Source organism: Platalea leucorodia (genome assembly GCF_965183815.1).
Source record: "Platalea leucorodia genome assembly, chromosome: 9".
Taxonomy (NCBI): Eukaryota; Metazoa; Chordata; class Aves; order Pelecaniformes; family Threskiornithidae; genus Platalea; species Platalea leucorodia.
Window position 1 is genome coordinate 12,881,751 of NC_138831.1, and position 144,179 is coordinate 13,025,929.

The 144,179-nt window shown below is 38.0% G+C and overlaps 1 protein-coding gene across 1 annotated transcript; it reads left to right on the plus strand.

Annotated features, from left to right (window-relative positions):
• Positions 1 to 583: 583 nt before the first annotated feature.
• On the plus strand, positions 584 to 117,760 carry CNTN6 (contactin 6; the record flags this gene model as incomplete). The annotated part of the gene is made up of 22 exons (XM_082321643.1): positions 584 to 638; positions 26,442 to 26,568; positions 33,772 to 33,947; positions 50,385 to 50,480; positions 59,589 to 59,792; positions 61,447 to 61,549; positions 69,615 to 69,796; positions 72,385 to 72,521; positions 75,955 to 76,084; positions 77,905 to 78,055; positions 93,639 to 93,766; positions 101,632 to 101,807; positions 102,148 to 102,265; positions 103,126 to 103,284; positions 103,376 to 103,525; positions 107,166 to 107,236; positions 109,983 to 110,217; positions 110,748 to 110,863; positions 112,262 to 112,448; positions 114,939 to 115,051; positions 116,798 to 116,966; positions 117,660 to 117,760. The coding sequence occupies 22 exons, from the start codon at positions 584 to 586 to the stop codon at positions 117,758 to 117,760; spliced, it is 3,084 nt and encodes a 1,027-aa protein (XP_082177769.1).
• Between the last annotated feature and the right edge of the window lie 26,419 nt (positions 117,761 to 144,179).

Sequence of the window (144,179 nt, forward strand, 5' to 3'; positions counted from 1 at the left end):
TGGCTCTCTCCACCCCTATGAAATCTACCATTTTGCATCAGTAACTGCTTTCATTACAATGCATTCACCAAAGGATCCTTTCTGGGATCAAAGCCAGGCCCCTATAGGGCAAGAAACATCATAAAGTGTGACGAACATTTAGGATTCAAGAAGAATACATTTTTGCAAACACCTTTTCTCCTAACCCAGCAATGTTTGGCAAATGGACCACAGACAGATTTTGCTTTCTTACTTAGAGAAACACACCTGTGCAAGTGATCTCTGTGCCACGTGGAGTGGATGGATGGGTCTCAAACATTATGTATGGTTTTCATTGATCTTGTTTCCAGCTTTGTGTCATTTGGGAATTTTTTTTACGCTGGGATGATCCTGCCTAGACTATTTATTGCATCTTTAGTGTCTGAGTCTTCAATACAGTAGAACATGACTTTACACATTGAAAATTGGGGTATTTGGTTTGAATCTGTACTTTAATTACGCAATATCTCTTCCTGTTTTTACAGAATATCAAGGTAGTCACAGGAAGACACACTTTACTTTCCACTGATTGGATGGGAGGAATTTTTGACCTTGGAAAGTGGAGATGGTGTTGCTATGGAAACTAATAATTCTGCTGCCATTCATGAGCTGCAGCACAGGTAAAATGTTCCACTATTAGTGTTTGTGATTAATAAATCTATATCAGTATCATAATTCTTCTAGAAAGGAGAAGCAATTACCAAAACTAACTGTACTTATTCGCATGAACAAGTGACTAAGGAGCTTTTCATTAGGACATGCTTTAATTTTAAGCAACACAAGGTGCTGCCTTTGAACCAGGAAAACATGTTTCAACATCATAAGAAAAGCTGTACTCCAAGTAATAGCTTTAAAAATATTCTAAATTGCAACATTGAGAAGAAAGTACAATTGTTACTCGGCTAACAACATGCACATGAAAGACATTTCTTAGCCACAGCATAACTAACTCCCAAGCCAGCAAATGGAACTGGATTGAAAACCAGAATAGCTTAGTGAGGTGCATGGATGGTTCAGTTTCCACACTTAATATCATACCCGTCGAATGCCTCCACACTCGTAAAATGTCTTTAAATCGTATTTAATTTAAAGACAAATAAAAGCATTCATTTATGAGGTCCCAAATTGGGAAGACTCATAAAGACTATCAAACATGAATACCAAAAATGAAAGAAAATCTTGCTTAATGCCCAAAGCAAATACAAACGTTCCTTCTTTGCCTCCAGTTGGCATGGTGACAGAATCTTATACAACCCACCCTGTCACTGAACCACGTGCTGGGCATCCTGTCAGTCCTCAGGTTGTATTCAGAGGAGAAAGTGTGGTTGGAGGAAGCAGGACTGCTTTCCCCCATTCTCCTTCTTGAATATCCCTTGTGCTTAACTGAAATATCACTAGGTTGCTAACATATTGTAAGGTAAAATGTTCTTTTCTGCCTGGCTGGGCATTGTTCACAGTGAGGGTTTGGTATTCTGAGTTCATTCCTTTTTTGAACCTTTCTTCTAATTCAAACCATATAACTTGACAATCCTACTTCATAAAACCATATAAATGGGATTAACTCATGTGACTCATTACAGACTCATCTAAAAACAGACACAAAATGGTAACTGAACTCTTTGAGGTTATAATGAATTTGGGGATGAACTGACCCTTCACACTTGTCTGTGATAGAAACCATGACAACTGGCTTTTGTCTACAATTAATATATTGAACTCTAAATAGCTGGTATGTTACTCACGTTGTTATGAGGAAATTGTATTATAGTAACCTCAAATGATACTTAAATTAATTATGTAGTGCATGAGTCAGCAGCTGTTTGAAATGAAGAAACAGAAGCAGAGTGCAGACTTCAGTAGTATATTTAAATACGATTTAAATTAAACTAGATAATATTTTATCTGATAGATTTGAGGTAAAAGTGTAAATCTCAGGATCAGACTTTCTGTTAAATCAATACTAAGTGCCTGTTTCAGTAACAAACATCCAACATGTTAACGACTTCACATTAAAATATTTGTAGAGATTTCAAGCAAGCAGTCATTCGTTGAGGTCCAGATATGCTGAACTAAACACAACCTGTTCAGGAACACAATCTTCTCTTTAATTGCACTGCCACAGCATCTGTCAGCCCTCCTGGGTACTTCTCACAGACCATTTCCTTCTTTACTAGTCCAAGTAAAGGACTTGTGCCAATCTTTTAGAGTACAGGATTCCCCTATAATTTCTTGATTGCTTTTAGCTGTTGTGAAATAGATGGTGATCCTGGAATATAAATCACTGGAGGAGCAGTACAGCTTGGTGACGGACAAGAGATTTTTACACCCATGTTTGGTATTTCCAAATATAACCTTTTCCTTCACTTCTTTCCATAAAGCTTTCATTTCTCCAACTTTTTGTCATCTTCATCCTTCTTGCTAGAGGATCATCTTTTAATGAGACCAGTATTCTGGGCCAACTGAGTTAAAATGCTAGGAGCTCACTTTTACGTTAACACGTTCAGTTTTTTGAAGACTTAACAATAGATAAAAATTTAAACGTTCCATATTCCTAGGCACCAAGAGTAGATCACAATGGCACCTTTGTCCTGATCCTGCCATCAATTAAAGGACCAGCAACAGCTCCCACTGACTTCACTGAGATAAGTTAATTTATAACTGGGTATAAATTAACTCCATTGATTTCAGTGGAGCTATGCTGATTTTCACTACATGGCATTCAGAAATATGCTTGATGGTAATAGTCAAACATGCAGTTATGGGCAAAACTTCTTTGATTTATTATATGGATGTTTCGCGTCAGTTTAGGAGTAATAGAACTGAGTGAGAAAATTAGGAACTAGTCACAATGCTGTGCAGAACAGTCTTGTGGGTTGGGGCTTGAAAGGTAATTCAAGTTGTTAGATGACATTGGTCAGTCATTTCTTCCTTGCTTCTCACTCAGTTCTACCAGACATGTAGAATGAAAATGATATTGACCTATAAATGAATTTTAAATCTAAGGATTAAGTGTGCTGTACAGCAAAGCTAGATATTATTACCCCCCACAATCAAACTACCCTCTATGCTATCTCTATATGGAAAGATCGTGGAAAGAGTAATATCCCCTCCAACTCTTATTTTCTAGAAGAGCTTTTTTATGTGACTCAACAAGGGTCGTTGGGGTTTTCTTGCAAGTGCCTTAGGAGATAAAATAAAATAAAGCAATGTACGCATGCACAGTGACACCATGAGGGAACAGATTAGACTTTTTTTTCATAACCCATTGCTATTTAAATGAGATAATCTGATCTAAGCAGAGCACCAGAGGCAAGAAGGGTGATGAAGATAAACTCAGAGATCGTTACTTTAAATTCCATGTACTTATTACAAGGATGCATGACAACCATCTCCTTACACTATTGTTGAAATTTAAACATTGCTTGATATTACTATGTTAAGAAAGAGCACTCACTTTATGGATTAAAGATCTAGACAGAATTTTGAGAAGCTGGTATGAACAGTAAAGTGTGCAGAGTCCTCAAGAAATAAACGAATCCTTTCTTCACACCAAAACGGTCTCAAGTTTTCCTCCTGTGGCTGCTCCTAGTGCACACTCCTACCTCTGGAGCTATTGTGCAAGGCTGGTTGCCAGCAATATCATATTGAGAGAGGAAGCTGTCTTAAGCATCCATCAGATGCACATTAGATTGATATTTGGAAATGGGTGCCAGGCCTGGTTCTGCAGCAGGTTGGCCATGCAACAGGCACCTCATCTATCTGTCTCTCTGCTCCCTCCATTCTGTCCTCTGTCAATAAGGATTTATGGATTTTGTCCAATGCTGTAATGCGAATAACAATTTGATCATAAATATGTTGCAAAAGTCATTCTCCCACCCATTTCTATTACCTAGTTTAGGAATATGGGTTAATTCAGGTTGCAGATTTTAAGTGAGAAGAGAAACAGGCACGGCTTGATTTTTCCAATAGCTGACCTAAGTATATGATACTGGGGCAACAAACAAGCAAACAAGTCTGTTGGTAGCTCCCTACACAGCAGCTTATGTACAGTCCCACTTTGTCACCAGTTTCACTGCAAATATCTGAGCTTCCCTGCTTACTTCTTTCAATTCTCTGAGACTCTTTGCTGTTCAGGAAGAGGGAGAGAGTTATCTTCTCATTATTTCTGCAGTGTCTGTCTTCCTCCTGGACAGCTTATCCAAATTTTCTCTGTCCCTCCCTTTCCTAAAGGCTGTCATGACCCCTCTCTTATCTGATTCCTGGTGGCTTCTGCCCTTCAAATAAATACCTGCGGTCTTCCATATAGAGATGGCCTTTGCAACTGTCTTTTGCTCTGCTGATGGTCTTGACCCCATCAAGGAAGCAAATGGGTTTTCCAGGGTTAAAGATGAGGAAAAAGGAAAATGACAGTAAAAGCTATCAGGCACTTAAAATTAGCTATAGACAATATAAATATTAAAAGTTAAAACAGCCGGTCTGAACCTTCATTTTGGAAATGAGGCAGTAGCTGTATTTTTATACAGTCCTTTGGCTGATTGCCTTAAATTCAGTTGAAGATGCAACTGCAACCTCCCAGGCTGTATTTTGGCCCATCATTTTGAAACTGCTAAATTAGAGAGAGAAATTTCATGATGTAAAGTGTCCTGATACTCCTTTGGGTCATAGCATGATGAATATTGAATACATCACATCCCACACTCTGCCTGCAGTCTCTTGCAGATTTATTGTTAGCATAACAGCACCTTTAGGAATGGAACAGCAGACCATATATTTTAAGACAAGTGACATCTTTGCTATTTCTAACAGCGACCAGTGGAGATGAACTAGTCCAGCCTGGAAATGTTAAGGCATCTCTGAACCTAACCAGAGGCATTCGGAGACCCACTGATGAGTCAGAGAATGATAATAATTAGGTCTCCCTTGGACAACATGGAATTTTTCATGACTTTGGGAAACAGTGGCCCTAAAAACTGTATTTCTGGAAATTACTTCCAAGCATCTGTCAGGGGAGGATGACTGGTAATGCAACGACCTTCTCAGGAGAGTGAAGAGTGATATTTAAAGAAATGGTTTAGCTCATTTCCTGACACCAGTGAAGAACAAACATATTCTGGTACAACAAAGCCAGCAAAAGAGAGCATCTAAAGCTCCTTAAGATGCAATGCTGGGGGTGGGCAAAAGGGTGGTGGCAAGCCACAGAAAGGACGGCAGCCCTTCCCCTCGCATTTCAAAGACAACAAATTTTTTGGCTATTGGAAAGACACAGGAAGAGGGACGGTGACTGTATCTAGAGAGGATGGATTATGAAATTATTTAGTTACTTTGATTTGATGTTAACAGGATTACTTCATTTCTGTTCTTAGAAAGACTTTGTAAAGATTTTGTTAATTGCACCACAGCTTCATTCTCCTTCATACTTGGTCGGGATGCTCTAGGGGATACTGCTTTGACTGCCTCTGATGATGAAGGAAGACACTGTCTCAGGGAGATACTTTCCTAATGGAGTAAGCTGCTTCTCCAGCACCTGGAAGCCCCGGCACAGGCTAATGTGGGAAGTGAGACATGGGACAGAAGATCTCTCAGGTGTGACCTTCGGTCTCATCTTCCTCTGGTACCTCATTTGCTTTCCCCTTACATGCAATGGATGAATTGTCTGGGTCTGACAACAGCCAGCGACATCCCAGCTAAAAACTAGTACTCCGAGAACTGCCACACATATGCTCAGATACAAAACAAGGACCTCATACTTTTTGTATTAGCAGGAAAAATACTATTACCAAAAAAGACGTGAGAACATATGCAAGATGGAGGAAAAAGACATCATAGATAGGAAGGGAAAATAAGGAATTTGTCTAATCCATCACCCAGTTTTGCAGACATCACATTTGGAAAATATTATCCCAAATATTGCCTTAATCTGGAGAGTGGGTGAGTTGCAGAGAGTGAGCTGCTTGCCCCTGTTCATTTCTGGAAGGGCTTACACAGAACTGGTCCCTCAGTATTTAGTTTTAAGAATGAGAATGAGCAATTTCACTACTTCCATTTCCTGTGTCTTATCAGAACCACAAACTGTTTCTGACTCAAGGGCAAAAAACAGACAAAATAAGCCAGTATGTGAGAAATGTGAGTCTCTGTCCTCAGTGGAAGGCAATGTAAAGGATGAATCCTCTTGTGACAAAGAGGACCAGTGCTCAGGAAGCCTGTAAGCAATTTCTGGCTCTACCACTTGCTGGCCACTTGAACAGGAGGATGTTACAAAGCACCATGGAGTTTAAGATAACTATTATTTCCTCCACTACTCAGTTCAAAGAGGGATATATTCACACCAGTTTGTGGTTTAAGCTGCTATGATAATGAAGCACATGAAGAAAGAAATGACAATGCAATAATGATAATAACTTCAATAAAGAAGTGACAACCTACATTAGCAGCAATTAGCTGGTGATGGTGAGAAGGACTCAGCATTGGTATTTTTACGACTCCACAGATTGCAATGGCAGTCTTATCACTTGCTTTGAAAAGGCAAGTCTTAGGGCAAAGTTCAGCATTTCTGAAAGCCTCACATGTTATATTTAGTGAATTTAAGGGGTCTTGCAGCTTTTCACTAAACAGACATAAACCCACCTCCCAAGCAGTCTATTCTGAGTGGGCAATAGAGTGTATCAATCACTGCAGTGTTTCCCAAGTATACCATACCACATCAGACTGATCTGCTGGATACAGGGAATGATAATAATTTCATATTATATACCATGATGTAGACTCACATTATAGAAGAGTCTTCCTTATTATACTTCATTAATTAGAAAAATGTCTTTTTAGAATTCCCTTGAGTGCACAGACGTCTGTTGAAAAAGAGGTTAGAGCTCAGATGCTTCCAAATTTTAGGATGCATTGATTTACCTGTCAGAAAGATGTTATTTACAGTTCCTGAAGTTAACTGGAGCATGCTAGAATTCATGGAAGTCATTACTAGAGTTTTATGTTTTCTGTATGGCTCTAGTGTATAAGTCTCTTCTATAGTCTGAAAGGCCTAACCCATTTTTATAGTGGTTTAAATAATTACTACCTCCTAATCTCTTCAATTAGTTACTTTACATTAAAAAAAAGTTTGGTTTTTTTTTTCTATACTGTGAATTTTACATGGTTTCTTTCTGTTTCATATCAAGACATTTTATCTCTCTGTATGAAAGGCTTGTTAACTTTGTAAAATAACATCCTGGTACTTTAGAACATTGCACAGGACTTTTCCCTGACCCTAGTGTCATTCACTGATTTTGTTCACACCTAGAGACCTTCAGAAAGCCCACAGCCTATGTTTGATCTCTCACTTCTGTAACAAGCTACCCTTTAAGCTAACTCTTAAGACATTGTTTTGCAATGGTCACTATTAGAACAGAATACTTTGTTTATGAATGTTAAACTAAAACCACAGGGCTGGATTTTGAGATCCCCCATTTCAGAGTTGAGGCTGCTGCATCTTGATCCAACATACTGTTATGGTAATCAAATAGTTACCAACATGGATTCCCTTGGAGTTTCATAGTCAAATCCATTCTCTTTTTATCTGCACAACCAATGGCTCAATTAAAGCACTGACATGTGAAACCTCAGATTTTATTATGGTGAGAATGATGGACATGTCCTACATGAAACGGAGAGAAACCCAGCTGTAGTCTGTAACTTTCCACTAGTGGAAAAGTGATGTAAGCGGATAGTAAGCATGAGAAGGATTTAATTTTTTTCCAGAAAACAGACTTTGGAAATGAAAAAAATTATTAAATCTGCTTTACTTAGAAATGGAAACCTATATCAAATTTCCATGCTGTTTAATATTCCCATCCACTAACACGGGTGAAGACCTCGCCCACTAACTTTTAGGAGCTGAAACAATATCTCCTACTTCCACGTAATCACAGACTGATCATTCCTTCCATTGTTTGCAGAAGCTTGAAAATAAAATGTCTCTAGTTATCGATTTGCTACTTCTTTTTCATTTAGCAACTATTGATCGCTGTTTATGTGTGTGTTTCTTGTTGAGCAGAAATTAACATTGAAAACTTCTTGGAATTCACGGCATTCATACCTACTTGACATTCCTGGTGAAGCTTGCTACCACAATCACTGTAACTGGGGTTTTCAAAAATCTGTTTTGTTTTCTCCTCCAATCTGTTGGCAGCAAAAAAAGATTTATGTACAAAATCTTTTTATTATTATTATTATTATCGTTGGCACTTGCCTGGAACAGAAAATGTGGTTGTCACAGAGTTTGAGCTTACAGAGTTATTTCAAACCACATGGTATTATTTAGGCTGTGGTTATCATGCCTACATTACAAAACTAAACCTCTTAGGGATGTGAGGCATTTTTTCATGACTATCTGGAAGAGAAACTCTTGTGATTAACACTAAAATTGCTTGCTGGTGTGTGTATGGGAAGCCAGATCTGAGACACATGCTGATGGGTAATTTGAGAAAAATATGGATGGATTAGCCTAGTGGGGCCATATGTTGGGGCTGGATGAATGAAAATATCTGAGATATAGAGATGAACCATTGTTTGACGGAAGCTATTACATCTGTACCATCTGTAAAACAGTCCTCTCATTGGTCTTATTACATGCAGATCCTATAGTTTTTCTAGTTTTGGCTCTATCAGCTCCAAATACAATCAAAATGACAGGCCAAGTATGTATTTTCCATAAGACTAGATTATAGTCCTGAACCATCAAATAATAATGCAAACAGATTCTTTTTATTTGCCTTGTATTTGTTTTTCATCCTCCAGAACTCCCTTTTCTATATTCTTTCATTAGACATTAGGGTTAGACTCTAAAAAAAAAAAAATAAATCAAAATTAAAAGCAATGTTTAATTCTTATGGAATTACATGGGTTTTAGGAACTGGAGAAAAAACTCACACCTAACATTTCGGGATTTATGTTAGTAATTGCTCTAGTTGATGGCATAGTTATCACAATTAGCATCCAGACAGAGACAGGGTTCTCTACAGCTTCTTCTGCAGGAGTTAAGAGGGGAGCAAGTCAGAGGACAACTTTTGAATGTGGAGGCAGACTTCAGACACACAGGAGACCTACAGCCCCCACTTCTCTGGGTCTCTCTGCTTGCCTGTCTCTGTGCAAGGTCCATCTGGAGGTGACAATCCCAGGTAGGGCAGCCTAAGGAGGAAGCTGTCTAAAGTCCTACCAGACTTGCAGCAAGAGGTAAATTTGTAGACTTTAATCCTAATCTCTATGCCTTTTATATGTTTGATTTTTAGACCCTTTTAGAATTTTGGCAAAAGGATTTTTTTTTCCTCCTGTATAGCATAATACCATGGTATTTTGTCCTTTGTTCAATATTAATATATGCTTTATTGTTCTATTCTAATTGCAATCTCATTATTAAAGGGGCAATATGTTTTCCTCTGATAGATATTGTATCTCATTGTTAGTGGATCTTGGTTATTCTGTGCTTATTGTTATTAATAATTTGTAACAATTGAATTGGTATTAGAATATTACTCTGCTAAATCACTTTTGCTGCTAATTAAGGCACTATCTGTGACATTGTTTAGCTCCAAACATCATGCTCCTGCTTTTCAGCCTGCTATAATTACCTGTAAGTCATTCATTTCTACTTATGTAAGTCAGGTCTTTTAATCAAGACTCCTGTGAGCTTTGCCACAGTGTGAGCTGCTGTTGGTGGGAATGACAAGTTCTCATGGTCAAAGATATTTTTGTAATAACAAATGCACCTTTCACTGAAGCCCTGGAAGTCCTTAGAAATAGAATAATTGTACTTGATGGTTCCAAAGTGGGCACAAAAGAAGGAAGGTTTTGAGGGAAAAGTGAAAGATTACTGAAGTAATCCAACTATTTAAGACATCAGCAAGGAAGTTTACCATAGCTTTAAAATGTCCTCTCACAAGACACTTGTCTATAAGATCAGATCTATCATACTGTTTCTTGGGATACTATTTTCTCTGAATTAGCAACATCACTTCATTATTTGTCTGGTAACATTATTCACTTTTTCTCCCAAAGAAGATGCAAAAAGGTCATTCTTGAGTCATTAGTGAAAACTCACATTACGGGGTTTATTTATGTGTGTCTGGAGTAAGTATGATTCTCTTTTAGTGACAGGACATCTGACATATTCTGTACATTGCAAGCGTCTTACACAGATCCAGGAAAATCAGGAACACTGTTTCTGTACAATTCATTCTGTAGTTATTTTACTGGAGTGTAAAAAGGTGTAAAAAAGTAGCAGATATTTGTACTGATATCGTTATGCTGGAGCTGTTCTGCACACACAAGTGCACGCAGTTTACATGTGCACACCAGTGCCATAGTTACATAAAATTTGATTTCTGTATCTTCACTAGTTCATTTGTATTTCTAATTTAAACAGACAATACCAAGAAAGCTGCAGTTATCGGTGTTGGTACAAGCATATGCAGGCTGGACTGAAGTCACATCTCACCTGCTGGAAATGTCACCTTGAGCCCCTTGTTTTGCTGCCAGTGCCTGCCCATCAAGAGGGCTGCTCAGGGGCAGGCTAGCAGCAGGAGAGGGAAAGGAGGGTTCAAAAGCAAAGGGTGGCACTCTCTGTTAGCAGCTTCACCTTTCTTTTATCCAATCCATGTGGGAGATGTTCTCTTTCCTATCCTCTCCCAGCTCTATCAGCAGCTGTGTATCTTCCGGAGGAAAGCTCTCTGAGACAGGCAGGGGCTCGGGCACTTCAGCATCAGTACAAAGCTTTATTGCACGGTAGGTTATTTGTATGCATGGATCTCATGTCTGGGTACATTGTTTGCCACTGGATTTCCTTAAAAGCAGATGCAAAACTCATTATCATTTGGGGGAATTGTCTTGGAAAATAGAAGCATGTTATAAAATCAGAGAAGAAACTGTCCTTTGGAACTGGCTTCCCCTTTGCTGAATTGCTGTGTGCTCTTGGACAGATTTTTGTTTATATTGTTTCATTGCCCCAACAGACATCCAGGCTGCCATTCCTCCCAAACCACAGCATAGTCTCCAGCTCATAGACTGTGCCCTGAACTCATCCTGGAAAATAGCTTTGTAGTTTAGAGTAAAATCTATCCAAACTTTGACTCACATGCTTAGATGGCCTTCCCACCAACACCAAAGTGATTTATGGAATGCAATTTCTTCATCCTCTAATATTGTCTCTCTTCATACACTTATGCCAAATAGTTTTTGACGATTGATTACTTTTCCTACAGCTTTTAAAAAATGTATACCAGTACAGGCAATGTAAAAAAAAACTGCAGGGGTTAATCTCTAGTAACATCTTGTTGAGCATTAATCAGATTCATATTTCAGTCATATTAGTCTAAAGCCACCGAAATCACTGATGATATAATGCAACTTAGATCAGAATATAACATTATACCTCCAACTACTGTTTCTAATTAGATTTATTCTGATTTACAATGAGTGTAGTAAAAATAAAGGAGTTTTCTCTGCATCTTTCTTGTAAACATTTGTGGTTTTGCAAAACACAAATAGTTTGCTCTAGGCCAGAGAAAATGTAGTCATTTATGCAACAGATATTGAATTCATATTTGCCTGACAAGTGACCTTATCAGCTATAACTTGTCATCTTCTAATTAGTCTACATTTATTTTTTTCACTAAATTAACCCCCAGCCTCTTCTGAAGATAAGTTGACAGTATATCAAATTGTGTGTGGTGTTGCAATTAAAATGGTGGTGCACATGTGCTCCACAAATTTGCCTTAAAGAAAGGTACATCTGCTTAATATCATATCAACCTGATTACAAATTGAAATAGCTTTTATTCCCAGTGATGCCACTGGCTTGCAAGGCTTACTGGCTGGTAACAATGTCTCCTCTTTAAAGAGTCTAAGAATAATCACAGAACACTAAAAGCGCACAATGAGATCTAGGGACCAGGAATACATCCGTATTATTAAAACACATTTCAAAGTACAGAAAGAAAACAACAAACCCAGTTTTATTATTGCTCTTGGAAGTTTTCTTTTATAACAAATGATAAATAAGCACCCCTTATAAAATCTGAAGCTGCATGAAGTTTATCTGGATTCCAGGTTCATTTCTGTTTTCATATCTATTTTCAAGATTTTCTATGACATAACGTTTAAATTGATAATTTCTGGAGATGTACAGAAGTACAACTTTGGGAGTTGGGTAAGCTTTCATATAAATAACCTGCATGTCTACAATTTTTGAACATCTCCAGGGACAGATAGCTGCAGATCAAAAGTTTTGAAGATTTGAATTTAATTCCTTCACAAGTTAAATGCCCAGGTCCTTAAATTTATTTAAATGTTACCATGTTTTACAGATCAAGACTGACCTGCAAGGTAGGCATCTAACATTTATATGGAAAAGAATGAAATCCTGTGAAGAGAATCCAGCCTGATTCACATTTTATACCTTAAAATAAATTAGTTTTACAGTTTTCGCTAAAAATCTAAACCACATGATTTGAAAAATCAACTGAAATTCATATATATTTTAAGGAAACCTAACCTGATTCAAGATTTTATGTCACAATTTGGTATGTGTAAAATACTACACTGCGCATATACCTAACTAATTTACAGGGAGAAGCTGAGAAAAGAGCACTTTTGTCAACCCAAAGTTGGACGTTCACTACAAGTCAAAATAACAAAACAACAATATGTTGTATTGAAATGACATTTTACTAAAATGTCTATATAGTTTTCAAGATAATAGAGATGTGAAAATACTAGCACGCAGAAAATAAATATGTTAAAATAAGACGTGTTTTAAAGTCAGTCGGATACAATTATTGAGGATAGGAAACATGTAATACCCTACTTTCTTTCCTTTAAAACTCTGCAGTCTAAACCTACCTAAATTAGAGCAGTATCTATCATTGATTATATCATTCCCCAGAAATATGGCCTTCAGACGGTTTGTCGTAACTCTACTGGTGATACTACACAGCAGACACATTAAGTATCAGTCAAGATGATACAATTTCCCAACTACTACAAGTCAAGCAAATATGTTCTCAGCCTTCTGGGACAACCTTTCCTGTAGATGGATGACACCAGACTGTGATGTATGGACTGAAACAAAGCATTTCCTCATAGACCTTTATCGTGCCTTTCCCCTGGTTTTGATCAGGGCCTTAATGCTTATGGGAAGGACAGGTACTTAAATACCTAAACCCCTTTGAAATGAGGGGATCAAGAGCCTGAACTTGAGTAACACCTGGCCTTTTGTCCTTACAGCCTGAAATTCTCCACCACCTCCATCTCTTTTGACTTTTTTTTTTTTAATATAATATCACCTTTACATTATTTAATGTTTTTCGGGTTTTGCCTTTATTTTATTTTGTCGTTGCATTTATTACATTTTACTGCTCACATTATCCCCGTAATTGAAATACTGTCTGCCCCAGCTCAAGTTTGCTGTGCTGAGAAGTAGCTCCCACATTGAGCGTACTTCTTCCTTTGGCACACTATGGCATTAAAACACTTTCCTTTTTTTCAAATCTGCTTCAGTTTGAATTTCACCACTGGCACAGATGAGATGACTAATCCAATTTCCCTCTATGCAGAGAGTCCTCTTGCAGTTCTTTCTGCACTTCTACTTTTTCCCTGAATAGTTGTCATTTAATGCCCCGTTATCTTAGATGGCACTCATTTAGTGGTTTATTAAGCAGTAATTTAGCAGTCTGTTATCAGTTCCTACTGTAGCTAGGAAAAATATGCAACCCAAGTATGCAAGATTTCTGCAGAATTACAGCATTTTTGTGATTTTTGGATTAGAGAAAAATTACAGAAAAGTAATACATATGAAATGTTTTCCCTGCATTTCATTATTGTCCTGGCACTAAAGCTCCCATCAGGCTATTCAGAATGAGATTGCCTGATCTGTATTTCTGTTTCCAGCCCAAGCAGCAGAATTGTACAAAATTGCAGAGAACTCAATGGACTGAGACAAGTGTAAGGAGGTCCTAAGCCTGGGCTCAGTTCTTCTGCCTGCACTCATACTGTCTTCTCTGCAAGGTTTCCAGGTGGGGAGAAGGTATAAGGCTTAGATTAGTTTTTGTGAACTTCTTAAGAAACAGGGAATTTAAATGACATAATGGGCAAGGGTATGGAATATCATCCCACGCTCTACAGGCTCTTCTCTGGAGTGAGTGCCTCAGGAAGAATTAACAGGGACACCTGAAGAAAACTGTATTTTGGACTAGTGCTGTTTATAAATGTGTAGCATTAAAATGATGTCAAACATCGACATCAGAAGGGGAAAGGGACTGCCTTAAACGTATAATGGTAGGTCTCTCCACTTTTCCAGTTTTCCCCAGGTTTTCCAGCCTACTGACAATGCCAGCAACATTTCTACTTCACGTACACCTGGCTCCAAGCCCTGCCATGGTCAGGTTAGCCCTGCTGCTAAACCCTTCCCTTTCTGTCTCTGCTCCAAAGCAGAATTTCAGTGCAGCCCTATCAGCCTGCATTTTTTTTTGGCCTTTCAGTTGGGTTTTGTTTTACTATTTATGCTGTCATTTCTTTGAGAATAGATCAGATAAAGGTCAATTTTTACTTGAATGGAAAAGAACAGTAGTTTGACAGTGAGATGTCCCCAGCTTGCTGTACCTCAGAAATGTTGGTATTAGTTCCTCTAAAAGAGAAACCAGAGACAAAAATTGCCCAAGCAACTCAATTGCTATCAGTTATTTTCCAAAAAATGAGCATTTACAAAGTTATGTTTGTGGCTTCTGCTAAATTTTAGGATACCATTACTGAAAAGACTTAACTTCATTTGTGTTTGCTCAGAAAAAGATCATCATGAAGATATTAAACAGTCACAAAAGATGATGGCTTCAAATAGTGTCTTTTGGCTGATCTATAATCATTTGCTTTGGCAATTTTATTCCAGAACATTAGCACTGATCGCTTATGCTGTGTTCCTAATTATTTCTGAAATATTGTGCTGTTGCTCATGCTGAAATGCATAATGAGCAAAGCGGTAGGTTAGTTCGAAATGCAATGTTCTAACTGGTTTTTAATCAATGAGTGATAATGATAGCTTGTGTTTTGACTTTCACTGTTTAATTGCCAGTAATAAAGCAGATCTTAGTTGATGATATTTAACAGAGTTCAGTTTCATTTATCTCCGTTTATTCTATTTATTTAAAAAGTGCCTGGGAGCTTTCAGTGCTTGACACAATAACAAAATATACAATGCTAATTATATTTTGGTTGCCTAATATTTTCCACAATAGAGGATTATGATGCCCTTTCATGGGGAACTATTGCACCTCACTGTTTTCAGCAGCTTTCTGAAATACAGTAGGTGTCTAATGGTAAAGTTATGTTCCATGAAATCCCAACCAGATTTTTCTGAGATACAGACTGTTTAAATCACTATTTCCCTTCTGCTGCTTATGATAGTAATGATTTTTTTTGCCAGATGCCAAAATAGTAATTAAACATAAATATTCTAAGAGTGAGGCAGATCTGCAGGTGATGCTGCACAAGAAAGTACATCTCATGAAAACAGCCATACTGGCTCAGATTAAAGGTGCACCCAACTGATTACATGACAGTCAGCCAAAAGTAGACACCTAAAGAAGACCATAAGAGCAGAGATGGCATATAGCTTGAATACTATATTGCATATTCCTCTACCTTTACACTACATGCAATGCCCAAAGCAGATCTGAACTGGGATGATTTTTCTGGTCAGGATAGTGGACACAATCAAGCAAAATCCCCTGGGAGCAGAGAAATGTGCCGTACACTACACATCAGGCAGCAGTTCTCTATTTGTATGGCAATACAAAAGGCTAAGAGGGAAAGCGAAGAGACACTTCTGCTTGACCCTTCCTTGTTTCTTCACTGGCCGACAGTCAATTTTCCAATAGACTGTACCTGTTTTTTGGTCAAGAAAGACTACTATTTTGTTTAAGTTCCAAATTTAGTTTCAATCTACTAAATGGATGTCAATACTGTGATGACAAGCATATGTAAATCAGTCAGTCAATACAATAAATATTTCGATAATATCCTGCCTGATTAATCTAATTTAAAATGGATCGGCCTTAGGTTTAAAACGTTATAAATATCTCTTGCATTCCTCTTCAATTATATGTAAGAAAATAAAGACCTTTTTAATCTTGCCTGGTTTGACATTACCTTAATTGCTTAAGATGATTTATTTTCCAAGATTTTATTCCCAAGTTATCAATCATCTGAAAGCAAGAGGTAGGTGGCAGCCTGAAATTTCTATATCAGACAACCCTGTGTCCTAAAGATTTTTGCTGTGGTAGAAATTTGGACTACAAAAATAAATTCTCTTCACATGTTTTTCTATTATCTTCATAATCTCTATTATTTCTAAGTGTTATTCCAGAATATAAACCTTTCTATCTACATATAAAATAATTTCTGATGTCAAGTTCTTACAGCTAGTTCCTGACTAGCTTTATTCATGCCTGTTATTTAAGCCCTAGTGGGAAAAGCAAGCATCTATGAAGCAGCCATTTCGTTCCAGTTATTCAAAGTAAATAAGCAAAATTTAAATAACATGTACACAGAGCTTAAACATCCACCTGCAATTTAAGTCCCCTATAATGGTGATTGTATCAAGCTTTCTACAAGGTCTGGGACTCATAATACTGCAAAAACCAAAATACTACTTCACATTACAATATGTTTCCTATTACGAAGTGTGCCCTCTGGAAACAAAAGAGGAATCATTGTTTGCTTTAGTATATTCAAACTATTTGCAAACTAGCATTTTTCATCACTTCTTTTTTGTTCCAGTGTGGCTGGATCTTTGCTACTAAGTATCTTCCTGAAAACAGTGCAGCTGTCATCAATATCCAGCAGCTACTGCACACTGAATAGGTACAGTTTTCAAACAGCAAAGTATTTAATACACCAATTATAATTTATCACATAGTATGTAGTCAATATAAATAGAAGAGCAAAGAATGTTCTTAGCAGAGCTCTTCCCTCTTTCCCTGCAGAGTGTGTGCGTGTGCACATGTGTGTGTAATTGCTTATACGGATGTATATACACTATACATTTATATACATGCATAAGTATATGATAAATACATGTTACATAGTACAGTGTTTCACACACAGAGAAGACTAAGAAAAAATGGGGTATCAGTTGCTTATGTTCTGTTCAGTCAAAGGGATTGATCCATTGCCCATTGACGTTTATGAAAGGCTTTCACTGACTTGAAAGCACTTTGGCTCATAGTCTCTACATAAAAAAGAAAAAAATTGACGAAGCATGAAACTGTATCTACTACCAGCTATAAAAATGTTAGTCAAACTTGGCATTCATCAGGCTGCTGCATATTTTCTATACTGAAATTATAGTCACATTGGGGAAATAAAAAAAAAAAGTGCCCTAGTAAATTCATTTGCATTTGATCAGTATTTTTCCAACAGATTCCCCAAGTCTTTCTGCCATGGAGCAGGAAGAAGGGTGCTATGAAAGATGGTAAAGATTTGTGTAAATGAACTTGAAGATTAAAAGGCTTGGTTGTCTCAGATACCTCAGGTTAGCCAAGAACAGGGGTGTGGAGGAATAAGGCATTTCAGTCTAACTCCTTGAAACCAGTCAGATGGTTTATCCTAACATAGAAAAAAGGGAGAAAAGAGAGACAGAGCTATTCCTCCCCCTAGGCTTGCTCAGGATCTAGAGGGAAAAGGCAATGGAGCAATTTCCTTTTGCCTCCCTCTGTTTCCAGAGTCACTGGATGGGAGCGTAGGGCTGCAAAGCAAGATGCTTAATGAAAAGACTGAAATGGGTCTGGAATGGATCATAAAGGCTGGAAGAAATTTCCACTTTTTTTTTTTTTTTTTTTTCCATTTTGAGAAAAGGCAGAACTGTAACTTGCCATATTGTTATATGCTTATTCAAGTTAGTGTTTCACTCTCTCCCGCTCTCTACAGAGCATTTATCAATAGCTGCAATGGAGTTTTGGAGTCATCATGCAAAAACCCAGAGCTGACCAACAGTAGCAGTGGCAAAAATTATCTGAGCTTAATTAATCACCATCTTCCTAAGACAGTAAAGCACAGTTATATTTCGCACAAAAAAAAGTTACAGAGAAACAAAGTGCTGGATTTATTTAACTGGCAGGATATTAAATGATATAGCTGTTATCTTTTCCTGTATTGTAAATTATTGAATTAAGCCTTCAGTCAGTTTGGCAACAGTGCCAAATGAATATTACAACAGTACAATGCAGCAAACAGTATCTGTCATCAAATCTAGGTCTCACTTATAACTGAAATTACAGTGAACAAAATGCTTGTGCAGTAGATTGGAAAAGGTTCATTATTATTTATTCATCATGCCTAGTAACACAAAAACTAATGAAATTTCATTGAGAAGAGTGCAAGTCAGGATTACTATACATCATAAAGACACATCCCTCTAACTTCATTTTGGATATTTGTCTCTGTAATTAGATGTCTGTTCCACAATAGTTCTGTATCTGAAGGACACAACCAAGTTCATCACATAAAACAAATCACCTGCACAAATGAAAAGGCTTCCTTTATCTTGTCTACATCTTGCACAATAACACAAAAGTCTTCAGAAAATCTCATAAACCCAATGAAGTCACACGCAGTTAGTAATTCTACCATTGTTACTCAGACTTTTTTTATTTCTTAATAAAATATTACATTATTAATACAGTTCACACATTGCTGTATTTATAGCCCCTATACCTATTCAGGCTATTGTACCTTTACACATACCTCCACAATGAATTGTTCATAAATCTGTGTTCATCTGTAGCCAAAAGTGTAAATTACTGAAGCTTCATTGAATGCTATCCAGAATGCATCAATTATGAGCAATTTTCCTTCACTGTAGCTTGAACTTCTGGACTGGAATCTTTAGGGAATATTTTGGGTTTGTATTCAATGCAGTTAGTATCATGTAAATGTGAAGTAAGAGTTTGATTGGTATACTCAGTATGATATTATGAGAAACATCACATTTTGGCATTTATCACTAATTATTTGGAATTAGAACATGTGTATCTGTTAGAACAAAATGCAGATGGGTAATAAATTCACTGATACCCAATTATATTCAGATAAAGTTAGCTCAAAGTGTTGAAGCAATACTGGTTATCATAATAGAAATGGTAAAAAATGTTTGAAGTATCAGATTTTGACAAAATCTTTTGTCAATATGTATATTTAATTGCATAAGGCTCATAATTCAAGAATATGGTCAGTTTTGCATAATACTTCCTTAATTATTACCTGTGATATATTACACCCTAATTTTATATGCTAGATTCTGGCAATCCTGACAGCTGGTGGTATTAGTAATTAAAGTAATATTTCATACTTTTATTGTTTGTTTTCACACCCAAGTACTTCAGGAAAATGTGCAGTTAGTATATAACCTGAGTGCATTGCTTGCCACATTAGCCTCTGATCACCCTACCTACATCACCATACATGTTATGTTTAAATATTAGGAAAAAGTATTGGAATATTTGAATGACCTTTCAAGGAATCAAATTTAGGGGATACAGAATTGTTTTTATTGAAGACATTTAAGATTTCTGTGCCATTTGTCAGGGCTAGAGGAGCCCTAACTATTCCGGTCTTGAAAGTTGCATCTCCAAACTCAAATCCAGACTGTGGTTCTCTGGGTGAGCTGCAGGCAACCTCCATGCGCCACGCACAGGAAGAGGAGACAAAGCAAGGCAGATGCTTAGGGTGACAGCTCCAGCCCTGCTGCTGGGAAATCAAAGGTTCACAGTTATGCCTCCTTTCATCTGCTTACCCTCACTATTTTTCAAATCTGTGAGGAAGGGGTATCGCAATCCTACTGTGTCCCAGATGAAAGGGATACCTTGCACTGTTGACTGTCATTTTATAGACAGCTTCACATATAAAACCTGGGCTCAAGCGCCAGGCTTCAATTCATTACCGAGACTTTCTCTGACTTCAGTAGGGCCAGGACTTCACCCTGCATGCCTCCTCGATGCCTGCCTTTCTCCCTACATCAGAGTTAGCTAAGTGTCTTTCTGGTTTTGGTGTCTGATAACAGAGACAATGTGGAATTTCACCACTAATCCCAATTTGACTTTTTCAATAGAAGCTGAAACTTGAAAGGAGCCCCATGTTTCTGGAGCTCTGTACATCAATGTCTGAAGGGAGAAAACACATGAAAGTTGAAGGCCCTTTGGGAAAATCCTACAGGTTTTAGGTTGCTTCTGCCTGCTCAAACCTATAACATCTCTTCTCATCTCCCTTTCTCTGTATGTGTCTCCTGCTTCACTCTCTGAGAACCGAATGACGTTCAGAGAGAGAGGAGAGAAGCCTGCCTCCCATTGCCTGTAGTACTGACAAGTTGTTTTTCTTTTTACAGAGTGCTTTCATGGCCCTTTTCTGCTTCTTCTTTTCTCATCTTCTCTTTCAGCATTAATATCTGATTCCTTGAACTGATCTGTGTTACTTTACACTTTCCTGTTAGCAAACAGTGTCTCATCCTTTACGTCTCGTTTTGCATCTGGCATACTCCTTTTAAAGTCCTTGAGCTACTTGGTCTAGGCTTTTGATGAGGAAAATAATCATTCTGTTCTGCTTCTGACAAGACTCAATCAAAACCCCCATGTTATTTGCAGGATTCAATCACATTTAAAAATCTGTAGGCCCTATAAATTCCCCCTCTTCCAATTAAAACTTGCCAATGACTTCAGCTCTGAAGAAAATTAAACAGATTTCGAAGTCATTCAGATTTTTTCTACCCATGCTGTCATTACAAGGAGGAAGTCTCTAACTCACCTGTCCCATCCTTTTTCCTAGAACTGACAGGTGTTTTACTATCAAGCTGATTTAAAAGAGGCCTCTTAATCAGGTGTCAGCTTTGGCCCATAAAGTCATATTAATTTTTTGAGTCAGATATGAGGCTCTATCTAAGGCACATTAAGAAAGATTCATTAGAAACTCAGTACCCCTGGAATTTACAGCCTTCCTGGAACTTAATAGCCTGGATAAATTCCTCCTTATCTGGTTTGCTTTTGTGAATTATAGCAGTTTTGCATTTAGAAGCTTTTTAGAGCACAGGTTTTACCATTATTCTGGCCTCTTTATTCTTACAATCTTCGGTAAGGATACACTGATATGCTACACATATACCTGCCTAGGCAGCAGCACAACCCCTCCATGCCTACTGCATGAATCCAAGTGAGGAAAGAACAGCCCTAGCCCATCACTTATTTGGGATTCTTCAATGCAAGACTTCTAGCTACTTCTACAGCATGCAGCACAAAGAACACATAATCTCTGAGCAGCTCCACAAAACATTGTGGCAACAGAAATAATCACAGAAGCTGCACATACTGCAGACTTTGGAGCACTCAGAGTAACAGAACTGTACCTTTCTGGTCCTTGAGCAGTGAATCCTCTTGAGTTTGTCTGCTTGGAGCTGATTCATACAGGCAAACCTAAAGCCTTAAGTGGCCTTTCTCTGCAAATGGAGCATGATGTTTCTGGGACACTTTCAGTTTCACCAAACAGATTTTATCTGATATTACTCATCAACTTTGAGTAATAGTAATTACAACTCCACTTTGCAAAAGTCATAATAGAAAGGAAAATCTGTGGTAAGAAAGGGATAAAAATTCAGCTAGTTTGCAATATTGGTCTACTAAGTTGTCTATATATATGCTACAGACTTGGTCTTGGCCAGCCTAAATTGCTCTCAGGCTGTATGGCTTGGCCAGCCTAAATTGCTCTCAGGCTGTATTGCCTAGCATTTCCAGTTGAGCAGATACCTCATAAGGAGCTAAATATGAAGCCAGCCAGAGTCAAACAACAGGAAAGAACAGGGAGCAGAATCCTGCTGGAAATAAAATTGATTAAGTGTGGCCTCCAGATTTGTATTTCATTCTCCTTGTCTGGATGAGACAGTGCATAAGTATTTAAATATTTATTGTGACTAACCAAAAACTCTTTGACTACGTTTGACATGAATATCATAGCCCAATATAACTAACTGTTGCCCATAAAGCAATGAGAGGAAAGCACTGTGATATCCTCTGCTGTTACATAATTATGAAAAAAATAGGCTTCCTCCTCTTCCATTGGCACTGTGTTAATCTCTATATTGGCTGAAGACAATGTCATCTAATGAATAAAGGAATGTGGATTCATTTTCATACTTTAGATTTGAATTCAGACTAGCATAATTATGGTCTTTATGGAGATCAAACTGATTTGGTAAAATAAAGAAATAAATTTCAACTTCTTATAAAACATTTCATAACGAGAGTTTATATTTGCTTTCAAGCACCATGCTGAGGATTCGCACACAAGTTTTACGGATAAAAATGATACATTTAATCAAATATTCATACTCCAATAGATTAAAAAAAATCTGAATTATTTAAATCTTAACAAAAGTAAACAGTCCTACAAAGATTCATTTGTCATATGTATCTCTGGAGAAATCATGGTGACTGGTATTGAATCTGGAGAACGGGGGAGAAATATATGGCCATTCTCTATACCAAATGCAAAAGGATGCATCAGGAAATTAGAAATGACCAGCCTGACCTTTTCTATAAATAAGAGATGGGCTTATAGTACACCATTGACTCTGAAATCGCACATCATTTCTCACAAATTTGGTGCTATTCTCTGTTGCAGATCAGGCAGCAAGAAAAGGATATTAAAGAGAAAACGATAGCATGAAGCCACCTTTACTAAAATTCATGGGCAATATTTTTGTGATAGGTACTGCGACATATCTACTGTAAAGGAACTGTTAAGGTATATATAAACTATTGTGTCCTTATTCGACACAATAAGGGTCTGCTGTGTTAAGGACACTCAAAGGGGATACAGGAACTAAGGTGTTCAGAAATCTGCAAATTATTAAGTTTGCAGTAATTCCATTTAGAACTCATCATGGGAATTTAATTCCAGATTTACCAAAACATTTACATTTTTATCAGCTAGACCAGGTATTTCTCTGTACACCAGGTAGCTCACTACTGTTAATTTCAGGCCCACCCAGCTACATTGATTTAAAAAATGGAACAATGATCCTTAGGTCATTTTGGTGCTTTTCACTGGCAGTTCTGGGAAGGTAACGAGATTGACTAGCAGGCTAAGTAAATTAACCCAGAAGGGAAGAAAATTCCTACCAAAGAAAAGGCAAGTCAAAGGATCAATTGTAGAAACAGTGAAAAAAGAAGTCTTAAAATTTGTCAAGGGATTCAAAATTGAAGAGTAGCAGGAAAAGAAACAAAGATTATTTAACTATATCCAGCCACCATCTCTGAGAGCCACTCTGCCTTGCCCCGCAGGGTTTGCTGAACAAATTGTCTTCTCCCCTACTCCCCACAACAAGAAAGACTATCATTAGAAATAGAAATAGTTCTGGTTTAATTTACAAACATTTGATTCTGAAAGTATGAAATAAAGGAAAAATAATTTGGGGTCTTAGGTCAATATTGGGAGATGAGTAACCTTTCTGATCAGAAAGTTGGAACTGTAAGATATGTTATTTGTTTTTCCTACAGCATCTTGCTCTATGACTAAAGACCCCTGGAAGAACCACAATATAAAGAATAAAAAAATTATGAATTTAAGCTCTAGACAGCGGTAAGGGCTGAAATGCACACTTATCTTTAGGTATTTGAGTAACCCCCACCAAAAGCAAACAGTAAGGCCCTATCAAATCTTGAAAGTAGTTGAGCGACAGCTTCTTTCATTGGGTTTGTTTCATATTTTCTGAGATTTTCACCTGTGTCCACTAGTTATGGATAAGTCATGAAATATTTGGAGTCTACTCTAAGCTGATATATAGTCTGCAAAGTGTAACAGAATGAAAAAGTTATGGAAATTGATACTTTTTTACGTGATTTACTGCATTTTATGGTCTGTTATTTCACTTATAACATCATATATAAAGTTCAGCCAAGTTTAGTATTTTGTCTTCAAACCACTAGGTCATGTTAGCTGTTTTACTAGCCTGGCTTACTTTATACCCTAAACTGAGAGGATGTATTTTTTTTTCTACTATGGCCGCGCTATCTCCTTTATAACATGAGATATTCTTTAAATGAGATGTGTCTACCCAAACAGCTATTGTGGTATAAAACAAATCAATCTTTTTTCACTGCTACTTTGAATTTTACTCCAATTCTCTTGAAGGCTATTTCTCACAGGTACTGCTCATGAAAACACACTCACAACTGGGCTGACTTTCTGAGTTTCTGAAGGATATCCAGTGTAAATCAGGCTAGCAGACATGTAGGAGTGGGCATCTCGATTAAGATATGTGGAAAACATTGTGATTATCAGATGCCATCCTTAAAAAGGCTTCTGGTCAAAAGAGCTTAAGTATAAAACATTTTCATTTGTTCATCACTCTCTAGAGTTTTGCCAGATGTTCTTTGCTTTAGATCCACTGAAGTAGAAAAATCTGACTATGTTAATCAGTAAAAAACAATTTTACTCCTAGAAAGATGGGAGTTAACTTTTCTGATTTAGTTAAAAATATTTCAGATATGAAATAAAGATTAAAAATCAATGATATTAAAAAAATAAATATTATATTCTCATTCCTTCAGATAAAAATTATGAATACAATTCCAGCATTAGGACTCTCAGAAAAACAGCAAGTGTCACAAAAAGATGAAAGCTGACAACAGTGCTGATCTGGCTTTTTTAAAATTTAGAGGAAATAGATTGAAGTGGTTGAAAAGTACAAAGGGAGATGAATATGTATACAGCTGGTAGCAGACACAGGTGATCTGATTTTTGACGTGCACTTTGTGCAGTTACTTACAGCCCTGCAGAAGGCACTTGGGTTGACAAGGTACCAGCGGCCGGAGCTGACCTGGCTGGGGTGAAGCTTGGAGAACTGCCTGGGGGTGCATGCTGAGTTAATGCATTGGGACAGCTGGTCATCTTTGGGGATGCAGGAGGAGACTCTGCTGGTGTCAGTAGAGCAAGACCTATTTGTAGCAGCTGAGAAAATCCTCTAGGAGTTACAGAGCTATAGAGCAAGAGGATTGCACTTGGCAACCTGGGGACTGAAGTAATGACACAAGGTGCAGTGAAGCAGTGGCATTTGGGAAGTAGGTTGTACCTTCCCTCTCTCATTACCAACAAGCAGATAACATAGGTGAATAAAATCAGACATGATTACTGCCAACATTTATGTTGCTTCCTGAACACAACTGTAAAGCAACTAGTTTTTTGGGTTAGTACCTCTTCTTCCCAGCTGTGTAACTATACTGCAAACTTTCTGGGTTTCTTGGACTCATGTAAGACATCTGAGAACTGGAGGATGGTCCAGTTGCTAAGCTTTATTCAAGGATCTGGGATCATTTATTTGTTCTGTCACTAATATTTGGTTATAGCTGTGAAAACATCACTTAATCTCCATGAAAGTTTTCCTTGCAGGAACCTCTACGATTTTGAGGAAGCAAATGGGCCTCACTACATCCCACATGTCTGTTGTCCCATTGTGTTTACATGCTGTAATTAGACTCTGTGGGTCACAGGAAGGATACAGGTTCTAGTGAAAATTATGAATAATCAACCCTTATTTAATGCTACTTCTATTTTAAAAGGGCCCAAATGAGGGGAAAAAAACCAAACCAATCCAACCCAACCCAAACTCTGAAACCAGGCCAGCTAAAGTATACGAAAGTAATATATCAAAGGATGTGAAGGGTTAGAAGAGAAGGAAATGACTGATTCCCTTAAACTATGATGTGACCTTCTGGACCCCATCACCAGAAAGAGAGGCCAAATGGCAGAGGAAAGGAAAGCCCAGGACCACTGCCCCACCACAGTGGACCTCCTGATCTAGAAGCTATTTGCTGGTCTGCTAGAGGTCCTCACTCTGCCCCTCCCATGGTAAGCACTCTCACGGACCGTAGCGAAATGTCTGTGTTGCCAGAGTTTGGCCGCAGTCAACGAGCTGCCCGTCTTTCAAAGGCTGACGTGAGGCTGACACATCCACTTCACCAGGCAAGCAGGGAGGTAGAAGCACCAAACACAGAAAGCCACAACTTCATTCTTTCCTGTTTCCAGTCACGATCTAAAGCACAAGTATGAGGTAGATGGGGGAGATTTAATAGATGGCCATATAGCTTCCATAGGAAATATGCAAAGAAGCTAGTCTTCACTGTCACTTGCAAAATAAATCACCAACACTTGGGATATGCGATTTTATTATCAATCAGGCTTGAAATATTTCCTCCTTAATAGCCAAATGTCTGGAGGTAGATTCTCTGCTGAATATGATAGCAGACCTTAACTTTTGACCAAAAGCAAAGGACACCAAAGGAGACTTTTATGTGTAAGGACACGCTAAAGATGTCTAATCTTAAATTATTGTTTTTCTTTCACAGAGGAAGAAACCCTTCATGGTCCTATTTTTATCCAAGAGCCATATGATATCACTTATTCCATGGGCTCAGCAAATCCAGAAATCCTACTGAACTGTACAGCTAAAGGATATCCACTCCCATACTACAGGTGAAGTCAACTTTGGAAAAGTATTGTCTCACTGTAAATCTTTTAAGTGTGTTTTAATCAGTAGTACATCATTATACATACTTCCAAATGTGTCAAGCACTCATAGCGAGAGTATACATAGGTATAGTAAATTTGAAGAATGAAGGAAAAATATTTTTGCTAGTCTACTGTTAAGAAAATTAGCACAGGAAAAGAAAGCACATCATTGAAAATTGTCCCCGAAGTATTTTAAAACATACAAAATAACTTCTGAATCCACAGAATAGCTGTGAAAAATGGAAGTGCTGCGCATCTGTATTTGATAAAAATTTCCGTACATCAATAAATGCAAAGCATTTGGAAAGCAAAATAGCAACTTCTAACATTTCATGTATATATTTATAGTGTTTATTTAGAGAAACAGCAAGGCACAGCTCTGATATCTAACTTACAATACTCTGCAGACTCACTTAATAAAACCTTGGTACATAGGATTGTTTGTTTATTCAATAACTGTGGGTTCATCATTTAAAACGTAGCTTGCTGTACCAAGGATCTGGAAATCTGAGTCTAATAACAGGAAAAGCTGGAAATCTGGAAAAAAATGACAGTGTACTTTCTTCAGAAAGGAAAAGGGGAAAATAATGGTCTGGGAAAAGGAAAATCAAAAAAAAAAAAAAAAGAAATTATTCATGCAAGACATGAAAGAAAATTGTGTCCTACCAAATACTTAGACAGTATTTATTCAATAGCTTTTAACTGCTCACACAACAGTTTTCTCTGTAAAGCACCACTACTAGTTATCAACTTGGCTTTTGCACTTCATGTATTAATTTGTTTCCAAATATTGTGCTAGTAAAGGAATACTTTATCTCCTTTTCACAGTGTAACTTCTCTTCCTATGAGTAGAAATCCTCACCCATTTCCCATCCCATATGTTCTTCCTGTTTTCAACATGAACATCTACTGGTTCACATAATGAATTTCAAGTCTTTCCAGTGCATCCATCCATCTGCTTCATATCCATGTATACAGGCAGCTTCCCCAGAGACCTATAAAAATTACTGACTCTTTTATTCCAACCACGGACTCCTCACATGCACAAATAGTAGAGACAGCAGGTTTCATTAGGCAGGAGAGCTATGAAGTCTCCTCCCATAAGATATCTAATATTCATATTTTCTCTTTCACTTTTTTCCTACCCATTCATTAATTAGATTCATTTTCTTTGCACAAAAAGGACGTTTTGCAAAGCCTCAGTTACTCCAGTAAGATGAGATCAACATCTGGGGATGGATCCTGAACTATCTAGGTCAATTAGAAGTTATCAGACTATCACTGCTGCTATTACAACCTGGGAGCTTTTCACCATGACTTGAAAGGAATGGGGAGTCTTCAGCACTTTTCTTTGATTTCACTAGAGCTAATGCCAGTTTTGTCAGATAAGGATTGAGCCTATATATTTCAAGTTCCAACAATTTTAGATAAATCAAGCACAGTATGAAATTTTAATTATATCCTCTGTTGAGTGATGGAAAAGAACAGCAAGGACTACTGCAAGGTTTTTCTTTGATTCAGAAATGATTCAGAAACCACTACAACAGGAATAAAGTTATATACAAGCTAATTTGCTATTTAGCACCTTTTACATAAATAAATATGCTGATTAATACCTTTTCTTTAAAGAAAAAAATACTTAACATTTCCTAGAAGTTTTCTTTTATTATGTCATATGTTATAGACTCATCAAATAAAGTAGTAACTTTTTGCAACTTCATTTCAAAATCCTGTGTCTAACAACCACAATGCAAGAACTGTATAGAACTGAAGTAGGCATAAGGGCTAAGTAATAAAAAATGAGACACTGATTTCCTGTTGGCCGCTGCTGGAAGTAACAGAGAACATAGATCTCACTACAATGGAAACAAAAATATGGATAGAAGTATCCCTAAAATCAGCACATGTGTTAGGAAATCTATATAAATATCCTGATAAATACCATTTTATCTATTATGCCTTTTTCTATAAAGTCAAAATTGTTTATAATATTAGGTATATTATTTCAACTGTTTCCCTGTGTAATGTTGGTGGTAAATAAACATAACCTTTCAAAATAGATTTATAATTTTTTGCACTTAAACTTTTCTGTTACAGTTGATTGAGGGATTATCATCAACTAACTTAAGTAACGAATTTTACTTATTTTTCTGCTTACAGCCTATCCATGAACATATCACAGTTCCACAGTTTTCTTCCATTAAGTCATTCGCTTCAGTACAGCTAGCCTTCCTCCACACTGAAAACAAAAACAAACAAAACAAACAAACGAAAAACCAACCAGAAAGAAGTCACCTAAAGCCTGCCAAGCAAGTGTTTTCTGCAGTATTTTGACATTTTCTGTTTAGTCTCAGGTGCTTAGTTCTAACTCTTTTTCTGAACTTACATTCAGTATGCAGAATAATCATGTAATCTAGCATTTTCATGCAAGGTTGAAATTGAGGATTTTTTCCCCCTCAATTATCTTCACAGAGAGCAGTCAATTGAACAAATAAATAAGAAATCCAAGGACAGCATAAGCATTATTCATTATAACAATATTTTAATATTTCAGCATAACTTAGAATGATGCCGTAAAATAAGATAAAGAGATTCAAATTCAATCCAAATCAAAGTACCACAGAAGATAACTGTAACAGACAACTAAAAGTGAGGAGAACAGAAGCACAAAGTATACAATCATTGCAAATGACGTAAAATATGTTTATAATCATTGCATAAAATTGTAGAATGATTCCCAGTAACCCCCAAAAATATATTTGTCTTATTCATAACCTTGAAAAACAAATGACAACCCTGCTATAGTGTACTTGTTCACTAAAATGCTGTCCCTTGACTTACTGCAGATTCTGCTTCAAAAGTAGAGTAGAATTAAAAATGCTTTCAACCTCTGTTGTCTTGTATACAGTCAATAGTTTTTAAACTTTCTATTTTCTTCCTCTATGGAAATACTGTATACTAGGGGGTTTTGCAAGTTTTTTTTTTTTCCCAACTACAAGAAAGTCTCAGGTGACTTGGCAGGACATTTCCATTTGAATGCAAATAATCTAAGAAACATAGAACACAATGAAGACTTAAAAAATACATATTTTTATTATAGCAGTACACTGAAAAGATAAATCATTAAATCATGTATGCATATATCAACACAGAAAGTAGTTCAAATTAGGGAAAGATACATACAAGTAAGAGCTTCTAGTTATGATAACTTTGGTACAAAATCATGACACAGCCATGCATGCTTTGTAAAACTTCCAGGATTTTACTTGTAGAGCTGGAGAAAGCTCTTTCAGCAGGAAATTCTAATATTCCTAAGTGTATCTTTTTTTAAAGACAAGTAAAACAAATTAATGAAATATTGCATTTGAGTGTATCCAAAATATTTGCGCATTGCCTAAGTGGAATTTTTACTAATTCCTAAATTGCTTCAACATTCATACATTGATAGTTTCACTGAAATTGATACACCTTCACATCTCATTTCCAAAAAGAAGTCACATCCTCTGAAAGAAAATGTTTCCTTTTTCTAAATAGTTTCTGTGGAACAATACTCTTTTCCAGGTTCATTACTCATAGAAATAGGACTCATTTAATTATAGCTACTTAGATATTACATTGCACTGTATAGTATTGTTACAGACGTGATCAGAAATTTCCTGGTTAATTATCCACCTATAAGAAATCATAATCTTATGTCAGAAGTTGAAATATTCCCTACCAAAATATCAAAGATCGTAGGTGACCGAACAGCAGTTTTATCTCCCTGAAAGAAACTTTTTGCTCTGAAGCTCGTTATCAGCCTGTGTAAGTGTTGGACTGAAGGTCAGATGCCTCATGCCTGTATTTTTTCTATAAAGTGGTGGCTCCAGGCTGAGGACTCTGTCTCCTCAGCTCTGCTGGATTGACTTCAACATGGGTTGGGGTGTAGGGAGAGGTGTTGGGATTGTGGTGTCAGCAGATACATGGCCCAGAAGAAATTCTACTCAGAGAGGCTAAGGGAAGTCTAAACACCAGAAAACCTGTGGGTATGCAGCTTAAGAGTCAACATGTTGAAATGTATCGACATTTCTCAAACAAGTCCTAAGAATATTTGTATTCTGCAAAGAACTCTAATATTTCACCATTTTTATAAGTTTTATGGGCTTCCGTGTTCTTTGAACATTTTTAGCTAGATCAATATTTTTTCACTGTGAAAACATGATAGAAATTCATTATATTATTTTTTCCATAATTCTTTTATAAGATATTACCATGAAGACAGATTGCATAATTTGCAGTTGCATTGTAAATACACATTACTCACATATTCCTGTTCATTAATAAATTCTACTCCTCCTCATTTTTATTTGCTTGGAGATGGAGACTATTTGAATAGCAAATCACAAGTATTGATTAAGTAGTATAAATAAGAGGAAATAATCATATATAACAAGTTTATCCTTATATCAGTGATTCGACTGCAGTGGACGTTAGAAGGAAGTTCCCAATAAGTCCAGCATCAAAGATTTAACATAACCCAGTGGCTTGGAAGAATAGTGGTATATTGGTATATTTGAACGTTAGGATAAATTGGTAACAGTTTAAGTAAAGAGAACAACAGAGAATAGACTACCTCTTGCTTGAGATCTTTAAATCAAGATGGGAAGCAGGGGAGGTCCCACATATATATGTTCTGAAAGTCTTTAACTTAGTGAAGAATTTATTGGGAACATTTTATAACTGATGTTCTATAAAAAGTTAGATTTTGAAGCAAATAGAATATGCTCATTTGTTCTATGAATTCATAAAACACACAGTTGCGGTTTTTTTAAGTTTGGACATATCAATATGATTTGAGAAGTCTTACATTCCTAGGGATCTGATGAATTCAGCATATTTTTTTAAAGCTTAGGTTCTGAAACAATTGGTCCAGGATATATTTCCTATAATTGATGGAAAGTATTTTCCAATGGTTGCATGAAGACGTTCACGAAAACATGTAGGTGATCCCAGCCTTAACAGGCTCATGTTAGAATTCTCTTAAAATAATTCTTCAAAGACTACTGTGTATGAGACAGTATACTGCAGAACACACAAAGTCATTAAATGATTGTCTATCACATGAATTCATTAATTCACTTCCTTCAGTGAGGTAAACATATTAATTAGGAAAAAGCCCACACCAGGAGATGAACCCCTGATCTATATGCAAAGTTTAATAATCATTGCACCACGATGATTAGAATGATTATGGGGATACTGTGAAGAATTCATTTGCAGCAACTAAGCCAACAACTTTGCATTTGTTTTGAAAAACAATTATAGAGCTTAATTGGGAGCCATGTAATGATGACAGCAGTTATTTCAGTGATTGATTCTGAAATTAAAGAGAACTGGCAAACTAAATACCAGAATATCCTATATTAGAAAATTGAAAGGTTTAGGCAGCATGTACCGTATGCAAATCCTGAAATATGGCAAAATCCTAACTGATACAGACTACTGCTTCATAGAACAGGCTCATGGATGGGCACCAGCTAAGATCTTGCTCATCTTTGGAAAAATAAAAAAAAAAAAAAAGCCAAAATACCCCAAAACAGCAGCAAAAACTAGACCAACTAAAGCAAAACATAAAAAAGGAATAGAGCAGAGGTACAGAAAGGTCAAAAATCAGCTGCAATTGGTAGGAAGAATTACTTATTGTCCACAGTTGTGTCTAAATTTCTTAATGTTGATGCATTCATGAAAGAAAAGACATTGATTGGCAGACGCAGATCAATTATTTAATGTTACTAGAATTTGTTCAGAGAATTCAATTGATTTCATATTTTAATCAGTCATTACTCATCTTTAAAAACAACAAGTGCCCACTTGAAAGGTCAGGATCCTCACTTCCTCTGTACATATTTGTCAAGATTTCCCTTGGAACACAGAATTGCATTTCACACCACAGTTTGAAAATCTTCCTCCAAAAGAACAACTACCTGTGCAGTCTGATTGTGTAGAGAAAGGTCTGTGGGTGATAGAAGTAAAGTATTGTGCTGTATAACCAGGTCAGATCTTCCAGGGATATAGTTATGGCGCAAGTTTGCTTCAATTTGTTAACTGTGGAAACTACCATCGCTGTCAGTAAGTTCATCTCTGCAAATAACAAGAAACAGAATTTTTCATGCTGTGATCCTTCAGATAATTAACAAGGAGACAATTGCCCTTGTTTTGAGGACTGCCATAAAGCCTTCTGCAAACCCACAGTGAGCCATTAGCAACTCTTGCGTGGTCTTTGCATCCTATGGAGAGGTAGGCATCATGCCCATGTAGGTCAACAGAAATGATACAGGCTGAAGAGATGGTTGTGGTATTAAATTAGGAGAAGAAAATATGTGGCTATGTAGTTTTAGGATTGCTGACAACCTAAAGTGTGGCATTAACAAGCCCAAAGCTTGCAGATGTCAGTGACTGAAGTCCTTTATTCTTCCTTTGGACCTCATGTAGACAGTGAAAATTCAACCCTTATGTAACTAATGGTAAAGCCACAAAATTTCCCTTCTTAAAACATATAATATTTGTTTTCTTTGAAATATAAATTTTATTTTGACATTTATAAATAGCTGTGTAATGTTGCAGACACAATCCATTTTCTACTTAGTGGACTAACAGGGACAAATCATGTTTTAAAATAGCAGTATTCTCATCATTAAATTATCAGTCTCAAACTCGCTGTATAAAAACTTCTCTCTCTGCTTTCATCTGTCCTCTGAAGTGTAATCATTCCTGATCTATATCTCCAAATCATTTTTTTAACCAAATTTATGACATCATTTGCAAGGACTGTAAAGCACATTCAGGTACCATTTATATTATAAAAAATAAGGTAGCTGTAGTCGAGGCATATACCATACTCCCGACTGGATGGATAACTTAGTTTGTATGAATAAGTTATAATTACTTTTTGTAGACATTTGGATGAACACTGGTAACTAGAATAAAAGCAGTAAAGATTTTTCAAAGAACAGAATTAATGATGTCATTATGATTGATGTAAGAAGCAGTCTTGTGTGAAAAATGATATAATTTTGTGATATTTAACTACATTTTTATCATTACAGGTATGCTGCAGCACACTATTTAAGATAAATATGAATAGGCTCTGTAAATTATAAGCATAATTTGATTTTTTTCCCCTCAAAGGTGGAAGCAAAATGGCACAGATATTGATCTTACCATGAGTTATCACTACAGGTTGGTTGGAGGCAGCTTGGCAATCAATAATCCACATAAAAAACAGGATATTGGAACATACCAGTGTTTGGCCACAAATTCATTTGGAACAATTCTGAGCAGGAAGGCAAAGCTTCAATTTGCATGTAAGTTGGGAAGATCATATTTATTAGAGCATTATTTTCCGATTAATTCTGCACATGAACTGTAATTTATTGGATAATTAAAGAATCATCAGTGATTCTGTTCAATAGGTTTGGCTTACTTCAGCAGTGCTTATTCTTAAAAAAAAAATCGTTCCTAGTAAAGATTAATAACAAAAACAGACATCTGATGGCTGCTAGCCCTCAGGAACAAGAATAACTTTCAGAAAATTGAAAGGTCAAGGAAGATGAGTGCAATTATTTTCACTTAATAACGGTGTTTCCACCTTCTAAGACAGTGCTTTCTTTGCTATATTGCAGGTAGTTACAATTGGGGGGGAGAAATGTTGCAAAAAGTTAGGCTTTCTATTTTCTATAGCGTAATGAGGTCTAACTGAGCCATAAAAACATTGTACCCCTAATTGCCACACTGATATTTTGTTACATTAACAGAATAAGAAACACTTTTTCCTTACACAGTGTGCAAAATGGTGAGCTATGCTCTGTAATTTTTCATATTTCAGTTCGATTGGGTAGAGCACGTATGCTGTCTTGAGACGATTTAAAATTTATTTTAGGCTTGCTCCCCATTTCACTTCCTCACAACTTCACAATCTTTTTCACAACGTTTATATGTAGTGACTGAGTTCTGCTAATGCCCTGGGGGGGGGAACAACAGCAACAACAAAAAAAACCCCAGATATTACCTCCATTCCTTTTTCTTCAATATAAAGGTCTGAGCTGTCTGTTGCTGGGAGAAAGCAATTGTTTTCAAACGTCATTAATAAAACATGTGTCTAAAGCCAGCCTTGTGTCGCTATTTCAGACACCAGCAAATGTATTAATTATTAATCTTGTTCCATTTCTCATAGCAAATCTCATGTCGCAGGGGTTATACAAAGGAGACATTAGAGGTCAGGATGGTTCACAGACTCTCTTTTAGTAGAGCTGATCAAACAGTATATCGCTAGTATCTCATCTAATAATGTTTTACCCTGAATATTTCAAAGAGCTTTTGATTCCCAAGAGCTGGTCAAATGGAAACAAAAATTTTGATTCATTATTTTCCCACTTTTTCTGAAACATCTTTGCAAGCCAATCTTCCTGTATGGGAAATTATTTCAAGATCTGGAGATGAAAATTGTTTAGTGACAGAACAAATCCCATTTTAGAAAGAAGCAAGAATAGATGGCCACCTCAAAATTGTCTATGGAATCTGTAATCCCCAAGGAACCAAGATAGGCCAGGAACAGAGCTGGGAAAAGATCTAAAGAAAAGGAATATCCTCAAATGGAGGCACAAAGGAGGTATAAAAAATAAAAAAGGGGGAAGAAAAGGGAAAAACAGGAATATCTGTGAAAGAAAGAAGGCTCTGGTGATTGTTCTGCATATCATATTACTCAATGATTTAATCTTTTTCTGGAAAATTCTATCCCTGATTCAAATTCCTGGAAGCAGTTTGATTTCCCATTCACTGCTTTCCCAGCCCATAGAGAATCACACTGGCCTGGTGCACCAGCTCTTGGGATATATAAACAGCTCTTATAGCCAGTGCTCCTTTGCATAATATTTAATTGAACTTCCTTCCTATGGTTTTCTATGTTTACTTTTACCTACCACCATTTCACAACCATGTGTGGGACCAAAGCTAGCTCTGGAAAATTGTCTTGTTTTAACTCTTTGCAAGGAGAAGGGTTTGGAGAAAGCTGAAAGAAGGGAAAGAAAGCTTATGGGGAAAGCCTCAGTGGTAAGGAATAGAAAGGAGAATGGTCCTTTCTCAGGATGCTGGTCCATGTTTTTCCCTACATTCACAAATGCATCCTTGGTAGTCCTCAAGGGAACGAAAGATGCTGGTTGGCACGGAAGTGCCTCATTTCAAGCTCTTGTTGGAAATGTGATCCCTTGGAAGTTTTCCCTAGTAGAAAAGAGAAACTGTATACCCCAATGCACAGTTTTCTTTAGGAGACTGAGTTTACTAAGGACCTAAACACAGGTATGCACCTTCCCATGGAGAGCAAGGTGGCTCTGCAGAGGCCTCTTGCAATTCCCCCACTCCTGGGGTGGCTGTGGCCCTGGGGTCTTCACTCAGACATGCAAACCTGAAAGAAATCACATGTGATTTCTGGCCTGTCTGAGGCAAAGTGCATCTCAGTGCGATGCAGCTGATGCCTCTTAGCAGATAGAGGACCTGTTTGCCAGAAAATGGACTTTGTCAATGGCATTAAGTATTTTCAGCCGTTAAACACCAGTTCTTTAATACTCCATGCTGGTGAAGCATTCCCTCTGAAGCACTTAACTCACTAATAGCTGGAAATTTCATGCCAATATATGACAATCAAAACGGGCTAAATATCAAGCAGTTCCTTTACTTAGGCTTCATACCCCTACAAAGACACTTCCCAAAGTTACTGCGGGGAGCAGGTCTCAACAAAGTTGAGTCTCATTTGTCCACAGCAGCAACAAACCCACAGCTACCATCCTGTTTTAATCCTCCAGTTCTTGACAGCAACCATAAAATGGTAAATATATCCCGTATTCAAGAAGTGCACTACTTTTTCATTAGCAGTGACAGATGTTTTCATCCTTTCCCATATAAAAGAGAGAGGACAGACAAATTGAAGGTTGTCATTTACATTGGCAAACACAAACATACAGGAAAATGCTTCAATTTAGCAGCATCACTGTGAAACTGAGTTTTAACTTGTCTTACAATAGAAAAAAACACAGTACATGGAAAATGTTATAATGACCTGATGAGAATAGTGGAACAAATTACCTTGAAACAGTTATTTCACAGTTAACATTTTCTTATTTCTTATTTTCATGTTGCCATCCAATTTACTTCTTTGTTTCAACCAGTACTTCAGGCTATATCTTAAAATCCAGGCAGGCAGGCATGTTGATATTATGACACTTCCATTCAATACCTAACAAAATGGGACTCTTCCCTGAATCAGGCTGCCTGGCATATTATTGCAATCACCACGATAAATAATTGAATCAAGCCTATTATCCAAGTAACAGGGTTTATGCATATTTGTCTTTTTAATACAAGGTAACTAACTCTGAGTTCGAGTTTGAATTAACAATACCTCTGGAAACCTATTGTACATCTCAATATGTGAAAAATACTTTTTTCTCTGTTCAAGATAGTGAGCGCTCTGAGTAGCAAAATAAATGCGATATGAGATTAGAAATATGTCTTTAGATTCAGCTGGAGTTTCATGCTTATCCTCTATTAAAAACAGAGCTGTCAAAATGAAAGCTGTGGGGTGAATATTGTACAGAAGGCAGTGGCATAGATTATTAAAGCTACAAGCATGAAAATGAGAGACAGCATCAGTGAGAGAGAGCAGAGCAAGAAATGCGTTAGCGGGTTACATAGGATGGCAGTCCTATGTAATTCGTACTTCCTGGCAAAGGGTTGTTTTGTCATAAATAAAGTTGAAAGCTCCCTATAAATCCTGTGCATCTCTCGCTACCCAGCAAGCAGTACATTTTGAAAAGCAAACGTGTGTCTTACAAGAGCTGGATCTGTTGATCTGGATGTTCAGTCTGGTTAAAAAGCATGGGTGTCAGATCCCAGCTTGTGTAGCCAGAGCCTGTCACAGATGCAGGGGTCCTCATGGAGATCTGAGTTTTGAGCTTTGTTCCTGAGTCACAACCTGCCACCCACATAGTACTTTCCCCCCTCCAATATCAGTATTGACATCCAACACAAGGTCATCAGTAACTCTTAAGCTCTACGTAAAGGGAAGGTCAAAGATAACTCCATGGGGAATTCATCTTTTTGAACTATGCAAGAGAGTCAGCTTGAAGAAAGAGATGAGGACATGGAAGGCTTTCCTTCAGGCTTTACACAACAGTTTCCAAACAGAAATGAAGATTCTTGTGCACAAGCTTCCCATATGTCACAGGTTTTGCTTCTGCACGCACATTGGAGCAGACACCTCTGATGAAGCAGCTGCCCTGAGCCCCAGCACCGCCACCTCCCGAAGCCACCGCAGAGCCTGACCAGGCACAAACATAGGAGCTATCACTTCTGAGCCAGAGCCACAGATAGCAGGGTCACAGCCATGTTCAAAACTCACAAAAGAAAAAAAAAAAATCCAGGTTTAAAGAAGTATTTTGATCAGTAAAACTGGAGTTTCTCCTATTCTGTGGTGCCAAGATGCATTTATATGCATATCAATGAGGTGTTTTGCAAAAATGTATTTTTATTAACGAAGAGCATCTAAATTGCATTTCATGCCTTAAAAAAGACAAACAAAAAACCTGTTATAGAGAACTGCTTAAATATGGCTTCAACCAGAACTCTATCCCAAGGCACACAGGGGATTTGTTTTAATTATTTCATCAGTTTTAAGTAAAAGTAACTGCGTGCAAACAACTGGTCTTGAGGGAAATCCCCATAACTAGCTGCAGTAAAACAGTCTGTCCAGGCTTGTTACTAATTCTTCTAGTTCTCATACATGTCTATAACAGACACGTTAACAGATACGTAGGAGAAACAAGAAGGGCAATTAAACAAACTAGAAAAAAAAGTACTCCAACATGAAAAAGAATCATGTGTGAACCTAATACGTAATTATTCAGGGCATAAACCCAGAAAATTCAGTATTAATTGAAAATATCTAGTTGCCTAGGGATCTTAAATTAGATTCTGAGTCAAATTGTTCTACCATCGTTGATAGACAGTCGTGATGATTGCGGCTTTCTCAGACCTCAGGCCCCCATTATTAATCATGAATTCTCAGAAACGACAACAATTTAAATTCATGAATAGGATTAGTCATTTTGTCCTGAACCACACAGGAGGGCACACAGTCGAGACATTAGACCACGTATTTAAAAGTTTCCCTCAGTGCTACAGACCAAGGAAGGATATTTTCCTTGGCATTTTTTGGCTGCAACCATATTCTCACATTATTCAAAGGGGTGCTCAGGGGTTTTGCTTGGTGCTTATTCTCAATAGCATTTTTCTAAATACACACATCCTCCCTCCTCTTGGCCAGTGACAATGTGCTTATAGTAGCGTGGATGAGAGTGATAGTGCTGGAGCACTTGGAATAAAATCTGCAGCTCCCAAGTGCTCTCACGTGCTTTTTGTCAGACAGACAGAAGACGACAGAGTTTTGCTGAAATAACACATTAAAGAGGCAATAATTCCTCCTGGACAGAGTTTTTCCATTCTGAAACATAAATAATAGTCCATCATTAGCATTTAACTGTTTCAGGGGAAATATATTAAAAGCAATCAAGTCCATTTAGACTTTACTAGATCATGACAGTCTGAGCATTAGCAAAGCCCTGTTACAGTGACTGTCTGTGAGATGCTCAGCTAGCATGAAAGCCCACTTTTCATCTGATTACTTCATCACATTATTTACCTTTGGCTGCACACAAATTACAGAAACATCACAAAGCAATACAGCATGCCTCAAAATGTCATAACCCTTTTTACTTGTAGTATATGCTTTGAAAGAGAAGATAGAAAAATCAATACACTTAGATCAGATAGTCTGCATTTAAAAAGTCTGGACATGCATGAATTTTAGTCTAAATGGCACATACACTTCTGGATTGGTTGTATTGTGGTACTCTGTGCGTCCAGAAATCCCTTTGTAACAATTGTATTTGATTAAAAGGTGTACTAAATGTTGTAACTACCACCTTGAGTAAAGCTCTCTGGGTCTTTAAACTGATTGTTAATTCATCACTGCATGCAAGGGCTGGCATACTGAACAGGCTGTCTAGCAGCTTGTATTGCAAGAATGAAGACTGCAACTTCTTTCTTTTTCAAAATGAGCTATATGCTTCTCAATTTAGTGTTCAGTAGGCACTCAGGGGTAACCAACCGATAACTGAAGAGCAAACGGGAGGAAGAGCTCAGCTTTCCAGTGGCAGAAGCAGGTCACCATCAAAGATACATCCCCCAAAGTTTTACTTCATTTATTATGTTCCCTTATCTTCTATAGGGACACTTCAGGTAAAGTCATGGACTTGCCTCTATTCACATCATTCTATGACCTACAAATGCTAAGTAATACATTAAGCCTACTTCTCTATTTGGAAGGGCTTCCTTATATATAATGCAGAAATGTATCTCAACTTGCAGATATGTGCAGAATCAGATATAAAATGATGTCCTTTCCAGGCTCTGCACAGCCCTCCTGGTGATCCTGGCAACACTTCACAATCTGCATCTTCCCATGAGCAGGTGAGAAAAAAATGCAACCTGCAGTAGCAACACTCCCTGCAGACCAATCCTGTCTGGAGGATGGAAATAATACTGTCATCTCTCCTTATGTCACTAAATAGGTTTACAGCTCAAAATTGCCTTTTGGACTTTTAACCACAGTTAAAGAATCCAATATAACTACCGCAGCAGTACCTGTCTCTCCCTGTGTACGGGTGGGTGGAGTGCAAGCTTCTGAATAGAATGAGTTACAGTAAACACACCAAGAATTCAGTTTATTACTTGGAAATAAAACCCACATTTTGTCAAAATTCTGCCTGGAGTAAAAAGAAACAGAATTTTCATTTATCGGTTCTGATTGCTATGGACAATTTGTGCCAATGCTCCAGCACTCTCTGCAGCAGTTCCCCATGGTGGGAGTCTACATCAAGGTCTTTGCTTAATGGATGCTCTCCATGGAACAGACCCAGAAGCCTCAGGCATATATTTCCTGTTCTTCACAATGTTTCCCAAAAAAATTAGGAAAAACATGGTGAGAACCTGATATGCATTGCTGTAAGGGCTCTGTACACTGCTCTAGCCACTCTGAAGCAGGGCACTGTGTTTCCTTCAAGGCTACTTTGAGCAGAATATTTGCAGACTATAAGCGATGCAGCTTATTCACTCAAAGACCAAAAACGCTGCAAGACCTCACTACATTCAGCTTGTCGTTCTATCTCTCTGTTGTGCTTTCCAGTATTTATTTCTCTGCAGAAGTCTGTGCGCACACAGGCTTAAGGAAAAGCAGGAGCTATCAACTACCATTCAACAGTGATGAAGCAGGAAGCCTGGAAGGGTTTCACCTGCTTGCTGACAGGACAAGGCAGGGTGATAATAGCATTTCTATTTTAAAGCTCAGATACTACAAGAATAGGATTATGCAAATATCCAGACATTCCTGAAGACAGACAGAACAGCCTGGAATCTTAAAACCAGAAGATCTGAGTATGTCTACATAATGAAGGGGGTTTGCTTTCTCCATCATTCCCTAAAGGTTTGAGGGTTTGCTTTCTCCATCATTCTCTAAAGGTTTGAGTCCAGTCCATGTTCTCAGAGCCCATCTAATGTCCATCAACACCAAATGCAGTCATGACCTCCCCTCTCTTGTTAAACACATGAGCTAGAGTTAATGGTAGCAACATTCCTCTTTTATTTAATGTCATAACAGACTAAGCAGTGTCAGAACCCCAAGCTGCTTTCTTTCTCTCTCTCAGAATACTTCACCGCCATGTTCAAGGCTATGCTGTATCAGGACACTTTGTTAAAGCTGTTTTATTCCATTAGGTTAGTTGCTTAAACTTTTATTTTAAAAAGAGGCTCTCACTCTTCTTGTGCAGGAATCCTTTATCTATGAAATGGAGACATACATTACAGAGATGTTGTAAGGAGCATTACAGGCAGTGAGCTAGTCAGATAAAATAGTAATAGGGAATGTATAAGTATTTGAAGATTATCTTTTAGTTATATATTACTTACTATTCTGTAGTTCCTATAAAAGTGTTTGTCCTAAATCAACCCATTGCAAGTTGTATTGGAAAAGCAATATATGTGATTGAGATACGGTAGGTAACAAAGCATCTACAGGTCCCAGAGCTGCTAGATTCTGATTGATAAAATTTAATATTTTTGAAGGATAAAACCAGTCTATATTTGCAGTCTGGGTGATTCTCTTTTTATCTGCTCTACTTTCATTGCAGACAATATGACTTAGATTCCAATAAATTATTGAAAGAAATATCCATAATGTCCACATGAGCTTCTTCATTCTTTGGTGTGACAAAAAAAAAAAAAGTTACAGGTGGAATCTTGCAAGAGAAAAAAAAATACTGAATTAGATTCTTTGGAATAAATGACTGACTTTTTTTTTTTAATAAAAATAGTGAAATTAATTGATTAGTTATTTTTGCACCGAAGGTTGATCTCATCTAATACAAAGGTTTTAAGGCACAAGATAAACTTCTCTATTCCATAGCTAATGTTGAAGAAGGAGGAACAGTGTGCATCATTGGTACTTTTCACAGTGCAAAGGCATAAGACCACAGGCATAGCTTTTCTCAATAGGTAAACCATATCTGGTATAGAGAATGCACTGAGCTGTAAATATTCATTTCTAAAAGCTACTGAAAGAACAACTAATAACATATACTACACTTGAAATCCCACTTACAAGATTCACATTCAAAAATCCTTTACATGAATCACTCAGGTAAATCTGGAAATTCCCATTGGAAGGAAGTCTTTGATGGCTTCACAGCTGGAATGAACGAGATAAAGCAGTGGTATCTGGGATAAGCCAAGGTAATTCTGCAAGAAGTAATTCTGTGCTGGACTGAGATCTCCAAAGGGCTGGGCGGAATTTGGGAAGGGCTGAAATATGCATGGACATGCTTGTTACACATTTTCAGCAGTGCATGAGAGCGCTCTCTTCCTTGCCTTTTTTTTAATTGTATGAATTAAGCGTAGATTATTATCTTATCATAGAATCATTAAGGTTGGAAAAGACCCTTAAGATTGAGTCCAACTGTTAACCTATCACATCTTGTTGGTAGAAACATAAAATTAATAGCCTGAAGTGGGACTGTGGGCTGTTTAACAGGAGGTACCCAGCAGGACCCCGGACATGGCAGCAAAGGGGGCTCTCTGCAGGACCAGGGGTATGGCTGCTCACTGCAAACAAGAAGGTCAAGGTCCAAGGAAAGGGGCAAGTTCATGAACCATCTCCATGCACCCCAGGAAACCAGGTCTCTGCAGAAGCAGGGGGAAATATAAATGAAAGAAGACAGTTTTGGATAAGAGTTGCTACCCTGCCAAGAGGTAGTTTGATATAGGGGCCAGGGCCATCTCCAGTGTAAGTCAGTCAAATTGGTGTAGTTCTGGCAGGGATAAATCTGGCCTGTGAGATCTAGACTGGGGAGAGAAATCTGTTTTTAAGAGCACTCCAATCTGGAGAAAACTCATGCAGACGGCAAAAGTGACTCTGTGATGACAGGTGACAAATGAACTCTGCTGTGACAAGCGAGAAAACTGTTCAGGAACATAAAATATTAAAAATATATTTCTTACATCCCCCTCCCTTTGAGAGGGTCAGATCCTCAGATATGCCTCTGGCCTGCAGATGGGGTTTAGAGTAAGAGCCCTAAGGCTGCATCAACACTTACTCGGTGCAAGTCCTGTGTTCAGTTCATAAGAGAGCTTTAATATTTTATGCTGTTAACTCTGTAAGAGTGGAAAAAACAACAAAAAACAGATGTAGACCGGCACTCGGCTTCATGGCATGTGTTTCTTTGCACTGGGTTTCTTGGTGCATGAACAAAAATCAAGTCAGCTAAGGATTTTTTTTCTTCCACCCCTCATTCTCCCTGTTTAATTTAATTGTGACCTTCCATTTTTTCCTCTAGAGAAGCTTTATATTACTTTGTAAAGGGCATTTTCACTCTTTAATTGAAAAAGACAATCAGGCTGTGGCAGAAATTATTGTTCCCCACCTTGAAAATTAGTGCCTGGATTGGCTATTCATACCATTTAAGCTGAATTGAAGACCTGGGACCCATGTGCATCCTAATGTGTAAATTACAGGCCCTCTCTCCTTAGAAGCTCCAAAGCAATTTAACTAAATAAAGGAGCACTGATGAAGGTCCTTGGTTTATTATGCAGCTTTGGAGAAGGACAAGACCCAGCAATTGTACTTTTCCCTCTTGGTTTAGCAGACTGCTCTGTTGGGCCAGAGAGGAGCAGGGCTTTGGGGTGAGAGCAGCAGCAGGGCTCTTCTGGTGGCCTTCTTCAGGGGGAAAGAAGAGGGCAACTTTCTCTTTTAACCAGGGTGGGATCCAGTGTTCACCTCAGGTGGAAAACTAGAACAAAAGTGGGAATTGCGGTTGATTTTTAACCTGTCCTGGTAAAAGGAGACACTCAGCTGTAGTCCAGGCTCATCCCGGCTGAAGCAGTTTCAAGTCCTACAAACCCTGTGATGTTACAACACTGACAAAGTGGAGGCTCATGTGTACTTCAGACAGGGAAGGAGCAGAAGAACTCAGTAGGTGCTCAGTGGAAAATGCAAGTATTTAAAAACCAGGAAATGGGAAATGCTAAGCAGCTTTCAGACACCTTAATTAGAGATAACACCACTCTTAATCTCAGAATTGAATTCATAGAAAATCAATTAGAACATTTAGAAAAACTGAGATTAGATGGTAAAGGGAAAAGATTAATGTATTGACACTATTATCAAGACAAAGGAACTGACAGAGGGTTTGTTTAGCAAGTTCACTACAGTTCTGGAAGTTGAAAAAAAGAGTTTACTTTCCAGTGAAAGTTGTAGGAAATTAGATTAACCATTCCTTTGAGAGATACTTGGCAAAAGAAAGGTATTTCCATAACACACGCTATTGGTAACCAAGCTGCAAGAGGTTAGTACTAGTCTCTTACAAGGCAATTTAGTACAACAATACTGAGGACAAGCAAGAGATATGGCTAGATGCACAGGAGGTCTTCTGGAGTGGTCCAAACAGATGATCACAACCTTTTGGCAACAGGCACAGTATGTATCTAAAAGTGTTTTAGCCCAACAAAAGGTTAGGACTTCCTGTATGTGGAAGAAGGAAAAACCAAACCCAAAATCTGGTCCAGTATATAGGACCTCCCAGAATTTGAGATAATTTAAAAAGATCTAATAAGTTCCTGTTTCTCTATTTGCAGCTATAACAGACCTGATTCCTCTGAATCAGGCATTCAATTCAGACCCACACTTACCAATGGTCCCCCTAATTCATTACAGGCACAGGCAAGTGAAGGTAACTAATTGTCAGTTCATAACACAGGTGTTAGAAATGCTTATAGCAAATCATAACAATGAGCTTCTTTTAAAAACTGCTGAGGTGGTAATTTTTATCCCATTTCCCTGCAAGAGAATTTCTATTGTGATACATCACATCCAGTAACAGTGACCACATTGCAATATATCATATCTAGTAAGAGAAACAGAAGAAACTGGAACAGATGTGATATATCACAATTTGACACAGCCACATGGAAATGTGAAAAATTTTATTGATTTGTCCTCAGGAGCATAGCTAATTTGTAAAGTGCTCTTACTACTACTGCCTTAACATTCATTGCACATTTCAATAACAAGTAATTACAACTATAATATTTGGGATCATGTAATGACAAAACATTTATGAAAAAATCAAAAGTTCAAGAAAGCATGAAATTACATTAATTCAGATGAACCATTAGTAATTATGCAAGGTGATAAATTGGACTTTCTCTAATTGTCTGTAACAATTTCATATATTAAAATGCCCCAGTTTTCTTGTTTGCTATTCAGTAACAGAGATGTCCTATGCTTGTTCTTAAAATGGACTGGCTTGGAAGTGGTACACCTACCCCTGAGCAGTTTAAGGAATTTCAAACACATGATTGGGAGATAGAAATGAATGAGCTGCTACTTGTGATTAGGTTTTTGTTGCTATCAGACATATTTAAGTAGTTCCTAATCCCAGGAAATCTGACCATGTCTTCACACATTCTGTTGTGCAAGTTAAACCTACCATTCTAACACTTTTAATGCAGTTTTATATTAAAAATACACAACAGATGTGTGGCTAATAGTGGTGGTGGTGGTGAAATTAGAAACATATATAAACATGATACAATCAACAATTATGTCAGTGCTGAGCTTTAAAACACTAAAGAAAAAATACTGTGTGGCTGAACCTACTAATTAGTTTATTAACACAAGTACTTAAGCAGGAAATATCTGTGTATATCAGTTACATTTTTTTTTCTCTCTCCATAGATAATCACTTCAAGTAAACACCTCACCCAGCACTGTGGGTTTGTTTGCCTTCTCTCAATGGCAGCTCTGTACTCAATAAAGCTATGCCAATGGTCATCCTCATCCAAAAATGCTATTCTTCCCACCTTCTTTTTCTTCTAATTGAATATCTACATTGAAGACTTGCAGGCCATATCCTTTGCTGCCATAAGTCAGCATAATTTCCTTGACCCCAGTGGCATACTATTGACTTACACCAGCTGAGAAAAGCTCTGGCCCATTCCTTCTCCCCATTCCTCCCTTCATACTTGGTAAGGAGCTGAAAGTCATCTTCACCTCAAGTATTCCCACTTACATCAGAGAAAGCCCTGTCATTCTCTAATTCAGTTTCCACAAAATGCCACAGGTTTTGCTTGTTCTGAGCACATACCTTTCCTGCTTAGGTCTGCAAATGTTCCCAGCCAAAGATGATGACTTCTTGCCACACACAGCTGAGTCCATATATTTCCACTCTTCACTGTGAAGAATCACTTGTTCACCTGAGCATTTTGCTTAGCCTACATGACCTCATTATCACATCCAACTGATTAATTGTGCTATTCCAGTAGTAATCTGCCAACATGCAGAGTGCTGGAAAAAAAGTTGGGTTTTTGTTAAAACTCACAGCTGAGAGAGCAATGCAGTGTGAGGGAACTTGTTGTTCATAAAGTGAGATAAATACAAAGAATGGAAGGAATTATGTAGGAACTAGGTGATAATTTATTTATAGATCTCTGCAGAAACACTGAAGTTAGCAAATATACCATCTGTTAAACAGTCATACTCTTCCTAAGTGCATATTAGCAATCTAAATGTGTGCCAAACACCTGATCTTAGTGATCTTATTTGATACTCTTTTTGACAAGTAACATTATGCTTTATTAGATTATGTCATGTTATAAAGCTATGCTAGGTAACAGTAACTGGGAAAATGGAGTGGTTGTGCTCTGTTGGTGTAAATGCCTGATCAGGGCAAAGAGAAGTGGTTTTGAGAAGCAGCCAGATTTTTAGAATAACAAGAACAAAGTAGAATATCTACATTTGTACTCATCTTCATGGGTTTTTTGTATCTATTTAACACATTTTAGATTGCAATTAATCATTGCAAATACACACAACACCATAGGGGGAAAATGGATGCAAAAGTCTTTTGGACAAAAAGATTGCTTCCAGCAAAAAGAAAAATTATTTCTGATGGTCCACCTCATTCTTCTGTTCATCACCCTGGGCTACATAACAAAGACAGACAATTTTATAACTCATTATTGAACCCCATCTGAATGAGGTGTCATAATATTTCATAGGAGATGCTCCCCGCCTGGAGAAAGGGTCCAATAAAGATGACAACAGAAGTAAGACTGACTCCCCTAATGAGTTATTTTTACTCATTTTGCCTTGTTTTGCTCTTTCAGCCTTTTTTTTTTTTAGTATGCAATGATTCTTTATTACAGAGAGACACTGAATAAATTTATTTTGTGCAATTATCTACCAAAATCAACTTCAGATAGAGGGAAAAAAGGTCATTCCTGTTTAGGCCTACTAGATTTTTGGGTGTGGAGGTTTCTAAAAGATGCAATGTGATGACCTCAGAGTCAAGCACTGGAATGTATTGTCTAAAGAAAATGTCTATCCTAGAGGTCTTTAAAAACAGGTTAAATAAGTATCTGTTAGGAAGGGCATAGCATATTTGTACTTGTCATGGGCCAGAAGAATACATTAAATGACCATTTATGTGCCTCCATATATACTTTTTTAATACCTATGATTCACTAGTAAGCATAATGGGATGAAAATCTCTCCAGCACTAGGAAAAGCTGAGCTGCTTTGTCTAACTGAACTATAAGCCTGCTATGAAAGAGCTCAGACTCTTGCATATAGATTTTGATACTCAATTTAAGGTTGAAAAATGTAGATTAAAAAGGCAAAGTCAACTTTTTCCCTTCATACAATCAAAAGTAGTCCTGCTAATTATAAAACAGTGGAACCCATGAGAGATCTAGTACTACTGCTTTTTTGATATTTAAATCAGGGATACTTGTCATGATTTTAATGGAGAAACACAGACAGGTGACAGTTTCTAAAATTAGAGTAAGAATGATACCATGACATATCATGTCATTAAACTAAGAATTGCTACTAACAACTTATTACTTTCCAAAATCTATTCCAATTTCACAGTAAAGTATTACATAGTTAATTCTGAATTGTCATGAAAACCTTTTGCTGCTGCTGCACTGTACTTCCTTTTTTTTCCCCTCCTCCTTTCTCAGGTGTCTCATAACAAGTGAAATTGTTCTTAGCAAAAAAAGTAGACCTGATTTACCACAGCAGAAAGCATTGGAAACCACTAGTTATACTATATACATTTTCCATACAGCCCAAGAGTTGAGGTTTTTTTTTTTTAAAAACTCCATTTTTACATAGAAACTGCACAATCTGCATTGTATTACCAGCTCAAGGAAAGTGATAGGAAAGGCAAATGTGACCATTTTTGTTGCTAGTGCCTGAATCCTAAAAGACCTGAATGTTTTGCACCTTTCCAATCTTTTTTCTATTTAACATAATAAATAGGAAAATTCAAGTGTCTCTTTTTTTTCCATACAAAGCTGGTCCCTTCTCCCAGAGCACACAAGCCTCAGGGCATCCAACCCAAGCAAATCCCCATCTAATGTCTTGACAGTTGACCCAGGGGCCACTTTTCAACACAAATATATCTCAGAAAATGCTTAACCCACAGGAAAGAAAAGAAAAAGCAGAAAGCTGGTAAATTTTCTGACTGAATTTTCAGAACAGGTAAATAAGTAAATCCACACATTCGGAGATTGGACCAGTAAGTACTTTCTAAATATGAATCCAGACTCCGGTTGGTCACATTGCATCCATCCGCTGTTTTCTTTTCCAATTAGTATTACAGGATGGAATAAAACTAAGTAAATACTTTTTTTTTTTTTGGCCTTCCTTGCCTTTTTTTTGTCCCTCCGGACTACTCAGACTGCAAGACATCTAGCCAGCAGGCAATTGAAAGAACATCAGAGTTTAAAACACTTTCCTAGTGTATTGACAGGTACCATCTATTGTGGTTATGACAGTGCAAGGAGGTGCTAGAGCTGCCTAATTCAATTCAGTCACCTCTGAGTAGACAATGTCTTCATAGGAGACCAATATACAGGAGATGAAGAAGAGGAAAAGAAAAATTAACTGTGTAAAGTTCAACTAAGGGGGAGAAAATTGATATATTGACATAAATAGCTGAGCCTGTACAGGTAGTAATCATTATTGCTTTGAGCAACGAGAACTGTTTCTCTCTATTGAACTCTGGATCAGGTAGCTGTTCAGCTGATGAAAAATGGAACAATTATTTGAAACAAGAATCTGCAGTAAGGTAAATAAAATAAGCTTAAGGCAAGCAGTATACAACACTATGGAATAAAGATTTTTAAGAGGAAGCTGATTTTATTTATTATATTAAAACATATTTTGAATGTATTTCAAGCAATCATTTCCCAAAGTAGTCTGACAAAAGTAGTAAGTCTTCTCATTAGGATGAGAACTGAATGAAAAAGTAAATAATCAGTTTTTAAAGTACATCTATTGTGTCAGGTTTTATAACCAAATTATTATTTAAAGGGAATGAGATTGATAAAAATACTTCCACATCTTAGTGAAATGCAAGAAAGCAAAAGAGATTGAGTGTGTTGTTAGATTCAAGTAAAAAAATTAATAGCCATAAACATCACCTATGGGAGATAGGCATGGTCATGTTTATACAGCCATTTTCCCCAAACCAACACATGATGTCCTACTGAAAGTATCCTCTTTCTTCCCTTTAAAAGTGCTAAAATTTGTTCGAGTCAAAATATATCCACTTACTGCAGCCAGCTCTGGTACAGAAAAGACTCATTAAGACTACAGCATACTTTTATCATCATTTAAACACATACTCTGTGGGAGTCCTGATGATGTTTAATTATCATTTGTATATATAGAAGAGCACACCGGTTTTTTATTTCTATAGAAAAAGAAACAACACAGAATGCTTTTTTCCTACTCCTGTAGATTAAGAGTCTAAGTTCCAGAAAATGATGCTAAAAAGAGTCATGGAATAATACACTAGCTTTGCAATTAGGAATTGTAAATACAAACTCACAGCAATAGAGTATAACTGCTTTATGAATAGGTATTTCATGATTGCCAAAGGACTAGATACTAGGTTGGATGAGCTATTTTTCCATACAGTGTGGCAATTCACATACTGAGATTATATTATGCTATTGAATACATGAATATGTTCTTGAGTTACACAAGTATTGCATAGCTTGGGGTACAGTTAGATATAAATCTGACAGATATTAAATAACTGGGTCTTGTTTTCTCCTTCTCTCTCAAGATCTCGAAAATTTTGAAACAAAAACAAGAAGCACAGTGTCAGTCAGAGAAGGACAAGGAGTGGTTCTGCTCTGTGGTCCTCCACCACATTACGGAGGTATGATGAATAGCCCTACATTGTGTGCAGCCTGAACATCAACTGCTATAGCTCAGGAGAAGTAGTCTATGCAGTTCCCTGCCTGATTAGTACTGGAATTTATTTGTGCATGAAGCATATGGGTTTACAACAAGTTTGGATTTCATTTCTTTAAAGGACACTGGGTTTTGCACTTCTTAAGGGGTCCTTTTTTACTATTCTATGGTTACTTGAGGTACTAGAATACATCATCGCTCTTCGGGTGTGACACAAGCAAAGAAAGCATGAAAGTCTAAAAGACTATCTCCTGACATGACTGGTTATCTCAGGTCCTTCACTCCTATGGAATGACAGAAGAATAACCAACAGCAATTCTTTCTACATTAAAACCACTTCAGGCCTGAGCAGAATTACTATTTTGCCTTTGAGTGCTTGTTACTTCAATGCTATAATTTGAATCCTGCATTTTACACATTAGATTTATCATGAAAATTTGTCTTCTGTTCTTGAACACCTGATTCTCTCCTTCCTGATAATCATAGAATTTAGATTGGAAAGGACTTCTGGAGAAGTAAACTCCCCAATCAAAGGAGGTCTGATTAGATCAGGTTGCTTGATAGTTTTCAATGCTTCAGGTAAAGAATGAAATGGATTTTTCTGGGGAATTGATTTGGGGATGCCTTGCATCTGTTGCCATTGCATACTACTGTTCTTAACCATAAGGCTGTTTTTGAGGTCTTCCTTTCTGGATGAGGTAAAGTCCAGGTGACAAACAATGAACCAGTAATGCATTTAGCATGTTTCAGACTTTACATCCCTAAGCATGGGACACAATTTTCCTTTTCCTGCTTTTTATATGTGTATTACCACCTCCAACATCAGCATTTACTGAACAATACAAAGGCTTGAACATGCATGTACACTGCTGCTGTCATTTTTTCTTAACACTTTTTGTACCTACCAGAAGTGAGGAGTTCTTGAGTGATCTTTAGATATTTATGTTTTCTACCCAAGATTGACTCTAGCAAGTTTTGAGCCATATACATTCACAAATATATATGATCAAAACTGTGTCATATCTTTTGAAGTCTGGACTACAAACCTATGGTTTCCTATAGTAACCATAGTTATATGGTTACTATAACTAGCTGAAGATGACTGGAAATTTTACCCTGGAAAAGCAAATATGTATTAAAAATGGGAAATATCAACAGCATAGTTACCAAATTGTCTTGTTCTGGACTGAAAGAATCAGTATTTTTCAGATGACTCACGTCCTGCTTTCACCAGGAGTGACCACACATCCACAGGCACTGCAGTTTTCTGTGTGCTAGCACCAACATCTTGGTCTCAGCAATGTTTCCTCAATTCTTCTTAAAGAAACAGAGTTATAAGACAAATTCCCAGGAGGAAGTAAATAGTGATCTATAAAGAGGATGCACTATATCAGAGATGTAGAGAAACCCATCAATCAATTTAAAGCCTGCAAGTCTTGAACAGAGAGGAAATATCTGTTCACTTAGTGTTTACAGCCATATGAAAGAAGTATATAATCAAGGAAATGAAGTGAAACCTGGTCCTTAAGGGCAAAAAAAAGGCTTGAAAGAGTTGCTGAAATGTATCAATAGGACAGATAGAAAGACAAAACATCCATCCTTGAGCCAGTAAGCTATACATTTTCCTCTTGCTGTAGGGTAAAATTATGATTTGACAAATAGGAATGAGTAGAAGAAAACATTCAGAATAAATAGTTAACAAGTGAATTCACCCCAGATTAATTGAACTGACAAAATGGTAGCCATGAACAAAGCCTTTGCAACAGTGTTTCTTAAGCTGGAGATGTGAGCTGTTGACCAATAGGCCTGAAAAATACATTATCTGAAATAACAAGTCTCTAGAGACCAGAAACTGAGTTCTTTTGTCATCCATAAACACTGTATTTGTGATCCAAAATTATATGCCATGGGGATGAAGTACATGGTGTGAACTATGATAAGCCAGGTACTATCTCAGGATGCTTAGGAAGTCATTTTTATTGAAAAGGATTGTATATTTACTTCTTTTTTTTAATTGAAACCTCTGCCTCTAACTCACAATACCTACAGGAGAAAGGATTACTAGCCTTGCATACAGGTTCCATTGCAGGTGTTCTGTGAAGTGCTTTAAGTGTGACAGGAATTAGTTAGATATCAAAGAATTTGGAAGACATACCATACCGGCATAAAAAGAGTTGCCTTTCCTATAATATTAATAAAAGAAAGACAATACAAGCTGTATAATGTGTCCTATGCACCAGGAAACAAAATTGCTCTTAGAATTTCCTATGCAACTTAGTAGATACACCCTATAACAAATACAGACCTTTTGCTAGTATGAGCATTTACAGGGAAACTGAGGTTAACTGTTTGGGTAGAAAACATTGACTATGCTCTTCGAAAGAAGTTATTCCATGCCATTGAAGAGACGCCCAAGGGAGCCAAAGCAGATGGATACAGCCCTTCAGGCACTCCGTCCTACAGACCAGCTGCTTCTTTCCCCAGAGCAAGTCACTTAACAGACCTGGCCCTGCCCATACATTACATAGAAGGAAGAGAAACATGGTCCTGATGGTTACTGTTTGCTTTCCTTTGACTTGAAGGCAGACCAAAAATCTCTGTACAGAAGTTATTTGAAGCACCTATCATTAATATAGTTATTTTGGAATAGGATGGACTAGCTAAAGCTTCCTGCCTTCCTGCTGACCTAGAAACTCTGTATCTGCTTCTTCTAGCAATAGAAGAAACAGAAAAACATGAACTTAAAAAAACAAGACATTTTTATTATTTGAAATTTCTTCCCATGTAAGATTGAGAAGTAGGAATAGGCAAGTAGAATGAAAGCTCAAGAGATATTTTTTCCACCTGTGTTATCTAGAGAAATGGCTCACTTCTCTTTCTACCTCACACTACAGAGGCCAACACATTGTCAAGCTTATCTAGCTCTATACCACAAAGAGTCTGAAGTTAAGTTTTCTGCTAGGTTCACAGGAAAGCAAGCTCTACAGTTATTATTTGATCACTCATCTGTTTGTCATATGCTGTAAAGATTTTTCTACATTCAAAGTATTTAAAACATTTAAAGCTTAAGTTAAAGCAAACAGATTTCTGACAAGAACAGCTATGCTACTACTTGCTTTGTATCCATACTTCTTTACTGAGTGTATGATAACCTATTTTTGTTTATACAAGAAAAATAAATTATTTCACTCTAATAGGGGATAGAGAACATATTAGACAGCTAGCTGATAAGAGACAAGAAAAAAGTTCAGAAGGGTTGCTCCAACAGCTTCCATATCAGCTTTAGATCTTAAACTAACTCTCAGAGCACAAAAGCCTTACAGAGTTGCTGTTAAAGCTATACTGAAACCTTTATCACTAAAAGAGAACCTGCTCTATGTTGCAATGAATAAATATTAGCACTTTTAGTAAAAATCAACCACAAGAAAGAAAGAAGACCCACCTTTTAAAGGCATAGTTTATATCTTAGACCAAGCAAGACATTAAACATTTGTTACAGTTAATGAACAAAAAACACCATAGACTATAATTACCTTAGGAAAGGAAGAGCAAAGCTACCCTATATTACCTGACTTAGCCTAAATCCTTCATTTCCTTATCCAGCCCCTCCTTGCCTATTTATGCACTGTCCACTCCCCAGCCTCAGCTGTTGTGATTTATGAGGCTCATTAACACACCTTATAAAGTTCAGCATGTGACTTTCCTCTGCTTGTTAGTGAGGCTCTAGAGTGCAGGGGTGGGAAAGTAAGCTGTATTTCTTTCTCTGAGAACTGTCTCTTCTGTATCTTAAGTTCTTTAGGTCAGCTGTTTTTTCCTTATATAATCAATATTCACTACTATTTTATTATTAAAAAACAGTGCTTTATATAGAGCTAGGAGGCAGAGAAAAACATGTAGCGAGAATAAAGGAAGCCTGAAGAAGCCTTCACTTCTATAGCTATATACAAGCTTAACCTAACTATAATTAAGAAGCTGCTACCTAAATGGTAATACTTGACACGAGTCTGTGGGGTGGACTGTTATTCATTTATTTTCATAGAAGTGAAGTCTGATGTAAGGCCTGTTTCCTTCAAGCTGGCTCCCTGCAGAGCTTTAAGGAAGTTTCTAATCTTGTTAGGAGCAGCAGGATCACTCATGTGTTTGCATTTACTTGTGCATAAGAGCTGCCAGGGTTTGAAGCTGGTGTGCTAGGTCTGTAGCCTTTTCTCTATACTGATATTTCTATACTAAGGCTGCATTAATAACAAAAAAGCCAAAACAAACCCCCAAAACACTCTTAAGGAAGTAGCAGCCTTGTGGATCTGCTTAGTGGGGGAATGTGTTAAATCCTCAGTCAGCAGAAGGGTAGGGAAGGAGGTACACATGAAAATAGGAGATGGGAAACTGGGTATATGGAGAGGATGGGAAGAGATGAGCAGTGCTGCCTTATGTAAAAGGGGCTTTGACTTCTGCCTCAGTTTGTTTCTGCATTTTATATTAAACAATCTTCTTGATAAAATGCATAATCTTAAAGTGAAGGTTTGAAGTTTATCTCCCTTTATAAAGCTGAGTGCCTTAGTCATGGGTATAGAGTCCCTTTCTCTCTGCTCCTATTTCTTAATGCTGCTGTGAATCTTTAATCCTTTCCTGCCAGCCCTCGCAGGAGGGGGAGAGTCTCTTTCCTGAGACAAGCCTGTAGCTGTTCTCCTGCAGAATGAGCAGTATTGATTTGAATTTGCTTGGGCTGAGGAAAGCACTGAAATGTTGTATTCCCTAGACTAGTATATCAGGAGTGATTAGCAGCTGCTCTTCTTTCCCAGCTGTGCTCTGAAAGAAAGTGCTCACAGCTGACAGGCATAGACAATTCTCTCCTGCCTGGCCAAGCTCAGGACTTGCCCACCAGGCAGTGCTTGGCTGGAAGGTGAGGTGGAGTTAACCTACTTTTGGGGACCTCTGGGATGAGAAGGGAGACTGACACCACATAGTCACTTGCCTTGGATTAAAAAAAAAAAATAAATAAATCAAACCAACACATAAACACACCCTAGGATTGCAGCACTAATAAAATAGCTCATGCTCTGGCATATGCATATTGAAGTCTACATTGCTGTAATTATCCCTCCACTGACGTGTAGCCCCTTTGAAGTAAAGGCAGTTCTGTGCTCTCTAAGGCATCTTCTCACAGAGTCCACGACAGCATTGAGATCACTGTCTTTTGAGAGCAAATATAATTTCCAGTGTTCAGTGCTCAAATATGTTAATTTGGGCTGAGACCAATCAGCTGTATATGTGAAAAGGAGCTGTACTATGATATTTGTTATGCCATAGCTAGACAGAATTAAAAAAAAAATAATTACCTGAAGGTGATTAATGTTTTTGAAGCTTGCCTGAGAAAATACCTTGACACATGGGTGTTAAATTAAAAAATGAAGGGTAGAAATCATATGAATAATATTATTTGTTTCTGTGAACTAAACCCTGAAACTCATAGTGCTCTGTATTTTATATTGTTGTTATTTATAGGTCCACATATCAGAGGGATTCTCTCTAGGTTTAAAACTCCATAAGGTTAGCAGAAATTTTTTGTAACCTAGGGGTAAATCATAGGTTGTCTCTATCTGTGTTTGGAACAAGTTCAACTTTTACTGTAAGCAATTTCCTTCAAAAGTTTACGGGGAAAAAACCCACAACAATCTGGGACCAAATTCTGCTTGTTCGATCTATATCTAAAGCACCACTGAGTAAGGACTCACCTGAAATTATTCCAACTTGTTTCTTACCACACATGGCAGCACCCTATGATCCATGAAGATTTCTCTGGAAGGGCTCCCTCCCCCAACCTGTTCTGTCCCTTCTGCCCCACTACACAGTTTTACCTCACATGCTAATTTTTCTAAAACATCATGCATTAACTATAATGAAAAGAGAAATAGGAAAATTGGACTAATTTGTCTGGTATAGAAAAACCTCTATTCCCTTACTTCAGGCATGTTGATTCATCTTCAACATCATGTGAAAAGTGGTTACTCCAGAGAGAAAGTTACAGTCAAACAGGTCTATGCATAAAGGAAAAAATGAAATAGAGAAAAAAAGCCCACAAAAATCTTTGGTGCTGATAATGGCTAAGACTTGTGTAAGACCTTTTATGCTGAAGCCCTTTCATAGTGGTCTCTGAAATTCAGTAATTCTGAGACTGTTATGGATATGTTGAAGCGTGATCCCAATGGCTATCTGTTTCAGAAATCCTGTGGTTAAATAGAAAACAAAAAAATAAACTAAAAAATATTTGTAACTTTATTAGTTCTTCCATAAAATAGCTGTCAGCAGCAATTTTCAAGTTAATTTTAGCTAGACTTCATTAGCAGGTTACTATCTCTCTATAATTTCCCTTCTATGCCTCTACTACCTTCTGTTCAGCATTACCTTCACCAGACTCTTCCCAGCTGCCAATTTATTCATGCAAATGAATGTAACCCTAAAAGTGATGGCATGGGCCTTTTGCTACTTTCTTTTGCTCATTCAATGGGTCTGCTCCACATCTGATTTATTCAAAGTGACCCAAAATGGAAACGTTTGAGTAATAACAGCTTCTTTTATAATGCAATGTTAGATTTTCTAGCCTAGTACATCTGTTGATGTTGTCACTTAACTTTCTAAGAAAAGATATTTTGTAAGGGAGTAGACTGCTGGTATTATGCCTTAGAGAAAAAAGTTTGATCTCCAAAGTTTGGTTCCTTTCTTTTGAGATTTCATCCAGCTCCCACTGAAGTTAATTAAAATCAGGGTTTCTGCAGAGTTTAGTGGAGCTGAATTAGGCTCTAGGCAAGTATGGTCTGTGGATTGGTGATGATGAATCTGCAGTTAGAAGACCAGTAGTGTTTATATCCCTCATACTGGGGGGAGAAAGGATTTAAATATGAAAAGGAGGGGCCTGTGCTTGTTCCCAGTTAATGGGAAAATTCATCAATAGGCCCTAAGGCAATGGTGGAGTACAGACAGGGAGAGAGTAACAGAAACTTCAGAAGATGAAGTCAACTGGAACCCCCTGAGAACTGAAATCAGGACAGACAAGAATGGCTCCCTTTTACTGATTAATTAATTAATGGATTGACCTCATGAAGAATGTCTGTGTAGCATAAAGTTCGTTTTAACAGAGTTTTATTAGGATTCATATACTCTATCCTAAACAGAAAATTTTGTTGCATTGCCAGGTCCTACAGCAGGAATCTGTTTTTTGATTGCATGCCATAAGATGGTTTGGAGGTCCTTCACGGCCATCCATTTGGTGTCTTAGCAGGTACAGTGGTGCCCTGTTAGAGTGGCTCAGTGCTTTCTTCAGCCCTGTAATTGCCAGCACCAGAACTGGACTTTGGGAAGGAAACCTCCAAACTCATTTTTCCTATTCATCTTGCTTTTTAAACTACTTCCAGCTTATCATTAGATACACTAACCTTTCATGAAAGTCTGTGCATCCAGCTACAGTGGTTCAACCTCTCAGAGCAGTTTTGTTGCACATAAGGCTATAGTCATCAAACTTTGTGCCTGAGAGAGGAACATAGTCTGTATACAATATGTCTTTGGAAGATATATCAGGTCATGGCTATATCACTTATATCTAGCTATAGACTGATACTCCCTGTGGAAAAGCCCACTCATCTCCAGATTTCTTTCTGTAAGTAATTGCTTTAACCAGGTACGTAAAAGTACATGGGCATGCAAATGTGAAAACATGGTGCTTTTATCTTGTGTGTATGCACATATATATGTACACACAAGTGGTGTATTGCACTATTTTAGGAATTGTTGCATCTTCTAGGTTTACTGTACATACTGTACATCAGAAAAAAGTTTAGCATTAAGCTGTAGTCAAACAGAGCCTATTGCAGGATTTAGCCAAGTATAGAAAGTGTCATTGATTGCTCCCCGGAGATGCATCATTTCTAATGAGAGTCCTAAAATGTTAGAAGATGATAACATAAAACTCCACAAACTACTGGAGTTTGCAGACTTATTACCATACTGTACCCATGTTGTAACTGAGAGGGGGGGAAAGAAATGTAAACAATCTTTTTCAAATGGGAGTGTTGATGGGGGAAATGTGTAAAAATGAAGCTGTTGGCAGAACACTGTTAGCTTATGAATTATACATTTAATTAAGGAAAGCTAAACTGGTAGATTTTACAACTTCTGATTTACTGTGTCTTATTAAAGACAGAATTTCAGTCCTACTCCTGCTGTTGGGTGCCAGCAGTGACATGGAGCAGTCAGAGCATGGGGCTCGCAGGACACCTCGGGCATACCTGCACTGCAGCACCCTGTTATAAGCATTGAACCTGCTTGCTATGGTACTGATGGCAGAGTAACAAGGCTTGGCCAAAAAGCCCTTTCAAAAAGCAGGGTCCTTAGATGGTGAGCTCACATGGAGATCTGCCCTTCCAGGGTGGGCTAGTCAAATAAATCCGTTTTAAGTTTCCTAGACTGTAGAACTACATTATTAAGGTATGCATTGTGAAACACTGTATGGAAAAAAATGGCAGAAAAGGGCTAGGAAGTCAGAATAGAACAAGAAGCACAGAGCAGATGTAAGTATGGGAGACAAGGAGAAGGGACAAATGTGCAATAAGATCAAATATTAAATAATATCCAAAATATTTGTGTGCAGCTGAGCTTCCCCCCTTCGTGAGAATCTCATGGTAAAGCTCCATATTACCAGTTTCATTTTTCCATATTCAGAGTGAAGAAAGGAGCTGTAACACTGACCAGCAATTTGCTCTCTGGATATTCAGAGGGAAAGTGTTAGAAATTTACTAAAACAGCTTTCTCATGCCATTGCAGCACTGCCATTCCTACTTAAAAATAGGCTGAGCAGGAAAATGAAAAGTAGCAGGGGACAAAAACTTTTGTGAACTTCTGAAGTGGCTTGAAATGAGTTTAAAACTAAAGCAATGCTTACCTTACCTTTGCTAATTTGTGCATCCCCGGTGGTTTGCCCTGTAACTGACTTGTTCTTTCAACTGGCAATGTTGCGCTTAAGCACTAATGGGAAGCAGATTATACTGGAAAGGATGCATGACATGTATCTGGTGTTTTCTAGGCTTGTCCTATACATGGATCTTCAACAATAATACCTTACATGTTCAGGAAGATAGTCGCCGCTTTGTTTCACAAGAAACAGGAAACCTGTACATTGCCAAAGTAGAGCCATCAGATGTGGGCAATTACACCTGTGTTGTAACTAACTCTAAAGCAAAGCAAAGTGTGCAGGGGCCACCCACTCCTCTCACTCTCCGCAGCGATGGTAAGTTATCTGGGCATGCTTGGCTAAAAACATGCAGCGCAATGCTAACTGCTCCATCTCCAGTTATTGGAAATTGATACTGCTATACATCCTCATGGAGGTAAAAGGCTCCCAGAAAAAAAGTTGTGCAGTGGGACATGATCCCACAGTCTCTGCTGGATTGAAATGAGATTTGAACTGTCAGAACACAGATGATGAGAGAACATATGCAAAGAAAGCAGTGCTCAATATCATTGAAAAATAGCAAGAGAATGTCAAATGGTATGTTAATATTTTTCATTTTATGGATGCCTGTGTTGAAGTTTAAATCTGGCAAAGATTTCTAAATTTATAGTCTAGGTATAGCTCAAATATAAAATCTAAAAAGCTGTTTCAAAATGAGTCATTGAGGTGAGAAACTCACCTGCACATATACAAATACCTTTCTGGCAGTACTTCTAATTAAATGTTCACAGTGAGAAATATATACCTGGGAAATCTTTACGCAAAGTTTGTTTTGCAAGTTTGCTCACTTAAATTTCAATATACTTGTACTGTTTGCAAAGCAGTAGTGACAATCCGTTAAAAAAATCTGTATAGAGTTAGGTTTCTAGGATAAATAAAACTCAGCTGTGCAGTATAGAATAATACTTCCCCGTGGGAATGTGCTGCTTTATAACATAATCAGATCACCCAAAACAAAGTTTTTTCCACAGCAAAAAAGTTAATAATTTGGTATAAAATGTAATTGTAAGTGCTTTAGATATTTTCTGACTATTTTCTTCCTTTTCATCACTTATTTTCTCAGACATGTTCTATCAGTCTCTTTTTATCTTCTCCCATTCACTTTGGTGGCTTCTGGATTGGGCCCTAAACAGGCAGCCCCTGAGGCAATGGTGCAACTTTTATGTGTAATATTAGCCACATCCCTGTTAAATATAAAATAAGAACTGGTTCATTTTCACTGTGGGATCTGGGAAAAGACACTATGTGAAGGAAAATTAGTCATATTTGTCATCGCTCTTGCAATGATTTACACCGAAAGATGCATGCATATTTAAGTTCAGCTAAAAGTTTAGTTTGCTAAAGCAATCCCAAACCTGCTGCAAAATTAAATGCCCTAAAATGATATTGGATTATCTGTGGTTTATCAGATGTTCTGCCAGATTTTCAAATGTGATAATTAATCTAATTACATCAGCTTTTTTCAAGTCTGGAGCTCACATTTAGATGCTTTAAAGAAGTTAAATGTTTTACAAGTATTTTGAACACAATTCCATAATTCTCTCTTGCACCCAGCACCTATCCAATGTCCTGAGAAGTGACCAATGTTAAAGGCATTCCTTGTTAACACCTCTTAACAAGAGGTGTGAACACTAAATTATCTCTAAAACCTCAATGTGCAAGTATAACGTGCACATGTAGAGCTTGTATAAAGTCATGCTCCTCAGCTCTCATATGCATAGAACTTACAAATTTCACATAAGCTTTCAGCATAAGGTTGAATTTCACCCAGCAGGCTAAGCCTGCTCCATAGACATTACATGTTGTTTGCCATGGGTGGAACATAAGGCTCTAACATTATTAATGCCATCCTTTCTTTTACACTGAAATTCTGTTGTACTAGACAGGTCTGAGGCTCAACTGGAGTGCTAGCTGTTTTGATGTTCAACAGGTGTGATGGGGGAGTATGAACCAAAGATTGAAGTACATTTTCCAGAAACAACATATGCAGCGAAGGGCTCATCTGTTAAACTGGAATGCTTTGCCCTTGGAAAGTAAGGTTTTTGTTTTTTATTAAAATGTGGGTTCTAACACTGTTCTACAGTGAGAAACAATGGTTCTTTCTAATTGGCAAAACAGGGTTTTTTGGTCAGAGTGTGAATTTTAAAACTTACTTTTTTAACCTTATCTTGGTTTGATCATTTCTGTGCAATGTGTTCACAAGGAAATAAGAAAACAATACCATAACTGAAGCTCACTTGGTTGTAGCTTGAAGGCGGGGAACCAGAACAAAGACTGCATTCCCTGAGAGTTTTACTCTGGGGTGAGACCTTACTTCAGGTTACAGCATTCAGTGATGTAACTGCGCATTCACATCCAAATCTGCATCAAAACAGAAATATTTTTGTGTGACATTGCTGTTAAGAATTAAACTTGGGGAAACAGGCTGTGTTTCAAGAGCAAATAGACTGTCTAGAATGGATCTAACAGATTCACATGGCGCTCTCTTATCTAAAGTGATGCTGATGAGCCCTGGGAAGCCCTAGCAGTAACCCTTCCTGCTAAAATTTACAAATCTATTAGGCTTGTGGTAGCCTGTATTTTTCCTAGGTTGCTTACACTGTTATATTCATTTACAGAGGTAGTAGTGCATTGAAACAGCAAGGGGTGCTCTGTATTCAAAGAGCAAGTGGTTAACTGAGTAAGTGTAACCAGCCTATGAAAACTAGTCTTTCCAATGAGCATCCATTTTCCCTGGAAAAGCTAAAATAACCTTAGATTGTTGACCTCTATTTAGTTTAAGTTCACTTTGACAATCTGTTTTAAGGCTGTAAGCTTTTAAAGTGTTTAGAGCTTTCCCAGAGGTTAAAAGCCTGACTTGCAGACAGCACAAATTAATCAAATGTTCCTCTGGAACCTATGCTGAGAAGTAGAAAAATAAAGCAAATAAAAAGTTAATAGGATGGGAAATGGCCTTCCCTTTCAGATGAGATTTTTATATAGAATAATTTTAGGTAATTTTTGTTTAAGGATGAAGAATATTTCTACAGAGCCATATTCAAAGGCATATGGATTTTTTTGGCCCAAAACAAGTACCAGACTGGAATGCTCCTGCTAAAGCTGATTTCCCTTTCCAAATACTGTCAAGCTACTTCTCTTTAAATACCTCCTTAATTGTGTGTGAGTCAGTGCAGGCTTTACATTTCAAGTTGTCATTTCGTATTTCCATCTGTTGCATGGAAAGCATTTAACAATGATACATCGACTGCATAAAAGCATTTCAAAAACAGAGTAAATGATATGTACAAAACAACGCCTTCTTACTGAAGGGATAAAGATGGGTCATGTTAACGTGGCACACAGGCTTTGCCATTTTAAGAATGTCTTAAGGAGGAAAGAAAAAGGTGGACTGAAAGGACATATGGGTAATGAAATCCCTCAGTGAGCACAGTACCTTCTATGCTGTGCTTAGAAGATGGAATGGCTGAGGGGGTTAATGCAGCTTTAATATTTTCTTCATATATAGGACTGCAGCTGAAACCTGTGCTGCTATACTTCCCTGGAGTTATACTGAATAAATACCAATGGCAGAAATCCTTTCTTCACAACTTTTTTATCATACTATAATGTGCATCTAGTTTAATGTACATATTTGAGAGGTACTGTTTGTGAGTAAAGGCTCTTTAGTGGTGTGGCTAGAGAATTTATCCTCTAGATTTTTTTGATAGGTAAGATATCTTGTACAGAACTGTACTGTTTTCAGTCTGGTTTTTTCTCTCTGAACAGAGCCTTGAGCCACGTTTTCACTAACATGTCAATCAGTGAGAAAGCTTTATTTCAGAGCTGGAATTTATATGTGAATAAAGCAAGAGAAACAGATTGCAGGTGAAATACTCTTAACCTACTAGATAAGGCCAGATTTCTAAAGGTATGTAGGTGATTAGTGGTATTGTTAAAAGCTTGAAGTTTCCTACCTCCAGCTGTTTACAATTGTAGTTAGGCACATACAAATGCAGCAGTGTGACCATCTGCACCTTTAGATGCCTAAATTCCACTAAAACACTAGTCCCTACTATTGTCTGTTTATGTTAAAATCAATTCAGCTCAACATTTGTTGAGCTATACCTCTGATCTGCCACAAGCACTAACGGTTATTATCTCTCTTGGATTTCAGAACTGCTTTCCCATTATCCATAATTTTCTATATTCATACTGTTAGTCCACTGGTTCAGACAATGCTGTCAGCTGCTACTACCTCTGCACTATGAATAACAGAAATCTTTCACATCTAAGGCAGATTATAGGCAACCTGCTGTGGTTTTGGTCTCCAAAAGTATTAAATGAAAGTACTTTCATGGTATTTAGAGAAATAGCATCTCTCTTTCTGTATGGAACAGCAAATCATACCTATTGGACCTTACTCAAAAAACACTTCCACATTTAAAATGCAACTACAAGAGGCCAGACTTATGGCTGAGTTTTAAGATGCGTTTTTACCTGGGGGAACTCAAAGCCACCTAACTAAGTACTCCTTCAGTCAGGCTGTGGGACACCCAGAGGTAGGTATATTCCACATACCTCTGTTGCAAAGCTCTGTTTTTGCATTTTACATGAAAATATCACGACTGATTGTCACAAATTGTCTTCTAGCCCAGTGATAAAACATTGCTCGTTTTGAGGGAAATAAATGGGGGGGGAGGGGCAAAGAGTCAGTGTTTATTCCTGGGAAGAGTGTTTGTAGGGATGGATCCCAAATGCACAAAAGTCCTTGGGCCAGCTCTTGACTGTGAATGCGGTTTTGCAGAATAGACCATGAATAGAGAACTTTTTGAAAAGCAAATTAGTCCTGAATGTGATGGAAATACAGTTGGGCAAAAAGTAATGTAAGTAAGTAGCATGCAACTATCTGATGATTGGTGGGAGAAATCTAAACAGGCAAAAAAATCCACATTATACTTAATTCTTTAAAAGAGGGAAAACTGAAATATGAAATAGTAGCTTGACTATTTCAAATACTGCGGCCTGTGGCAATTTAATAGAAGAGATGAGACTTTGTGTTCTGCACTAATATTCATTATGTTGACAGTGTTTAATACTATGCCAGTATTAAAAGTCATGTTTTGGATCAAGCTATATTAATCATGCCATACGTCTAAATTATTGTTCACTATGTCTTTGAGGGGATTGAATACCATGGAAAGAGTTCTGTTCAGTTGAGTTACTGTGCTTCTTTCTCTAGATTTTTTTTTTTGAAAATAACTGTTTTCTACTGCACAACTAAGAACAGTTTCTGGAATGAAAATAAGCAGTTTCCTCATCTGGTACACACTTTATTAAACCACGTTTTACGTTTTTCTTCATTCTCTTCTTGAAGATAGGAAAATAATCTGCTCAGAATCCCTGTAGATGGTCCATGGCCAGCTGATGTTGCAAAGGGCATGTGAATAATATAAAACAGGATTTCTTTCAACCCAGAATATTCATTTTTCATGGGAAGACCCCACATAGTCCTGTAAATGTACTCAGGGAAGGTTTTTTCTAGAGGCTGTTAGTATAAGCAGATAACTACACAGCTACAAGAGGGTTCCAAATAACCATCTTTACTAAACTTACATAAAAATACCAGGCTTCACTTCTTCATTAGATGGCTATTCTAGTATATTCTCAAGGAGTTTATGTAGGAGACTATAAAAGGATCAATTATGGAATTCTAAAATCATATATATAAAAAATGACTTCTGGTGCCACAAGTGAAGTTTGCTATTTTCAGCCCACATTCCTGATAAAGATAATACCTTAAGATTTGTACTTTAAGGGATGAGGAAGCAGCTCTGGAAGATCCTTTCTTACATAGTTAAGGTGAGTGGCTTGTGACCACAGGAGAATGAGACACAATATCAGGTTTCAGAAAACTTTGCTGCTTTGCTGTTCCCTAAGTAATACATCAGGATGATTAGAAGCCTGAGTGCTTTAATTATCATGCCCCTTGGAGCCTAATTCTTCCTTGTGTCAGCAGTTGATGCAGACATGATAGCAGCTTTCAAACCTCAGCTTTGTCTCGTTTGTTTAACTAGGCATGGTCTTCATTATTGAAGCTGTAGATTTAATTTTATTGTGAAGTGTCCTCAGATGTGTAGGACAAAAGATGAGGCACAGATGCAATGCATCATCTGGCTGCTGAGTCTTTGCAACAAAAAGGTGGAGTCTTCATCTTGGTGGGGGCAGGAATGCTGCAGACAAATTAATTTCATGTTCAGTGTGACAAGACTTGTCACCAACCAAAAAATATTTTCTATCGCCTTTTCTTTCTGAGTTAGTAACTTATGGTTTTGTGATTCTGCTGCCTGTATTGTAGAATATAAATTAAATTAGTACTCCTAGATGTTCTGAAGGTTTCAAATAAACTACAGATTTATGTACAAAGACACTCTCATATTTATGCCCTGTTTTCTTACTGAAGTGAAAGCAAGACTTTGTCTATGAAGTGTAATAAATTTGAAAAATGTACTCATTGTTTCTTTATATATTCAAAAACTTTTTAGCCCCAAACAGTATCTTTTAATCTGGTTATTGGTAGTTACTAAATGAAAAAGAAGACCCACCAGTTGCAGGGCCACCCCAAATCTGCATGGGAAGGTACTAGTCTGTGTAGCAATGTCAGATACTGGCCTTCAATAGAATATGATTATGCAACATAATCCTACAAAAATTCACAAGGCTATATTTATTAAACTAGGTTTTGTATACACTTACCTATACCTAAAGGACAGTTTTACTTCTTAAATCATCAACTTGTAAAATAGATAATTTGATACAAAAAGCAATTTCTTTAAATTTAAATTCAGGGTCTTTTTTGCCTTGAAAGGTTTCATATGGCCTGTAGTAATGTTTGCTGTTAAGAGATTCGGTTATAAAAATGTAAACTAACATCAGAAGAAGGTGAAAACAGCAAAAAAAACCCCCACCTTCTGCAAAATGCAGTGACTGAAGATGCTGGAAAGCCTATGATAATGAGGTGTCAGCAAAGGTAATGGAGAAATGTATGTCTCAAACTGCTGTAATAACAAAGGTCCTTATGGATGATGGCACATGGCTGAGCTATGGATCCTCCTGCAGTCTGCTCATTTAACCTATAGCTCAGGCTGACGAGGAGCTGCTGTCCTGACAAATGAATTCCCTCTGCTGATAAAACTAGGCCACTCAGTGCAAGACTCCCTGGCAGGAGAACAAAGTGCTGTTAAGTATTTATTGCAATTCTTCATTTAAACACAGCAAAGTTGATGAACCAAATTCTGAGGCTTTTGTCATCCTGCTAAGGTTAACATCAGAGGGACTGCATTTCAAACACCCTTGTGTTTGGCCAAAAATGAGGAGAGTTTGACTTGAAACACCCCCAAGCATGTTGTCATAAGTATGTGGTGTGGATAAGGAAAACGGGACCGAGTCTTCAGCTCAAATCTTGGTAGACTTGACTTGACAAGTTGGCAGAAGGGGCCTTTTTCCACAGAGCCCCGCCTCTGGCTTTGGTGTCAGTGCAGACTTTCCTTATTCATGAATAGTCAGTACTAAGAGAAAATAAATGGCTAATAGACTAGGAAATATTTAGATGAAGCACTTTCAGGTAGCGGAGCATGAATGAATGCATCTAATTGTTCTTTTTCTTCGCCCATGTGGCTGTTAGTTTCCTTCAGTCTCTTTGTGACAAAAAAAAAAAAAATCCAGAAGAGATGCTTTTAAAGTAAGTAGTTAAATGCTTCTAGCATTCAGTGCACTGCATGCTTCTGTTATACAGTAGCTATTCACCCACTGTTTAATATGTAATAGCATATTAGAAGCCAGCCATGCTCTCCTTTGTGTCGTCAACAGTCTGTATCAATCTACTGCAAGACTGCAAAATACCTCTGGTTGTTTTCCTGACTAGAGCATAGCAATTGTGGGACAGACCTATTCTGCACAAGAGCTGCATTTCTTTTAAATACCTAAAAAGTAACTTGGTTTACAGAAATTCTGCATGAATAATCTCATGCAAGCTTTGTGGAAGAGACAGCACCTTTTAACAGATCAACCAGTGCATTGGAGAAAAACAAACAAGCCCTTTTAAAGTTCCTAGTAAGGAATACTATTAAACAATTTTGCATCTGAAATAGGTTTTGATCTCATAGTAAAGGGCAGTTAATAAGGATGGTGATGACAACTACTGTTGTCTGAAAAGATCTGGAATTTAAACAATGATATAGGTCTTGAACTGAAATGGGAAGTAGAAGAATAAAATCTCAATTGTTCTTTCCATCTCTTTCACTGGTTAATGATGTCTGACACATCCTGGTCTCTCTCGTTCATAGGTAATTGTTCAGCTGTATTGAAGGAGTCATGTAAGAGTCAGAACTTGTGTGTGTATGTGTATGAGTTATCCATATATATACATACCTGTGCACAGTTTATTCCAAAATCTGGAGCAAATTGTGTATAGCTTCAAACCATTTTCACAGGCAGCTCAGTTATGATGGAAAATGTAAGGCAGCTAGAGAAATTATTATGCTGCTTAAATAGCTCTTGGAGATCCCTCAGTTAAAATTATGGTCTCAGGAGTATGATTTTCTGTTTTATGGAGCAGGGGAAAGGGCAGCTTGGAGGTTCCCTTGCCCAGCTGAACTCCCACCAGCACGAGGAAAACAGAGACTTACAGTGCACCCATCCTATCTTTCAAGCTTAAATGCAGACCTAAGCAAATTTATGGGATTGTTACTCATTGTATACTAGAGTGATCTAACTGTAAATTGTCTTGTACATAGCCTGTTTCTGTTGATTTTATGTTTGTAGTTACTCTGTTAACACCTGCCCAGCTGTTCAATCTGTGTAATTTGCTGAGTACTCACACTTCTCCTGGGTCCTGGTTCTTCTGGCTTTGGGTGAACTTGTGAACATCATAGCCACACAAACTCAAAATGCAGAAATTGGGCGAAAACTTACCTGTGTTAAGTAATTTGTCCATTCTGTATTTGTGACTTGATTTCTTTGGTCAATAAACAAGGATTTGAACCAGGGACATAAATAATCTAAGGTGTGAGCAGTTACAGCCTCTGCTGCAAAGGAATAAATACTTTGTAAGTCACTGCAGGCCAGAGACCTTGGGGACTGGCAGACAAGGGTGGTGTACCCTTCTAATTTCCATGAAAGTTATGTTTTCAAGTTCAGTACTGAGTGTTTGCTGTTGATGTTACCTCCAATGGAAAAAAGTCAGTATTTAGCCAAAGCCTCTGTAAAAGGCTCTTCAAAACATAACTGCTTGTCTGCTTAGAAAAAGCAGCTTACTTTAGTTTGCAGAAACAGAAAGCAACTGTGAAATCCAAGACTATTAATATTTCAAAGTGTTTTGGTGATATAATAGATCACGAAAGTGAGGCTTGTATGGGTTGTGATATTACCAGAAATCCAAGAAGTATTTATAGCCACCTTCACACTTGACTATTTTTTAATTGTATAGAATACATTGATCCAAATCTAAATGAAAATGATGGAAAGCTACGAAAACATGAAACAAGAAATATTCTCTTTTGTCTCTATCTCCTTTCAGCCTCAATGTCTCACGCTTTCCACTTCCTTGCTCAACTGTCTGTCTGCCCTCCTCTACCCTGGCTCCCATTTTTTATACCTAGATTTATTGCTATTTTTAGGTCCTTTGAATTCTTGTCCAATATTTCCTATTTCGAGGTGTGAAAATACCTCTAATGCTACAGGGAATTTCTTTGCTCTGAAAACCAGTCAATAATTCAGTTCTTTTATGGTGTTTATTTGGACTTCCAAAGTCATTCCTTCAGTGTCACAGTGTTTAAGAGCAGGTTTGAACCCTAAGAAAGAGTTACAGTCGGGAAAATCCAAATCAGCCTAAGAAGCAATCATTGAATTGACTAAGGACTTTATCCCACTGTTGGACTTGTGCCCCAAAATAAATTGGACAGGTTATAAAATCTCAGTCTTATGAACCTCTCTACGTCATGTTTAGAAACAGAAATGATTTCTTTTTTTAATATTATTACTCTTATGAAAGGATTTCAGATTATCTTTTCTCTGCTATAACAAATGCTCTCTCTTTTTCTCTAATGAAATACAATTATTTAGTCCCGTCCCTAGTATTAGCTGGAAGAGGTCTGATGGAAACTCATTGACAAAGATCGAACACAACAAAACCAAAGGAGTTCTTGAAATCCCAGATGTTCAGCAAGAAGATGAAGGCACTTACGAGTGCATTGCAGGAAACATTCGAGGAAGAAACATTGCAAGAGGTCAATTATTTGTCTATGGTAAGCAGATTGATTAATTTCTTCATTTATTTTTTTTACAAAGCATGATGGTGTTCAGATGTATTTTGTAGATGAAGTCTATTAGCCCCTTACTGGAGATATGAAATGTAGTTCAGGTTAAGCGGATTAAAAAATGATTGGAGGTCTGCAGTGACCTTCACTGAATTACATCCTCAGCAAATAAAGATATTTTGCATTAAAACTCAGATTGAAAATGTGGGCTGTGCCATGATGAAGTTGTAAATGTTAATATGAGGCAGAAAGAAATCCCTGGTACATTTACATGAAACATTAAGGGCAGGCAAAAAGATTTACTCTCAGTAGCTCACTGCGGCATAAAGCTGTGCTGCCCCAGATGCAGATCAAGGGAAGGATTCATGAGGTTTTGGTTCATGCGAGCGTAAGATTATTTCACGTCCTATTCTAGCTGAACTGTATTGCTCCATAAACGGATGAGGGCAAAGCAGGGGAAACTCATTCCACTGCCTCCCTCTCCTTCCTCCTTGTCTAAAAGTGGAGAATAATATTTCTCTGTAACTGTTCTCTTTCCTTTTCCCTTCCCACATGCATTAATTTCCTGTGATCCGAGTCACACATGATGGTCCCTCACAGCCAAGGTGAATTATATGCTCTTTAGTCCCATTGTTAATACCCAGGGAAAGCAACATATTTTGACATGAATAAGAAGGGAGATCTTTTCTTTACCTCATAAATCTTTCAAAAGAGAAGGAAAAAAAGTAAAATGTAGCAGTGAGAAAAAAAATTACAGAAAGCTAGACTGAGCCTATAGTTAACATCTGTGGAGAAGACCTTGGCAAGTATTTTTATTTTTTTTAAGTAAATCTCTTCTAATGAAGAGGTGCAGGCTTTGCTGATAAGCTACCAGTCTCCTGCAGCCATGGCTAATATCAAGATATATGCCAAGAATAGAGCAGTCTGCTGCTGTTTTGAATATTTAATTATTTCTTTGCTTTTAGGGGGTTATTTTTGTTCTCATTGCTCACTAATTTTTGCAGAACATCAATCAAGCAGTTCAACTAAAATTAAGTTCAGCAGATTACCTGGACATGATTGATAACAGCATAGGCAATTACAAAATTATGATCAGTTAATACAATCTAAAACAATGTGCTTATTAAATGTGCTTTGTAAATTAATTAATAGCTGTTCATAGTGAAATATATAAACAACACTAATGAACCTTTTGCAGAAGATTTTTTTTATCATATTAGGAGTGGGCTGGTATATTATCTACGTAATTTAATTCCTCTTGCTTAATTTCTGTGCTGCGCTGTTTTTACTCTGTAGGCAGCTTGTCTCTAGGAAATAGGGTTTTTTTCCTGGACGCTGTCTGCTGCTTTGTGTATGATACCTAGGTCCCATGCCTAAGGCTCTGGGAGCAATAAAAATTACGTGTAATTAGAATCACTTTTAAGCATGGCAAGCTGTATCCCAGATAGATACTTTCCCATTCTGGGAAGCAGCTCATTGGCATTCTATTAATCTAGTGTTGGACAATCTCCAGGTACTTTGTTGGGGCAGAGGCATGAGCTACCCTCAGGGTCATGCTGTAGAGGGAGGTTTTTTCGTAGCTTCTTCTGCTAGTCTCAAAGGGTAACGATTCTCTTCCTAAAATTAAATTGCTCTGTGTAAGAACTACATATATGTGTGTTTGTGTATATATATATATATATATTTATACACATATAGAGACTACAACATTATGATTTAATAACCGAGACAAAAATCTTTCACGGGATGTTAAGACACCAGCCACTTATGTTAGAGGCAGAGGGATGCAACCTAGTATCTCACTTGCATGTGGCTTTGGTCTATCCCAAAGTTAGGTGGGTGTTAGTCATTCTCCCTAGGTCTCATATTCACCTGTATATTGACAACTGTTCTAAATGTCAGCCTGCCTTAAGCTAATTCCTGCTCAGCTTAGTCCTTGCGTACTTAGTTGGATGTTTACAGAGCTCGTATGCGATTCTTGCAAATTCTGCTTTTACGCAGCAATGAATTTACGTCAGTGTCACAAGTATTCAGAAGGTGTTATTGTAATCTGAGTAGCCCTAATTCCTTTGTGTAGCATTTGTATTGTAAATTACAACCAAATAACCCATGGTCTGAACCCATGGTCTCAGGTATGTGGGTAAAACAGAGGGGTAATATTCACAATCCATTATTTTTGTCAGCTACTGACTCATGATTTTAATATTTCTATTTTTGGTACACAGCTGCAAGTACCGTGAGAGGAGGACTGTTTTTTAGAAAGTAGGGGTCTCAGTACTTTCAGAGAGCATGTCCAGAATTTCAGGTATCTAAAATCACTGCTTCTGCAAATTTTGGCCATAAAAATTAATAATATCTAAACTGAAATTCCTGTCCACTAGCCACTTGATCTCTAACATTTTCCCAAGTTAGTCCTGAAGTTTAATGCCAGGGAATTGTTGTGCAGAATTTACTTGCAATATAATAATGTGTTGGACAAATACTAATTAGCCTTTCTCAGTTCATTAATTAATGGCAGCATACCTCCAGTGAAATCGTTTTTCTCCTGCATAAAATGGTTTACATATTCTTTTCAGCACTCCCGGAATGGGATAAAAAAATCCAAAATGCCTTTCTGTCTCTCTATGACAGTTTATTTTGGGAATGTAAGGCAAAAGGAAAACCAAGCCCTTCCTACAGTTGGTTAAAAAATGGCCAGCCGCTCACATCAGAGGTAAGTTTCCTGCCATCTTGTTTGCTTTCTTAATCGTCTTTTTTGTTTTTACATGATTTAGTCACAACATTCATTTTACAGTGCATTACCTTTTTTCAGAAATTTTGTTAACGCTTAACATATCAAAATAAACATAACAGCACAAACTTTTTGCATCACAAAGCCTCAGTTCTTGGAGTTCTTTATTGAAAATGTATGGTATTGCCAGTTTATATATATATAGATACACCAATTTCTTCATATGGTTTATCTTACAGAGCATCTAATTGCTACAAGATATGGCAGTAGTTATGGATGGATTTAAAAATAACAATTATAGTTAGGGAAAGAAGGGTCTGTCCAGAAACACTGAACACATTTCTAGGCATAATCGGTAATTTGGGAAACGGGTAGGATGCCAATTGACTGTGTGTGGAAAAGCATTTCAGAGCTGGCATTGCAAACTGATCAGCCTGTTAGCTTGCACTTTTCTTCTGTTTCTGTTCTTAATCTGTAGGCTGGATGGACTTTTGGTCTCATGCAGTATGGCCATTCTTATGCTATGTTAATCCTTTAACTGAATTAATCAGTCAGCTATGAAAATCAGCTAATATTGAGGTTAATACTTTTCTGGCGCTGTGTAGAGGAATAACAGACTAAAGAGAACCATATGAAGTTATAAGGAAAAGGTGAATAAGTAAAAAAACTCACTTAAAGAAAAAAGGAAGACCAAGTAGAAAGGAAAGTAGTGAAGTTGTAGGAGTGCAGGTGGAGAGGGGAAATCAACTGGAGCTCAAACATTTAAGAAACCTGATCAGATACTTATGTAGACAGGTCTTGGAGAACCCAACTTTGTCTCTTTCCACGCAGTATAATTACACTTCTGTGGTGGCCAAGCTTTGGCACATCCATCTTCCAACCTTCAGTTGTTGGCTACCTCATGGAGAATGACTTCTGTGGCAAGACACTCTTTGCTGCATTTGTAATCTACTGAGGCCAAGTTTTCCTTTTTATTAAGCATCTATTCAGCATCTGTTGGGCATAAAATGGCATGGGTCATCTGTAATGCATTCTTACTTGGTTGGAAAAAAATAATACTGTGATTAATTTCTGTCTAGCAAGAACAGATACAGAATCATTTCCAAAACATATGGGGCAAATTAGCACCTGCTAGGTTGCAGAACCAGCACTTGTTTGACTTAGTAGTACTTATTTGAAGCAATTGGAGGGGGGTCCAATCTTCCATATGATTTTCTGCTGGATTAGTCCTAAACAGAGCCCAACTGGCATCTGAGAAGGCTAGCCAGAATTTACTTGGATTGCAATTTTTCTGAACCTGATCATTCTACTCATTGTCTCACCTCTTCCTAAGCAAGATTATCTAGTTTCTCTCTCTTTGAAGACAGCGATATTTAGAATCTGTCACTCTTCAATTGCATAGTTTGAATAAAAAAGAATAAAACACTCTACAGACACATTTTCAACCAACATTTTCACAGTACTTACAGTATATTGTAAATGGAATTCTTCAGGCAACAAAATGCTGAATGATATTACTCAATGGATGAAATGGATAGTTTGGAGGTGAAAGTACAAGGGAGGAATAATAAAATATTCAGTCTGTCACAGCACCCTGCTTGTTGGAAATATCACAGGAAGAATACCTTCCAGACGCTTTCCACCTTGGGGCTGATTCTGAGGATATTGTCTACTCTTTGTCAAACCTTTCTCCCTGGCCACCTAGTTGGTCATCCCTGCATTATTCCTGCTTGTGTACATGGTGTGCTTTATTCTTCTCTTTGTCTGCATAGCTCAAAAGAGCCGGCAGAGAATGGTGGGGAATTCAGCATGTGTACAAAACATGAATGTTGCTTCAGAAGGGGGTTTTATATTCAAAGGCTGTTTGTTAAAATAGAATGCATTGAGAGGACAGCAAACAGCCTGAAGGTAAAACTAAGTATGCAAAAGATATCTTTAGCGAGAGCATCAGAAAAAAATTAACTGTGGATAAGTAATGTAATGTTGTTAATTAGTTTGCAACACACCAGCCATACAACTGTAGGCTGTGCTCTCACCAAATTTCCAAGCTAAACAAGGTTGATCTGGGTCAGATCTTGGTTGGGAGACCTCCAAAGGAAAGGCAGAGTATTGGAAAAAGAGAGGTCCGTGGCTCAATGGGTGGCACTCTCCCCACTGCAAGCACCACAAGACAAATCCCCCCAACAGGCTGTGCAACTGGCTTATCTGTGGCAACTCAGCAAGGTTATATATGTTCAGCAGTTCACAAATACATTTTAGATGCTTGTAGCTGTTCAGCAAAGACTGTACTGTATACCCTGGCAATGTATGCTCCCATTACTGCTTCAGAGGCAGCAGAGCCAGACTAAAGGAGCAGTGTAATAAGAACAGTAATAGCTGTTGTTTCAGACTTGCATTTGGTGATGGAATTTATATTCCCTGTTGTGGGTTTCTTCCACACTGATCTGTTTTGGGGAAGATATTCTCTTCTCCTTCTCAGTGTTACACTTTCCAGTGGAGCCACTATTGTCTCCAGAGGCTAATAATTATAAAAACCACAAAATATTTATCTTTAAGTTATGCTTGTGGCATGAATCAGGCTTTTCTCTATTTGACAAAATAGAGCAAATAAGACTCCTTTTAATACACCAAAACCCAAGCTTTGGTCCAAATTTATCTACTGTGCAGTTTTCTCTGTTTCAGTAGAATTGCACCAAAGAAACTTGGTGTGTATAGAAATTGAAACCATGAGGAGCGTGCTCTCCCTCTGATCTGAACAGCTGCCTGTGGGTTTCCCGTAGGAATTTAAGACTTGGCTTTCAGTCGACCTTTTTCAGTGGATCGTTTTTCTGTGACTTGTGATCTGATGACATTTGAAATTTTTCCATTATTTGAACACCTCTGTCTCCTGTGGAGCTTTTCTGATCATCTTAGATTATCATCATCAGATTCATCTAATCAGATGAGGGAGGTAGGCCATGCTTCACTGTGTCCCCAGACAGGGCTGCAGGTGCTGCTTCTCAGGAGCCACATGGAAAATGCTCCAGGCTCCCAGCGTGGAACAGCCATACCAGCCCTGCAGTAGCTTCTGCGTCTGCTTTGTGGTGAAGCATACCCACAGATCCACAGTTCAGCAATGCAGAGAAACACATGCCACAGCTGGAACATCTGGGCACACCTGCCCAAGGCAATGACTCTGCAACACATGCCTGGAGTTCTTGAAAAGTTTGAAGAACTAAGAGGTCTGAAAGCATAACCACCATTATATAGCTGAGGTATACTTCGTATTTCTGATGTATTCATTCACATTGCTTCCAAGAAAATAACATTTCTGCTTCTGAATTATGATCAGGTGCATCAGTGTGATACTAAAAAACTTTGGGATTGTACCCTCATTGGCTCTGTCAATGTTTTTTGCTTGTTTTTCTTTTATCAGGAAAGAATTCAAATAGAAAATGGAACTCTTATCATACCTATGCTGAATATGTCAGACTCTGGCCTCTATCAGTGTGTGGCAGAAAACAAGTACGATACTATTTATGCCAATGCTGAGTTGCGGGTGATAGGTGAGTAACTGCCACTGAAATGAGCAGGTACTGAGTGTAATAGGACACTCATTTAAGAAATTTGAAATCAAGAAATGAGTAGATTAAATTCCACTTGGCAGTTCAAGTCTGTTGATATTTCTTTGTTGCTTGCTCTTAGTCACCCATGTGTGAATGTTTTTGGGTTTTTTTTTTAATTTTGTGACTGGTTTGGAGGAAAATTCTAATCCTATGTGTGGTCTTTTTTTATCGCATGCACACAATTTTAATGAATGCTGTTTCTCACTTAGTATTATGAGTTATTAATAGTTATTCTGCAGTTTTTAAAAGTCAATTTCAGAAAGTGGGAAAAATAGTTTTAACTATAAACAAAGAGCATATGGCAAATATGTATAAAAAACCAAATAACATATAGCAAATAATCTCATTAGTGATTACTAGAGATGCACATAAAATTGAATTTGTTCATATATTATAAAAAGTATCCTGTTATAGATATCCAAACATAAAGCTTGTTCAACAGCCAAATACCAGTGAAACCAGTAAAACACAGACTTTAAGAGCACCTTGCTGTTGTACAGGTATTGTGTTTTTTCCTTCTCCAAGAGTGAATTTTCACATAAAATACTGGACAAATAAACATAGTTTCAGAAAACAGTGTCAGTTTATGAACAGAAAGCCATTGAAAAAGTGTATTTCTAATTGAATACTCCAAACTCTGCAGATGAATACATGTGGCTGGGCACATGGGTTGGGGCAGTCCCAAGCACAAATACAGGCTGGGCAGAGAATGGATTGAGAGCAGCCCTGAGGAGAAGGACTTGGGGGTGTTGGTTGATGAGAAGCTCAACATGAGCCGGCAATGTGCGCTTGCAGCCCAGAAAGCCAACCGTATCCTGGACTGCATCAAAAGAAGAATAACCAGCAGGTCAAGGGAGGTGATTTTCACCCTCTACTCCACTCTCGTGAGACCCCACCTGGAGTACTGCGTTCAGCTCTGGGGCCCCCAAGATCGGAAGGACATGGACCTGTTGGAGTGAGTCCAGAGGAGGGCCATGAAGATGATCGAAGGGCTGGAGCACCTCTCCTATGAAGACAGGCTGAGAGAGTTGGGGTTGTTCAGCCGGGAGAAGAGAAGGCTCCGGGGAGACCTTATAGCAGCCTTCCTGTACCTGAAGGGGGCCTACAAGAAAGCTGAAGAGGGACTTTTTGTAAGGGAGCATAGTGACAGGACAAGGGGTGATGGCCCTAAACTGAAAGAGGGTAGATTTAGATTAGCTATAAGGAAGAAATACTTCATTATGAGTGTGGTGAGGCACTGGAACAGGATGTGCAGAGAAGCTGTGGATGCCCCATTCCTGGAAGTGTTCAAGGCCAGGTTGGATGGGGCTTTGAGCAACATGGTCTAGTAGAAGGTGTCCCTGCCCATGGCAGTGGGGGTGGAATTAGATGATCTTTAATGTCCTTTCCAACCCAAACCATTCTATGATTAGGAGTGTGATGTTTATCCTGCTGACATCGCTCTGCTCAGGAACCTTGTTCTTCATCACAGAGAGACCTATTCTTCCAGTTTGCAGATAACCCTAAGGAAAGATTGTCAGAGCAGTTTCTAGGTAGAGAGTTTAGAAACGGCATAAATAAGATACAATGAATTCCATTCTTTGGTACTTAAATACATTTTTCGTGTTTGATATATCTACTTTTGCAGAAACCTCAAAGGCAAAGCAATTATTGGATTCACTTACTATGTAACTCAAAGAGAAGAATTTAGCAAGTTCATTTAGTAACTTGTCACCTGCATACTGTTCTGCTCTTCTTCCTTCTTACTTCTCTATTTTTAGCTGCAGCACCTGATTTTTCCAAAAATCCTGTGAAAAAAAGGTCTGTTGTTCAAGTTGGAGGTGAAGTTACAATTGGTTGTAAACCAAGTGCTTCTCCCAGAGCAGTTATTAACTGGAGAAAGGGCTCAGAGGTTCTGCGCCAGAACAAAAGGTACCGTCATAAACCAGTTGTTGGATCATTGGGTGATGTCTGTTTTAATCTCATCTAAATGTCACCAAAACACAGCTGACTTAGCATTGCTTTTGACAGCTCATTGACGGAAAACTTTGATGCCAGAGGCCTATTTGTCTTTAGCAGTGGCCATACAGTTCTGCTGATAGAAAGCTGATTGAGAACAAAGCCAAATTGAATACACACGGGTAATTGTACGATACATATGTTTACGTTCATCAGCAGTTAATTCACTGCAACACTATCAGAGCTGACTGTTTACTGCACACAAAGCCTGAGTGAATCAGCTTCATGTAGGAGACATCAGTGGAGGCTTCAGGGAAGCAGAATATACCCCCAGGCTGTGCCATAATTGCTTTGTAGCTGTACAGGTTGTACAATAGCCCATAGCTAAATCAGCCTCCATATTCTCTGTCTCTTCTGTTTAGGCAGGATTTAGCCACTGGACCAATATGCTGGTACGCTCCCTCACCAACGAGTATGGGGTTGCATGGTCTTCAGCAGGGCTTTACCAATGTTTTATCTGTGATGGCTAATAGCTTATTTGTGAGTCACCACAAACCATCTACATTATTACATGCTAACATCAATTAAATGGTAAAGCATTAAAATCAAACCGACTCACTGACTTGAATAAGTTTTGAATAGTTTACACAATATACAACTGTGATGATATTTCCATATACAAATGTAGACAGACGGATGACATGGGCAACAGTGTCTAAGAACTGAAGTCTTTCTCAGCATCTCTTTCAGTTCACAAAAATAACAGCAACACTGTTTTATCACATTATCGTTTTCAAAGACTGAAAAGAGAATCAGTAATTCATAAAGCTCGGAAATTGAACGCCAGATTTTGCACAAAGGACCAGTTGCTCAAGGAGGTTAGTTTGGGTCACCTAAGACTTAAAATAATTATAATTCATTAAACCAACATTATCTGAAACTGTGACACAAAGAAATCTTTCCCTGTCCCATAATGCAGTAATGTACAATACAGATAAAAGTATATCGGAGAAGTATATGTGAAAGAAAGTGCAAATCTGAGAAGACATATTTCACATAGATACTCATAAGGAAACAGAAAAATTTGGGTAAACAATCCATGCCATGGGGCATAGAGAACTTTCCAATGATTTTTACCCCCTTTCACTAATGGCAGTTTTATTTTCTGTTTTACTGCTCAGCTAATGATGAAAAATATTTTTCTAACTAGTGTTCAGTCAAATCTTTATTTGCATTTTGATTGTACGGTCTGTTCAACAAAAATGCCTGTTCATTCCTATTAGACACAGCCTGTCCATACAGTATGTAGAAAATGTGCTCAGTATACAGTTTGCCACAGGTGATCTTTGTATTTTCTGACAGGAGCAAGAGAGAGTACTGTTTAAAACTTGCAGTTTAAATAGTTGAATTAAGACTAGATCTTGAGGTTCTACTACCCTGATATTCCCTATCATCTGAGTTGCTTATAAAAAGTATTTACATACTGCATACAGTATTTACTTGTGCTTCTGTATTAATTTGCTAACAATCATTATAAGCACGCTGTAATTTTTGAGCATCCCAGAAGGCCTTCTGCTGCTTAGCAGGAGTAAACAAAAGGAGCAGGATTTACACTGTGGCAAAGGGAGAGAGTGTTTAAACTCTCCGTGTGCAAAACTTTATTACCAGTGTGTCCACTGGTGCAAAGTAGAATTTATGAGGCTTTTTGATTGTTAAATGACAAAATAGCTAATGCCACAGTTTTAAAGAAAAGAAAGTAATTCATCTATACAGTATTTTCCAGAGATATTTGTGACAGAAAACAGAAAATGAAATAAGGATTTGTATGGCTGTAATTAAAGTACACAGCTAATTAAAGTACTAAAATCATATGTATCTTTGCTCATAAAAAAAGAGAAGGAATCTGCTCTGCCTTTCTCTCTATATATGATTAAACCCTGACTAGTCACATACGGATTAACTATTTTAACTAAAGCTTTCTTTATTTCTGCTCCCATTTTATTGTGCAGCATTTATAATCTCTCTGGACTCCTTTATTAGTTTTGGGGTTTTTGCCTTTTTTTTTTTTTTTTTTTTTTAAATACTTGGTTGGATTATAAATGCTGAAAAAAAGGAAATACCAATCCCTTATGGTTCTGACAGTGAAACTGTGATGGACACATTACTAAATAAGTCAGATTAGATAGGTTCTTCAGAATGATTTAGACAAATTCAATCTTTTGTTACAGAAATAGTGCAGCTAGACCTATTCTGCCCTAAGGGGAAAGGATATTCTTTCTTTTTCACCTTCTTTCTTTCACTCATGATAATAGTTTATTCTTGATAGTCATGCATGCATGGTCACTGCTCCCCCTGATCATCTGCGCTTTTAATATGACAAGATAACACTGCTTTATATTAATGTTAGTTTGTAAGTATGTAAAGAGAAGTGTGCTAACTAGGAAGAGCTTAGACTTAATAATAAGCTCAAACTTAGCTTAATAGACTATCCATATTAACATAAGCACCATGAAATATTTTTTTGTTTGATTTCCTCTCAGGGTTTTTTATCAAGCTTTTTTAAGTTTACCAAGCTGCAGCATTTGGGCCCCTGTTATTTGAAAAATATCTTAACATTTCCTGAGTCTGAATATCTTGCCACGGTCCAGCAGTGAAGGTCCTCAGCCCTCAGTCCACTTTTCAAGGCACAGACAGTTTCCTCCAGCCTCGCTTGTCTCTCCCCTGCAGTTCAAACACATTGTTGCCCAGATCTTCAACAGCTTGTGTGCGCTGATTTCTGTAGAATACTTTATTGCATTTGAAGCATATGCGTAAGTCCTTAAAAAAATTCCCAAATCAATCAAGTTTTACAGTAGATGGTAAACCAAGGCCTGAACATACCTGTACCAAGTCTGCTTACTCTTCCCAGTGTTAATGTCCCTTCTGCATTGAGTATTTTACTTCAAAATTTTCAGAAATAGCTAAATTCCACCCTCATTCATATGGTTCACCCCCTGAATAGTAGGATTTGTCTTTGGTTCATGCTGGTGGGCCACCTTAGAGAGGAAATTCAAGGTTATCAGCTGAATGAATCAAAAAGAAATCCCACAGTTGGCTAATCCTAGCTGTTTTTACCTGCTCTCTCTTCACGTGACCACCCCCGATCAGCTCCTCCGGATCGTCTAGCAGTACAGCTTCAGGTTTTCTTTTGGGCAATTAACCTTTCTTTGGATCAAAGTCTTGAGAAATAGGCTTTTGGGAGCAATACCACTTGTCCAACGGGTGACTGTTGGAAAAGATTTTGTTTGCCCTTTGCTGAATGCGCAGCTGTTTCTTGGTATATGCTGTGGATTTTAGCTCAATGGAGAAATGAAATGCAACAAAGAAAAATAACAAGCTTCATGCTCTGGACTCCCACCCTGTGGAGTTTGACACAAATATAAGCTATTTACATGTATGTTATATATTCTCAGTAAGCGCAATGGGAGTTTTCTTCATTTCACTTCTCACTTCTATCATTTCATGTGTCCACTTAGAAAAAGTGGAAACGAAAGAGTAGAAGGGGACAATTCATATATTAAATAAAGCAAATTTGCAAGCCTAGACACTGACCTCATCACAAATGTATGTCTTGTTTTTGCCTTCTGTGGATTCAGGATCAGGACCCTCATGGAAAACTAATTTTATAAAAATTCTTTTTGATTGAACCATTTTAATAAATGGGAATTGGAACCCCTTTTGCTTTGCCAGAGAGAGGTGCTATTCCCTCACCATAAGTTGAGGATCCCCAAACACTGTACTGAATGCATATAAACATATGTGATTCACTCCACTCAGAATTTAAATGAGGATAGCTGGGGGAAAACCGAGAAATGAGGTAGGCTGAAAGAATGCATTAGTCATATACAGCACTTTCCATGCATTAATAATCAGTAATAAGCAAATATTCATAATTTAAATCTTTTTCTAGGGACTGGACAAGAAGTATGTTTAGGGGTCAATAAAATATGCTCAATACTTGGCTGCTAGACTTGCTTGTAAGACACAGTTGAGTCCCATCTCTGTGAAGGATGGTAACTGTTTCTCTGCCATAAATAAAGCTGCTCTACATGGTAAATTCTGTCTCCCATGCCACACTTGTTTTTGGTGTTTTGCACACAAGTTATTGCCATTTCTCAAAGGAAACATGGGGGAATAATTGTGCACCGAAATGAAAAGCTATCTTTCAACAACCTTATGCAAAGAAAACCGAGCAGATGTTGTGACTGGAGGCTTCTAACACTATGGGTGGGGGGAATTATCTGGTAATTGCTGAGGTCTTACAGCTGTCCCTTGGAGCCTCAAATTCAAGGGGATTCTCCTGCTCCCATGTGAAATGCAAGGACCCAGCAGGTTTCATTAACTAAAGGGTTGGATCCGCTCATGGATGTGTGCTGCACCTGAATTGCTCTATCAGTCTCCTGGGCAGGACCATTCCCCTACAGCCTTCTGAGCACTCACGGCCACCATCTGCTTCTGCCTTTCTTCTGCTGCTCTACTGTTCAAAGTCAGATGCCAAACCCATGAACATTTTAAGACATTTAACACGTTTAAAACTTTTTTGTTATTTGGGAAAATAATTCTGCTTTCTTGTGACTGATGTTGGATTTAGAGAAATAGGGAGTTAAAAAAAATAAAGGCAATTAATTGGTAAAAGTCTTCAATCCACTGATCAAATACAACGTACAAAATATATTGTACTGTGAAACAGCATTTCAGCTTGAACCAATTTGAGAAGGAATGTGTCAGGGCGGTTCAACAAACTTCAATGAAACATTTCAATTACCAGAATGTCAACACTGTTTGTTTAGCTTGTACTGAAACCTTCCAGAATATCCATTATCTTAAAAAAAAAAAAAAAAACAAAAAACAAAAAACAAAACCCCAAAAAAACCCTGTTTGGGGAGGAATCAAGACAAAATGGATTGAAAATTCCAAAATTTGCACTACTCTACTAACAAAGGAGGAGATTGATGTCACTTAACTTTTATTTAGCTGAAGTCAATATGCAGTCTAAGGTAGTTATTTACTTTTACTTGGCAGGCACCTCCATCTCAAATGAGATGCCTAACTTTTAGATGAGCAAAACTAGGGGAACGAAACCTACCCACAGTGTCTGAAAAAAACCCTGCCTATATTGAAGTCAGACCTGATGAGTAACACAGGCAAAGAGAAGCTTTGCTTGTCATGCTGCCTAGTGCCACAAACCACCCCGCTTTATGCACCCGCTGTTTGCAGATAAAGGTAGTATAGACATTTGTATGCTGATAGCAAGTTTCATATAGAACATATTTTCTTATGTTATTCCATCATTTACTATTCTATTCCCAGCTTTCTACAGCAATGCAGCTAGGTGAATAGCAATGGGATATTAATATTACTATTATTTTATTTTTTAAGTCTGGTTTTTGAAGCCTGGATTATGTATATCTCCATTTTTATCCTTCTTGCTTTTCTTCCACAAGAGGGTTTGCATAGCTTTGATGATATGCCTTAACCCTTCCATCTTATCAGTGTCTGTGTGCTTGTAAAGAAGTTCATTTCCTATTTTAGTTTTTAAATAGAGCACTTGAAGTGTGGGCATCAGCAATCAGAGCAATTCCAGATATCTTAGACACCATCATTGTAAGTCAACATGAATACAAATTAAGTTTATCTCTTGATGACATTCTAATTTTGCTTAGGGAACCAATGGAATTCATTCCACAACTGCTAAATTCGATTAATCACCTCAGTTCCATTCCTTGCTAACAAATAGATTGACAGAAATCAAAGGCATGGATTTACCTGCCTGCTTTCAGTGCTTGGCCTGAACTTACTTACATATTAAGGCATGAAAACTCCTACAAAACCCGAGATTGCTGTGTAGAATTGCTTTGGTTTTTCATCTTTCAGGCCACACTACTATTACACACTTGGTGCTAACCAGACAAAACTCATCATTACACCTTTCCTGAGGGAATGCTGAGAGCTGCAAGGAGTATTCTGTGTTCCAGCTAAAAATATCTTGTGCTCAGATTACAACAGTCTCAGTTTCTATACGAAAGGTAGCAGAGAAGACAGTACTGTAAAAGGTTAGTGTAGGCAGCTATAATATATTTCTTGAATATTTATTTGCTAACAGCAGTGGTATTTTTCTGTTTTCAATGTTGCTTGTAGGAATAAGTGTGGAAGCATTTACCCATGCCTCCTTCTGAATAATGTCATTGTATCTAGGAGGAACACAAAATGTGGCAGTACTCACTGAAGAGTGACTACACACGTAGAAATGTTTGGTAATCCAACAAAACTAATGATAATGGCCCAAGAAAAGTTTTACAACCAAAGGGATGCCAGAAAATGTCTCACTGACCTGAAGTACCTTCAGTCTTTCCTTCTTTGTGTTCTCTATGTTTCCAGTTATTTCTGTCTTCTCTCCCAAGCTGAGAGCCGGGGAGTGGAAAGCATATGAGTGAACTATGAAGAGAGAGATATAAGGAGAAGGAAGAATGAGCACAGATGAGGGGAAGAGAAAGACAATATTTTCTTTTTCTTCTTAATCTTATTTTGCTTTGTTTTTCCCATTTCTTCTTTCTCTGTTATCTTTCCATTTGAAGTCAATCCACTGCAGAGTAATGAGAAGGCAGAAAGGGACCCCCATTGTTACTTGACCCAACGAAATGCTGGCAGGCAGCAGACAGAGAATATTAGTGCAGTGGAAGACATAAGAAAAGGGCTTACCCTTTCTTTTCTCTCTCCTTAGAGAGTTTCATAATAACACAAGCCAATAAACCTAATTTCATCATGTATTACTGACTACTTAATGCAATAGTGTTTAGCACATCAGATAGTGTGAGCATCAAGTAAGCAAATGAACCATATGTTCTCAAGTTTAAGAAAGAATGACAACCTGTGTGATGCTGGATTTATTACAATTTCCCTTCTGTATGACACCTCTCATACAATTTTAAATTGTTCCTACTCAACTCTTGGGAACCTTGTTAAGGTGAGCCTTTCTAAGGGGCTGTCCTACATGCTGAGATGTCCCAAGCAATCTGTCACTCTTCCATGTCATATGGAGTTACAATAAACTAAACCCCAGTGAAATTCAGTGTTGTGCCCTCTCTCCCTTTCAGTTCATGTTCTATCCCTGCTTCATGCACATATTCTGATTCATGTTCAGGGTTTGATCCAAAGCCAGCTAATCTCATTGGAATTTTTCCATTGACTTCAGCAGGCTTTGAATCAAGGTTCCTAATTAGGAGTTTGCACAAAAAATAATGAGATAATGCAACCTTCTGTGCTTCTCTTCTAGTCCAAGTTGTACTGCCATGCACATCATTACCGTTGCACTATTCTGGTGTGTGTTGCCATAGCATACAAAAATACTAGTATTGGATGAAAAACATGCTGCACAAACACCAAATAAAAGATAGATCCTAATGCCCAAAGTTTTCAGCCGAAGAGTAACATAAGAGGTAACAGATAGGTCAGGATATGTTGGAGATGTGATGTAAAAAGGAGCAATAAGATATTGATTAATATGACAGGCACATGGACTGTTGCCAGTCATGTTGTAGGCATGATGAACAGAGAGTCTTCTAGGGAGGAGTTTCTGGGATCATTTTGAGTGTGAAGGGTTATGTGAGTGAAAGCATAGGAACAGCACCTTAATAATGTGGCTAACGCTTGTCCAACATGAGGGGTTTGTAGGAGGATACTAACACCTCTGGTTTAGCCATGGGACTTTATTACAAAGAAATACTGTTATTTCATTACTTCTGTTCTACAAGAACTAAAAATCTTTTCAAACTTTCAGTGAAAGGAGGATTCCACTTAAGGGACACACACAAGTAGTAGAATATTACTCACACATTATAAGGACATAAAATTTCTATGCTTTGTGTTTTTTTAAGTGAGGACTTTGTGGGTCTAAGGCTTCAGTGAACCACATGCAGGAACTACCATTATTGCTCAAATTAAGCATAAATTCTATAGCCCAGTGAGGATTGCCCCAGGGTTTCCTTTAAGCCAACAGGTAGTCCGACCAGCTCCTCAGTGGAAGAAAATAAGGATTTTTGGTCCTTTGTTTTTTTCTGTCCTAGAAATTATTTACCCGAGTTAGGAATTTTGAACTATTAATTCCAAAAATCCCTCTCCTGATTTGATTGTTAAAACTTCAGCAGTCCAACATTAGAACATACCTACTGCAACAGCATCTCCAAAACTGTATATCTATTATGTGTGTGTGTGTGTGTGTGTGTACATGAACATACTGTCCAGGGTTTCTGAAAGCAAGCCAGTACAATGCTGTGTACCTGGTGTCAGTTACTCGTTGTATATGCAGAATACTTTAAAGTTAAAAGAGATTTTTATTATACTTCTGTTTTTAAAATATGTTCTGACAAGCAGATTGGGAAGAAGATTCCTGTAAGTGAATTAAACTCCCACACGGATGGTAATTCAGGGCCTTATGTACAGTTTAAATTCTACTTAAGTCCCATATTAAGGGCTTTGGTTTACATCTGGAGTGAATTTGGTTGTATGAGTGGCTGTGTCTGAACTCCTAATAATGTCTGAACTATAAAAATAATGATTAATGGTAGGATTAGATTGAATAGTAGTAGTGTGGGTATACCATCCTGTGCTGAAAGAACTTTTCTCTGATGTACCAGAGTTGTAAAGATTTCATAAAAACAGCAGAACTTGTTGGCAAATAGGAAAAATGGCAACCTTTTTCTTTGGCAATTCAGTTCATTATCTACCTGAATTCTTACCACAGAATTTCACAGTCTGGTTCCTGATCCTTTCTTTCTCGGTGTGCTACTTTATCACTATACTTTTTTTCTGCTATGAACATTCAGGCTAATCAACGTATGGCTACATAAATACGATGTTTCGCTATCATCTCCTGCACACAAAGTGGACTAATAACCAAGAGATCTTTCTTTTTACCTGGACATGCTAAGGTATGGCTCTTGTCTCAGTCCAGGATGATACTACATGTCTCCTCCCATGGCATCCACTGCTTAGATGCATATTTGAAATAGGACAAAGACCGGCACAGGGAAGAGAAGAGCCATAAATGGGCCATATCTTGTCAGTATGACACTAGACCAAGTTCTTTATGTGGGAAAAGACCAGAAATGTGCGTGTGTGTTTGGCGCAGCAGACTGGGAATGAACAGGCTCACAAGTACCTTAAAACTCTCACAGGGATTTAGAAAGCTGAAAAGATTAAAACATGGCAAGCAACATTTTTGGGGGTTGGTTGGTTGGTTTGTTTCATTGCTCAACTAGTTCTTTGGTTGGCATGTCTTTCTTTCCCATACACATAGAGGTGCTGTTACCCAGTATTCCCTGGCTGCAAGTTTTGAGACATATTACTACAATAGATTTAGACACATGTCTACAGACATGGTATTTTTGTCACTTTTTTCTTTGGTTATTGTGTAAGAATATCTGCCTCACATTTAATACTTGAGTATGTTAAAGACAGGGCAAAATAACTATAACAATTTTATGTTAAAGAGAGTACCATCTCCTGAAAATTTTGTCTGGAAGCTTTATGATGGAGTATAACTCAGTTCAGATGTCTGTATATATTTACATAAAATAAACATTTGTGGTCCCAAATTGCATAGATGATTGTATGCAAAAATAAAGTTTCTTTTTAGGAACAGAGGGGAATTTTAGGAAATAACAAGGAACAGTGTTATAGTGTCACCTTCTATCAATCATTGCTAATAGTATTCTTCTGTAAAATATTTTAATAAGACTATTCAGCTAGATTGTGTAATTTTGTTTTGATCTAAATAGTTAACACAGAGTTTAATGGTGTTTATTTTATTTCCAGTTAATTGACAGTCAACTCTGAAGCTCATTTATATCAGCATGCAGATAAGGAAAATCTTCTTTTAAGCATAGTTTATTAAATGGCAATACTATTAGCATACAAATTACGCTCAGAATAGGATAAACAGGTACAAAGATCATTAACATATAATACAGACAGTCAGATCTCAGATGGGACTCAGTGGGACCTTTTCAAAAATACCAGAGCTGTCATCAGCAGGTACAATTCATTCACTCAGTCAAACTTTACTCACATTTACATCTGCATAAATCACTAGTAATTCTGAGTCACTTGAGAGCTCTGCTCATGTTTCTGCCCCTCACTTACTACCCCTTGTCCTTTTTAATTCAGCCTCTCTTATGCTTCTCAATCTTTGTAAAATTAGAAAAATCAGTTATTGTCTCAATGTGTGCTAGCATATCTGAAGAAATGTATAAACAATATATCTTTTCATAGCCTATGAAAGCAAGAGTGGTTTTGCTCTTGAGCAGTAAAGTGAGACTGAGAAGACATGGTTACAAATAGGATTTCTCAGATAATAAAAATTACTTTGCCTCTGATTTCATCAGATCCAGCATACTCCCTTTTTATCTGCACAGTGCTATGATGATGACTTCAATAACATTATGAGGTGTCAGACACTTGACGTTAGAGGCAGACAGAAGAAAAGAAGAATGAATCTTTACATTAAGTATCAGGGTTACTTTATTTTGAAAGGAATTATTTTATGCCATTGAAGAGATAGCCACCCTACTGGCAGTGCTGAAATCTGCAGAAGTAGGCTTGATTTACCCCCTGGTTCTATACCATTGCAGCTCAACCAATTCTGATGGGGATTTCAAAGAAACAGATTTGCTGCATTGAATTAATGCAGTTCACATCCATGAATTAAAATCGCACCTCTCTCTAAAACAGATTGGGTGAACAATACAGCAGTGCACAAAAATTACCTCTGCTGCACTTTAAAATCTAGTGAGTTGACACCTCTTTCTTTTCTCATATTTTATTTTTCTATCAGCCTTGTTAAATACATATTATTCTTTCATGCTCTTAAGATCAAAGCAAATAGCCATCAACAATCTTTTGTTCACATGAGACAACACTTTCGGAGGTGGTTTGTTTGGCCTGGTTAATTAAAAGCTGTACCTATCATCCCTGCTTGATTTCTCAAGTTCTTTACTTAAAAAGTATGTGTGACAATTCTAATGAGCTCTCACATCTTCCCAGTCTCGTGTCTTCTGCAGAAACATTGCAAACTTCTTTTTGAACATTACGCAGTTTTGACTCCAGCAGATCCTGGGTAGGCTGTTTGTTTTCCCTCTCTGTGTATAATGCTTATCTTGTATACTAATGCAGTCACTCAGAGAGGACAAGGACATGGATCAATCCAATGGAATGAGTAGATTAAAAACAAAGAAAAGGACATCACTTACACTATGCTTAAATAAACAGGGGAAAAACTTCTCACAAACTCTTGTGGGACTAAAGGTTTGCAGAGGCTCAAAGGGCTTTGGATTCATTCCTGAAGACGGATTTCACCCTGTTTAGAAAAGCACTGTCTCTAGATCCAGAGCCTGGTCACTCAGTGCTGGGCAGGGACTGTGGTACCTGCTCCTGCATCCTTACCCAGCCCTCTCACTCTGCCATGGGCATCCTGCAGATGCAAAAATTGGCTAGACATGTCTCTGAACTGGGCTTTAAGAGCTGTCTTATGTTTCTGCGATCCACGTGAAGTGAACTGCACCCAACATATCTATTTTTTTGCAGGGTAAGTTCCCAGGCTTGTTACATGTGGAATGGTATTTCTGGGTATTTCTAATTAGCCCTTGTGTGCAGGAACTTTGTATGGATTTATGTAACTGGATTTTCATCTCTTCTTTTCCTCATAGCAACTTTGCTTAATTGAACTGTTTACCCAGAGGTAGCACCTGTGTAATTCAGGCAGGAACACAGGCATCAGAACTAGTCTGATAAGTATTTAAGCATTTTGTAAGTCAGAGATGCGAGTTTAGAGTTAGGCTTATGCTTAGGCAATCCCTTGCTGCAACAGGGCTTTATGAACAGCTGTGTCCCGAGTAGCTCATTTCATTCTTCATTCTCCTCTTTCTTTCACAGGGATGTATTTATCGGATCTGCTTCAGATCTTTTGCTTTTTGTCCCTCGACAGGCACTCATTTACTTATTGAGAGAAGTCCAGTTTTCCTGGCAGACAAAATATTCTACTTGTATTATATTGGACAAGTTAAACTTTTCTGTCTTGTCGCAGTACTTGGAATTACCTTGTCTTCTGATGCAAATGCTAAGAATTATTATCTATAGCCTTCACATAGTCTAAAATGTTGTGAAAAGTAACAGTTTTCAGCAAGCCTTTCAGCAGGTGAGACATGTTTCACAGCTTCTTTTTAAATCGTTTGTTAGAGCTTGATCTGAAGCTCATTAAAGGAAATATTTCCATTGCTTTCAGAATCACAGTTCCATTATTTGAAAGACAAATGGAAGAGGATAAAGTGCAGCCCCTCTGAACCCACCCACGGCATAAAGTCGTGGCTCTGAGGAAGTTTTATGGCAACTTTGTTGTTCATGGCAACTGGGTTGTTTTTTCACATTGCTTTTTGTTCTTGCATTTGAAATGCATCATCCTGGTTTTCTGCTGTGCTCTGCTTTCTCATCCCTCTCCTGACACAGAACTCAGTACAGCTGGAAATCACTCACTTTTTTTTTCTTTAATTCCCTTCCCTGCTAACTAATTACTCTGGAGTCCTTTGTGCTTTTACATAAATTCTGCCTGAGTGTCTTATTTACTGCTAGCTAATTGTCTTTAGGTAGCATGACCTCTGTTTCAAACAACTCTGAAGCTTTTATTAGCTCATGGTTTTTCTTTGCTAAGCTCCGTTTTGATCCATTGAAAGAGGCATTCCACCCTCAGCCTGCCCAGTTGCTGAAGTGTTTCAGAACTGTATTTCTTCAGATCAGTTTTTACCTTGTCAGCTCTTGAGTGGGTACAAAACCCTCTTAGTGGATAAACCAGGAAGCTGGGAATTATTCAGGTCTCAATTTCTAATGAAGAATACAGGGAAAAAAATCTGAGCTAGACATGACTAAACTTCATGAAAAAGCCTTAGCCAGAAATCCATTGAGAGCCTGTGTGTTCAAAGATTCTCCCCTTTATTATTCTTTTTTCTTTACAGACTGTTTTTGCTGTGTATTTACCTACATTGGAAGCTTTTGGGGACTGGGATTGTCTTCTTTTTTTTTTGCCTCATGCCCACTTCCGGAGTCCAATTTGTACCTAGAACTTTTAGGTGCAACTGCAGTAAAAAAAACAGGGCATTATTATTTGACGGTGAGAAAGACACTATGGTGACTTGTTATAACTTATTATTCAGGTATCCAATTTATGAACATTTGCTTCTTCACACTTTAATATCTTTTGATACTGTTTGATGAAGCCACCATATGTTAGCTAACCAGTCAATTGAATCAACTGTTTTATCACCAGCAGTTTCTAATGAGGGTGTTTTCTTGTGGCCGGTGCAAACTGATGTGAAGAAATGCACCATTAATGCAAAGAAAATTGCAGAGGCAGAAGTTTTAACTAGTTACAAATGTTTCTTTGTATTTAAACCTGCCTTTGAAATACTGTCATCAGGTGTGTCCTCATACTGAGAGGGAGAGGCACCCGTAGTCTCTTGTTTTGATGCACAGTGTCGTGATGCCAGCAGAAAGACTGTTCTTTATTGCTTATTCATCCTTCTTTATCTGAAAAATGTCATTTAGTTGATACATCATTATGTTGAAGAACGTACTTTGTTGCTTCATATTTTGCTCATCTCCAGTTTAATATGGATATATAAAGGATTATTAAACCCAAACTTATTTTTCTCATTGTACTACGAATTGCATGCAAACAACTGCTGCAGTACCTGGTGATTATTGCCAAGGTAACAAAGATTTTTCATTCAAGCCTAAATCCCTTCCCCTCTCAGCTCCAAACCTCAGTGAGAGAGTGCCCAGCACCACAGGGACATCTCAGCTTTTCTCATTCCTAAATCCACCCCTGCTCAGGAGCAGATCTTCTGGCAGGGTAAGGTCAGACAAGAGAGGGAGACATGAAACTGGGGGGATGTAAGCAAGAAGACCACCAGAAATCCAAGTCTAGCACTTCTCTTCATCAGCTGAGAGGCTGGGAGCATGTAATGGGAAGCAGAACAAGGTCTAATGTGTGTTACACATATAGCTACAAGAGTATAAATGCCAGAGTGGAATGCAGCAAGACACTATGATGTTTTCTGTGTGTTTAATTGCTATGATATTACTGCCAGCTTCAACTTCTGCTCTTGTTATTGTTCATTTCCTTTAATAATTCATTACATCATCCTGTCTTATGTTGTTAGTAATAAATATTAAATACCCAAGCTGTGATGCATGAATTAGGTATTTTCTTTTTATAAAAGGATTCTTGTATTAGATTTAAATGTCAATTAAAAGAGGAATATAAAAAAATAATGCAGTGCTTCTGAGACCACTGGAATGAATGAAGCCTGATTTCCTGTGGATTTGTGACTTAGATCTGGATTTTGTCAGATGTAAGAAAGTGTGACACGTGAGTGCAGCTCTTCCGCAGTTGGGTGCAGATTCTCTGATGCTTACTAAGGAGTGTGCTTATGCAGTGGCCTTACTGGCAAGAGGGGCTGTACATAGAGATGCTGACCCCATTTTCATGAAGCTTCCAGGAACTTCATGTCTTTCAGCCCACTGTCCTTCTTCTAAACTCAGAAAAAATTGGTCAAGAACTTCAACATCTACCAGGTGCAACAGGTGTATGGAGGAACTGACACAAAATTAGCAAAATGTTACAGCATAATACTATTTTCTGTCCAAAAGTTCATTGCTTACCTAATTCAGTTTTCATTTTGAAATTCTCTACCTTCGATAGATATGTTCTGTATATTCGTGAAGAAGTGCTGTCCTTGTATGTAAAATCTGAAAGGTGCCAGGCATGCAGTGAAAGCTTACCGAAGGAAAACATATGCCAAACTCTGTACTGACTTACATCCTAAAGTATCTCATTGACATGAAGAAGCATATGAACAAGCTCAGAAATTAATTTTGTCCATAAAACCCAGCAGTGGTCCTGAAATTACTATTAAATGCAATTTACCAAATACTCTGCAAACTGGTGTAAACAACATAGTCACTAATAAGGTGATTTGATGGCCCTATGAGACAGCAATGTATTTGATTTGGCTCCTTGGCTTGTGAGATGGCATTTCAGCATCTCAGCTAGTCTGCTAATATCTTTTAATAATCCTGACAAAATTGCACAGGCAGCTGGGCTCAGACACAACATTAGTATAGCATAGGAGCATTAGGGATCTGAAAAAAAAAGCCCCCCATGGTAAAATATAGCAGAATTAGGTAACAAGTTGGGTCTTCCTTCTTTCCCTTGAGACTCCAAATTTTGCTGCAACAAAGTCATCTAGATAAGTTAATGGTCAACTCCATTATGCCAATATAACATTCCTAATATATAAATCAATAATAAGCAGAGGTGAAAATTGGTTGATACATATTCAGCTTGCTGTAGAAGAGAAAAAGTATAATGGAAGCATTTCAATATTAAAAGTAGCATTGCATTTCTATTACAATTCTTGTAACAGAAGTATTTTTTTCTTCTTTTTTGTTTGTTTATTTTTTTCCCCAGGGTCATCTTACTAGAGGATGGCAGTCTCAGGCTCTATAACATCACCAAATCAGATGCCGGGGTGTACACTTGTATAGCAACAAATCAGTTTGGAGTTGCCAGAAATTCAGGGAACCTGATTGTGAAAGGTAGTTTAGTATTTTCTTTTGTGCTTTATGAATATTAGAAAGTATGCGCTTTTTTCATTGGGATGCCCAAGTCTGGGCCAATCAATGCTAGTATTGACAGGTTTTTACTTGCAGTTTAAAGCTGAAACTGAGCTCCCCACTGCCTGCAACATAGAAAACCTCATGACCACACCACTCCAATGATCAATTCGTTTATCAGGAGGTCTCCCAAGATATCCACAGAAACAGAAAGTAACATTAATAATGATATTTGCACTGCAGTACCATTTAGACGTAGCAGGTATGGGCTGCACTGTTGCAAGCACTGGACAGCCAGAGTTTGAAACAACACCAAGGCAGTGTGGAGGTTCAGTGTACCCTGTGCAGTGTGCTTGGGTGAGTTTATTCAGCTCATTTACAATTTATGTCACATCTGAGACTGCAGAAGAGACTTTAAAGCCAGGGTGCCAAAAAGAAATAAGATGTTATGAAGTAAGCTGAAAATCAGGTGGGTTTATTTTCTTCAGCGTGGGGCAGATATGTTACATACGTTGCATTCCTGCAGATCCTGAAGCCACCCACTCCTCTGCATCCCAGCTGCTGTGCGCTACTTTGGTAAATAACTCCAAAACAAGTCAGAGCCAAGCAGAAAGTCTTCTTTGGCCCTTCACAGGGCTTTTGATTCTGAATTTTAAAATGGTCATCTTCCACAGCCCTCCCCCAGTCTAATTGCTGCATTAATAACAAAACAAGGGATCCATTAGTGTATCATCTTCTATGCTTTCAGACAAGTTTGTTTTCCTGGATATTAATACTAAGACACCTTATTTCACAGGACACCCCTTTGTCTGAAAGCATTTGAGGTTTTTGCTTATGTTTTCTTACATTAGACTTTGGTTTAATTAAACCATTTCAACCAACTACAGGTTAATGTAACTAAACAGATCTTTTTCTGAGGGGAGAATGAGGAACATTCTCCTCCCACATTACCATTATTTTCTTCTCCATTATGCATATGAGATAAAATGTTAATTCTCTCCTTAAAATGAAAGTGACTTGCCTCTTCGAGAGTCATCACTATGAACTTGTCCCATCAGGATCATTATAAGAAGCCAAATCCTACGTCCTCTAAGACAAAATGACTGATGGGATCTGATGAGATGTGTCATAGTGCAACTACCTAGTTATGCATGATGTTTCCCAAACTTTGTATGGATGTCAGCAAGGGCTGTCCCGACTGCATAACACTTCCAGCTCCAATGCAAGTCATGCTTTCTTCTTCTATTTTCCCTTTTTTCCCCCCTTGTTTTTGATTAAGGTACTAAGTGCAGGTAATCGCCTACCAGTCACATTTTGTAGCACTTGCGTATAAAACAGAAATAACCTTCAGGACTGGAAAGCCAGGTTTCCTCCTTCTGTCCTTTACCCGACTCTGTCTTCACTGCATGCCCTCACTGTGGGGGACTGTGTTTCCCCCAGGCTTCTGCTTTCTTTGCTCTCAGCTCTTCTCCAGCTGGAGTGGACTTGTACAAAGTCATGGCTGAGAGAAGTGGGGACACAGGGTTCACAACCCTTGACTGGGAGGGACTTGGCCCTGGGTCTCCTGTACTCTGGATTAGCGCTGTAACCAGGAGACTCCAACCATTAGTGCAAAAAAGGGGACAGCCTGCGTGTCACTGTTGCTTTGAGCAGCGTGCCACTTGCCCAGGAAGGTGTGCACTCACAGAAAAGGACCTTTTCTGCAAGATCCTACTTGGGTGACAGTCCTTACTTGCTGTCATCCGAAGCTGCAGCGGGCACAGCCAGCATTCAGGCACATGGCTCTGCTTAGTTTCTCCTGTTGGTCTAGGCAATTTATTGAGCGGTCTGTGTTGCTTTTGGATGGGGGTCTAAGTCCTCCCACTGAAAACACTGGCAACTTCAACACCTAATTCAGCTTTTCAGACCACCTTGGCGAGGCCAGGAGTTTTATTTGTAGATGTTGTGATGCTTTAGTTGAAGGTGTATAAATAACTTCCCTAACAGCCATCCTGTGATTATCAGTTTAAACACCCAGAAAATCATGTTATGGGCTAGGAGACACATCATATCAAATGGTCACATCTGCTGTAATTCTCCTTCCCTTCAAAGTTGCAGCTTTTTCTGCGCTGGGGCTGAGCTGGTGTAACTGCACACTCTGGCTCTGCTCCCAGTCCAGTGATGCTCTGCAGGGGGGTGTCTTACCTGCAGTATCTTTCATCCTTCTTTGAAACACAGTTAAATACATTGTGGAACACATTAAAGTACATTATGTCCAAAGCAGCCCTTTGCTTCAAGTTTGTGCTGTGCTGGTAGATCACCTATCTCCATTAGTAAAAAGAATTTGTACGAACTTATCACTCAGGTGGACTAGTCCAGAGCTGGAGGACATGAAAAGAGATATTGTTTGTATAGGTATTCCTATGAGAAGCATATGAAATGACTATGCTCTGATCTTTGATCACTGATGGAAAAAAAAAAAGAAGGAAAACTGAGGCAAACTTAGTATGTTTTTTTTTCTCTTTGCTCCCACACGATCTTTTCAATACAGATGTTTCCTTATAAAAGTATTCATATTTGTTGATTTTAAATGAGGAGAATAAGTTAAAAAGTGGAACTTCTGAGATTATAGTAAGCATATTAATCAGTTTTGCAAAACATCTAACAATAATAATGTCTGTAGTTACAAGAAGAGCACATTATTAAATGTAATTTGTAACTCTTTTTTCTTACTATTCTTGTTTTCAATGACTTCAGAATGGTTACTGTCGCCTGCAGGCATGACCTCCTCCCCAGCCTACTGCAGCTGGCAAAAATCTTTTTCATACTCATATTATGAAAGAGCAATTAGCATTGATGCAGTGCAACGTGTAATCTGAGACGATGTTACAGCACAGCTAGCAATGAATAAACCAAGAAGTTTAGGGTTTAGGCAGCTCTGACTTCATTAAGGTTATATACCATTTCACGTATCACATACATACATCCTAATGGAACAATATGGGAAAGTCACATTAAAATATGAAAAAAAGATTTTGTCTGGCATTTATGAAGTTTATTAAAACACTGAGTAACAACATGGTATAAAAATGATCTTGTTTGCAGGGAACATTTGTTTTTGTTTCCCCTCTGGAGAAGTTTTGGCTGTTCAATTATAGGCCTCATTGCTTCAGCATTATTTTCAACTGAAATGTCAGAACTTGGAAAAGCATATCTAATGTGCAAATTAAGTTTATTGCTGCTCATTGAGTTGTTTATTCTTTGTGTGAGAAGTCTTTATTATACCTCCAGCACTCACAACATCTTATCTATTTTCTCCTCAGAAATGGGATTTGCCATATAATGCATGTCTGCAGTTGCTAAGCAAGATAGATAGATAATGTAGAACCAAGAGCTTTTAAGAAGCTTTTAAAAGTATTTGAGGTGGAAGTCTTAAAGACAACCCCATAAAAGAAGCAGAAAATATCACACAAGTGAACCACTTTACATCAGTGGTATCACTGGATATGAGCAGGCTAGAATAGGAGATACAAGAGGATGTTAATACCATAATAAAATGGATTTTGTTGCTAACACTAATAAAGAACCACACCTCACACAGAAACCCAGTATAATTCACAAAAGGACAGTTTTCAATATTTATTTGGTGGAGGCAGATAGGTTCATGCCAATAAGAAAATAGACTTCTTATAATACTAACAGCATATAGCTCTTGGGATTTTTTGTGTCATAAGAGGAAACCTTTATGTTCTGATATTCCAAAATACGGGTTCACTAGAGGGTTCCATGGAATGCATTTTTTTCAAAATATTTATCTTTTCCCTAAGGAGGCATTCCAGAGGTTTTAACAGATAAATGATCTCTGGAATTTTTATTTCTTCTAATAACATTCTATAATAGGATGCTCTACTCTGCTCTGGTGAGACCCCACCTAGAGTACTGCATCCAGCTCTGGAGTCTTCAGCACAGGAAGGACATGGACCTGTTGGAGCAGGTCCAGAGGAGGGGCACAAAAATGATCAGAGGGATGGAACACCTCTCCTATGAGGAAAGGCTGAAAGAGCTGGGGTTGCTCAGCCTGGAGAAGAGAAGGCTGCAGGGTGACCTTACTGCAGCTTTTCAATATTAAAGGGGGCTTATAAGAAAAATGGGGACAGACTTTTTAGCAGGGCCAATAGCAACAGGACAAGGGGTGATGGTTTTAAACTAAAGGAGGGTAGATTCAGACGAGATATAAGGAAGAAATTTTTTACAATGAGTGGGGTGAAACACTGGAACAGGTTGCCCGGAGAGGTGGTAGGTGCCCCATCCTTGGAAACATTCGAGGCCAGGCTGGATGGGGCTCTGAGCAACCTGATCTGGTTGAAGATGTCCCTGCCAATTGCAGGGGGGATGGACTAGATGACCTTTAAAGGTCCCTTTCATCCCAAAGCATTCTATGATTCTATGATTCTATGATTCTCTGTCTTATTTCTGATCTCTTTGAATGTGTGATCAAATAATGACACAAGAAATTACATGATAGACCTAATGAGGCAACCATAATATTGGAATCTTCTGATGAAGAAAAGTTTAAAAAAATACCCAGCCAGTGTCATTACAACCAGCTGGAGCTAATGGCCCCTTCCTGTACAATAGACAACTGGCTTTGATAGAGGCTTAAAGATTTTACAAAAAACAGGACATCATTTTCTATTTGTATTCTGTGGGGTTTAGAATATAACTGATTACAAATTCTATGCAATCCTGTTTGTATTATTCTTGTTTAGCCTTACTTTGACCTTTCCATAGAAATAAATTGATTTTATTTATAGTATTTTACTTATTTATAGAATGTTGTAATTGTACACAGTGCATTGTAGAAGAGTCAAAATGCACCGATCCTGGTGACCAACCATCCAATCCAGAGAAGCAGGAGTTACAAAATGAGGTGGCATTAAGTCTTGTGGCAGTAGAGGTGATGTGGGTCTTGTGAAGGGTAGATATTTTAAAGAGAAATTTGAAGGACAGGGAGTACTTAACACATGGAAAATTCAGTAGTGGTGGAAAGTTTTATTAATGCTGAATGAACTAAAGCAGAAAAGGCGAATTTCATCCGTGGTATAAGTGCCTTGCTTTGGAGTTTTAGCAGAACACACAATTCAAAGGGTATCTTCAGACTGTCATTAAAGCAGTGCAAAACAGATACATCCAAGTCACCTTTAAGCAAGACAGATAAAATACCAGCAGCAGTTTATACCTGGCAGCAAGGAGCTCATCTTAGGCTTTGGGGACTACCCGAGAGGCCTGGGAAGCTGAACCCACTGTTCACTCATATCCAGATATTGAACTTACCAAGGGAAGGCTCAGGAAACATGCTGTTGCCCATCTAATTGACTGACATTGTAAATGAGCCTTGTTAAGGCCAGCCCTCTCCATTCCCAGGCGCAGTTACACTGTACAGGAGACAGGAGCTGTGGAGGTGACCCTTGTAGCGATTTCAGAGGAGCCAGTTCCCACCTCCTGGTTCTCCCAGCTCCACCACACAGGTCAGACCCAAGAGCTACATGAGGTGAGGGACAGCCCAGGCTGACTTGCTAGACCCTTCAACACCCTCTTGTAAACCAGGCATAACCTTTTGCATCATTTATAAGAGAATATATGTGGAGACATCTCTCCTGCACAGCTAAAAACAGAGCAGACAAAACCCAAGTGGTGTCTGGAAGAAAGCATACCATAAATATTCAGAGCAATGTAGAATTTCCACTTTGAGGTGGATTGTGGTGTTCAGGGGAAGACTTTGTTTCTTCAATACCATATTTCATTGGCTTTAAAAGCTCAGTGTAGAGATGCACATGGTCTATAGGTTTAAGGAAGAAGAGAGTCTTACAGGATGGCTTTGAAGGAAGAGATGATGCGTTTGGAGGACCATATCAGGTCAGAAGATCATGCCTCTCCACCTGCTAGTAGCAAAGAGAAGTTCCAGCTATCATGAAAGTAACTTTCCAATTTTTAACATATACCAGGTTATTATTTCTTTTTTCTTCCTGTGACATATACAGCATTATTGCAAGTAATATAATTTCTCTCCTCAAAGTATTATTCATGCAGTTCTGCTTCAGCTGTGAGAATAAGATGTACAGGAGAAAAAGCAAAGAAAGAAAACTTTGTGGAGGTTCTCTGTAGTTCCCAGATACTTTTCAATGTTATTCTATAAAAGTTACCTGTACTTCACAATAGAATTACTTCATTTGAGATTTATGGAGCCAAGTTCTTTGCCAGCATGTGCTGAAATCAGTGGAGTTGTGCCAACAAAGAATATGGCCCTTGAATCATCTGGAATTTATTGCATCTGACACACTGCTTCCAGGGAGAGGAAGAGATTTCTGTAACCTAATGATCAAGTATCTTCTTGACAGTCATCTGAGGCCTTCACATTTCTGCAGTCCTTGACTTCAGACAAACTGATGGAGCTGCCACAATGATAGTTTTCCATGGTTGTGAAGAGCAATCAGAGTAGGCAGAGAAATCTGAGAAAGTGGGCTCCGAGTCTGAACTCTAACTCATGATGAGAACCTCTGACACTCTCTTAATGATACCACAAAAACCACTTGATTTGTCTATAATAATAAAAATCAGACAAGTTCTTTCTTTGTTTTCCTTGGAAAACATTACCTGATGCCTGCAGCAGGTATATCACTGAAACTAGTGAGATCCAGTTTTATTTTAAAAGGGTAGCAGAAAATGCAACATTCTACCTTGTTCCTATGTGACCACTGCCATAACAGTCACTCACCCAGCGCAGCTCAGATGCTGGGAAGAAGCCCTTCAAGTTTCGGCCCATATTGCCTGTCTGTACCCACATATTAATCAGTTACTGCAATGATGGTGACCGTCTGAACGAAAAAGTGTGTGAAGGTAAGGGGCTGAATGCCCTATCATGCATCAATCCTTTGGAACCAAGGCCTTGGTAAAACCAAACTCCTGAATTTTCAAGTAAATTTCTAAAACATAGGGTTAAGCCAGAATGAATGCTGAACTAATACAGCTTGTGCAAATTTTCTTCTCCTCCTCTCTCATTATTTTCAGAATGTATTAATATTGTTGAATAGATTCTACTCTCATTTTATTCATGTGCCTCTAAATTCTCACCATTTTATAACACTTTCATGCATAAAAGCTTTATTCAAGGGAATTGCTTACAACAAAGTGGTTGTTATCTCTAATCTATCTGCCAGTCATATCAACAAAAGTGAAGCCATATAAACCTATTTCTTTCCCCTTCAGCAAGTTACTACTTTCCTTAATAAGAGCAGCAAGTTTGTTTCTCAGTGTAAGGGGTTAAAAAGATTACATAAATAGTTTTTCTGTCTGTGAAGACACCTTCTTTGAAGCTGTAAGGTAAGCAACACTGTGCAGCAAACTACCACTAACATTAATATAGATTAAGGATCTCAATGTATAAAGTAAACAGAGATGAACAGCAATTTTGCTTTTGGTGCAGTTTCCTACAAGGAGAGATTTTCAAGTTTGAAGAACCATGTGCATATTTGTAACAGTCTTAGTAATGAATTCTGCACTTTTTGAGCTGAAATCATATCTATTGACTATGGGCTTTACAAAGTAACATGACTAATTTAGCATGTTGCCCCTGACATCTGCTCACTCTGAGAGGCACACAGCGTGCTTGTTGTATTGATACTGCAAAAGTAATAGGCTACACATGGGTAAGAATGTTCTGAAGCCATCACCGTATTAGAGATAATTTTCTTTATTATGGAACATTTGGGCCAATTTTAAATCATTTCACAAATGGTACAAAACTCATTCAAGATCTACTATTTTTATAAGCATGTTAATAAAAAGGAATTTTTTTTTTGTCTCCACAGAAAGGACTGTAATTACTACTCCACCCTCTGATATGGATGTAACAGTTGGAGAAAGCATAGTCCTTCCATGCCAGGTGTCTCATGACCCCTCCGTTCACGTGGTGTTCACATGGTCATTCAATGGCAATACAATTGATTTTAATAGAGGAATAAATCATTTTGAAAGAATTGGAAGAGTAAGTTTTTTAAACTCCTTAGTGCTTAATGAAACTATTTGCCACAGTCTTTAGATGACACAAATATTTATCATAATTCTTCCATCGTTATTTATATGCATGGCAAATCACTGTTTCTTTACAAGGGCTGCAGCCATTTATTTTTCTTTCTTAAATTTCATAAAGGTGCTTGAGTTATTTGTGAAACCATAATAAAAATGTCCACATGAAAGAAACTGATGATAGCTATAAATATTTTAATTTAAAAGCTGAATTTTTTATTAATATTGAGCAATTTATAAAAATGTCCAGTATGGAAAGCATGTTGTGAATGATTAGTTTACTTTCTTTGTATCTCCAGGAATCTGTTGGGGATTTGATGATAAGAAATATTCAGCTACATCATTCTGGGAAATATGTGTGCATGGTACAAACAACTTTAGACAGTCAATCCGCAACAATAGATATAATTGTAAGAGGTATGTCTGTTAAATGTAGACACATATATCTTCTGGAGGAATTAGAAATTCTTAATGTCTGCCATTGTTTAAACGGTTCCTAGGATATCAATTCAACATTTCAATAGTGAAATGTTATATATCTTGTACCCTTGACCCCAAAATTGGATTGAGATTCTGGCCAGCATGATCCTAGTGTGCAGCTAACCCAGGGAGATCTGTGCAATTCTGCCATGGCCTCTTTGGAAGGTAAACTTTTCTGTCCACACAGGTCAATATGGCAGGGCATAGGGATGGCCTCTACTTTCAGCAGACTGCTGTCACCTGCTTCTTGCTGGGCATCTCTGGGTCACTTTGCAGGCTGGGAAAAAAACAAGAGACCTGGTTCCTTTCCACTATTTGGAGATAATATGAAAAAATATTTTCTATGGTCAACTAACTAATCTTTTTACTGCCAGCAGCAAGAGAAATGCTGTTATGGGAGCAGATCCTCTAAATCCTATCAGAAATCAGAAATCTGTATAGTGCACCATCTTGCAGTCTTTCTAAACCTCACTTTTGGTTAAATTCAATAGGAATTCTGAAAATGTTGGATGGTTCACACTATGTAACTTCCTTTGTCAGACAAAAATAATCATTCCCTTGTTTGCAGTTTTCATATTAGAAACATAAAGACATTCATTTTCCTGACTCAAACCCCCTCATTAATTAGAAAGATGTAATACAGGCATGAAGCCATCGTTTAGAGATTGGGCTGCTTCTATGAAACTGCAGCTTCATGAATAATTCCACTGACTTGAGAAAGTAAGAGTTGCCTAACCCAACCCAGCAATGAATTTTCTCTTCCACATACGTTCATCTTAAAATGCTAATCATATTAGGCCCTCCAGGTCCACCAGAAGATGTTAAAGTTGAACATATTTCTAGCACTACTGCTGTGTTATCCTGGAAGTCTGGAATAGATAATAATAGTCCAGTCCAGATCTACAGTGTTCAGATGAGGACTCCTTTCTCAGTTGGATGGCAGGCAGTTGCAACAGGTGAGCAATTTGAGAGTTGCCTTGTATTTTTTGCATATACCATTAATTGCTCCAAAAATAAATTGTCGTGACATGCTTATTTTACCTTTAGTTCCTGAAGTCATTAATAGTAGGACTCACAAGGCAACAGTGGTTCACTTAAGCCCTTGGGTTGAGTATGAGTTTCGTGTGGTTGCCAGTAATAGTGTTGGAATTGGGGAGCCAAGCAGACCATCAGCTCTACTGAAAACTAAAGCAGCAGGTAAGTCCCTAGTTTCTGTCAGCTTTTTCCACACAGACACATTGCCAGCTCCCGGGTGTGAGAATTTCACTGCAGCAGAGCCATCCACTCTTACAGGGTTACTTATGTACCCATCTGGCATTTTAGTCTGTGGCTGCTATGGCTTCATGACAGCAGACCTGCACTACCAATGCAAGGGATGCTTGGACATGATTGAGGTACTGCACGCTTTTCTCTCTGCTTTGGAGATCACTTGCGCCAGGAATAAAGGCTGGAGCTGGCCCATGCTTCCTCCCTTTGATATGTTCCAGAATATCTCTAATCCCCATGCCTGAACACGAGCTTTAATTCAGGCAATTGGGGAGCAACTTTTGTTTTCTTCCAATTATAACTGCATTTATACCCTGCTCAGGGACTTGCATAGAAAATGATAAAGCCAGCTCTCTGGCATGTCCTAGCACAAGCATGTAATGCTGCAGACAGTGTTTGATATCTGAGCATCAGTAGGGACAGGATGTTGGCTTTAACTGGAGGAAATAAATTACAGTATCCAAAGCCCAGTGAAACTAATAGCTTTCACTGACTCCAGGGTGGGATCCTTACTATCTGTCTGTCTAACCTTTACACATTTATCTTCTGGGACTTGGAACCTCATCGGAAGAAGACTCACTGTCAGTCCTTTGACCTACTCAGTTTGGTATAATTTATTTGAAGCCCAAACCTTTGGTTTGTTTTATGTTTCTCCCAACCCCCTGCTTATCAGCTCTCTCCCACCTATAAAATCAGTATTTATAGGACGGAAGGCAGTAAAATGGAAGCAGCTTTTACAATCCACTTTCTCTTCTCTGTTTATCTCATTTGCCAAGCTATGAAGTTTGGCAAGTTGCATTTCAAGACAGAACTCAAAATACAGTATTGTACATTATACAGCAGAAAATAAATATATGCTTAGAAAGGGGGATCCATTTGTTTCTCACAATACCTATAATATTTGTCCCAAGGCAGAATTACTTCAAAATGTATTAAATCAGTTGATTTAAATTTAGTAAGTTCTTTTTCCTATTGTTGAAGCAAAACCTTATACTGAGTACTGATGCCAGAAAAAAACTATTTTATCATTAGAACACCAATTTTGATAGATTTTGTCAGCTTTCCAGGTGTGGAGAGACATCAAATGAGTCTTATCAGCCGTCAGGACTGCCTGGCCAGTGTGGTAGTAAAGCAGATTGCTGCTCCCAAGCAAAGGGAAGAGCCTGAGAGCCTCCAGCCTGGAAAGATGCACTGATCCTGCCTGGGCTTAGGTGGCTGGGGGATGCATGCTCGAGTGGTACATGACCCCTTCTTCCAGCAGGAGAACCACAGGAAACTTTCATATGCAAGGAGTAAGGACCAAAGTGAAAAGGGAAGGCTAAAGAAAAGCTGGAGACAGGAAGAAGCCAGATTTTCTAAATTTCCCAGCAGAGTATCACAGATATGTGTTCTCTATTACATGATTGATCATGAAGTCAAAATTAGTCTTGAGAAGGTCTTTCTTGCTGTTACTACCATGGGCCTTTGAAAAGTGTGGTATTCAGAACCACCTATAGAGTCTGTAACAGCTTTCATCTTTTAAAGCTTTCTTTTTATTAGAGGGATTCACAAAGCTAGGGCTGGAAAGAGAGAGAAACAATAAAATTAATATTATTTATCATGGCAATAGCACAAGCAACATTATTTCCTTACAGTGTGGCCCTATCTGAAGCTTAACAAAAGAAATAGGAAGACTCAGTTCAGATTTAGTTGCTTAACCTCTTTGTTGCTGTAAATCATTCTGTCTCAAAACACTGTTGTGCAGTGGGAGAAGTAACAGATTATCTTTAAATTTTTTATCAGAATAGGAAACTGAAAACAATATGACAGTGTGGACAGCAAAAGACTGGCCATGAAAGGGTGAATTTGAACTCCACTGTTATAATAGCTATTTTGCCAACTGAAATCTGAGCATTAGTAGGTTTGTGGATGCAAATGAGCCGCTGTTCATTTCATTAAAATGGATCTGAGAATTAATTGAGCCTCTGTTGGTGCACTCAGCTGTAAATTTTCATCTGTTTCTCAACTATGACCCAGTTGAGGTTCTGCTGAGCAGTAGTACAAATTTTTTCCCCATGCAAATGTAGTAAGTACTGAACACATTTAACATATGAACTAATTGAGCATCAACTGGTTCATGAAACAGTGAAGCACTAGGCTTGAAAGTCTGTTTTGTAATTTTTTCCTTTAATGTAGTGCTTTTCCATTTTAGTTTATTTGCCTCTGATATGCTCATAGATTGTCAGTGACAAAATTGAATACCTATGCTGAACTCTCCAAAAGAACCTGTCTGCACTTGCACTCACTTTTATGACTGCACAAAAAAATTATCATGAAATTTCTACATTTCTAGAGAGGATGAAATCAGATAAAGGTTTATATGTGGACTTGAATCTAGAAGTGATAGTGGGTTCAGATAAATTTCTGTGAACTTACAGGGCTACTGCCTTTATTGCCTCTAGTAGAGCTGGGCTAACGCTGGGTGGAAGACATGGGGAAGGGCAGGCGGACATGGCAAAACTTACTAGAATCTCTGAAAAAGCTTCTGAGATATAACTGTCCTGCCTGTTTCTGACCCTGTCCTCAGCCCTGTCTCAAGACATCCAATTTACAGACAGTGAGAGCTGAATGAATGGAATGACAAAACAATCTTGAAATTTCTAAAAATAGTATCAAAGTTTTGGAGATGGTAAACAGTACAAATGCCCTCTTATAGAGGGCTTCTGTCTCAGTCAGTTCCAGGGTTTTCCTCTTTTACATACTTCTCCAGCCACTGAAAAGGAACATGATGTCATCCTTGCAAGTAGATCTGTAGTGAACTATACAATAAGAACAAGGCTGGTCTGCCTAAATTCCATTCATTACATCACAAACCAGTTCCCCCAAACTGTCAGTATTTATAGGCTAATGGGGTGGGCATGTTTATGAAAATATAGTGCAAGAAGCAAGAAATGCTGATATTTTCCTTGCCTCTCCACCAAGCACCATTTGAGTGATGAGAAGCCCCTTCAGCCTGGAACACCAACACATTGCTTGACTTCAACCCTGTACCTATGGTGCCATACACCTGAAGCAACGCTGGGGAAATCAAGCTCTAATCAATGAACTTTTGGGCACTTACAGTGTTGGGAGAAGGAGAAAAGAAAATTAAGAGTTTTGAATTTCCTAAGAAAAGCATACAGCCAATTAAAAAAATTAATATATTGCTCCAACAACATGTTTACTGAACAAATGCGTAATTAGTAAATCAGTAGTGTTGCAGCTACAGTCTGAATGGAACATCATTTTGCCAATTAGTTGATGAGGCATAATAATGTCAGATACTTGATGCTACTAGCTTCTTTAATTAATTTTTTGAACCAGGGTAGTCATGTATCAAATACATCTGTGGCTTCAGCCTTATAAACTTGAAAATGTGTAAACATAATTTCAGTTCATTTAAAATTTACTGTTATATAATATATTCCCTGTTCTACGTGTTGAAAGGCAGAATAGCTGCATGTGAGCTAGAAAAAGCTCTAATCATCCAGTTGACAAGACCCCCAGCAGTAGCAGTGGGTAGTTGCTAGCACCAACGTCTTTTCTTCTCCAGTTCCTGTTGTGGCACCAATGAATGTCAGCGGAGGAGGAGGGAGCCGTTCTGAGCTGATCATCACATGGGAGGTAATTGCTAGCTCAATTAACTTAAGCTGTCTAATGGGGAATAGTCCATGGGTGAAATCACAGCCTTGCTGAAATCCAAAGGCTTCTGGTCATTGGCTTTGGCTGAGCCTGGATTTCATCCTGCATCTGGAGAGGAAACAGCCTGTAAGATATACAGCAAGTTTTCTGTGTTATAGCAAACAATTTATAAAAATAAACAGTTTAAGAGGCATGTTATAAAGATGTTTAGAAGTCCGTATAACCTTCTTATCTCCATTGTACAGGAGGTGCTTAACACTCTAATCTGCTTGGCCATTTTCTGCATTAACATTTTTCATACTTTTGTTTACATGTTTTTCATTCTGGAACACTGTGCTGACAAGACATATCCTATTATGCATTAAAGGAGATGAGCCCTTTAATTCTCCAGCACTCCAATGAGAGGAGAGAATATACATTTTCAGAACAGTTAATACCACACTATAAGTTGCAATGGATGAGTGCAGGTCATTTCAGAGAGTGGAAAGTAAGGATTATGAGAAGGATCCCTCCTTCTCCAGCCACCCAGCAGCCTCCCTGTGGGCACCACGATGAAGGCAGGCGGCATCTTGCAAAGCCTGTGCAGTGATGGGGCAGGTGCTTGGTTGGGGTTCCATCCCCTATGGAAAAACTCCCCAAAACACAGCTCTCACCCTCTGGGTTTTTCATTGCCACTGAAAAATGTGTATGAAGTTAATGTGACTCACCTAATTAAATCTCTCCCCTGGCTTTGAGGAATCTGACTGAAGTAGGAGCTACCCCATTCCATCAGCAGCAGCACCCAGCCTGGAGGGCAGGGGCCAAGCAGCATTCCCATGTATCCTACTACCAGGTGGGACTGTCTCAGAGATTGCACAAGATGACCTCTGTTTAGTTCCTAATTTGGGATGGGGCCTCCAAAAACACGGTACTCCCTTCGTAAGCCATGGAAAACACTTCTTCATGGGAAAAAAAAAAGACTTCTAGTTCAGCTTAAGCAAGGAAAGCAGTCTGCTCCCTCCCTTGACTTCATTCTTTTTCCAAAGAAATAACCAAGCTCATGTATACAGTTTGAAGGAAAGGAAAAGGAATTAAATTAAACTGAAAGTGATGTTATTCATCAGCTGAGTGAGTTATCTGCGTTCTCCTGTAAGCTAAAAAACTGTGCCATTTAACAGGAAGGGAAGTGACAGGAAAAAAATGAGGTCAAAATTAAAAATCCCTACTAGGTAAATAATATTGCCAATGCTTTCCCCTCTCCATGCTCTGAACAGAGTGAAACTTCACATTTACTGAACTAAATTTTCCTCCATATGCATCTTTCCCTGTTTTGTTTCATTTTCTCCTCTACTGATCTACTCTTTGGGAGCAGAAGAACATGAAAATTGAAAACAACCTGAGAGATCTCAATCAAATTATGCCATTGGACTCCATAGTGTGTCCTGAAAAATAGTCAGAAGAAATACTAATTATGCCAAGCTAACAACACTGAACACGACTCTCCAGCTTTCTGTGATGAACTCACTAAACATCTTGATTAAATCTGAGGTCACAGAAGCCTCAAAAACAAATTAAATGCTCTAGAAAGTATCTTGAACTCTCATAAATCCCCAGTGCACCATCATCACTCACACTTAACTCTCTCAGGACTGGAAAAGAGCTAGAAGGAGGCATATTGGGGAATTAATGTTTGTAAAACACTTAAGGAAAGACACATTTGTTATATATGCCAGGCCAGGGTTATTATTAGAAATAGAATGAATTTATGAAGAAAAAAATAAAATAAGCGCCCTGAAATCTTCTGATGTACTTCCTGATTTTTTTCTTCCATCATCTCACACCATTAGTGCTCCAAGTAGTTTCTCCACAGGAGAGAAGCTTGGAGCCTGGAATGATCAGAGGGGCTGCAGTTCTGCCCCTATGTTTTCTCTCTCTTTTTGCACCATTTCTCATGGCTGCTTTTCCATGCACCTTACTTTGATGCAAGCATCTAAAATAAATGAAGTCTTGCTGTGAAACGCTTCCTTCCTCCATGTACTACTGATCTTTTCTTGTTTCATAAATGTTCTCTTGTTTTGAAAAGCCAAGGTAGAAGTATTTTTATCCCAATAAAACAAAAAAGTTCATGCTGGATATAGTGTTGATGTAATTGCCTGTTCAGAAATAGTCATTAATACGTATCTTGACATGAGATTTTATTAACAGAAACATTAATCTGCCATGTTGACTTGCAGTAACATTTCTGTTCTAAACAAACTTAAATAAGAATATGTTCATGTACTTGAGACTTTCACTTGTGCTAAAAAAAATATTTAAATATTGTACTCATATGCAGGCAATTATGCAGCTGACACACACGTCTGTGTATACATGTGCTCTTTTCCTAACTTTTTTTTCTTTAAAAATCTTTTATTTAAAATTAGCATTCCTATGCCCCATGAGGAAAAAAAAACAACCAGCTACAACTTGTACTGAGTGAAATGCTTTTAATTTTGAAAACTTTGTGCCTGAAAGAGAATAACTTTAATGGAGCTGATCAGATCTTTTGTTTCTAAATTGATTGCCTCAATAGATTTATTATTTTGATTTTTATTTCAATATTACATTGACTGATGGAGCAAACATTATTATCTTCTCTAAGGCAGAGTCAACTAAATCAATACCACTAAAATATATGCAGAGAATGAAGATTCAATTAAAACAGTGTGTACTTGCAAATGCTTATTGACTGACTGCCTTGTCACTACAGCCAGTTCCAGAAGAACTACAAAATGGGGAAGGTTTTGGCTACATCATTATGTTTCGTCGCCTTGGCTCAACAACCTGGACAAAAGCAGTGGTGGCTTCAGTAGAAGCAAACAAATATGTTTATAGGAATGAAAGCATTACACCTCTCTCCCCTTTTGAAGTGAAAGTTGGTGTCTACAACAACGAAGGAGAAGGGACCCTGAGCTCCGTATCCATTGTCTACTCAGGAGAAGACGGTAACATGTATCACTCTTATTAGTAATGGTCGTGTAGCAACAATAGGTCCCTGATATGATCAGACAGATCTCCACAGGGCCATTAAGGAGCCTGCTCAAAGCTGCTCACTGGAGTTTGACAAGAGACACGGGGCAGAAGGTGGGAAATCAAAAGCAAGGGGCAGATTTTCAGAACCACATGTTTCAACTTCTTTGTCTCCAAGGAGCTCCCACTGGCTGGGAAAATCAAGTGACATTCAAAAGTGTAGCTCTCAGAGGGTCTAGCTTTTCAGACCACTCGGTGCAGATGATCTCCTCTGAAAATCTGTCCCAGCTTATGGGTAATGACCAATTTTGAAAAATTATGGTTTTGCTGATGTTCCAGAATAAATGGGCAGCAAAGCTAGGGATTCACACCATGTTTCCTGAGCCTCTGCCTGCTGCTTCCCCCTAGAATCTCATCCTCTTTTCTTGATTCTCCCTCAGTTTTGACATAACACTCTCTTGGTAACACAAATGTTCCACCAGCTGTGTTTTCTCCCATCACCCAGAGCCGCAGATAGCACCAGCAGGAGCTTCAGCACTGAGCATTTCAGCGGCGGAGGTGGAGGTCTCCTGGCAGCCCATCGCATGGAACAGGCACACAGGCAGGGTGCTGGGCTATGAGGTGAGGCAGCTGGTGCTGGTGTCTGACACCTTACAGATGTCCCTTTCCCAGCCACATTTATATTCTAGTTCCTCCTCCTTTGCTTCCAAGTTAACAGACAATGGAGCTCTTCACCCGACTCTCATTAGCAACATTTTACCTGAGATAATCACAAGCATTTACAGACCAGGAATGCAGCTCTGTCTCAGACTTTTTGTAATGTAAATGAAAACTTCAAGATTAATCATTTGTGGTGGCTACTATAAAAGGACATGTGCTTGACTCCACGAAACAAAGCTGATCCTCCTCTTCTTACACAGCTGTAATGCTGTCTGAGCATGATGGGGTACTTGATAGTTTGAGAGCATACATATGACATAGCATTGCTTAGAGACGAAACCAGGGTAAATGCACTTCATTGCTATCCAAAGCATGTGCTCTGGCATATTTGAAAGGCCTTTGGCTTCTCACTCCTCTTCGTAGTGAGCACCTGCTCATTTACTAATAACTGAGAGTTTTTTGCCCTGTGCACTGGAGTGCGTTGCTGGTGTCACAGCATCAAGTCCAGGGCTAGATCCAGGGACAGACATTTCAAGGTCTGAGTGGGGAGAGCTGCAAGGATGCATGAATGTTGCCAGACTCCAGTGGCACTCAGCCACTGCGCTGCTTCTGGCTTCGCTTTGGTCTCCAGCACCTGATGGGAGCAGAAACCCAGTGTGAGCTGCATCTGACATCCACAGGACAGACCAGAGGTCCCTCCAGTGGGGCAGGAGAGGGGGGAGCAGATTTTTGTATTAATGACTGGGGTACTTCAAAGTAACCTCAGATATGATTCCTGGGAATTTTACTTGCACAGTGAAACAACTTTTTTTTAATTGTAGATAAGGTAAACCAAGAGTAAAACAAGTCAGAAATACTTTAAATTCTGTCCTATCACTACCAATGTATAAACAAAGGTAATAATAGAAATCAAATACAGTACACAAACCTTCCTAAATCAATTACTCACTGCAAAAAAAACCCAGGTCTGAATAGCTGTCACTGAATCAAAACTAGAGGCAGGATACAAAATAATTAAAAAACCTTGTAGATGACTGAGATAAATGCTTCATTGTATCTTTTAAAGTTTTCTTCAAATGTGTTCAAGCCATAAAACCAAACAAGCTTTTAAAATTTCTCACCTTATCAAGGGTTTCCGTTTGGACATCTAAAAAGTTTTTGCTTCCTTGATTGGTATTTGGTCTCTGAAATTTTATTTCTTCTCTATAAATATTCATGCATTGTTTTATTTTCTCTGAGTTTTGAATACAAAAAATCCTGTATTCCTTGAAATCTTCATTGTCAGCATGTCTGCTACCCAGCCAAATCTGTAATTGATGGAAAACAACAAATTGCTTGTTCTTTGTTCTCTGTTTTCAGGTTTTATATTGGACTGATGATCCCAAGGAAAGCACAGCTGGTAAAGTCAGAGTCAGTGGAAATGTAACAGCCAAAAACATCACAGGACTAAAAGCTAACACAGTGTATTTTGCAACAGTTCGAGCTTACAACACTGCAGGGATGGGGCCCTCTAGCACCCCGGTAAATGTCACCACTAAAAAATCACGTGAGTATTCAATTTTGTACAACAAATGTTGCAAACTCCCAAGTGTGATAGTGACATTTCAGCTTACTGTGACCCATGTTTGATAAATGTTGCAGTATCAAAGAAAACTGGATCCCAGTTTTCTTCATAAAATTAAGCAACAAAATCTGTGACTAGGAAACTTCTCTGTCTCTTCCCTGACAATATTTTTGTGGTCACCAACAAGTTTATTCAGACTCTGCTATTAAAGGTATTAATACAATATTTAGTTTGGGCTTCAGTTCTGTCTCAATGGAAGTCAAAATTCTCATCAACTTAAATCAGACCTAGGAAGGACCCTATTCTATTTTTATGCTAAAGTAATTCTGTATACCTACAAAATTGGATAACACCAGTGTTTGTGTTCCTACAGAGTAGCAACTGTCAGGAAGGATTTCCTTTTGCATTGCAACAGCGTGCCGTTTGCTTTCAGGAGATTTCAAAAGAGATGCAGAGTCAATAAAGGAAAGGTGTTCCACAGGTCCAACAACAGATTTGGGCGTGGGAATATGGGTTTGTTTTTTTTAAAGAAAAATGTTGAATGCTCCAAATACAGTGCTTTTTTGAGACCTTTAAACTGTGCACTACTGAGGGTAGCATATGGGATACATTCATATAAATACTATTTAGTCATTAATTTTTTAATTTTTCTGCAATTGTAGAAGCAAAAACTTACACTATTCTGTTTCTGAGAAGCAACATCATGAAACCAATGCTTTCATAGGCCCATCCTCCAAGGTAATAAGGAAGCACTGAGCACCATCCTGCAGGATTGAACCTGTGAAGTATGTTCACTAAGAGCAAAATAGTTGTAAAGGAAATCTTGGTAACCTGCTATGTACCCAAGTGCCCCAAAGCCATTACTGGTTAAGCGTTCCAGTTTTTTAATACTTTCTTTGGACTATGTTTTCACAGTAAACAACTGATGACCCCTTTTGCACAAAAAGGGAAATATTTCTCCTGTCTTTCACCAGTTCTCCTCTTGTTTATGTGTTGTTCCATGCTGTTACTTAAGTGCAAGAGAGGAACCAACTTGTAAAATGAGTTCATGATAAAAGTTACCATTTAATGTAAATAACATAAACCAAAATAAAGCCAGAGAAGGTATTTTTTAAGGACTCAAACAGAACTCTTCTCACAGGCAATTTCTTAATGGAAAATAGGCTCATGTCTGGAAATAATTCTTTATATTTGTATGTGCATATGTATGAAAGACAAGGTAAAGACATGGCAGCCAAGTGACAAGACATAAAAGGAATAAATTTGCTTTTGTTTTACATTGACTTCATCTTCTGTCAAATTCAGGATTGTGCTAATGGTTCATTTAAAAATTGAAGTAAAAATAGTCCTTTAATATTTAAAAACATATAATAGAATTTTGAGCTCTAGTCTCTGAAAGATGCAAGCACTTTCAATATAAGTAGAACTAATATGTCAAGTATAAACAATGTACATCTACAGCAGGAATTTTAGCTTCAAGGAAGTAGCTCTGTCTTCCTACTCGTTGTCCAGGATTCCTACAACATTCTGTGCATGCCATTATTGCAGAGACTAAGCACCATCAATTTATTTGGTCTCTGTGAGAAATGAAATAAATTGTGGAGTATTACCAAATCAAGGGTACCTTCCAAGTTACATACATTAATCATCAATATATAGGAACATTAGGGAGAAAAGAAGGATCCCAGAAGTTAAGCATTTTAGTCAGGTCTGGAATACTCACAACATGTTTCTCCAAATCTCTCCTCCTTTCTCTTAATTCAGTTCAAGTCCTTATTTCCTCTAGCACCCCTAGTGCCGTCCTCCCAGGCAGGGTCCTGGAGGATGCACCATGGAGAAGGAGATAATGTGTTTTTCTAAATCTGAGATAACAGTTCAAAGGCACAGTTTCAACTTCACATGTTCACACAGGATTCGATTTCAGTCACTCGTAGGCAAATTTTCAAAGTCCTGGCACTTAGGGATAAAAAGCCTTTGAAAAGCTACTCTCAGCCTATTGTGCCGAGAATTTATAAAATCTTACAATGTTTCATGATGGATCACATAGAGACTTTAATGTGTAGCTCTTTGTAACCTGTCTTCATGGCTGATGAAAATCTTGTCTTTTGTATTTTGCTCTTAGTTTTAGCTTTTTCTGAAATCCATACAGCAAAACATTCTCTAGTACATTAAAATACAGATAGGAAGAACATAGTACTTAAACAAAATCTATCAAATATAACTTGAACTGTCAGACACTGTCAGGCTTTTCCTAATTTTGAAAATGAACTCTCACAGTAAGTGGTTTTGTGCTATGAATAGATCTTTATTCTGACTAATATGAGAGCAATGATGGACTGGAAAATACGTTTTACTCCTTTAGATTTGAATCACCCGTGCATTTGCTACTTCCATGTCAGCAGCTCATTCAATTATGCTATGCAAATTAATATTCAGTTGTATCTTGTGATTATCATCATCTTTTTTTTAAAGCACCAAGTCAACCCCCAGCAAACATCGCCTGGAAGCTGACAAATTCCAAAATTTGCTTGAACTGGGAACACGTAAAAACAATGGAGAATGAATCAGAGGTGCTAGGCTACAAAGTAAGTAATTTCTTTAGCTAATTAATCAGACATGTTGTTTATAATAGAGGTACAAACAGTGACTTATTGAAATGTGACTGCTCATTACCTGGAAAACAGTGTGTTTTCTGGAGCTATTGGCATGGTTGGCTGACATTTGTACAAATGGAAGAACAGGTGTTTTTGTTCAGAGTAGGACCTCTTTATCCCAACACAGGGATTTTCTGTCCCCAATGCTGGATACCTCTTGTCCCATTTCCCTTGCAATCATATAACATTCTTGCATTCACATCTTCTTTGGAAAGGAGTTTCACGTGTATATAAGAAGTAGAGAATAGTCTCTTAGGCATTTTTAATATATAGGTATAAAACACATTTAAAAGTTCTTACTCTCTGGCAATTCATAAATGTACCTTTGAAAACAGATAGGAAGATACGCACATAAAGATCAATGTGAGTGAAGTAAAAAGCTCTTCCATAAATCTATTTTTTAAGGAAAGGAAAATTTAATTTAAAGTTGGTTTGCAGTGGCCCTGACCCCAAAAGACTTATGGAAAGACTCTTTTACTCCTGAAGAATTATAAAAATGGAGGTGGAGAGTGCTGACATGAGGAAAGGTTCTCAGGATCCAGATCTGCACGTTGCTAGGCATTTTAATGTCTACACAGAGTTATTTATGCCTAGGGAGGAAAAGGACACAAAAAAACCCCCACCCTGCAATCTTTCTTGAGATCATATTCTTTTCCACCCTAGTGAGTGTGTTTGAGCAGCTCCACACACTGGGGAAAAAGTTAAAACTAGACTATTAAGCTTTTTTCCTTTGTGTCTAACCTACCTACTTCTAGCCTACACTTGCTTATTACATTTTGATGTGGAAAGAGTGCTTTAAGTACTTGCTGTGGTATTTATTGTATGACACTTCTTTCTCCTTCTGCTTTGCTCTTTAGTTGCTCTTTTTAGCATAAATATGTCAAAAAATTGTCAAGAGAAAGGAGTCAAACACTGTCATTGCTGTGCTAGCAAGGAAGAAAGGCTTCTTGGAAGAAAAAAGCTGATCATAGTCTGTAGGATCCCTGTCTAGACTCCCCAAGCTGCTCTGCACCTTGGCCCAACGGTTCATTAGTGAAAAGACTTAAGTGCAAGCAAGCGCTGGATCTGTCATGTTTAGTTGTAGAAATGTGCTTCCTAAGTGGAAACCCAGATGCTACTATCCAAATTTCTGTCCTTTCTTGAAGTCTTTAAAAACATACTGCTATACAATGTTCCATGTTTTCTTTAGCAAGTGGTAATTTTACACGAAAGTCAACATGAATATTTCTATTTGACTACAAATGCTCACCACAAACAGGTGAAATTTAAAAAAAACCCAAAAGTAAAACTTCAGTTCCTGAAGTATCACATTAGCTCTGGATATAAAAGGTGTTACAATCTGAAGTCTTGTTTAAAGGTGTGTCTAACTTCCATATTTACAGAAGAGCATAAGTGTATTGGATAAGGATTTCATAACGCTACTTTCAAGATGAGCCTCAGTTCTAGCAGACAAAGGCTCTCCTGCAAAACACAGGTGGAGTAAATGCTCGCTGTGGTCTCCATCACAAAATTCTGCAGAATATATTTCCATGTTTTGAATTAAGTTTAATACTCCACAGGATGCTGATAGTGCTCTGAGAAGTTTGGGACATGAAAGAAGATATTCTCAGCCAAAAAAAATCCATTAAATCTTAAAAAAATTAAATAACTCTTGTTTTCTACTCCCTTTTTACTTAGATTTTGTATAGACAAAACAGACATAGCAAAACGCATATATTGGAGACAAACAACACTTCAGCTGAACTTCTGGTACCATTTGAAGAAGATTATCTCATAGAAATAAGAACAGTCAGTGATGGTGGGGATGGCAGCAGCAGTGAGGAAATTAGGATTCCAAAAATATCAAGTACGTGAGATTTTTTTTTTCTCTGAATGTTATTGCATAATAAGAAATCTGTGTGCCTCTAAGAAGTACAATAGATTAACTGACTTTCCATTACCATAGCTGGCCTTTCTCCCATTGCTTTGTAATTCTGGGTACATGTAGATTAGCCTCTGGACTTCTTCATTAGCGGAGAAAGTATTTTGCACAACACCTAGTTGTGACCTTATTTTTAGTGTAGGTCTCCGTCTGCCCTGGCCTGTAATGCTCAGGGAAGGACGGAGAAATAAGCTTTCTTATTAAAGTCAAAGCTGCAGCTCTCACATGTAACGCAGCTCTTAATCTTCTCTGGAGCTGCTGCTGCTGCTGAGACAGGGAACCTCAGCCCTGCTCCACAGCTGGGGTGGGGTTGCCCAGGGTCCAGTCTCTGCCCTCATAAACACCTTGTTATACATGCAAAATGGAGCATGGTTTTGCAACAAACTAGCCAAAACCCTGGTGAAAGTATTCACAGGAAGGGTGGGAACCTGATTGGAAATCATACTCCATGGAACTGCTGCTACAACTTAAAAAATAAATAAATAGAAAAAAACATTTGTCAATAATGTTTCATTTTGAAAATAGAACAAAGATTAGTTATGCTAGAACACATAGAAAAATATTTTTTGACACAAGTTTACTTTTGTCATAAGATTTTGTGTTGTTATATTTTTACAGGTTTAAGCTCTGGAGGAATAAAATTGTCCCAAAGGGTGAACCATATATTGACTTCTGGGATCCTGCTATTGAGTTCTGTTCTTATACACCCTTTTCCATGATGATTAAAGCAATGCTCAGCCATGGGCTTTTAAAAATAAACCACATGTAGATTTTATCTTAATACTTCACCACGACCAACATTCCTGATAAAGAAAAATAGTGGGGATGGGGGAGGGAGATAGAAGTGATATATTATTATTAAGAAAACATTAAGTATCGATATTACATTAATTTTTAAAAATAAGCTTTGAAATTAATGGATAAATGTATATGCATTAATTAAATGGAGTGGTGCCAAACATAACTTGAGATTGTGAGGAAAGTGATCTCACATTTTTTACAAGCAGTAGTTCTTACTGAAACTCCAGTGTAATGGTATGTCAAACATGAAAGCTGTTATAACTGAGAGAAGAGACTTGCAATTGCTTGTGATGTGGTTATGATTTATCTCACGTTCTTCAATGTAACCTGTAAAAATCCCCACTTCCAATTAAATAAAAGCTATTTGTTTACTTTTTGCACATGTTTGTATTACAGGGGGTGTCATACAATGCATTATATGAAGTGTACTGTACTATTTTCTTCAGAAAAGGGAAAAATAAAAGGAATCATATATACCAACTCAAAGCCCATTGAATTCAATAGAAAGACTTTCAATGGCATCAGCAAGCCTTGAACCAGATCTGAATGAGACAGTACCTTTTATAATATGAAATACCTTATGTATTCTCAAATACATTTTAAAGGACTTTTTCATGCAAAGCCTATTCTGATCAACAAAACTAGCAGAGATGCTGAATGCCTTCTATGAAGGGAGATTGAAATATATCTGTCTTCAAGCAGGCTCAGTTGCTTTCTCACCTGATATTGTTATTCTTTGCTGTAGCTTGAAAGTGTGGATTCATCTTCGGGCTGGGCATGAAGGTAAATGAGAAGAACGTTAATTTTCATCATCTTGAAATATAAATAAAAGCATCTAATTAAGCCCTTCAATCTATCGAGTTATTAAAATGACAAACTAAGCACCAGAGTGAGCATGGCCTTCAAGTCAGTAGATACAGCTCAAAATGTGAAGTCACACTCATGTCAACTCTAACAACATCCGATAAAAGGGGTTTTTGTCTCATATTGTTATTGGGGGACGTTTTCTTCCTTCCCATTTTACTCTGAAGTATATTTTCTTTTCACCACTGTCAAGTACATGTTGTGTCATCTTTGTAACCATTTATAACTACAAGTGAATGAAATATCCAACATTTTTTAAAAGGAAAAGTTCAAATGGGGATGGTGATGTGTAAGCACACGAATGAGCAAAAGGATAGAAGTTCATCTGTGCATGATAATCCTTCAAACAGCGTATTAAACATGTTTCTTATCCATGGGTATGGGAGGCCAAATTGACAGCAAGAGAGTCTGAAATGTGAATAAGAAGTTACCAAAACTTTGGTACCTGAGATTACTCACAGAGCCCATGTGCTGGACTTCCAGGGAGAACTCCATACACACTGACATAAAATAAAATCATAAATGATAGAAACATTGCAAAAGCATGCATTACAGAATGATGTCCAATTTTGATCTGAGGCCTCCAGAGGATGAAAAGGATATTAAGTCCCTAGGACAAGGCATTTTACTTGGATTTGCACTCACTGTTAAACATTTGCAACTTGTGTTGACACTATTAAAGCCAAAAGAGCGTGTGTTTCATGTTGTCATGGCTGTGCAGCTGCAGTCTCACTAAAGAAGTGACTGTCAAAACTTGGGTTTTTTTCTTTACTGTGGATAAGCACATATCACTTACACCTGGTGATGTTTAATAATCCCCATACTAAATTCCACAAAATGTTTCACAGAGATGACCAGTATTTGGTGGAGCTTTGACAGGGCTTTTTGCATTATCCCTTCCCAGCAGGTCTCCAGCAGGAACTGCCCTATGCTATGGCAGCTCACTTGCAGATGTTCTTGTGTCCCTTAAGCAATGGGTATATTTTTTTTTTCAGTTAAACAGAACCTAAAACTCTTATATTTCATAACATACATGTAATCCTTCTGCTAAGTTTAAACAAAATGTCTCTTTTTATTCAAGTGAAGAGAGATTTTCTGCAAAGCAGTTACATACAACTGAATAGAAGGCCTGAGAGATGCTTAATTACAGGGAGGCTCTAGAAATATAATGCCACTTTTAGAAGCCTGTCCTCTGGGATTTCTACAAAGATGCTAATCGCAGGAGTTATTAAGAAGAGGTTTAACATAGCTTTCAAAAGAAGAGAACAGTTTAGAAAGAAGTGGATATGGTATTAAAAATCTTGATAATACCCTAATGAAGTAAAAACATTATTCTTTACAGTGAAACTAAACAATAAATCATTTCTTCAGATTTGTTTTCATTTCTGTATGCATTACTGATGTTGTTTGCAAGGTACTTTTCTCACTGTAGAATATACTTTTCAAAATCAGGCTCTTTTATGTCTCCGGTGTTTAACCTCATAATTTCCACATTAGTCCTGTTTTGTCATTCCCATGGGAGTAGCCCTTTTTAAAGTAAGGGACAACCTAGGAAGACCACTAACATGAGTAAAGCTATTACCTTACTGAACTCCCTTAGAGCTGGAGCACAAGTGGATTGCCAAGTGACTATTCTGCCTTGGGAGCAGAACTTCTAAGCAGTCTTGAGGAGAATACCCTTAAATATAGATATAATGATAGCTCCCCCATCATCCCTAAATCAATGTAGCCCTCTAACTTGTGCAGGTTCATTTTCTTCTCTTCAGCTCCCCAGTTCTTTTTTGGTGTTTCACTAGGATGAACTGTTGTCTGAGCTGCCCAAAGCAGCGAAAGTCCAGCTTTCCTTTTGATGTGAAAATGTTATTAAAGCACCTGATGCTGAAATAGAAAGAGTTCAGATGACTGGCAGCTTTCATTAAAAGGAAAAAAGGGTCAAAAAATAGTTTTGCCACTCACGGTTGCAGGAAAAAGTTTGAAAACAGCAACAGTATAAAACGCCTAAAACCAGAATTCGAAATTAAAACAGTAGAAAAAGTAAAACAAAAAACTCTGCAATGCTCCTGATTTTTAGCAACTAGGAAGCTGAATTAAATACCCCACTTATAAGGTGTCCAATGCAGGGAAGCTTGGGCCCAGTCTTACCAGATTTTAGAGGCACCAGATCAAATCACAGACCAGCCTAAGTTTTCAAATAGCTGGAAGAGTAATACCTATTTTATTTTGATAACCTAAGCAAAGTACAAAAAAATGAAAAAAAGTCACAGTCAGAGATTTTCATTTTAAATTTAACACGTCAACAAAATTTTTCTCCATGAAAAAAGCAATTTTGACTCTATCCAAATGTTTCGGTACACTCTAAACACAATGTTTCTTTGTGATTTAAGAGCATTTAAACTTTTTTTAATGCCTTCTCCCTTCTTTATAGAGCAATTTTTGAATACAAATGCCAAGAAACTGAATAAAATAGCCCATGTGCTATTGTACCAGCCCCTAAATCAACATTATCCTGAAGTGCAGAAACACCCTGTGTTTTCTGCAGGTCGTTGGAATGCAGCCCTGGTGATGTACTTGACACAGAGCTCTAAATCACACTTACGTATAAATATGTTGTAAAAGTGGAAAAAGATTTTATTAATATCTGACTGTACTCCAGTCACAGAGAATTTCCCCCAATGATTTGCAGAGCCCGTGTGGAAGAGAAAATTAATCTGCTCAGAGAGGTTTTGGGATGCCGTGGGCCATTGTCGCGGGATCCTACCTCCCTCCCTGCACCCATCCACAGATTTTTGTCTTTTCAGGGAGCATGTTTCCAACTGCTCTTTGTTTTTCCCTGGGCAAAAGCTAGGGAAGAACTTGACATACTCTGAATAAACCAATGCCTTTGATCCCCTCTGGCACTGATATTTTCAAGGCACCGTCCCCCACAATTTCCCTTGAAATGCCAGGGAGTTGCTGCATCTCAGTGCTCCTGAATATTAGGTTTAAAGTCCCTGCATCGGTGCAACCACAATACGGCCTTTGGGTGAATGAGGGTCGAGGTATGATAAAACTAGCAGTGGACTATTGAACTATTGCTACAAGGATGATGAGCTCTTCAAAGCACAGGTAGTGTGGGAATGCACATCGCCTCACAATCTGTGCACTATTTATGCCAAGGAGCAGTCCAGCCTAACTAACTCAGCTATTGAGCTGAGATAATGTCTGTATGCTGCCTTCTGATACAGAGTGTGAATTAATGGAGGGCTGCCACTTAGTTACAGGATTGTTACGGACTGAAAGAGTAAAAGAATGGCAAAGGATGCATTCAGAAATAACCGTCTATCTAAAAATTTAAACAAAGTTGCACAGACTTAGTGTATCTATAATGCCCCTGGTCATCTTCAGAGGAAAATCAGTGCTATTAAAATAGCTTGTATAAAATCTTTCTTGGAGAAATTTACCATGTAGAAAAGGTCAGTTAGACATTTTGACAGCATGGTACAATGAAGGCCTCTAAATGGCTTCAATCATTCAGGCTTTTTTTAATATGAACTTCTTTTTATCCGTTCCTAGCACTTAGTGCTTGAAAATATGTCTGATGTAGCAATTAAAATGTCATATTAATAATACTGTTATGTATCATTTCTTTACTTAACCTATTCTATATATGCCAGTATATTTCAGTACTGAAAAATGGCTACAAGTATTTCCCATCCTTAGAGAATGAATTGGAATAATTCTGAAACACAAAAAGATAATAGAAGACTCCTTACATATGGAGGTTTTTCACAGGATACGTTCAAGTCTCTAGAATTTTTGCACTTGAGTAAATACAGCTTTCTATGGACAGTGTAGGAGATGGGCCAGGTTAATTACTGCACTGGCTTGGACACCGCCATGCATGGCTCTGGCTTCAGCTCTGCCAGAAATGGCTGGTATGACCCTAACCTGCTCAGTGTAGCTCTATTAAGTATTATGTTAAAGCATGAAATCTCCCTTCGGGCCATACCCACCACCTGTGCACATCCCTTCTGCATTCCTACTAATGTTATGTACAACTTTATCACTCTCATCACCTCCTAACAATTTCCTTTTCCACAACACATTCAGACCCATGGTGAAAAGCCCAACACAGATTTTCACAAATTATATTCCTGTTTGTCTTCTTCTGCCTGTTTGCCAGCCACGCACGCAGGGCAATGCAGCTGGAGCAGATGGACAACCTGGTGCAAGCCACACTGCTGCTGCAAGTCCAGTTTCCTTAGGCATAACCCATAAGTTTTTCCCTTACAAACAACGTGCCTGTAGTCTCTGCCAGTGGTCTTGCATGGGACTGCTGTTATGGCAATGCGTAAAATAAAAACTGAAATGCTTAGGTTCAGGGTTTTATAAAAAATGGAAGTGCCTAGAGGAGCAAACCCCCCTACAGCTGTTGGGGCTGTAAAATAACTAGATTGCAGCTCAGCCTTCTCTGTGCACCCCTTCCTATTCAGGCTGGTCTTTTCTCCTGAGGTATCACATGATGCCAGAAATTCCCTGTTGATGGCAGTTTTCAGTTAAGGGATATTTTCTGGGGCTCTCATTGAACTAGACTTTGTGTGTGAGAGTGTATAAGCACTGCTAGCCTGATTTAATTACATTATTCTGCAGCTCTGCTATCCCAGAGATTTTAAAGAGAAACAGCACAAATCTTTCACATGTCCCACTGCCCTTAGTAGATTTAAAGCCTATGCAGTTTGAGTGGGTTTAGAATTTATTTGAAGGCCTTCTTATACCGGCACAATTTATCCACAGAGATCAGCAGTTTACATCGTATTGATTAATGTGGTTATTGATTTATTCTGCGATTGTACTGGCAGGTATATACAGTACTGGAAACGGCTCTTTTCCAGGAGTGATTGACTTCTTTCTTTATTGACTAAAATGAGCTGATAAAAATCATCCACTGGCTGAGCTAGAAGTACTTTTTTGTATTCCTGCTTCTAGCAGAGAAAAGTAGGAGACAAATGCTGATGCAGAGCAGAGGAAAGAAGTTACAAGGCTTAACCCCTATGATATTACCCTGGTTGGGTTAAATCCAGCCCACAGTCTTAGCAAGGTAACAAGCTGGAAGGCTTGGATGGTAAAAAGACAGGCAGGTATTCGAATTTTGAAGAAGAGGATTAAACTGCTGTTCATTCTCTTAACTTCAAATGGTGAAGGCATTTTTCAAAGCTCGTTGCTGTTTCTGATGCTAGTATCTCTGCCTCCTCCAGCAAGACATTGGGAGCTTCAGATGGGCTCCTAAGGTGGAAAGGCTTAAGGCATCCCACGGTCCCCCCAAAAGGGTGTAATGTTGCTCTTTTTCCTGCTGTATTAGGAAATACACTATCTGCAGCAAGGAAGGTTAGCCCTATTCCTAACACCTCTGCCAGCCAGCTCTGGCATACAGATGTTGCTTTACAGTGCCATAAAGCGGATATAACCACCGTTTATCATGACTGTTCTGAAGTTTTCCCAAATTGAGGTAAGAAGTCTCCTGTGCCCCTGAAACATTCGACTGGTTACAGTGCATCAGCTGTTAGCTGTTCCAGTGGAGCTGTTCTCTCAGGCCACCTTGGCTAAGGAAAGTCCACCTTCGAACGAATATGTGGGTCACAACACCAGATGCACTCCACCACCCATGCAAAGTAGCATGGCTTCCTTCAACTTCTCTATTTAATTAGGAGCTTGGAAAACTGAATTAACTTCAAAGACTTCTCATGGGTAAATTCTCTCTATTTTGAGTCTCTCTGCCAACCCAGGCTTCAAATCTATCCTGCAGAATTTCCAAAAAATTTAAAAACAAACAAAGAAAGCAAACCCATGCATCAAATACTGCATTTTTTCCCCCCACTGAGGGTTCAATGCTTCTTTTATGATGACAAATTTCAAACAGAATTAACGCTCCTGAAGAATCTTGCACAGCTCACAGGAGCCATAACAGAGCAGGGAGGAAAAAGGCCCATGAAAGACCAGATGAAGAAATATGGAAACAAGTAAGAAAAGAAAAAGAGAAAACTTTGTCTCAAACTGCACAGCGAAAGACACAGCATGAATTTTGTCAGCCCCTGTTCCCCCACACCAGCCACCAAAGAATGACGAAGCTGGTTCCCCTTTGATTTTAAATGAGTCCTCAAAGCCAAAAACTACTTCAAATAATGATATGCCAATACAGCTAAATTACAGCAAACATACAGAAACATCAGTGGGACAGATCAATTGTTAAAGCCCTAGGAAAAGAGAAAAAAAATAAGGTGGGCAGCTGCAGAAAAGTTCTGCTCTAGCTGGCAGTTTTTCCTGCTTGTTTTAAAAACCAAAAGAATAAAATAAAATGGGAAAGCAATGATCAGCTCTGAGCATCCAGAAATTTGGCAGTTCAATCATTATCTGATTTTATGAGCTTGACTGAAGAAACACCATTTTACTGAGTGGGGTTTCATAACAACGCTTTTGCTTATTCAAGGTCAGGAGAGGGGCAGAGGAACATCAGGGCTATTGTCCCATTAACGCGATGTTCCTCACCGCCACTTCACTGACTCAAAGACTTCTATTAAAGAGGCCACTTTCCCGCACACTGCTGGAATTGAAGCTAAAATAAAATATATTCTTCACTTTCCCACACGATGACAATTGGCAGTATTTGTGCTAAGCTGGTTGGAAAACGTTTTGTGAAACAGTTTCCTATCAGAAAACACTGTTTCTTCAGAGCAAAACATTAACAGGAACATGCTGATTTTTGATGTTTTCAGGAGATATATTTTCCAGTGACTCAGAATTAAACTGAGTATTTTTTTTCAATGTCTGATTCTCTGACTTTTTCTTCTTATGATGCATGCACTGTTTTGCCTCATATAAACATTTTACTTCGCAGTTTTGTTAGGCTTATAACGAGTGATGTATCTGGTTTACCACACTCTCTCCCACTCTAGCTTGTACAGATGTGCACAAGCACAGACACACACTGTTTTACGTTACATTAGAAAATAATAACATTTCTCCAGCATTATTGCAAGTAAAGAGGACTTTCCAATGTTTTCAAAAAGAATAGTTCAGAATAAATTTTTGAACCATTCCAGTTTTCAACCTCTTTTACAGTGGTAAAAAATTTCAGAATTGTCTAGAGGATGGAACATTTTTACTCTTATTTCATGTAATCTGTTCTGCATGAGGTTTGCAAGTCAGTATTACTATATTTATTTTTATATATGTATATTTTTATATATATTTGTCTGTATGCCTTGTCTAGTGAAATATGTAAAGTAAAATTATTATAGATCAAGAAACAGCTTCTATAGAGAACGTCTATAAGCACCTACACTGTTCTAGTTCAGAGATACTCTCCAACAGAGAAATTCTCCCAGGCTAGTGAGTCTCACAAAGATTTTGCGAATTTCTCCTAAAGTCTAAACCATAAAATAATCCTTTTGCTCCTGTTTAATACACACACACCTCACTCCCACATCTATCACAATTATCAGTTAGAAAAGAGATACTGTATTCTGTGCCTATTGTATTGGTTGGCAAAAGATGAAGTTTATTCCATTAAGTAATGGATTTAATGCAGAGAATAGTTTGGTTTTATGGATTTACATTAGGTTTCACTCTTTTCCTCAGAATGAATTTCTGTCTCCAAAGAATGAATAGACAGCTCCAAAATCACTGTGGGCTGGGCTGCCTCAGCGGTGCCCAGTGGTAGGTGCAGTGTGTGGGGCACAAGCATCTCATGCAGCTACACGGACCCACCCTTGGCACGCACAGAGGAATTGAGTGCACTTAGCAAAAATAAAATTGAAAATAGACATTAGTAACTAAGTGAGCTTTTGTATATACACACACACGCACACACACAAATATATATATAAAGAGCAGAAAATAGAGAGCTGTGTAATGAAAAAAGTAATACATTTTTTATTTTCCCTCTCTCCTTGAGAAGGAAAATCAAAAGAGTGATTCTACAGTAGTAGGCAATGTATAGCAGCAGACATTGGTATCTAGGGCCTATAATAATTTTTTCTAATTTAGCTATGGGACTACATTCGTAAGTACGAGCTCCCAGTCATTTCTCTGCATTAGGGGATGTGTGTGCCTCTCCCATTACCCCCCAGGTCTCTGGAAGATTTCGTCTATAAATACATCCTGCTATAAATACATCGCTGGCTCTCTCACTTATTCTTTGTTCTGAGGAAATAAAATAATACATGCCTTGCACTTTAAAATTTTGTTTATAAAACATCTTCATAAAACCACTAAAAGGCACATATGAAATCAAATCATGGCCATTGCTTACCATCATGCCAGCCCTACAAATTGATTCTTTTTTCAAAATTGAAGACATCAACTATAGTACGGTCACTTTGTGGGAGTTCACAACTTTAAGTAAAATAAGCCTGCCAGCACTTATTGATTCATAAGCACTCCAGGCTATGCTGGTACATACCTTGGCATTTAATAAAATTAAATAGCCCAGGCCAAATTATGCCATCAGTTTTTGATTAGTACAATATCCAGTGTTTAATAAGGCTTTCATCATCATTGATGGTGGCCAGGATGCTGTCTGCTTATCCGTGAGCCTCTCCCAGCCAAGTAGGCACTGGCAGAAAGACATCTGCCCTCTGATGATGGGAAATTTCAGTTTGGGAAACACATCATATACTGCTTTATCAGAGATATTTGATATTTATGAGATTTCTTCTGAGGTTTAAGTACACTAAAACACCCACCTATTTTCTAAGCAAAATCTTCATTAAAGCAATTTGCTGGTAACCAAAGAACTGCAAGTAGTTTACAGAGACTCTCAGACAGAAATGTGGATGTCTTCATGTTTTTAAAGAGCTGTCAAAAATGTAGGTCCCCATTGGGGCTGTAAAGAAATGGGGTTTTAGTGCTTTCCAGTTTTCTTTTTGTTTTTTTTTTTTTTTACTTTGTTTCTGATTGGGAACAAAATCTAAAAATTTCTGATTTTTAGCAAAGAGCATTTTCATGTTTTAACATTTACTTAAGGCTTTAACATAATATTTTGTATTTAGATAATGCAAGACAGACTTTTTAAACAAAACATAATTTTCAAAAGAAAAATGGGAACATTTCTTTGGTTGGATACTAAAATATGGGTGGGTTTTTTTTCAGTCACTAACACATTTTCTTCTGCTTTATTCTTGTGATACAACTCTATTTTTGCAGGCAACGGGCACTGCCAAATCCTCCTAACCAGATTTTCCTAGATCTGTGTTCACTAGAGCAATTTCAGCCAAAAGGGACAGCAAAACACTCTCGGTGGTATTCTGCAGTTGTGTTTGGCCCCTGCAGGAGCTTTGCATGTTGGGCTCGTCCCCTCAGAGGGGTCAAAGGAGATGGCAGCCAGCCCCACTCCAAAACAACATTTGTTCTGTGAGCTGTACTTTGGCTGCTTACCCTGAGTTTTTGTTTCTACCCTCTGCATGACAACTGTTGAGTGGAAATAATTTTAAATTAGAGAATGAAATTACCAAAACACAGTTAGAAAAATATCCACAAATATCTCCTACGTATTTTTTATTCTGCAAAGATTAATGTATGAGAAGAAGTGATTAATTCAAGCTTTACTTCACAGATGATCTCTCAGGCCTAACAGCGTACACATACAGTCAATAATTTGCAAATGTTTTGATTAATAAATTTTTATATAGCCCACTGCAACTTTGTAGGTTTAAATTGATCCTGCACTGTTCGGAAAGCATACTGATTTTCCCTGCATGGTTTCCTGACTCAGGCTCGTTAACCCAAAGTAAAGAAAACAAAATAAATGCTGGTGAACACAGAAACTTTTACTTTCACCACAGAAACACTTTGAGGTATAAAAACATTTGGAGACGGCTATGTTCTCAGCAGAAGCAGCTGCCACCACTGCCCCAGACTGCCACCCTCCCTCCAGCCCAGCCCAGTCTCCCCCAGAGCCCTCTGGCTCTGGTCTGGGGCATCAGCTGCTTCCAGAGCAAATGCATCATCTGGTGCCCAGCACCACTTCCATCCCCTCTCACCATATTTACAAAATACAAACCAAGAACCAATAGCACTCTGACATCGCCTTCTGTTTAAGGGTCTGGTTTGGGGACGAGGACAGCCCTTGAGCATCCACCGGGCTGGGACAGATTTCTCTGCAAGATCTCGCGGTAAAGATGTTAATCTTTAATGCTGGAGAATAAGTGCATTTCTGCTTTGTTATTTACTTTGACTTTTGTTTAATGCCACAAGTACAGAGTGATTCACCTCTGGTTTGTAAGGGCTTTCAAATAACGTTTGAGCACAAAGGGCCCAGCGGAGGCACGGATGGGCTGAGCTCACCGTGGGACCTTGGTGTGAGGAACTGGGCTTCCAACCCCAGCTCCTCCACCAGGTTTGCACAGGGCCAACACCACCCCACTGTGCTTGAAAACTTCTGTTGAATGCAGTTGTCAGAGCTACATTTTGATGAACACCATTATTGTCTAGCTATTGTGGGAAAACTTCGTTATTAAACTTGGTTTGAGTGAGTCAAGGGACAGTGAAAGACTTGTGTGATGCTTCTGTTAGGGAGAGAAACCAAGCAATAGATTTCTTTGGCACTACCCTATCACTTATGGGAAAAAAAATAAAATAAAAAGGTTTCCGGCTGATTTCTGATGCACAACAGGATCATACCCCAGAAGCCACTTTTTCTCACAGCTCCATATATACCTTCCATAGCCACTAATTCTCTTCGCTTTCTTTCTTGATCATATATTCAGTCCCCTCATGAACTCCTCTGGACTGCTTCTTGTCTGGGCACTTCTGTAAACATACATGCAGATCCGTACAAGACCTCAATCTATAATCGAAGAAATTTCTCCTCTGGGACAGGGCAGTGCCAACGGCTCTTGAACAGCAGTGGCTTTTCATTGAACAGCATCGGGGTTTCTTTGTTGATCCCTATTGTTTCTATCTTTTATGAATAAAAGAAGAGCTTAGCAACTTCTTTCATCTGTCCAGGCGGAAGTTTGGATGTCACATCCAGTGACTTTTCTAAGGCTTTACCTTAGTCTGATTCTTGATTATAGAAATACAACAGGCATCATAATGCTATGTTTAATGCATCCCCAAAAGAATGAAATACACTTAGGCTATACTGATACTGTAAAAGGTGTCATTTTTTACAAAGAAGTCACCAGAAAAGCATTCAAGTGCCAGATAGAAAGCTCAGTAACATTTTTTTAATAGTAATGGAGTACATTAATGAGAAAAAGTTGGACCCCAGCATTATAACTCTTCCAGCAGATATTATCGTTACGTGCATTTCACATTATTACTAATTTCGTACTCAGCACACCAGGACCATTAATTCAGATTTAGTTTGCAGTTGAATAAGCCAGATTGCTTAAGAAAATAAACGTCTCTATTACTTTTTATAGTGTTGAAATTAATTTACAGTTCCAGATTGTGATAACTAAAATAGAGAATTAAAACTATATTTGCTACCTGAGATTTCCCAGAGATTAGCATTCACGAGGTTGTAAAAATATTAACTACTTTAAATAATGGTTGCAATATTTCTAGGGTTATAAAGCATCTTCCCTTAGCTCATTTTAATTTATTTAGCATCTATCTCTTTAAGCTTTCCTTTTAGCATATTCACACCACTGGAAGATTAGAGTGAGATTATTGCATTAAGAGAAATGCTATTTACAACGATGGCATGTAATACAATATGTATTTCCAGGGGCTTTGAAAGGCCTGGAAATAAAAAATTTAATGATGTCTTTAAGGGCTCTCAGGTTGCCTTTGTGCTACAAGTTGAAGTTGAGTAGAATTTTTGAAGCAGAATGGCATCAAGTCAACAGTGGAGTAGATAAAACCTTTATAGGAAAAGGGGAACTCAATAAAAGCACACGAAAAGGCAACGTTATTTCTGTATTAATCTCTGAGAATCATAAGAAGCGCAGGAGAGAGACATAGGGAGTCGAGGAGCCGGAGCCTTCAAACTAAGCTAGTGGACACTGTAAGATCCTTCATGATTCTCTGGTAGTTGTTTCAGTCTCCTCTGAAAATCACGCCAATATCTTTGGCTGTCAGTGGGGTGGGGTGTGCTGCCCTTCCTCATCTCTACTACCCTCCTCTGCAGCTCCATGCAATGAGCATCAGCACCTTCACTGAATGCATGCGGTTATTTCTGGGTGAATGCATTAAAAAATCACAATTGCTACCCAAAACAGGCAATAATTTTAACTTTTATATATGTGGGGCTTTCAGCCTTCAGTGTGTACCCAAGCCCTCAATCCTGCCTTTCAGAAATACGCTTCTTGAATTGAATGAAAGGCTGAGCTCCTTATACAACTGGTTGGTACAAGCAGCTGAAGCTTAAAGAAAACCATCAAATTTCATAAGAAAATTGGGTGAGTTGGACACGGTGTCATTGTAGGATTAGGTTCTTAGTCTATAACAACATCTGTCCTAATATGTCTCTTGTAGAAAGAGGAAAATAGGATTTAAATTTAAATCCATAGATTGACCAAGAAGCAGAGTAGCAGATTCATAGCTAGCAAGGTGTAATACTTCCTTAGAGGTTTTGGTAAATTCTTGTCTGTTTTTGATATTTACTGATTTAATGAAATATCTGCTTAATTGTGTTGTCTGCAGAAAGTTCAGAACTGAACAACCACATAGCAGCTGATCTAACCTATTGCTGGATTCTTTAAACTTTAATTTTGATTTGAGTGGCATAGATGCAGTAATTGGAAGGATATTTTGTCGAGGGAGCTGCTACGAAAAGCTCTCAAATACTGTTAGGACTATGTGTGATGGTAAATAATTTTTCAGGTCTCCTGCAATAACAATTGTTTTAAAAAAAAGTTCATTGCTTGGCCATTCTTCCATATAGACATTTCCTTTGGGTACCACCAGAGAAGAAATCACTTTCCCAAAGACTTTTATTTTGCTTACATTAATACTGAGTTCTATTAACCCAAATTGGAGGGTTTTCTATAAGGGATTTTAGGATGATAGCATCTCAAGCTGAGATTTCAACAGCCAAAATCATACTCTGAAACCACAGAAATAGCACTGCCTCAAGTTTTCATTTAAAAAAAAAAAAAAGAAAATACACTGTTCTTAATTCTGAAGGCTAGAACCCAAATGCCTGAGTGTCATTTTATGAAAATTGCCCTTATATCATGAGTGAGTCTCCAGTGCTCCACGGCTGTGCCTTTGCAATAATGGTTTAAAATGGAAACATTTATTTTTCCCCAGTTTTTAGTAGCTGCAGAAGAAGCAGGGGGCTAATTACCAATACTGAGCTGCAAGGGTCAGATCGAGAGGAAAAAATGAAACTAAATGTTTCAGAAAATAGGTGAAGGATCCTGCTGTGGCAAATTTGGATGATTTAGCCTAGTGCTGTGGGGTTTTTTTCCCTGTAATCTATAAGTTATAGTAGAGTCAGTGCCCTTAGACTATGGAGCTGGAACTAGCAACTGCACATAAAAAGACACAACAGAACTAGACAAACAAGGTATTAAAAGATTGAAGGGTTATTTTCCCATTAAAAACAATACATGTTTAAATTTAAATATATATAAAACCAGAAGCTGAGCATCCAGGTATATATTCACAATAGAAATATACTTCAGCAGCAGTAATACACCTTCAATTCCTATTGCTCTTTTATTGCAGGTAGGATGTCTGCTTAAAGAGAGGTATCCAAAGTAGGTCATTGAAAGACGAAAGGACTGAGTTTAAAATTATTTTCTTAGTAAGTTATGCTTCCATGTCATCCTAAGATCCTGGCAGGAGAAACTATGTGGGACTTTTACATGTCTTTTGAAGATGGCCTCATTGTCACATTATTGTCTGGTACAAAAGGCAAAATGAAAAAAATTGCCCAAATCTTTGTGTGAGTCAGAAAAGTGAGCCCTTGGGCTTGAAAAACATAGGTATAAAATTATTGAAAAACACCGTGGGGCTGGTTGAGCTGCCTTACGACTCCAAGCCCACCCAGTGCTGCTCCCCACATTCTGCATTCTGGTCTGCCTCCGTCACACCACTGGCACTGCAGCTGGTGGGGAGGTGCCTCCTGTAGACCTGAACAGAAAATCCTGGCTTGCCTGATTAGATCGATTTTGACAGAGCCTAGAGCAGCAGTAGAAGACCACAACAGTCATTGCAGGACATCTGAAGGCCTGCTTATCCCCTTCATGTTACGCAGCCCTGTAGGACTGCAAGACCAGATGACATTTGGCTACAACTCTCAACTGGGAGCCTTTAACCTGCCAAGGCACATTGAAGACACTAGCACATAGAAAGCTTGCCAGAAATGCATGGTTACTGATTTAGTTTCTAGCAGAAAGCTTTAGGACCCTTCCAGACTCAAAAATTAAATAGGTAAGACCATGCAGGAGCACCCTCCTTCCTTCTTGCCAGGGAAATGTGCTTTGCCATGGGTGTCATAGCAAGATCCATTTAATCAGATACCGGAAAGCAATGGGCAATTACTAAGCATAGCACTGGTGGTGTAAATGAGATTAAACACCCACTCACATCAACAAACTTAAAGCAAATGGAAAAGTGGAGGAAGTCAGTCCTCAGGGCACACTGGAATCTGGGTTATTTTTTGTTTTTCTTTTTGCCTTTCCAGAAAACACTGAGTAAAAGGTCCCCTTCATTATGATCCGTTCGAATGTAGCATCTTACTGCAGTCTCAGAAAGGCAGGCACTAAGAAGTTCTCAGAAGAAATAAAGAAGTTGAGAAAATCATTTTATTGCCTGACAGAAGGGGAGGCTGCCTTAATTTTGTTGTCACTGGGAGTCTAAATGTATAAGGACAGCTGCTGTGCTCAAGCAACAATGCAATCAGTTAATGCTTTCAGCAGGGAGACATTAGCTGCTTCTCCCTCCTGCCAGGCAGGGAGAAACAAAGTTTACCAAAAAAAGAAAAAAAGGAAACTTTTAGACATTTTTTATTTCTCTTTTTTTCCTGTGCTTCTTTGAGCAGAGGGAGGACAAGGACCGCACCAAAACAGGGAATGCTTTCCAGGATGTTCCCATTACCACATTTTGGTGGTGGTGGTCTGACATGTATGTTGACCATTGCACATTTTCTGAGACAACTGCAGTAAAGGCACATAATGACGATTATTAAATAGCATACAGTAAGGAACAGATAAATTGTCACCAAAGTTACTTTTGTTATTGACCAAAAAAGATCAAACAGTAAAATGTTGAATAAGATATAAAATGAAGCCATGAAACCAGGAAGAAGTTTGCCCTACGTAGTGATGAAATTAGCATAAACAAAATGAAGACATTTGCCATTTTTACATTCCCAATTTGAAATGAAGGTAAAGCAGAACAAATAAGAAACTAAAACTACATGTAAACTCTATGATGTGTTTCTGCCTCAGTGCTGTAATAATGAAGGCTTCTTCTAAAGGAACAACCTTCAGCACCTACATATGTTTTACCTTTAAAAAGTTTTGAGGTGATAAAATCGAGAAACAGAGGAGACTTATGTTGGCATAATGATCTATTTTCAGGCATCTCATGAAGAACTAGAACGAGCACAACAGGACAAGAGGAGAAAGGAAGAGGGGAAAAAGAGGAGAGAAAAGAGATGAAACCCATTCATGTCAGGCACAACCATTAGTCCATTTCAGGTTAGGGACATAGAATCATAGAATCGTTTAGGTTGGAAAAGATCCTTAAGATCATTGAGTGCAACCATTAACCTGACACTACCAAGTCCATGGACTGGCTTAAGAGACAGATGCACTGGGATTTTGAGGACCTCAGTTATATTTTCAGATCTGCAGCAGAATTTGCTGTGCTCTTTCACAATCCACTTAGACCTGGGTTTTCAGAAATGCAGGTTTCATACTGACAGCTACATTGGCCAAGGCACTATCAGCACCATAGGCTGAGGGTACTGTTGGGACCATCAGAGGTGTTACTTTCTTCCACCATTTTCTTCCAACCCCTGTAACGGTTTTGCTCCCCAATGGACAGGAGGAACAACGGCTGAATATTCATTGCATGAGCATTATAAAAGGGTTGGGATTCCATCTCCAAAATGTCTTCATCCCCCTAAGGACAAGTGAAGAATATGGCAACATGGGAATTAGGAATGGGAGTGTGTGGAGGATGAGGAAAGAGGAGACTATCTTCCTCAAATCACCGAACTCTTGTTCCAACTTTGCTTATATGGGTGGTTTAATGTTGATATGTTCATTAATGAAAAAAATTGAAAATAATAAATAAACACATATGTAAAGGGTAATTAAATTGAGAAACTAACTCGAAGTATGGATGGAAACAAGACAGAAATGGAATTTGATCAATAACTTGGACATATTTTTTAATAAAGAAAGAGAAATCATGCTCTAACTTATAAATCCATACAAAAAATATGTACTTAGTCAAAGAAACAGCAAAAAATAAAACTTAATGACTTAATATTTTTTCCTAAGAGGCAGAAACATTTGGTGGTGATTGGGTGTGTTATCCTCGTTATGGAGTATTGGGGAAAACAAACAAATGAAATCCTCGAATTGTATATGTCATTTGGAAAACTATGCACCTTGAATGAACATCCCATAACTAAAATATATATTATTAGCATCCACTACAATACAGCTGAATGCAAGAATCACAAGGAGAGAATTACCACTTTTTATAGTTATGTGTATATTTGTCTTATGGAAGTTCAAAATTGTCTCAGAGAGAAAGGGGTGAAACTAAAAAGGTGACACTAGAAAGCTTTTAGATTTTGGCACATTAAAATATGTTTAAAAGATTAGGATTTGAGAAGCACTTGTGATAGATAATTCAGTGCTTCCTCTGATCACTGTCATTCAACACTTCCTCACATTCAGTAAGTAGTCTTTTTAATAATTTTTTTGGGGAAGGCTGCGTGGGTCTTGCAGACAGGACACAGCTTCTATCCTCTGCTCAACTAAGGAGCCAAAAGACCTGAGGTCACTTCTAAAACCAGATCTCAGAAAAAACAACCGAAAGAACAATATTTTATAGGCAAATTGACCAGGCAAAAATCGGATCTTTTAGTCAGCAAGTCTGAAATGTAAGAACATTAAAAAAAGATACATTTCAATATAAAGGGGCAGCAACAATATCACCTTAAAGGAAACAGAGGAATGTTGATTTTGTAACTTTAATGCACTCAGGCCGTCACCAGCTGAAATGAAAGAATTTTCCTTAATTTGCTGTAAGCTCCAATCTTGATCTTATTCATCATTATTAAATGTTGAAAGTTTAAATATTTCATATAGATGAGATGAAAAGATTGCAACAGAAACTAAATAATCTCCACAGACTTTAGAAAGCATAGAGACCAAACCCAACCGAAAAGGAAATGAACACTAAAACTACATTGTTGATTAAGTCCCTTATTTATAATATTTGTCTTAATTTCAAAGATTTATTGAAAAGGGATTTAAAGAAGATGAATTAATCTTAAGAAATGACAGACTAATCCTTTCTTTGGGACTAGTGATTATATGAAGATGTATTGAAAACAGCAGAGAGAATGCTAGGTACTCTTGCTGGACAGATACTACAGTTCAGTTTAGACATTAATCTGCAAAAGTGGATTAGCAAAGTCTGATGGTTAGACGTTTTCACACAAGGGTTTTATTCAGTCTTGGGAACAACATCTACAAAGAATACACTGATATTGTATAGCTCAGAGAAACCACCAGGGAAGGGAGACAGAAAACGGATCTCAATTCATTTTAAAAGATTAAACACTGACATAAAGTAATCTAATTAGTCATATTCTTTGTTCTTCTTGGGACATCTTCAGAGCTGGCTGTTTTACTCTTCTGCTGCTTTGCTCCTTTTGCCCCCATGGAAAGGGCTCTCCTCTGCACTGATGAGGCTCTGAAACACAGCCGTGAGTGCACCAGAAAAGGTCACTACACAGATCAAATGAAGCCAGATATAATGAGACTCATCTTTAAAACCTCTTACTAATTAAAAGACAAAACTCTGAGCCTGGTCATGTTTCCAGTCAAAACAAAGAAAGTTTTGCAGTCATTTCAATGGCAGCTAGGTCAGGTTTCTGATAATATTGATCAAACATCAAATGCAAGAGGGCAAGATGGTAAGTATGAGAGTCAGAAAGACAGGAAGCAGCGAGGACACTAAGCAAAAACATGCTCTTTGGATATTGGTCTGCTGATACAATTCAGCAAACTAATTAAGGATGATCTTTGGAAACTTATCATTCTTAAATCGCTATTATAATCATAGTAATAAAATACTGCACGTTTGCCAAAGGCACGACACACCACTGGTTGCCTTTCAATGACTTAAATCCAGAGAGGGTCTGGCTTGATCCAGGCTGTTAGACAAGAGGTACAGAGGAGCACAGATCTTACATGCAGGCTGGAGAAGATTAAATTAGAGAGAAATAAAATGAGCTGTCAAATGCCTTCATTTAAGCATTCTGGAGAGGATTCTTAAGTCATTGAGCCCTAAATATGTTGGGAAAAAAATGGAGGTAGATGAAGACACAAAAAAAGAAATTTAGAGACTATCTTAAAACAGAACTTGAGTTTATAGCTAATATAATAACACAAGGTATTTTTATGAAAATCAGGAAAATATGTCAAAAAAAGAAAGAAAATTAACTATGACCAAGCAGAAAATACAGTCACTTACTGTGAACAGTAGATATTAGATCTGAAGGAAAAATAATCTATACAATTCTCTTTTTCCTGAATAAAGCTGACACACCATTTTGTCTGATAATCTGCTTTCCCATGATGCAACTGTATTCTAAATTAGATAATATAATCCCTTCATCCTGTTTGAAATTATTGTGTCATATTGCTGTGAACAGTTCAGGAGGTGCTACAGATCAGGGAAGGGTAAGCATGCCCATGGTAAATGAAAGTCTATCAATCTATTTATTTTAATTAATTAAAGCTTTTTCTTATTTTGGTGAGTTCAATACAATATAATAATTTAAGATGGTATTCTAAGCAGAAACGACCAAAGAGACCTCTTGCAGACTGTTTATAAAGTCTTTTGCTGTTGTTGCAGGTTATGTTTTTCAGTGGATGAATAAAATACATATTTTTCAATAAAGGTGTAGCCTTTTTGCAGTATTTGTTTCTAAATGGAGCCCTGAAGAGAAGCAGCAGACTCCCAGGCAAAGTGTCTGTTTCAAAGGCCAAGTGATTCCTGGCAAAAGGGATTGCAGAATGCTCTTTCTGACTTCTTCTGTTCCAGAAACGTTATTTGTATATTAAGAAAGCATGTTGCAACTAGAAATTATCCTCCAATTCTAGAAAATCTCCTAGATGTTATTAGGCATTTCCATCACCTTAAAAAAAAAGGCTAATAATGACAGAATGGTACTTAGAACACAGATGGTAACGTATAGTTAAAAATGGTAAGAAAATGAACAAAAGAACACTTTTCCACCATTTTTCATAAACATTTTAGTCTTGCTGAAGTATTCTAAAGAGACTTTATTCAAATGCCTTGCCTTGAATAGCATCTTTAATAGAGAGTTGATGAGGTTTAAGAGGTTTAACCATTATATTCTGCCATTAACCCCTGCCTACAATTCCATATGAGTTATCTACATCCACGTCCAGTTCTGAAATGAAGCAAAGGCAATACCCTGTTGATTTCAGCAGGTGATAGAACAAGCCTTCATTCCTTCAGAGCTAATTTAAATTTCTGGCAATTTCCATCTCAGTTCTTCTGTCTATACAAAACAACAAGACTTTTTCTTCTTTCAAATAAGAGCTAAAGAATATACAAATGAGAAGACATGCCAACTTCGGTTTCTCTCCTCTGAGGTTCTTTGAAATTATTTCCCTTGAAATTCCATCTTTAAAAAAACAGATGACTTTAAACAACGCTTAGAACTGTATAGAGGCATCTGTAAAATGTTTTCTCCCAGGCAATCAAAGACAGGAGACTTTTGTTTCTCAAATCTTATGATAAATAAGAACTCTGACTTAAAATGTGTATATATATATAAACATGGGAATCATGTTAAACTCTTGTCATCTTGTGGAAAGTCACACTTGACTTACAGTTTGGAAAGACTTTCAGGGCATACTTCAAAGCCTGTTTATTTTCCCAGATTTGCTAGAAAACAAGGCTCTGAGGGGAGCTTTTGTGTACAGGGGAGCAGCATTTTACAGGGGTGGTTTGAGTGTTGAAGGCTACAAACTTCTGAGATGTTGATGTGGTGTTGGCTGCTGACACCCATAGCCATGATAACTGCTGTTGGGTAATTGTCCCAAGGAAGTAAATGGATCATCCACTGGTGAGTTAAGATATCAGTCAGCCTTAAAGCAGAAGCTAGATCTTGGCCTTGAAAATATTTTGGGAACTTAAACCCTCAGTTAGTGTTCACTGGGATTGCTAAAGAGCTGACCTCAAAATGTGTTTAAATAAGGGTTTCTAGCAAAGAATTTGAGGCGGTCTGCATCACATCACATTTGAGAAACCAGCAGGTAGAGAACAAGCAGTTTAGAATTCCTAAAACAGCATCATCTGGACCCCTAAAGGGGACACTTCGAAGGACTGCTCTCTATCTTCATAGAAGAATTCAAATTACTTGTAGATTTATGTTGATTTGTTTATGCCTCACCATTGGTAAGAATCCTTGCCCTGCATTACAAACTAAATGAATGCTACTTAAAGTTTAGCCTTATTGATTTGCATTTTATATGAGACAGTAAATTAAATTTATGTTAATATGATACATATATTCTTCCCTGAACCATTAAAGGGGAGGTGGGGCTACACGGTGCAATAGTTTAAATAATTATGGCTGTCACTCACAATTATTCAAACTGTTGTGCTGATCAAAGTTCTTAAAATCTTGGATATAAGATCCTCGAAGTTCCCCAGGATCAGCTTGGAATATCGGAAAAAGTTAAAAGTAGAATCTTCTAGTTTTAAATGGTTTTGACAGGTTTACTTTATTTTCATACTTTCCAAAAAAGGTGCAGCATGGAACTAGAAATGACAGAATATTGCTTTCATTTCATTTCATCCTCCTATAAATAAGATCTCATAAAATCGTACATTAATATCCAGGAAACCTTTGTGAAATAATGACGTTTCATCTATGAGCACAAAGACCTGTGAGTAAATCTGAGAAAAGTCCTGAGTACTCAGAGAAACAGATGCCCTGGGAAGCGGTTAGCAAAGGAAAGCTGTCGGGTACCTCATCATGAGAAATCTGGACATACCTGACCAGAAAGCTGCTCCAGCTGCCTCGAGACCTGCGATAAAGATCTCCACTTGTATGTTTCCGGGAGGGAGCCCAGCTTCATATCCTCCGTGTGAATCATTCAAACCGGAAGAACATCTGAGAGAAGCAAGAGGCTCCAGCGTGTCTTCTCGACCCACGAGCCTCTCTGCAAAGATGCTGTCAGTTCATGACACTTATGATGACAGATCTGTGATGGGAGCAGGTCTCTGTCAAACAGAGAGGAGAGCAGCCAACTCATTTCACACTGGGCACTGAACACCCGGGTAACAATGCTTCTCTGTCATTTCCAGGCTTGGCTGTATACTTTTATGTATATGCATGCATATATATATATATATATATATATATATATAAAAATCAAGTGACCTAAAACTGAACTGGACATGGAGAGTATCTAGTTCACTTATACTTTCACTCAAATTCAGTTAAAGAATCAATAATTTTTGGTATGAATAAAATAGTGTCTCTAGTATAGGTGGCATTATCTTTAAAAACATGTGGCTCTTTGAATGATGTGACAGATCCTTTGAAATGCAAAGGTAAGACCAAGTTATTAAAGCTCTTTTTTTTGCTCACAGTATTTTTAGTCTGTGGTTGCCTTTGATTTCCAGCGCTAAAGTAACAATACGGGCATAACAATAGAGGTCACAGGAAAGAACAGACAAAAATCAGGTCTTAAACTGTACACAGGCAGATACTCTGGTTCACAATTCATCAATCCAAAATAGTGACCTCTAGAGAGTGACAGGCAGAGATATCTGCATCCTAATTCCTCCATCCCATTCACTGCAGGGAGGATAGGTCTTTGTGATGACAATTACTTGTATGAATAAGAGTCTCTCAGCTCAGCTCTCAGACTAAACTTCTTGCATGTTAAAGGCAAGTCACAGTATAGATTTCTGTAGTACTTTGCACCATTATGGTAATGCATGAATTTTAAAAAATAGCAAGGGACAGGGAAGGGAAATGGGACTGATGCCAGTGCAGAATTCCCAGCTCTGAAGCACTTCCAGTCAGTGCCTCTGCTCTCTCCTTAGGCTGCTCTAATGACAGTCTGGGTAGCCAAAAGCAGCTTTAAGCCAAACTTTTAGTCTGAATCCATTCGGGGATAATGGGCTAATGTAAAAGGAGAGAATATCCTGAAATGACTACAAGTAGATACACTTCCAACTGATGGGGAAGGCTGAACAATGGTCTGCAAAATGCCACTGAGTATTGCACTAGATGATGCAGACCTGCAATACTGCTAAAAGAGATCTCAGTACCTTAAAAAATATATTGGAGCTTTGGAGGAGAATGAGGAAGTAATAAGGTATCTGGGTATAATATTGCAGACTTTGTTACATTTTAACCAAGTCTCTGAACTCCACAGTGTACACATTTTGCATGTCAGCTCTCCAAATTGCATCTAAATCTTTGTTCTGTGACATTTAGCATCACTCTGCTTTAGCAAAGGTTGTTGCCTTTTTTTCCCCATGCCTTTCTGACCTGTCTTTAAAGTCAGCACTCCCATCAGTCTCAGCTGACATACAGAAAATAGTGACATATTGACTTTTACAAGAGGTGACACAACATGAATAGATGAAAATTTGGCACTGGATTTTCCATATGAAAAGAAGTGTCAATAAAACAGATGAAAGTACCCACACTTCATCCAGTTAATGAATTGCCATTGTCCGTATACATGCATATATTCAGTGCTCTGTGGAATACATCTGAGAGAAACGGATGAACTTTAAAATAAAATTAAAACTTTTAAACTAAAATTTCAACTTTTATAAACATGAAAGCTCATTTGTTAAAAATATGAAGGAATTAAGTTAATTGATTTGAGTTGTGTGCTGCTCTGGAAGGGAAGAGTTGAGATGAAGAAACACAACAACTTGCATTTTGTTTAAGACTCAACACAATGTTCCTTCTCAGAGTTTCAAAAAGTCATGAAGTGTCCTCCTCCCACCTTCTTAGGAGCATAGGATAACTGAGTCTGGATGGGACCTCAGGAGGTCTCTAGTCTAACCTTGGCCTCAAAGAAGGTCAGCTAAGAGCTCAGAGGAGGTTACCCCACACTTCCCTGCCAGCATTTTGTTCTCACAAAAAGGAGGCATTTTTTACCCTTATTGCCCATTACCCATATGTAGGAATCCCTGCACGTTCCTCAGTAGCACCCAGGACTACTCCATGCCAAGTGACAATAGATAACCAGACCAAAAGCATGTTGAGGCAAACATGTTTTGCAAGCACTGGGGTGGTCCCACGCTCATCTACTGGGCAATCCCTTACCCAGCAGGTTACCCCTGAGTGAAAAACTAAAGGTGACCATTCTGAGGATAAACCAACTGCCCTGTGCTTTTGGCCAGTAGTTTTGGAAGGCTAAATAAAATGGCTGATTGGAAATGGTTAAAACTATCAGTTTACAAACTGTGGTGAAAATTCACAAAAGTGTCCTGAATTTGAAGCACAGAGCCAAGGAATTTCTAGAAATGTTTCTTTCGCATTTTTAAGCTGCTTTCTAGTCCCATAGAGCCATCCAGTCCTGTCATACACTGAACAAATCCATAGCAAGAACACTAATTGACTTCGGCTGATTAACAACTGACAACTGCCCAGTGGTGCACTGAACAGAGTCTTAGCTGGCTGCAAAATTGCAAATACTAAAATCTACCAGAGCTGTCATTAACTAGAATTTTTTTTCTGACAGTCCCAATGCAGAGGTCAAAAAGCCTGCTTCTCCGCAGATGAGGGAAATAGTAAAGTATCATGAGGAACAGCTCAGTTTTACTGCACAGTTGGTATCTGGCCTCTGGGAATAGAGGTTTCCTGCGGTGCTCATAGACAAATTTTCATAACAGCACACATTTTTTCAATAGTTGATACTAGCCATACCGTACGCACATTATTTCCTTTCAAGAGTTATCATGCATAGAATTATTTATTATTGTATAGAAAATTTATAATGAAATAATGGTTGCCTCAATGCCCTAAAGCTGTAGGGTCATTTAAATGCAACTGTCAGATTAAATGAAAACCTACACGCTGCTTATAAAACTGCAGGACTTGTTAGATTAACATTTCAGTCTTCTGAACTGAGTAAGTAGATTTGAGAAATGAATCCGCTATAGAAAATTGGATGTTGAGAGTAGCATAGTTGAGTATTTATGAAATGTCATTTCCCCCTTAGAAATATAGACACTTGGAGCTGAATGTTTACTTTCTTATCCCATTTCAGAGGATGGGTTTGACACGAAGTACAGCAGAACTGTTGCGGCTTAGCGGCCTGGTGGCAGTCAGAAAATAAAGCTTTGGGGCATTTCTGTACCATACCAGCATCGCACTGCAGAAAGAGAAACTGGGGTTTGCAGCTGGGCGCAGATAAACAACATGATTTCTATAGATAGGTTTGCAAATACTCTTTGCACTTTTTTTCCCATCGCTTCCTGGAAGGAGGGTGACCAGCTGCTCATGCAGTTCACTGGTGATAATGATTGCAGTTGCACACCCACACGGGCAATGTCAAGGGGACAGAGGGAGGGTAAGGATCCCTCACCTCTAAACACCATTAGCTCTTTTTAGCTCTCTCTTCACAATGCTCTTTTATTTGCTCCTTTGTTTTCAGCACAGGGGATGAACAGGGATAGCATTTGGCCCCCAGAAGTTATCACCAAAACTAGATTTTGTCATTTATCTACCTTCCAATTTTAATGAATCACATTAGTTAAAACTGCAACAGAAAGGGGAAAAAGAAACTCTCAACATCAACCTGTCTATTATTCTTTTGATCAGCCTGGTCCTTTAGGCTCATTGGCATGGATTTGTTTCCTGCAAGATCAATAGTAAAGTCACATATTCTGAAAAGAAAGCCTTTCCCTTTGTGCGGAGCATGAGGCTGTAAGAGGCGAGGGGTGGGGAGGCTTTTGAGCAGGTACCACAGAGCAGAGCCAGCTCTGATGATGTCCATTTCACATGTACACCCTGCACCATGGCTTCCAGGTGTTTCTAATACAAATTTAACAACTAAAAAAAATGTTAACTGTTATTTGAAGACTTTAATATTTTAGACAGTAAAATTCTTCCTGTTGCTAAAACCAATATTGAAGCAAAATGTAAACTACCTGCCAGGATTCTCCATCAAAGAAAGCATTGAAAACTGGTGGAAAAAAAATTCATGTAAGCTGTCTATCCAGCTATACTATAGGCCATTAAGGGTAGCACGAATAACGTACCCCTGTAAAGAT